The following is a 121,896-nucleotide window of genomic DNA, read 5'->3' on the forward strand; positions in this document are numbered from 1 at the left end:
TAAACATAAACCCAGCTCCTTCAAGGACTCCTCATAAGGCTTGGTTTCCAGACCCTTGATAATCTTGGTTGCCCTCCTCTACACATGTTCCAGCTTGTTAACATCATTCTTATATTGTGGTGCCCAGAACTGGACTCAGTATTAGAAATACTTTAGCTGCTTTGTGATGGCTTTATGTTTTATTGTGTTAATTTATGTCTAAATCATATTTCTATTATTGTCACAGTCAGCCTGCCAGCTTTGATAGATAGATGATAGATAGATATAGATGATAGATAGATAGATGATAGATGATAGATAGATAAATGATAGATAGATGATAGATAGATTGATAGATATCCACTTGAAATAAATGTTAAGAGAAATCAGTGAAGTCCCAGCTTCTCTTCCAATGGAGAAGAAAACATGAACAAGAAAACACAAACCTTGATCCACACACACATCAACACTTAAGGCTCTCCAAGTAGGGATTTACATGAAGGTATCTAACACCCTGGGACCATCCAAAACATTTTTCCTAGGCAATCAGACTGAGCTTTGGAAAGAGCAGATCTCAGCAAGCCGGACCTGGAAGCTTTCCCAGGGGGGTCAGAGAGTATCACCTGATCCACTGTGACCTATTGTGCAAGGTAGTTTGGTACGACTGGTCTCCTGGCATTTTCCACCCACATCTGGGAGACAGTGTGCAGGCTGAATCTTGCCTGACGTTGCCCACTGTGGGTTGGTTTTCTGACACAAGCACTGATGCATGAAAGTTCAGCATGTAACATTGGACTATTTCAAATGGAAAAGCAAAAGCAAATGCAAAAGGAAAGACTTCCATGAGCTAGGATGCAACAGAAGGAGTCACAAGCATTCCAGTAAAAAACATAGCTAGTAAACATGTTAATAAATTGAGTGCGGTTCCAAGGAAGTGAAAAATATTGAAGGGGGCTGGATAGAACTTGAGTAGGGGCTCATTTTGCCACCTGGGCCACCCCTGAGCTAAAAAAACTCAGCAATGGAGTTCTTAAGAGGGTGTGAAATCCCTTACCTGGTAGTTTCCAAGAAAAAGCCAAGTAGCTATGAGGCTTGCTTTAATTACAATGCACCCTTTGTTTATAGGAAACTGAACGGCTGTGATGATCTATCAGGATCCTTCATGATTCCATGGCATAAACCTGGACTGTTAACACAAACATGTTCTGCAAACAGTGCAAAAACATCCCCCCCCCCCGGCACTCCTAGAGAATTTTAATTGGACGCAGTGCTGTGTTCAATTTCATGGCAGGCAGGTGAGCTCTCCTGGGGTGTAGCTGGAACAAGCAGCAAGTGTGTATTACAAGGATACAACTAGAGTGTGCAGCTGCCTGGCAAAGTCACAGCAGCGGGTCATTCTTGGCGCACACACACACACACACACACACACCGTAGCAGCTGTGTGTACTAGAAGGGGAATAACCGGGATATGCAGCAAGAGAGCAGGTGTGTTTTCTTGTGAGATGGTTAGGTCCTCCGGCATCAGCTAAGGGAGCTGTTTAATTGCTAATCTCAGCATCTCTCAGGGATAGCTTCAACTCAGAGAAGGTGAAGTTTAGCTTGCAGGAATACAGCAGAGTACAGAAGACAGGACAGGACAGCAGGGTTGCATTCTGGCCCCTGCTACATATTGTGGTGGTTAGGGAGTAAGACAAGCCACAGAATCAATTGGGAGTGGGGCTTGTGGGAGATTGCAGTCAAACATAAATAGGCATGAGTGCTAGTTGGTGCATGAAGGGGTTAAGACAACAGAGCTGGATTCCTAGACTCAGCTAGGTCACACTCCCTCTTCTCTGATGAGGGAGGAAGTGAAGCCTTCTCTTCCTGTTCCCTCTCCCTCTGTCATGTAATTGTGCCTAAGTGAGCTTGAAAGCTCAGAGCATGTGTTTGAAATTATGTTTCTGTGTTGTCTATTCTATTCAATAATATTCTGCCTGTGTTCTCCTTGCTGATGCTCGAATAAATGCATCAATCTGACATTTGGAAAATTTTGTAAGTACAGCTTTTAAAACTTAACAATGTGTGGTCTCTTCATTGCAAGAGGGGTAGAAAGAGAGGAGCACTGTTTGCAAGTGGACTAAATGGGATAAAAGGGTCAAGCAACCTATATTCCTAACACTATACTGCTGTTTGTGTTTGTGACTCTACTGCTACTCAGGGCTCTCTCCTGCTGGAGAGTGAGTTTAGCCCTGTGTTTTGAATCTAGGCATGCTGCTAATTCTTTTATTATGTACCCCACACTCATGGGTCACAGGCTTTCGTTTTTTCCTCCCACAAGACTCTCATTGGCTTTTCATATTAGGCCTGGAACATGCCATAAAACTGTAGCTGATCAGGTGGCTGTTAGAACATTCATTTACTTGCTTTGGCAAAATGTTACCAGATGGTTGTGGATAAATTGGCAACTCTCAATGTCACCTACTACCAGAGAGGTTGCTTTGAGGCTTAAAAAAAAATGCCTCCTTGATCTTCTTGGTAAAATAGTGGGATACACTGTGTATCTAGCTCCCTTATCATTATTTTTACATTTTTCACCCAGTGCCCAACATTCAGTATCAGTTCCCTGGAAAGGTAAAGTTGTGCTCCTACATTCAAATGGTGCTAGTTTACTCCAGCAACAACTTCATCTCTACTACTTTAGGGGGCAGTAAACTGACAGTTCAGAGGCGAGGTGCCTCACTGCCCAAGTTTCTGCTGGAATAAACATTTGCATGAGTGTAAATTTGCAAACACATCTACCCCATACTACATATTTATATCATATCATACTACTCCTCGAAAGATTCCATCAACCGTGTCTCGAAGATTTTTACACATCACTTGGGAAGACAGGTGAACTAATATCAGTGTACTGGAAGAAGCAAAGATCACCAGTGTTGAAGTAATGATTCTTCAACATCAACTTCGTTGGACTGGTCATGTTATGCGGATGCCTGAAGATCATCTTCCAAAGCAACTACTCTATTCCGAACTTAAAAATGAAAAGCGTAATGCTGGTGGTCAACAAAAGAGGTTTAAAGACTGTCTCAAGGCAAATCTAAAAAAATGTAGTATGAACACTGACAACTGGGAAACACTGGCCTGCGAACGCTTTAGTTGGAGAACAGCCTTTACCAAAGGTGTCATGGGCTTTGAAGATATTTGAACTCAAGACGTGAGGGAGAAATGTGTTAAGAGGAAGGCACGCTTGGCAAATCCACACCGTGATCAACTCCCGCCCGGAAACCAATATCCCAACTGTGGAAGGACGTGTGGATCCAGAATTGGCCTCCACAGTCACTTACAGACTCATTGTTAAAACCGTGTTTATGGAAGACAATCTTACTCGGCTGCGAGTGATTGCCAAAGAAGAAGAGAAGAAGACATATTTCTTTGCACCCAAATGTCTTTGCACTTGCACACACACACTCCAACTATTAAAGAAGCCATTTAGTCAATTTTGATTTGTTTACTGCTTTCCCTTTTTCCCCCTCCAAAAAAACCAAACCAAACCAAACCAAAACATAACATAACAATTTCTCCCTCATCCCACCCCTTACAAAATATATTAAAACAAACGCTTGGATAAGATGTGTAACTCAGCTGGAGGAGTCAACTGAAAATGAACATCCCACTCAAATTTTTAAAAAACGCAAAAGCAGAAATACTTTTTTTTTTAAGCCAATCAGTTAAAACCAATACATAATAAATAAACGCTTGAAAGGCTCTGAATTGGGCTCTGAATACCCATTTAAAAACTGCCTGTGTGCCACTGGGAACACTCTTCAAAAGTGTATTTCCCCCCTGGTGAAATTAGCTTTTTGTGACAGGACCATGTGATGTGAATGGAACAGAAGAGGGTGACATGTTCCCTGGGGATGGTTGAGAGAAAGGGGCAATTTAGGCACACTTTTCATGTGCCTCACCAGTTACCACTCACCAGTTACTGAAAAGATCTCACCCCAAAGGGGTGGATAAGGAAACAAAGCAAAACTGTGGATCCCAGGTGGCGGTCAGGCAGCTGAAATCAGGGCTCTGCACTGTGTTCTTAAACTCATTCCTTTAAGAGGAACAAGTTTCACTGGTGCGAGAAACGGACTTCCACTAATGTCCATGAAAGCGTGCTTGGGGTGGCAGCTTTAGAAAGTAATGCGGAGAATGTAAAGGCGATGACATTGTTAGAAACACCCATAAAAACAATACAAAAGTAAACTGCGCCAGGGGAGGCAAGGGCCAAAGAACGGTTCTCCTAAGTGGGTGTTTTCGAAGCACTTGACAGAATCCTCGTTCAATCCTTTTGCTGCTCCTCTCTCCGTGTGTTTAAGGGCTGCTGACCAGATCACAAAGGCCAAGTCTTTAGTGCCATTCCCACAAGTTCAGCCCTCGGTCATGTCTCTCTCCCTCTCCCTTCTATGTCTCCATCTCCTGGTTTCTTCGTGGGCCTGTACATTTTCTTGCATGCTCCACAAACGCAGCCTGCAAGAAAAGAGAGGATGCAAGGCAGACTCCTCCGCAACTGAAGCAAGACGTTTGCAGCAGCAGCAGCCCTGCCATTTGGTCTCTTCTTAGCTGCTGTCGTGCCAGAGATTTGTGCCGCATCTCATCCCCAGGTTTGGTGCCACAGAGTCTGCAAACGCTGGAGTCTTCCAGGCTGGCAGCTGGCTGTCTCGCCGAAGAGCACGGCTGGCATGAAAGTAAGGCCTTTGGAAGTCTCGGCTTCTCATTCCCCAGTCTTCCCCTCCGGGAGCTACAAGAACAGCCCTGCCCCACTCCCAAGGCTAGCTGCACAATTTACCAGTCTCATACTCCACTGGGTTTGGCAATTTGGCATTGAAGGCCTGCAGGGTGGACTGGATGCGACTTATCTCATTGTTGGCCAGCTTGAGCCTGTGCCGGAGCAAGCAAGAGAAAAGATCAAGGTGGGTTTTCCCAGGTGGAGAGAGGCGGTTTACCCGGTCCCTGATCTCAATCAGTTGCAATATAGCAGAGTCTTGAGAGCCTTGAGTATACGGATAATCCAGCTGGAGGACAAGGTCCCGAATGGCATCAGACTCAAAGGGCAGGCTGTAGCCAAAAACCTGCAAGCTATTAATCCTCATGTAGCCTAGGTTCTTGGAAGAATCCATCTCCAAAGGCTCATAAAATATGGTTTCGTTTGAGCTGTCGTTGAGAGACTTGATGCGACTCCTCAGGTAGACATGGACTGTCTCAAAGAAGGTCTTCCACTTACTGCCTAAAGTGAGGGTCCAGTTTTGGCACTGGCCAGAGGCATCCACGTTAGTCCTTTCCCAGTCGGGAAAGCCAGTTTCATTGGTGGGCATGAACCAGCTCTCTGAGTGGCTGCCCCCAAATGGGTTGACATAGATTGCCATGACTGGCTCCAGGGTGCTGTTCTTGGTGAGACAGATCTGGAGGGAGAGGGCCAGCATGAGGTGGACCAAACCTGGCTTGTACTTGTTGCTCTTCAGGGTTACCAGCATCCTCTTCCTCCAGGAGGGGTCAAACCAGGTCCCCAGGCGCATGTCATTGCTGATGAAGATGGAGTGCACTTCAATGCGGCTGTCCCGCTTCTGCAAAAGGTACTTGAGCTCCAAGTCCTGCAAGTCAGTCTCCAAACCTATATAGTGCTCCAGGGACTCGGCCACCTCTGGGCGGCACAGTCCCAGGGTGAGCACGTAGCCATAGTTGCAGGACCCACACTGGGTGGCGTTGTCCTCTGCACAGGCGGCACATCCTGATCCTTCGCCCAAGGCACATGGGATAGTCCCCTGGCAGGAGGGCTGGTCATGGGGGCAGCTGCAGCTGTGGCTTTCTTCCACAAACGTTCCTGGCACAGAGGTCTCACTGCAATAGAGGAGGGACTGAGCGTGGCTCCACCAGTAGGTCAAGGGCCTGACAGAAGAAGGCACAAAGCAGATGAAAAGTTAACTTTGCATCAACACAGCAAAGACGTGTATAATTAGTCTGAACCATTTCCCATGTTTCAATCACCCCCTAAAAAAGAAAGCAAAATCCTTCTGCAGTAAACCTTAGTACTGCATAAAGTATACACACTTTCCACATAGAAAATCAGGGGGCTGGAATTCCACTTGAGAGGGATGCATGCATGTGTTCTGTAATTATGAAAGCTTCTCCGCAGGTGGTAAACTGGCAAGTTGCCAGTGACTGGTAGTGTTTGATGGAACTCAGTCACCTGAAATCCCTTTATGTAATTATGGGAGAAGCCTGCTCTAGGGATGAGAAGGAGCTGGCCCCCTTTTCCCCTGCCTTTCTGTGCCGCATATAGGAAAAAGGAATCAGTCGTGATCCAAAGGAAATGATAAGTGTGAGCAGCAGGCTTTGAGCTAAAATGTCCGCATTGCACTTTTGCATAAATAGGAAACAATTACTCTTGTTAATTATTATTTTAGACTCACTAAGTTGGGGAGGAGGGTGCAGGGTGGGGTGGCCAGGATCCTGCCCTCCTGTTAAAAAATAAAAAAATCAACCCTACCATTGGCAGTTGTGGCCTGGAAATCAATGAAACTGAGGTATACAGCAGCTCCTGGGTTGCATAATTCAATCCCTAGTTTGGGGGCATGTCAGGGAACAGGGGAGCTGTTGGCTCCTTCAGATGGGCAGTGATGTGTGTGTGCATGTGTATATGTGTATATCTATCATCTACCATCTATATCATCTATCTATCTATCTATCTATCTATCTATCTATCTATCATCTATCTATATCTATCTATCTATCTATCTATCTATCTATCTATCTATCTATCATCTATCTATCATCTGTATCTATCTATCTATCTATCTATCTATCATCTATCATCTATCTATCTATCTATCTATCTATCTATCTATCTATCATCTATCTATCTATCATCTATCTATCATCTATCTATCTATCTATCTATCTATCTATCTATCATCTATCTATCTATATCTATCTATCTATCTATCTATCATCTATCCATCTATCATCTATCTGTATGTATGTATGTATGTATGTATGTATGCAGCTCCTTCCCAGTCTGTGTAACATGTAGAACATCACTAAGCCTCTTGGGGGCTTCAGATTCCATATCAGATACTAGTTCCCATGACAGATCCTTCCCACTTGGACTCCAAAAGGCAACGACCACAATCCAAACAGAGTTTAGACATGCTTCAGCACACAGAACATAGTGGGCTGGAGGCATCTCTATCTTTGTACTGGATTGTGCCCAAGCAAAGCTGTCCCAAAAATATACCAGACCTCTCCTTGGGAAGTCTGAAGTGAGGTTGCCTGTGGCAGCGTTTGGCCAGATTGAAAAGACGCCGGACAATCCGATGGGTCTTCTTGGAGAGCATCTTCAAGGTGCTGCCCAACTTCTGATAGCGGTGCTGAATATCAGGATCCATTGCCCAGTACTGGGAGATGGCTGTTAAGTTCAAGAAGTGGTCCACAGGGAACTTCTTCACCAGGGACTGTAGTTCATCTGCCAAGACAGAACAGGATGTCAGCAGGAAGGATAACACTGGAAAGCAACACTCAACCCCTGGAAAGTCATCACTCCTTTAAGAAGGTAGAGGACCAAGTGGTAAATCTTGACCTGGACTGTATTGCTTTGGGGCTCCTCCAAGGGAAAAAAATCCCTGGCACACAGCAAACTTGAATAACAATGGAAATGGGGCAGTTTTATCATTTGATTCCAGGAGCTTGTGGAATCTCCTTCCTCTGAGGTTTTTAAGCAGAGGTTGGGTGGCCCTCTGTCATGGATGCTTTAGCTGAGATTCCTGCATTGCAGGGGCTTGGATTGGATGACCATTGAGGTACCTTCCAACTCCACAATTCTATGGTTCTATGAGTCACCTAGGACTCTAATCCTTCTCTCCCTTTTCACAACAAACAGGTTGCAGACTGGGCTACAGCACAGCCCTCCTCTCCCTATCCATGCTTCTTCTATGCAGAGACTCTTCCATGCCACACTTTGTGACATACCCGTAGTGCACTCTCTCAGCAGAAGCAAAAAAGGGCTGCAGGTGGTGCCCTGGGGAGAGTAAGCCCTTAGATCATTGGTTCTCAACCTGTGGGTCCCCAGATGTTGTTGGACTACAACTCTCATTATCCCTAAGCTCTGGCCTCGCTAGCTGGGGGTGATGGGAGTTGTAGTTCAACAACATCTGGGGACCCACAGGTTGAGAAAGGCTGCCTTAGATGCTCCAAGAAAAAGATGCAGAAGGAGCTTGAGGGTGTGTGAACGACCTGGCTGTACCCTAGGGGAAAAATGCAAAAATAGAGGGCTGCACCAGCATCAACCTAGACTGCAACAGGCAAAACCAGGTAGGTGTGAACGCAGTTACTTGTTGTTTCCCAGTACATTTTGGTATCTGTTATTCAGAGGCAAATTATGCAGCAGTGATATATATATTCTCTGCTAACGCTCCATTTGGGGAAGGACTGTGTCTTTAAACCACTATCTCACAGTGAGGATGACAGAAGTGAACGCAAGGTTGTTTCCCATTAATTGCTATTTCAGAATATTTCGTATTTTGAAATACTTGGGGGGGGGACTGATTAAATTATATAGCAAATATAGAACAGAGTGGGTAGCTCAGTCTGTAGAGCAGGAGACCCTTACCTCAGGGCTGTGGGTTCAAGCCCTACTTTGAGCAAAAGAAAATTCCTACATTGCAGAGGATTGCACTAGATGACCCTCATGGTCTCTTCCAATTCTATGATTCTAGGAAAACCATTGCATTTCTCTACAATCGCTGCTTCTGTTCTGTAGAGCAACATTCCTTGTCAAGACACAACAGACACCTACTTTCTGGAAACAACTGAAGAAATTTTTGCCCCGACAGACTTTCCCAGCTGGGTGAACAGGCATCTTTTTTTGTTTCTCTCTGTGTGTCTCCCCCCCCCCCCAAAAAAATATACAGTATCTGCTGTTTTCTGTTTTGTTTTCATCTGTTTTTTAAGCTCTTTGGATTGTATCTTGTATGCATAGGCTCAGACGCTGACTGCACGTGATACACCGCACCCAACGCCACCTATAAGCTGGGCTCTGCCCATGGACACCAGCAGAGGAGACAGGAAGAGATTGCAGGCAAACACGTTGGGAGGCAAGAGCTACAGGCTGCCTCTCCTTGCGAAGCCTTGACTTATTTTGCCTCTCCTTCAGCCGCTGACAGTCCCCATGTGCACAGGATGGCAGCGTTAATCTCCAGCCATACAGCCGTGGTGAAATAACTGCTGGCTTACAACAGATTTATTAAATCTGACATCCCATATTAGATTGTAGGAAAGGAAGAATATATATATATATGTATCACACCATCACCTTGACATTCTTTGGAAATTCAGACAGTATTGGGAAATAAATTATTGGAAAAACAATTTTTGTCGGATTAATGTTATTGAAGATGAATCCAATATTTTGTCTCTTGTTTTAGGAGCTGGGATGTCCGCACACTTTTTATAAACTCCGTAAGTATCCTGTATTTGAGGCTATAGTATTGACTAACTTTGTTTTTAGATTAACCCATATTTACGGTGAATAAAAATGTCATCAGCCCATCCCAAACATGTGCAACTGAACTGAATATATTCTTTTTCCTCCTCTGTTATCCTTCCATCCACCTCGCTTTGCAGCTCCCTCCTGTGTTGAATTTAAGACTGTAAGCTCCAAGGGGCAGGGCCTGTCTCCCCCAGCCCCCGCCACTGTTGCTCTGTAAAGCACCTCGCGAAATGATGGCACCATATACCGTATTTTTTGCTCTATAAGACTCACTTTTTCCCTCCTAAAAAGTAAGGGGAAATGTGTGTGTATCTTATGGAGCGAATGCAGGCTGCGCAGCTATCCCAGAAGCCAGAACAGCAAGAGGGATTGCTACTTTCACTGCGCAGCGATCCCTCTCGCTGTTCTGGCTTCTGAGATTCAGAATATTTTTTTTCTTGTTTTCCTCCTCCAAAAACTAGGTGCGTCTTGTGATCTGGTGCGTCTTATAGAGCGAAAAATACGGTAAATAATAGAAAACTAAGATACCATTTAAAAAACAAAAGTAGAAATTTACAGTTCAAATGTTTTTTTTAAGAATTCAGCCCAGCTCCACTCATAACCCAGATTAATTTCCAAAAAAGTGTGAGGATTATGTTAATAACCAGTGCCTTTTGCAAGGCTCCACTCTTCCGTGATGGAGGGTTGTCCACTGTCTCCCTGTATGAGTTACTGTACTCCTCTTATCTCTTTCCAATCAACCTCTGTTTGTGGAAAGAAATGGCAAGTTCTGTTAACTTTCAGATTTTCATTTCGGCCCACAACATAGCATGGGAGGGCAAGGGAGCCATGACTCTTTTGGGTGCAAATTTCTGAGGGGGCACAATCAGGTGCTCCCACAACAAGCTCCCTCATTGAGGCCAGAGCTGCGGGAAGCAAGCTCTGCCCAGGCTGGGCCTTTGGGGTTGGGGTGGCGCTGCTGCCTCCTCTTCCTCCTCCTCATGTCCAGTGAGGGGACACCCTGGGACAGTTGGGAGGGAGGGGAGGGTGCCGCTGCTGCCCACTGAAGAGGAAGGTCAGAAAGCACTGCCAGAGCCACGTGCATTGCCCAGAGTGCCTCACTGCAAAGGCAGGAGGGCGAGGCAACACAGTGGTGTTCCTGTTTTCGTGTTTCTGTGCCTTATCTCTGCTCCCAGGTTGGGATGAGTTTGCAAGGAGAGACTCCCTTGATTAGACACTGGTCGGTGAAGGGACCATTGCCCGGTCCATTGGAGGCGGCGCAACACTTGCCCCGCCCTGGGCGCCAGCAACCCACGCCATGCCACTTATTTCAGCCCCATAGTACCATTGAATCACATACTCAGTAATAAGAAGAACAAGGATTGCTACTTTAGAATTCACCGTTTCCAAGAAAACGTTAGCCTTGCAAAATCACAGATTGCAGCCTCTACTCCTCCTTGCCAGCATTGGCTGGCAGGACCTCCCCATTTTGTTTCCCCAGCTATCACTAAGATTTTGGCTTCTATTGGGTTTCTTTCTTACTTTCTTTTCATTTTTTATAGCTTTGCTGTCATCTGTCATGCCTCAAAATCCTGCAAGCCCTGAAGGAGCAAGTAGAATTCTTTTAGAACAGAGGGAAGTGGAACTCTGCTCCAGCTATTGCCAATTAGCTGCACTTTTACTGCCTCTCTCCTGCCTTTACCTGATGACTGTGCCATCACTTTCTTGGGAGCTGCAGAAGTCTTGCATTCACCCAGTACAACCAGTGCCTTCCCTTGCCTTCTGTCCTCCACCTCTCCACCCTCCCCAGATCCTTAGTGGTGGGGGTGAAGAAGGGCTTCCTTGGTGCCCCCTTCATTTGTTGTTGTTTAGTCGTTTAGTCGTGTGCGACTCTTTGTGACCCCATGGAACAGAGCACGCCAGGCACTCCTGTCTTCCACTGCCTCCTGCAGTTTGGTCAAACTCATGCTGGTAGCTTCGAGAACACTATCCAACCATCTTGTCCTCTGTCGTCCCCTTCTCCTTGCGCCCTCCATCTTTCCCAACATCAGGGTCTTTTCCAGGGAGTCTTCTCTTCTCATGAGGTGGCCAAAGTATTGGAGCCTCAACTTCAGGATCTGTCCTTCCAGTGAGCACTCGGGGCTGATTTCCTTAAGAATGGATGCGTTTGATCTTCTTGCAGTCCATGGGACTCTCAAGAGTCTCCTCCAGCACCATAATTCAAAAGCATCCATTCTTCGGCGATCAGCCTTCTTGATGGTCCAGCTCTCACTTCCATACATCACTACTGGCCCCCTCCATATCTCCCACCAAAATAAGGGCTGAAAACTTCTCAGCCTCAAAAAGCCTGCTGAAAAGCACACACACAAAAAAGACTTTTGTGCTCCACACAAAGTGACAGCAGATTTGTCAGGAAAAACTGGAGGAAGCCCAATGAGTAACAGCAGCTGGAGGAACAGTTACCATCTTTCTCCAATTTGCTCACCTAAGAGCTTAACAGGTGACATGAGAGCTATGAAAGGACCGGGGGTGGGGGGTGGGGGGCCTAAAAATCCAACAAAATAGCTTCAAACGTTCAGCAGTAGCTGCAGGAACAAAGGGGTGATGAAAGACTCCTGTCAGCCAATAGTGTTTTCCCCGCAGACTTTCTTCATGATTTCAGCTACCTTTAAAGCACTTTTTTTAAAACTGAAAATTATATCAGCAGATGAGTCGTCTTCTTCTTCTTCTTCTTCTTCTTCAGCTATTATTAAAATAATTGCTTTGCATGTGAATTTATCTATTTATTTGCCTTGATAAGGTTCATACTTATCTTCTGATCAATTTATTTTTGGTTTTATAATACACCGATTTAGTGGTTATATGTTTAAGCTGTTCTCAACAGCTATTTTTCTTGTAGTATGATCATGAACATTTTGTTTTTCTAACTGACCATGCTGGAAATATGCAGAATTAACCTGGGGACTGGAAAAGATCTATTTGTACTGAACACATTGATGACACATTTGAATTAGCCCCACGACTCTAAAAAATAATGCTGTGTCTACCTTCTTCTAACATAAAAGTTTAGGAAAAGCCACTGCTGTTAATTTACTTCTTCTCTGGCTCACTTAGTAAATTTGCCTGCCCTTCTTGTGGTTGTTGCAGTGGCTGGCATCTCACAAGACCTGCCTTCACTGCTTCCTTCGTCTTCCGGCTCATCTGCATTCTCTGCCAGGCTGTCACAAGAGAGGTGCAACAGTGAACGGCTGCTTGCCTCAGTCACCTGTCATCCTCCTTCCTTGCTGAGTCAACTGGATGTGGGCAATCATCCACCCATCGTCCCGTTCCCCATGAGACCCACGTTTCCCAAACTCACCTGATTCCCGAAACTGTTGGTTGTGGTTCTCCCAAACTCCCTGGATCTGAAAAAGGCTCTGTTCCATAGCCTGGATGTCAGCCTCGGGGCAGTTGCATTGTGGGAAACCGAACCCACAGTAACACCAGCAGTCATTCTCTCGGCATATCAGCTCCCCCTCCGAATTGCAGGTGATGTAGCTCAAGGCAGCAGCCACAAAGCGTTCACGCAAGTACTCGGGCAGCAGGGCTTGCAGGCCTGCGAAAAGGAGGCAGAGACATTACAGGCCTCAGCTCAGCCATATCTGCATTAAGGAAAAACAGGTACTATGGAAACTTAGGAGCCACCTCCTAGGGGCCAAGGGGGTGTTGACCCCCCAATAAAATATTTGAGGGGCCTTCCCAAAGGTGATGGGCACTGCCATTCAAATGGTGTGCTTGCACCGCATCATGTGATTGATTACGTGGGGCGGGGCTTACCTGGGCCCCCACAATATTTTATTCAAGTTGGCACCCCGTATGGAAACCGAAGAGCTACACTCACTTCCCTAGCAGATTTTTTCGACCTATGGAACACCCTATGGAACAATGGCTTCTTTCATGATATCTGCCCTTTAGATGTTGCAAAAGAACATAACTCCATTGATTTGTGAGTTTTATCTGTTTGTGCGTATACTGAAAAGTCCCACACCTGCACATGCTTAAAGTGAGTTGGCTGGAGACTGAGGACAAGCCCTGGTGAAGAAGAAGAAGAAGAGAAGAAGAGTTTGGATTTGATATCCCGCTTTATCACTACCCAAAGGAGTCTCAAAGCGGCTAACAATCTCCTTTCCCTTCCTCCCCCACAACAAACACTCTGTGAGGTGAGTGGGGCTAAGAGACTTCACAGAAGTGTGACTGGCCCAAGGTCACCCAGCAGCTGCATGTGGAGGAGCAGGGAATCGAACCCGGTTCACCAGATTATGAGTCTACTGCTCTTAACCACTACACCACACTGGCTCTCTGGTGACTGTGCAGACATCAAAAGAAGGTGAATTAAGGGAGGACTCTGACTTCCACAGCAGAGCAGCAGATGGTCCCAGGGGCAGGCAAGCTCCAGCTTCTCTGGCTAAAATGGACCTCATGGAAAAGTACTGGACATGGCCTCTGTCTGAATATGCTATCTTCAGCAAGATTTAGACAAAACTAGCCCAGTTGCCTGACGGAACATTGCATGGGTAATATACAAAATTTACTGGAGGCAACACATATTAACAAAATGATGTACTTCATGTCTTTGGTCCATGATTCTATAGCATCCATCAGTGTGTTTGTTTGTTTTTAAAAAGCACTGAATGGATGATATTCCAAACTTCTTGTTGGTTCTTATTGATTATGGATTTTCTCCACATCTTCATAAAAATATGCAGAATCCTCAGTATTTAACCCCAATTTACCCCTGTAACATACACAAGCACTGTGTGTTCTTCAATGAAAGAACACACACATTCAAATAACTTTGTTTCTGTGTATGTGGTGCAGTCATAAGTCATCCAACTCTTGACTTAAAGGTGCATCCTCTGATTGATTCTGAGTGTGATCAGAGCTGAAGGTAAGTTACAGATATAAATGAAGGGATCCCTGTGCAGAATCTGCCTTGGGCCAGGAAACAGTTCCAGCCATGGCAGCTGGGCTTAAGCCTTCAACTCAGGGTGATCTAACTCAGTTCCCGTTCTGAGGCCTTCTGCCATGGAAAGGAGGTGAAGATTGTGAGCCAGGAGCAAGCAACACACCAAGACAAATGCATTTTAACTTAGGATTGCTATTTCCACCTTGTGAGCAAGTTAGAAGATGAGCCCAGTTAGTGTCCAGTGGGATAATGTGGATGCAATTCCAGGCAGGTGGAAGGAGAAAAATCCTTACCGAGAAGTTGAACTTTGTTCTCAGGGCTCTGGACAAGAACAGAGCTCACAGAATCCAGGTTGTCGTAGTTACTGCAGCCAAGCGGCCCCGTTCTGGTTTCAGTGACCTAAGCAATGGAAGAGGGCAGCTTTACCATAAACAACTGAAATGCAAAGATAAAAGGACCTTTGCCCATCCTTAACATACGTGCTCTGAACATTAGATTGAATTGTGTGCATATGTTTTGATGACAGAATTTGGTGCTAGTAACGCCAAGGTTGCAGGTTCGATACCCATATGGGACAGCTGCTGAAGGAGCTGGACTAGACAGTCCTCATGGTCCCTTCCAACTCTACAATTCTACCATTCTACCTGGAAAGTAGAGCCCTTTCCCAATGTTCTCTTTGACCCTCACCCTCCCAAAAGGCTGGTTTTCTCCCAGTGGAGAAATACCCCATGTATTTTCAAGATCCTCTATTGCTCTGCTCACATTCACACCACCCCCTCCTCACAACTGCATTTGTTTTGGTCCTTAAACAAAAACCCTCCATTCAAGTCCTCCAAGAAATTGTGTGTGTGTGTGTGTGTGTGTGTGTGTGTGTGTTAACTATGAGCGTTAGCGTGACTTCAGCCTAGCCACCTCACATTTTAGTAGTCATCTCTAAAGCCACAAACAATGGGGTGAACAGAGAGGCAGAGATAGAAACACGTTCCAAGAAGGCGAAAGTGTGTATCTCCACGTGCACAAGACTTAAGCTTCAGATGGAGGGAAATCATGCAATCTTTAGAAGCTTAGCCAGGGATATTTTGAAACTACTATTTAGGCTGGCTTGCCGGGAGCTGGGGTTAAGCCAGGCATAATTGCTTGTATACACTGATTTGCAATTTTGTATGGTTTGAGTTTCGTATGGTTTGAGCCATTTTGCACACAGAAGCGGTCCTACGACAAAGCATGGAAGCAGATTTTGTGTGCCGTTAAGGCCAGCAGAGTGAGAGACAGAGAGATATGTGCCACTGGGCACAATCCACCAGGACTGTCTCCTGTGCACGTCTCATCAAAATGAAGGGGAGAAGCACAGGAAGAGTGTGGATTCTTGCACAGCTCATGTTTGTTTCAATTGAGCCTCGCAGGCAAAACATTGCTGGTGGATGGGACCCATGTTCAACTAGCGGGGGAGGGGGGGAGAGGACATTTGGATTTTCTACACTGGACATTGAAACCTCATGAGCTGGCCCTGTTTACACTGAATTACCCTCAACATCCTCAAACTGTGGGTGGGTGTATAAACACAGAAATCCAACAAAAAGTGACATTAAATGCGACAAAACAGAGAGAGAGAGAGAGAGAGAGAGAGAGAGAGAGAGAGAGAGAGAGCTTTGAAACAGTAAAACTTGAGCCAAGCACTCCAGGCTTATGAGAATGCAAGAGGCCACTTTGCTTCTAAAAAGGAGGAATAATTGTGCAGTAATTGGCTTGCTGATGGAGAACAGTCCTGCCTCTAGCCACCGCCCCCCCCCCCCCATGAAAGCTCACCATCATTAGCATGGCCGATTTCCCACAAATAGCACAAAGGCGCCAATTGTGGTCTGACTCCCTGCTTGCTGCCCCTCCTGTTTCCTTGGCGGGGGGGGGGGGAGTGGAATGGGAGATGGGAAGGCTGACTAAAGCGATAGGTTTATAATTGCAGAGCTGGGTCTCAGGGATGGCAGCCTTGCTTAAGCAACCTGCAAATTAAAATCCAGGCATATGTGATGGGGCGGGTGGGCAGGCAGGCAGGCAGGGGGAGAGTGGCTAAGCGGGGGGGGGGGGGAATAAAAGCAGAGTTGTTGCACAAAATGAAATGGAACAGGAAAACAAGCGTCTTTTCTGGTCTGAGTTTGACTGTTGCAGTACATTGTTGGAGGGAGCTGGGGGATTGGAATCCTGCCCCCCCCCCCAAAAAAGGAAAAGAAAATCAGTTAGTGGGGCTGGAAAAGGGATTTCTTTTTTTAAAAAAATAGATATTTATTAAAGTTTTTAACAAAATACAGCAAAAAAGAAAAAGACACAAAACAGAAAAATACACAAAGCACAAAAAATAAGTAAAAGTAAAAATAAGAAAAAGAAAAACAACCATTATTCTTTTGCTAACTTTAAAGTTCATATCCTTATTTTCCTGACCTCCTCACACCTTCCCTTTTTGTATTCCCATTTACAAAATCAGATCAGCAAATCCTTACCCTCTTTTATTTATCTTAACTCTATATCTTAACGTATCAAAATTCTATGTTTTCACCCATTATCAATTCACTTATTTGCATACTCTTTTTAACTTTGTTGCTAATACCACTTATTTTCAATCCAACATCATTTTAACATTCATTAATTTTGTAATACTTCTGCAGATAGTCTTTAAATTTCTTCCAATCTTCTTCCACCAACTCTTCTCCCAGATCTCAGATTCTGCCAGTCATTTCCACTAATTCCATATAATCCATCACCTTCATCTGCCACTCTTCCAGGGAAAGGGATTTCTTGACTTTGGCTCTGGGGTGCAGTCTTGGGTGAGGCTGATCAACAAGTGCCCTCGCAGGGTCAAACAACTGCTGACCCCTGCCCTTTGGGCTCCCCCCCCCCAATACGTTTTGCACATCTGCAAGCCCTGCTGATCTCTCCATCTCATAGGAAGATGGTGCCATTTTGGTTACATAACGATCTGCACTCAAAGAGCGAGGTCATGATTAGGATGTAGGAGACTTCCCATTTTCCAGTATCCTGCCACACTGTCATGTGACGGAGGAACCACATCTGGAATGGGATGACACAGAAAGGAGCAGACTTGAATGCTCCTCTATACCTGGGATCAACAGGGGCTGGCGGTGTGCTAAGCACCCACAACCCCATTACCTTCCTCCGTTTAATGGGGACAATTTCACCGCAAGAATGAAACCTGCTCCATCCCTCATACAAGACGACGTGCCCCGATGGATGTGGACCCTTCAAAAGCGTGAGATGGTTTTTCTGTGAATCCTCCAAGGGTCCCTTGTGGTATGTATCTTGCTTATCCCATGCACAATAAACCACCCTCAACAACAACAAAAAGGACATTCTGTATACTGTGTTTACTGTGATATAAGTAATAACCAGTGCCAAACCTCCTCTCTATTATACTCACAGCCCATACTCATATCTTGGAATGCAATACTCTACTCCCCACCACACCCCCACAAAAGCAAACACACACACACACACAGTTCCAACTTCAAGCAGCAAAAATAGGACAGAAAGGCAATTTTTCAGTGATCGGTTGTGTGAAGACCTCTGAAGGCAGCCCTGTTTAGGAAAGCTTTTAATGTTTGACGGACTATTGTATTTTAATATTTTGTTGGAAGCCAACCAGAGTGGCTGGGGAAACCCAGCCAGATGGGCAGGGTATAAATAATAAATTATTATTATTATTATTATTATTATTATTATTATTATTATTATTAGTGTTAGCTGTGCAGTTTCTTTTCCTTCTTTTCCTCATTCCTCCTCTGCAGTGGCCTCCCAGCAGAGCATTTGGGGTGTGGAGGAATGACGGCTACCGCACAAGCTCCCCTGCATTTAACAGCAAGAGTTGCCATCTCCTCCACTCCCCAGGAAGCAAACTACCTCATGATTGAGTTTCATTCTGAGAAATGACAGGCACTGAGCCCTGGGACAAGAGCCAGTGCTACCACCATTTTTGGCCACAGCGGCTGCCGCCCATAACAAACCCTCTGCAAATTTTGCTCCCTGCAAATCACCCCTGTTACAAGTCCTAAGTTTAGCCAAAACTTCTCAAGCAAAACCAGTCCAAGATGGTGTGCATGAGGGGGAGGAGCAAACATGGGCCCCTCCCACTCATTCCCAGTAACAGCAGAGGCCTCTTCATGTGGAACCTTAACCTGGGCAATTTCCCCCCTCTTTCGAAGATGTTTTAAAATGTTTCTAATGTTGGTTCCTCTGTTTTGTTTTTGTCGGGTTGATGTTGTTTAAATGCTTAGTTGGGGTTGGCGGTTATTTTAATTTGGGTATAACTGTGAACTGTTTATTATTGTTATTGTTATTATGGGTTTCTATTGATTTATTGGTTTATTTGTTGCTTGTATAGGTTATTTTGTTTTTTAATATGTGATGCTTTGTTGTGGGGTTTTTATATGTTGTAAGCCGCCCACAGTGGCTGGGGAAACCCAGCAAGATGGGCGGGATATAAATTTAAAAATATTATTAAATTATTATTAAAGAAGAGGAAGAATCAGATGAATTGGGCAGCTGCATAGGGGGCCTATGTACCGACACGTAGCACTGCATCATAGTTATCACTGCTAAATTTACACCTTCACATATAAGTTCGCACATGCATGTTTTATGCAAATCTGTGGCCTATTCTGCTCTCTCTCTTTTCCTCCTGATGCTGAAGTGGTGACCCAATCAAGGCCTAGATTGCAGCAACATGCTCTACACAGAGATGCCTTGGAAGCCAACGGCTTCATGTGCTACGGAACATCCCCCTGCCTTTCGGCTCGCCTCCGGGGTTACCTTGATGGCAGCTGTTGCTATCTGGATGTGATGGAGGCGCCGCAGAGTGCTCTCCCGGTCAATGAAGTACGAGGCTGCCAGCTGGTGCAGGGTTTCCAAGGAGACGGTGGCATTGCTCCCACCACTTCCTGCCAGGCCGCCGGCTTCCGCTTTCCGACTGAGCTTGCGCTTGTCCACAAAAATGGTCAGGGACTCTTCTCCTGCAAAGGCATGAGGCACAGTGTTTAGTGAGCTGCACATCAGGACTCAGATGCTCTGGGCTCAGTGTCCCTTTTGGGTGACTGTCCAATCACCAGCTTAACGAAGGGACAAAACGCACATCTCACAGGAGAGCTTCAACCAGAGCCAGATCCCTGGAAAATGTTGAAAAGTTGACTACCATCCCATCACGATCACCCCTTGCCTCTCCTTGTCTGTTATGTGAGGCTCACGGCTTTGTTTTCCGGCAGACTCGCTTCACCCACAATCTCCCAAAAGCTAATTCACTCCCCCTGGCTCAAGTCCTTCAATGGTCACCAGTCCATATCTGGAGTCCACAGGTGGGCAAATACCTTTAGCAGGTGAGTCAAAGCTTAGCCCCACAAAGGTGACAGCACAGAGGCAATACTGGTAGGGTATGATCCGGAGGGCATTAGCCTGCCGGTGATTTATGGAGTCCCTGTGACTGTATCTGAACATCGGGACTCAGAACTGCTTCTGAAGAAGCAGCTTAGAGTTGTTAAGAGCATAGTTTCCCATCTTGAGCTAATGTCCCAACCACTCCTGGGTTAGACAGATCAGACCTTGCTTCAGTAATCCATTACCTCTTCTCTAATCCAGTCCTGGTTTGACAACTGCAATGTACACTAGATGCGGCTGCCCTGGATGGTAACATTGAATCTTCAACTGGAGCAGAATGGTATTGTCTATCCCCCAACAAGTGCTGAGTATTAAGTCCATGCTCAACTTGTTCTGTGCCAGTTACACTGGTCACCAATTGGTTCCCATGCCCAGTTTGATTTAAAGCCTTGCATAGCCTGAGATCTTCCTACCTCAAGGACCATCTCTACTTTATACAACCCACTCACCAACTGGGAGCTAATCAGCAGGCCTTACTAACTGTGCTGTCCTTGTGACGGGTCCAGACAGGGAGAGCCAAGAGATGAACTTTCACTGATCATTCCCAAATTCTAGAACCTTCTCCCTAAAGAGGTTAAGAGAACTACCTCTTTATTTACTTTCACACTTCTTGTACCAGGCTTTTGAACTTGTCTGTCTGTTTGAAATCACTTTCAGCTATGGGACAGAAATGTTTTAATAAATTAATAAACCTGGTTTCCTCCCTCAACTATACGGATAGTTTTAGCAGAGGAACACGGCAAATCCAAAAGCTCTGTATCAGGGACTGGCATCTGATTGGCTCCTTGCTTGTCACCTGACTCTCCAGATCAAGAGGATTCTAGGCTATTCCAGCAGTGTTCTAGAAACATAGAAAGCTCAGTCAGTAGAGCATGAGACTCTTAATCTCTGGGTTGTGGGTTTGAACACTACATTGGGCAAAAATATTCATGCACTGTAGGTGGTTGGACTAGATGACCCTTGTGACCCCTTCCAACTCTAGGCTTGCCATCCCTTCCTTTGACCAGTCCCCTTGGTGGCACTGGGCAGAATGAACCAACTCCTGATCCACACAATTCCTGAGCCCCATAATGCTTGTTGGTGCCCATACTTCAAGCTTTATAAAGCACCCTAGGTGTCTTCTATGGAAGGTCCATTTAAGCCAACTCTCATTGAATAAATTAACAATCATTATGATTATGGCTATGATTGTGATTTATATACTGCCCTTCATTAGAAGATCTCAGGACAGTTCACAAGATAAACAAAAACAAATAATTAAAACCAAAACAACAAAACAATAGCCCCCCTTCCACAAACACATTTAAAACTAAGGATATCCTCCTGCCTCTAGGCAATTTACACACACACACACACACACACACACACAATCAGATCCATTTATAACTTGAACATGCTAATTCTATATATGGATGTCAACAGCAGTTCCACAGTGGACTTTTAATAGACCTACAAAAGATCAAAACACAGAAAACACACGTTCAGACTAAGGAGGGGAGAGGAAAAAGCAGCCTTGGCAAGTGAGGAGGTATTATTTAAGCCAATTGGTCATTTGCACAGCAAAATGTCACTAATTGTCTTTAGCTGTCTGGCAAGCTTGTTTTGTTGCTATTAGTAGACATGACTTATGGATTTTTAAAAATCCATACCGCTACTTTAAGCCCTGCCTTGAACTACGACTTTAATCAATAATAACAAAGTCTTCACGCCAATTTGTATTAGTGTGAGAACTTTGCTGCCAGATTCTGGGGAAAGGGCGATTCAGCGGACCCCAACGCCCCACATGAGGTTCCCAAAGTTGCTCGGTGTGACAAGAGGCATGGGGAGACACATGGGAAGACTGAGAAGAGTGCGGGTGGCTTCAGCAAAGAGAAACAGCCCATCATAACACCACAAAGAGCCAGGATGGTACAGCTCAGCCATGGAGCTCCCTCACCTTTGGCAATGTGCCTTCTCTCAGCCGACCCCAGCGCAGGGCTGTTATGGGAAGGCTGGGAGGGCTGTACAAAAACAGAACAGACTAAGCAACTCCTGTGACTGCCCATTGTGGCTTTTCTCATGGTAAGTAAACATTTCATCTGCTTTGGACCACAGTCTTGTGCTTGGTCTGATGGAGAGTTAGTGGTGGGAAGGCCTGGTCCTTGGGCTTATGGAATCTGTGCTGTCCCACAGAGCCAAGTGTGGGATGTAAACACAGGAGCAGTCAATGACAACATTCCTAGAGTGTACATGTTAGAACATGGGGAGGGATGTCTGTCTAGCAAGCAGGTAAACTTCCTGGGGATGGACTTCCTCTGCACGTGACCAGAGGTGGGTGTGGCCTCACCTGTGCAGGTAAATGATAAAAGCACAGGGCAGGCAGCCATATCTCTCTCTCTCATCTTCATCTTCTGAAGGAGCAACATGCCCTCTTGGCTCTCAGCCAAGAGAGGACAGTACTATCTTCCTATAAGATAGATTCTAAGTGTATGTAACCTTTTTAAAGCTGTCTGCCTTCTGGGATCATATTGTGAACAGAACGTGAGTAAACTCTTTTATACTTTTATAAAGACTGTGTCGTGTCTTGTATTTTAAGAGGGAACAAAAGGGGAAATTACCAGAGTAATTATTATAGAGGTTCTAGCGAACCTGTGCAGACGTTACCGTTGCGAACTTAAAGGGGAATGTCTATAAACTCTGCTGATATTTTGGGAACTTGTTAGCACAAGTTGGATTAGGATATAATCTCACAATATATCCTCTCCTGCATCCCATGAACATTCCCACAGAGCCAAGGGGGCCTCTTTGTAATCTGCCTGTGCTGATGCACACAATGCATTGGGGATCAAGCTTACCAGACAAAGTGCCTCTCATCCCACCAAAATCGTTGGATGAGGCCAACCTGGCAATGCTGCGACCTGCAGAGGTTCACTGCAGCACTTCTCAAAGGATGCGGCAGGAAGATTCAAGAACAATCCAATATTATAGTTCACGAAGGATTCATGTTGTTATGTAGCTGCATTATTTTATACTTCCCGGATGCCCTGTGATGATATTTTAAGTAGTTGTGTTTTATGTTATAAATCAAGTGCTGCTAGGAGTTGTTTCTTTTTGTTTTCAGGTGTATTTTTTATCAATTAAAAATTTGGTGTGGTGTGAGCCAATTTTTATTCCAAAAGTGTGGTCCAAAGAACTTTTTTTGAGAAACACTGCTGTAGCGGCAGCCTTCCTGTGGAACTGCCTGGGCTCCAAATGCAATTTCAGTACTTGAAGAAAACACATTCGTGGAGGCATTTCCTGACCTTGTAGGGCCAGCTGGATTTTATTTCCTTTTAGCTTCCTACCATTGACTTAATTTGAGTTTTATTATTATTATTGGTATGGTTTTTTTGTATACCACTTGGCTATTATGTATGAAAAATGGTATATAGATTTTAATAAGCAAAACAAAATATGACCAAAGCCAGGATGGCAGTGATACATGCCCACCTCTGTGACTAAGAAGTCATGGAGTGGCTCTTGAGTGTGAGGAGCTTGGGTTTTCCCCATGCCAGGCCAGTTTTATCCACCTTTGCACTTTTCCATTCAACTCCCCACTGAGTGCCCATAAATATATGTGCATAGAAATCAGTAGTACCCAGAAGCTGTGCTAAAGTGTAGGGCTCTTGGCCGCCTTCCCCTACCTGCTGCCCTAGAGATATTTCAGACTTCACCTTCCCTAAGCTTCGGTCTAGGCTGGCTTTGGTAGTTGTGGTCCAAAACATATGGAGGGCACAACTTTGCAAAAGGGCCATGTTGACCTTTGTGTAAAAGACTCTGGAGTCAATGTTTGTTTCCGTCAGGCTTTGAAGTGTGTGGCTGCTTCTCCATGCCAGTTCTGCCTTGAGCTGAAAATACGTGTGTGGCCATAATGCTTGGGCTGGGAAGAGGAATTTGAACAATTTGAAGCCTGTTGTATGAGCAGCACTATTGGTTGCTGAGCTGTGGTGCCAGCACAGAGGCCTCCCGTGAGGTTCAGCCTGATCTTTCTTTTTCTTATTCCCCTTGCTGACGAAGCTGCGAAGAGTTGCCTGCGACACACTCATGGCACAGCTGCCTGTGGGCTGCGTGTCAGTCTGCTGAGATGTGGCACTATGATGACCAGGGGGCAGGTGATGTAGTATGACTGTAACTGTTGCCAGGGAAAGGTGCCATGACTTGGAGGGTCGCAAAACTATCGTCGTAGACTCTGTTCAAGAGGGTTGTGGGCATTACCACCAGGCACATTGCTTGCAGTTTGATGGTTGCCATTGTATGGCCAACTGTGCACTGGGTACCAGCCTAGGCTCTGGCACAGCAAGGACATTTTGTACAATGGATACAATAGAATCAAATTGCATGGCCACAATCCTTTGCAAACTTTCTTGGGAGTAACCGACCCCCCTCCCCACTGTATAATGGGACCCGCTTCCAAGTAAAGATACAGTGCATGGGACTGTAAGACTGCACATCTATGGATAGTTACTTGGAAGTAAGCCCCACTGAACTCAATGCAACTTAATTCTGCCTACACACGATGAGGGGCTTTTGTTCCCACGTTGACAATCTGCAATCTCACAACCGATACACACCTTGAGCTCCTTGAAGAGGAAGAGTGGGACATAAATCAAACAACTGAATAAATTAATAAAACTGTTACAGTAGTACAGAGATATTGGTGTGCCTGGAACACATTTTTTAATATAAAAACACAACACTTTTAATTCAGGTACTCGGCCGATGTGGCTGAAGACTATAGTTTTTGAATTTAAGAGAGAAAACACGTGGGAAGAAAGAGGAACATTCACCTCCAAGTGTGGCAGAGAGCAGGAAATGGGTCCCGTATTTTTTAATCAGGTTCTCGGTGATCTGCTGGAGGCTGGGCCGACGCCCCAGAAGGCGAATGTTGCGGATGAATTCTGGAGCCAGGGGCAGAGGCAAGCCGAAGAAATCTTTCCTTTCCAATGCCAAATTATTCACCTTCCAGCGAGCAAATTCTCTGGAGGAGAAAGCCAAGAAAACAGTAATGGCAAAGTAAGCACAATTATAACTGTATCCAGGATCCAGGCCTGGTTTTTCTTAATATAAAAAAGGAGCACGTTTCCAGCACCTAGGAATAAGGGGATAAAGGACCCTCTGAAGATAACTCAAATACAGACTGTTGTGAATTAAGTATACACATGGGGAGGGGGGGTCAACAGGGGCAAGCACACTAGTTCCACTTCCATTACCACTCCAGCCATCCTCACAAGTTGGAGGGTGACGTCCCAAAGTGGGGAGCCTCCTATGCATGTGGGGGCTCCCTGACACAATTCGGAACCCTGATTTTCCAGGTTTCTAAAACACACAAGGCGCCCCCAGAAGTAAAAGACGCTCCCTGCTTGAAATGCTCACCCTCCAACTCAGGGGCAGCCTGTCCTGTTTCAACGCCTGAGGCAAAACAGGGGCTGCCTCCCCACTGCCTTACTGGGGTTGTGTGACTTTGGCCCCCAGTGGGAGGTCTGTGAAATCTTTCCAGAACCCAGAAGCTGCAGCCACTGATCCTTGCTTCCCCAGTGGCAACAGTGGTAGGGTTGCAGGAGAAGTGAGAAGGCATGGTGATATATTCAAGTGTCTCACAAGATCTCACCAGAAGCCACTGCTTCTCCTTGCTCCTCTGGCTGCAGGGCTGGCACTGCCCCTTGGGATTCGACCCCCCCCCCCCAAGATGGCTGCCTCAGTCCACCTCAGGCCAGTCCTGCTTCAAGTGAGACTGGGAGAGGGATGGGGACCAAGTTGCACACTAGTCTCTACGGTCCACCTCTTCCTTCACCGATTTCCCTACCACAAAGACAGAAAGCCTGAAGAACTAGAGAATTCTGCACAATATTCTGAGTGTTCTGGGTTTCTGTATGAATCCAATCTTAAGCACAGGCCTTGCAGTGTGAAGATTGTAGGCTTAATTTAAAATGTTCCAGAGGGGGAAGTGAGCCCTGCCAAAGACACTGAAAAGCTGTTCTGAATCAAATGAATCATACGGAGCTAGGTGGACCAAGTATAAGGCAGCTTCTTATGCTAATACTTCTCACCACACCCTTGTATGTATGATGCTTCCAAGATGGGATCCAACTCACACAAACATGTAATACCAATTCACACACTTTACTTACCTGACAGTACAGACATCTCCGGAAAACAACGATAAACAACAGCAACTGAAAATATTACAAGCAAAGTGTTCTGAAAACCAGGGGTTTACAGAAAACACCCTGAAAAAAATGCAATTAAGACTACAGACCTAAGTATACTTACTAGGGATTAAGTCCCATTGAGCTCAATTAGACTTTTCTGCATAAACATAGAGCCACACTCTAAATTATTTTCTGTTTTCCTTTCCTCCCCCCCCCTTCCCTCAAAATTCCTCATCTGCTCCCCCTGAGCCCTCCAAATTCACCTGGACATTTAAATTTTGCAGCTATTATCATTTTCCCCACTGCGTGGAGAGTTGCTTCACCAGCCCAAACAGGACATGCAACGCTGGTAAGAGGCAGAAGATAACATTCACAATAACAGTTCGACTGAGAACCTGCAATTGTGTTTTTGGTTGGCTTTAGGTAAAGATGTATGGAACACCACTACCAATAAATTTCCTTAGTCTTACTGAAACATTCTTATTGCTTCCTTAGGAATTCCTTGGATGTTTTGCCTAAGCAGGAACCTCCAAATTCCCATCAATATTTTTGTTTCAGACAAATGTGATGGCAACTCTGTTGAAGACTTCATTTTCGTGCCTAGTACCTTGACAGCAACGCTGATTGCTACAACCAGAAATGAGTGATGCCAGCAGCTTGTGGAAACACATAGTGGCACTAGGCCAAGAGTGCTGGAGGAATTCAGTTCACATCAGTTTGATCCTATTCCTTCAAGGAATATTTCTGATCCATACCCCATCTGTATGAACCAGCTTTCCAGATGGATAGGACATTAGAGAGATTTATACAAGGCAGTCTATACACCACAGTAAACACTGGCAATCTGTAGATCTGATAAAGTGCCCCAAATTATAAAAGGGGTAAAGGGCATATATTTGCACGGCTACTCTTTTCCTTCCCCCAAGGCAGGATAAAATAGGCTAGCAAGCAAAACCACTTAAGAGTAACAACAAGACGACTTACACATCTGCTTCGTCCTATGTTACGGTTGTCAAGCTAAACCACAACAACATTGGCTTGCCTTTTAAAGGGTTTGATGCAACTACAGAGGTGATGCTCTGGATACTGCTTTGCTTCCATCAGTCCCGCCTGGCATGGCCAATGGGCAGGGATTGTGGGAAACATAGTTGAACAACACCTAGAGGGGCAAAGTTTCCCCATCCCTGCTTTCTTGGGTTCTTACAGGAAGAAAAGAATGGCTAGAGACCATGGGATTTGCTATTTCCTCTGCCTATTGATTCAACTGAGGAGACAATGGAAACTGCAAATTCCATGCTGCCTGGTGGGAAATTAGGCTCTTGAGCAAGCTCAGGAACATAATTTACAGTGAAGGAGAAACTGAAAGGCTTCCTGCATTTTAGTGATGCCTCTCTGCTGCTAGTTACTCCTACCCCATCTGAAAGGAACCATTTTTGTCTTGGAGAGGGGGGTGGGGAAACTGGCAGGGGAAGAATGTGTAGTCCTCTATTTGCCAGGTTCATAATTGTATCTACTTCTGCCATTATCAATAGAGTTCCATTTGAGTCTGGTCATTGAATGAAACCCGACTATGTGGATTTCCATCACCACCACCCCCTTGCCAACTCCCAAGAAGCCAACCTGACAAAATCTCCTCTCCTTTAAAAGCCCAGCGACCCTGCTGCCCTTTTTGCACGTTGACACCTTAAGGGACGCGGGTGGCGCCGTGGGTTAAACCACAGAGCCTATGACTTGCCGATCAGAAGGTCAGCGGTTCGAATCCCCCCGACGGGGTGAGCTCCCATTGCTCGGTCCCTGCTCCTGCCCTAGCAGGAACCTAGCAGTTTGAAAGCACGTTGAAGTGCAAGTAGATAAATAGGTACTGCTCGGGCGGGAAGGTAAACGGCATTTCCGTGCACTGCTCTGGTTTGCCAGAAGCGGCTTAGTCATGCTGGCCACATGACCCGGAAGCTGTACGCCGGCTCCCTCGGCCAATAAAGTGAGATGAGTGCCACAACCCCAGAGTCGGCCACGACTGGACCTAATGGTCAGGGGTCCCTTTACCTTTACCTTACCACTGTGACTGGATTTGTATCTTCCTTCACACTAGAACTTGGCTTATAAAGAAAGGCCCCCATTTATGAAACAGCTTTTACACTAAGAGCCATTTCTGAGTTTAGTTTTAAGTCTTTCTATGTGCAAAATATAGGCTTTACTCCAGATGATTCACTTTAAATTCTGACTATTTGCTTCAGTTTGACCTTGGGGCAATCTCTCTCTCTTTCAGTCTGACCTGTCTCACAAGATTGCACTGTGATTGGGGAGACAGAGGCGTACCTTGCGTATGGCACCTTGAGGGAAGAACGGTGAGACAAAAATGTAATTAACAAAAGCAGTACCTGTTTTGGGCCACCTATCAGGCCATTCTTTGTATTGAGATCTCGGCCAAAGATAAACGTGTTGACACTCAGCAATTTTATACATATCAGTTTAACATCTGCTGCCTGTGGAACAAGTCATGAGCTACGTGCCAACCAGACCTCCACTTAAGAGGCCTCACATATTCTTCACACTATGATGGCTGGCATGGAGATGATTTCGGCAGCCTGCTGTGTCCCCTAACAATTCCGCTGTAAACAATGATCGGCCAATTTCATTCTAATCTTGACAATTTCACTGTAATTAAAACCAGGCTGTGGCTTGCAAACACTTTAATTAAGTCTGATTGGGAAAGATGGAGGAGAAGCAAGGGAGTATAGCACATGGCTGGCAAAGCCAGCAATAACAGAGTTCTAAGACTTCTGAGCATGCCACCCACGCAGCTGCCAAACTAAGTTTTAAACCAGGCTAAATGTGGAGTGGAGCAGAGTTTAGGCTCAAATGACAGTTGCGAGATTGCAAACCCTAAGCCAGTTTCTCCAAACTCCTGGTAGTTGAGGAACATGTTTTACTTAATTATAACTGAATGCACAACTCACTCCTCAACCTGGAAAACTTATTTCTAAAATGCTAAGAATAAAAATTAAATCCCACCAATTTTGGTTTCTGTTCAAGCCACTGAGATTCGTTCTGGGCACAAACTTTGTGCAGATTGCAGTTCTTCTGCATCGTTGCATCTCCAGTGTGCTCACACACAATACAGAAGGTGGGTTTATTTATTTTTCATACAACATAGTTTGATAATTACTACCACATGGCAGTGGCAGCAACAAAAAGAGCATATCTTTTAACCAATACAGTGGTGCCCTGCAAGACAAACGCCTCGCAAGACGGAAAAGCCGCTAGACGAAAGGGTTTTCCGTTTTGGAGGTGCTTCCAAAAACAAATTTCCCTATGGGCTTGCTTCGCAAGACGAAAATGTCTTGCGAGTTCCTGCGGGGTTTTTTCCCCTCCCCCCCTTTTCCTAAGCCCTAAGCCGCTTATCCGCTTATCTGCTGATAAGCCGCTTATCAGCTGATCCACTAAAAGCCGCTAAACCGCTAATAGCGCTAATCCGCTAAGCTGTCAATGGGCTTGCTTCGCAAGACGAAAAAGCCGCTATACGAAGAGCCTCACGGAATGGATTAATTTCGTCTTGCGAGGCACCACTGTACAATCTATTCAGTGGATCTCGCAGCAGAGCTCTTTTTAAGTCTTAAACTGGCTGGTGCAGACCAGGGTAGCATCATTGACAAAGGGCCAGTCAATATCCTGCTATGAAAAGTCTCTGCCATTTTGAACCCATGCCAGTACAGTGGGTTTATCTATTTGCTCATTTTCACTAAAAATCCTTCAGGGCAACTTACAATTTATTTTATTTTTTTAAAGTGCATTAGAATAAAACCCTCAAAATCTTATTAAAATCCTTTTAAATATAGATTGGGAAATAGTGGAGAGATCTGATGGATTTATTATTATAATTTTGCTGCTGTTACCCATCCTGTGAGATGGAATCTAAATCTAAATAAATAGATAAACACATCTATTTATGTATGTCACTGAATGTACAAAGTTTAGTGGTTATTGACATTCACATGGGAATGCTAACCAGCTGCAGATTAATCTGTTTCCCCCACTTTTGGATACACAATAAAACATTGACAATGACGTTTAGATGACTCTCAACATTCACTGATTTAAATGTTGTGTTTCCATTCCTCTTTTGAGTGCTTTGCATGATAACCAATAAGAGACACACAGGAGGAGGTTGGGCTGGTGGGCTGGTGTTCAGAGACATTATGGCTGGGTACACATTATAATCTTCTTTGGCTCCAGTTTGCTCCCACTCCTGCTGTTTTGAGCCATTTACACATTGTGTTAGCTACAATACATATCTATCTTGAAAAATATATGCAGGTCCTGCTATCCCAACACTTGTTAGAAGGAACTTCAGTTATCCAAACATGAGGAATGCTTCAGATTCAGATATCCAAACAGCAGGACCTGCATGTAGTACTCAAACAAAATAAGCAGCTTAAACAATCCTAAGTTTTTGTGTTTTGCTGGTTTGGGACAGCCATGGTGGGAGGGAGGGGGAGAGATCAGACAAATAAGACAGCATTTTTCCTTCCTTGTTTGCTTTTTGCAAGGTTTCAGAATGTTTTATTGGGTTTTCTCATCCCCTTGGAGTCAAAATTTTGTGGTCAGGAATGCATTAGAAATTCCCCCATAGGAATAAATGGAAATCATAGACTTGCTATGTGAATCCTCAGCTAACAAACTATTTCCTGAGAATGCCTTGTGTTCGTTGTTATTATTATTATTATTATTATTATTATTATTAATAATAATAATTTTATATCCCGCCCTCCCCAGCCAAACTGGGCTCAGGGCAGCTAACATCAAAGTATATAATACATTAAAACATAAAATCCAGCAATTCACTAAAATACAGCTTAAAATCAGCTTAAAATCAGAATAAATCAGATGGCAACCCCACAATTTATAACTATAAGGGATGGGAACATTAGACTTCCGGGTTGGCGCCATCGCCGAATGGCAGACTCCCTCCAAGCTCCGGAGGGAGCCTGCTCGGCAGGGGCTGGGTTCTACCGCGCCGGCAACGCGGGGACCCTCAAAAACCATGGGCGCTGAAACCCATGGGCATGGTGACTCGGCGGACACCATTTGCGCCCCCCCGACCCGCGAAGGAGCCTTTTTAAAGGCTGCGGAGCGGGTGACAGGGGGGGGGGTGGTGCTGTGAGTCCTCCGCTTCCCCTGCCGAGCGAAGCCGCATGCCATTCGACGGAGAGCGCTGACTTCTTCCATTGAAAATTTGGTCTTTAAAAGAATAACCCGTGAGTAATTGGAACTTGGATTAAAAAAGGGGGAAAATTCTATTTAAATTCGGAGCGAGCGGGGGAGGTGCAAAAAGGAAGTCAGCCTCCCCCCTGTTGTAGAGGAGCTAAAGCAAAGGATTTGACAACTAAGATTGAGTGCAACCTTTTTTTGATAAAGTTATTAACTTCGCAATGGAAAATTATAAGACTGGGCTGGAGGAGAAAAGTGGAATGTGAATTAAAATGCAACCCCCCCCCCCGGAAACCCCGGGAGCGATCTGTAAGAGCGCTGGGAGAGGAGAAATAGAGGTTTTGACAGCTGTTAAAGGAGCTGTCAAAGCGGAAGAACAAAAAGAGAACTTTGTTACGAGGACTTTGCTGGTCACATTTGTTACAAATTGGATATAAATTGTTTAAAACAAGGAATAATAAGTTACTTTGACTGTTGGGTGTGATCGGGAAAGAAACTGAGTTACTATAATCCCTCTAGAGGAGCTGTGGGACACTACAAGCATTGCTGGCATCGAATTTGAATAGAACTTTTTATCGCCTGGGAAACTGCAGAAATGGAACACTATTTTGTCTACAGAGGTCTACACACTAAAGGAGACAATAGATTTATCTATTGAAGAATGGAAGGGACTTGACGTAATGTTTTGTTCCTGAATAACAAAGCCTCTGCAGAGGAATTAGAAGCTTTTTGGAATTAGAACATTTGTGCAGGAGAGCAGGGGGGGGGGAAGAGGAGGAGAGAGAACAACAAGAACAATAAGAATAACAAGAACTGGACAAAGTTGGAAGATAGACTCCTTCCAAGATTGGACATGTGAAACCAAAGATGACCAAAAGATGGCAAAGACTAATAAAAAGACGGCAAAGCGGACTGGTGAAGGACTGTGGTTTAGATGTGGGAGCTCCAGGATGACAGTAGACATTGATGGACATTGAGAACGCAACCGGGAAAGGGGGGAGGGAAATTTGGAATCCAAAGGGTGTTAAATTACATTTTATTCTTTTTTTTATCTTTCTGTTTATCTTAATCTGTATTGCATATTAAAGAGGGGAACTCGTGGAAGGGAACAGGTCGATTTTAGGGGATGGGAAAATATTTTTTTTAAATTGGGCCAATGATAATAATTTTAAAATTTGGGGTAAGAATTTGTTGAATCTATTTGAAAGAATTGGAATACAAGAGGGGGAGGGGAGGGGAAGTCCTGGAAAGATGCCAATGAAAATAAGGTTTTAAATTTGGATGTTTTTCTTTTTCTGTTATATTTGAAAATCTATAATAAATATTATTAAAGAAAAGGGGGGGATGGGAACATTAAGTGCTCACCAGGCTCAGTTATTTGTATGAGCCACAGAGAAGAGTTAGAGAGGCCACTTGTATGCAAGGTCTTGTAAAAAGAGGGGAGTCAGACTGGACCCTGACCAAAGGCCTGGCGGAACAGCTCCATCTTGCAGGCCCTACTCTATTTTGAACTTAAAAATGGAAAGTGTAATACTAGCGGTCAACAAACGAGGTTTAAAGACTCACTCAAGGCAAATCTAATTTTTTTTAGTATAAACACTGACAATTGGGAAACACTGGTCTGCGAGTACTCCAATTGGAGAACAGCCTTTACCAAAGATGCTCGAACTCAAGACAAAAGGAAAAAACGTGCTAAGAAGAAGGCACACTTGGCAAACCCTCACCATGATCAATTCCCACCTGGAAAACTATGTCCCCACTGTGGAAGAACGTGTGGATCCAGAATTGGCCTCCACAGTCACTTACAGACTAACTGTTAAGACCGTGTTCATGGAAGACAATCTTACCTGGCCACGCGTGATCGCCAAAGAGGAAGAAGAAGCTTGCCTAACAAACTATTTCCTGAGAATGCTCTGTGTTCAGATAGAGAGACCCGTGTGTACTGCTGTTTAATGCATTTGCCTGGAACCAGCTTCCATCCCATTGAAAACATGAGCCACATTCACTTCACAGCGAAGCTGAGGTGTGCGTGTTTTAGACAGTCATTGTGCATGTGCAGGTGGCAGGTTCAAGAGGAGGAGTTGGTTGCAGGTGTAGGGAAAGCAAACAGGTAATGTGCATTGTGTGGAGATATCCCCACCCTCTTTTTGATGTGTACAACAACAAGCAAATGTGACTGCTGGCATATACATAACCGATAATCCCAGATACCATGGGAGGAGGCTGGTACCTTCCTGCCCTGCCCTTGAACTTCTCAAAACAACAGAGCCAGGGATGGAAAAAGATTCTGGGCTAGGCAAGGCCTCAGCTGGATCCAACAGGACTCTTGGGTGTTAATACGTCAGTTCTGACATCACCATAGAAAGTTGCCAAAGCTGTGCCCAACCCTAGTGTAACGCCTTTGTTCCCAACTCCTGGAAACACTCACTGCTGAACAAGCCACTAGGAAAACTGTGGCGGGGAAGAGAGACCATCAAAAAGTAGCAGTGTTGGTCTGAGTTAAATATTGCATTGCCCTGTTAAAAGGCTGTGGCAAAGGTTAAGAAAGGGAGGAATCTGCAGTGGCTAAGGCTGGCCTAAGTTTACCTGCACTTCTGTCTCTCTGAAACAAACAAAAACCCCAGACTCACAAAGGGTTAGCAGCCTGCCTGCTGCAGAGGAACAGAAAGATTAAGGCCGCTCTAGTCCCACAGGGTTGACTCCTCCTGCCCCATTTCTGTCACCAGAAACCTCTCAAGAGAGCCTGTGGGTGTCCCACAGCAGAAAGGGTGTGTGTGTGAAGGTAGAGAAGGTGCGGGGAGAACCCAACTCTCTCAAGGCCAGGGCTTAAGAGAACAGACCTAGCTCAGGCACTGGCGCCAGTGATGCTGTTGCTGTTGTCAGACGCACTGCCTTTCAGCATCTCTTCCCTCCCTGTGTGCATTCATTTCCCCAAGCCACATCCTGGCTCGTAAGCTGGGGAGGGGCCAAACACACCATTCTTTCAGGAATAATCAGGTGGGCTTTGGTGATGCTCATTAAAGTGAGGAATTGACAGGGCTGATTAGAACGAGGCAGCTTGTGAGCAAGAACCGTAAAAAACTGCCAGGCTCAGAACTCCGCAGAAACTCGTCCATCATGACTTGCGATGCCCCCGTGCCTCTACCTTCCCACTGGCTAGAAATCTGCAAATGATGCCAAATCACATCAACCTACACAAACAAGAGCAGCAGAGCGGGGGAGGCTGGAAGCAAAACTTGAGCAGGGCAAATAAAGCGCCCTTTAGGGAAGTTGACAAATACAAAAAAACCCACCATGATTGAGTGTGGCTGAATCAATGGCCTCCTCATTAGCTCATGTGGGTTGCCCAGTAAGTGTACGGCCAAGAACACAGTAACCCAGACCCAAGAGGGGCCTAAAACAAAATGTTGCAGCGTGTCTTCTCCCCTAAAAAGAGTGCTCTAAGAAGGGAGGGTTTCGGCCACTCCCTGGAAGCAGAGTATTCCAATTCCCTCTATTTATCTCTCTCTCACACACACACACATTCTGTTTTTTCTTTTCTAGTTATCATTCAATATTCTGCAGCTATTAAGCATGCTCAGTCCTTATTAGCCAGGGGTTTTTTTGGGGGGTGGGGGAGACTGCTTTCTGGATAGTTTTTTTTTGGGGGGGGATTCGTTTTGCACTGCAAACATTGCTGCTCCCCCAGTCATGCTGATTCTTGCCTCCAGTTGTAACTTCCCCAAGTTCTCCACCACATGGAGAGATAGGAACATAAAAGCACCAACAGAGGCAGCTGATACATGTAGCCTCACCAAATTTATTTACTCCTTCCAGAGACAGACCATCCTGAAGGAGGCCACTACCTTATGACTGAATATTCCATGGAATGGTTGAATGTCAGGATACTCTGTTGCTAGGTCTACTGCCGTCCAACTTGCAGGCAGTGATTTTCTGCATGGGGGGGGCGGGGGGAGAGACTTTTGTGTCCATGGAGTAGGGTTACCAGCCATCCCCATTTCCCGGGGACAGTCCCCGGATTTGCAAATAAGTCCCCGGATATCATCTAATGTCCCCGGGAAACGCAGCAGCGGCAGTCTCAGCAGCCCGGAGCAGGTGGCTCTGGCTGGCTTCAGGAGCTGATGGTGGTGACGGGCTCTAAGATGCAGCTTCTGGGCTGCCTCCATCTTCTCTGACCCCAGCAACTAAGCTGTGAAGGGAGGCTTCACGCTGCCTATCAGAGCAGCCTCCCAACTCCTACTTGCGTGCAAGCAGGAGCAGGGCAGGGATCTCTCAGTTAGGCAATGGGAAGCCTCCCTTCCCAGCTGAGGGATCCCCGCACCCTCCTGCTTGCACACAAGTAGGAATGGGATTGGGGCTGCTCCCATGGGAAGGGAGGAATCGCGCTGCCTGAGTCTCGCCAGCACCGCTGCTCTCGGCCCTCCTTCTCCGCCTTCCATACCTGACCCACTGCACACCACGTCCCCACCACCACCAACAAAGAACCAACAACATGAGCCCAGGCTCATGAATAGAAACCTTGGAGGAAGGGGAAACGTGGTGGTTGAGGTCAAGGTGGCAGCCGCCCCTCTGCCACCGCCATCGCTGCAGCATCAACGAACATGTTTGTTTGTTTGTATTTATTTATTTATTTATTTATTTATTTATTTATTTATTTATTTATTGTGTTCCCTGGATTCACTGAAAAAAAATCTGGTAACCTTACCATGGAGGCTCCTCTCATTTTTAGGACTCTGAACAATTTGGAAGGTGACAGAACCTAAAACCAAGTGATGACATGCCCACCCCTGCTGCTGCTTTCACACATATTTTCTTTATTATTCTTACAACTTTTGCTACTTTATTTGCACATCACCTTATATCTGAAGGGCTCAAGGAGACTTACATATAGCAAACAAATATTAAAAACAAATATTAAAAACGTAACTCCTGGAGAGGGCTTTAGTCTACGCATTATGCGAATCCACCAACCCCAGATGTCAAATCTTTATTGCTTAGCCAAAGGCCACCATCAGTCATATAACAATGCAATGGAAAAGGCGGGACACACCTCAAAATAGGATTAAAACATATGAATAGCACAACCCACTGCGATATCCAATATATATCCAATATATTTTACATGATGATAGCTTTAACTTTCATTATGAAAGCAACAGGTTCTTGCCAGTTTGTAATTAGCCCAACACTTTAACAACAGAATTGACAAGTCCTCCTACTACAGGAATTCTTCATCTGCCCTTCATTATTCTAACTCATGCAGGCAGTCAATCACATGGGATTCTACCCATTCTTTTTTAATAGGCAAAACTACAACTAGAAAACTAGCTAGGTCATATGCAATCCTCCTACAGGTCTGGTGGTTAATAATAATAATAATAATAATACCCCACCCATCTGGCTCGATTTCCCGAGCCACTCTGGGCAGCTTACAGCATATTTTGAAACATAATAAAACACCAGACATTAAAAACTTCCCGATACAGGGCTGCCTTCAGATGTCTTCTAAAAGTCAGATAGTTGTTTATTTCCTTGACATCTGAAGGGAGGGTGTTCCACAGGGTGGGTACCACTAACAAGAAGGCCCTCTGCCTGGTTTCCTGTAATTTTACTTCTCGCAGTGAGGGAACCAGTGGAAGACCCTCGGAGGAGGACCTCAGTGTCTGGGCTGAGTGATTGGGGTGGAGACACTCCTTCAGGCATCCTGGGTCGAGGGCATTTAGAGCTTTAAAGTTTGGCACCAACACTTTGAATTGTGCTCAGAAATGCACTGGAAGCCGATGAAGATCCTTTAGGACTGGTGTTATATGGTCCTGGTGGCCACTCCCCGGCACCAGTCTAGCTGCCACATTCTGGATTAGTTGTGGTTTCCGAGTCACTTTCAAAGGTAGCCTCATGTAGAGTGCTTGAAATTATCGTTCCACAGATGTGCCGAAAAAGATAAGAGATAGGTCAAAGCCAATCGCCCTACCACACCCTTTCAACTAAAATCAGTAGCATCCAGTAAGGTTGGCAGAGCCATGATACCACCCTCTCAACACTGGAGACATTTCACCTTATCTAGATAGGGCTGGAGTGGAGCAGAGCAGAGCAGATGGCACGAGGTTGGCTCTCTAGCTCTGCCCCACCACACCAGGCATCACTCACTAAAATGATCTGGACGGAGAATCAATGATTCTGCCATTTTACACCCTGTCCAGGGACTTCTAGTTCTTCTGACTGCTGGTGCAATTATTTTTATTATTACCATCAGTGCAGAGAAAAATAGAGTGGTGTGGCACACCAAGCCCCAACCACCATCTCAGGACCATTCAGTATGCTTCCCCTCAATGAGGTAATGCACTGAGACAATCCCCAGCCACTGCTGCTGCTTGTCTTGGATGCCAGAAAACGGCAGGTTCCCTTCTCTCTTCAGCTTGTGGGGATTAATCTTGGCACTTGCTCCCTCCCAGAGGAGAGAAGGGAGCTTCTGGGACAAGTCCCCAACCACCATCCATCTTGGCAGCCGGCTCCCTTCTAGCTGCAAGACAGTCACAGCACAGGGAACCAATTCCATGCCTCACCTGGTTAACAGGGCAATGCCGCTTGGCTCAGACTCAGGTGCTTACAGAAATACAAAAATATCAGCTTCCTCCTGATTAATAGTGCTTGAGAGCTGATGTAGTGTACTAGCTGAGCAACAATAGCAATGAATCAGGGTGCTTGTGGTTTCCATCTTGCCTTGCCAGGAACTCACAAGGTTCCTTAGGCAAGCCACCCTCTCAGCTTATCCAACTGCAATATGGGGTTAATAGTATGATTCTACGCAGGTGGCGCTGTGGTCTAAACCACTGAGCCTAAGGCTTGCCGATCGGAAGGTCGGTAGTTCGAATCCCCGTGACGGGATGAGCTCTCGTTGCTCGGTCCCTGCTCCTGCTAACCTAGCAGTTCGAAAGCATGTCAAAGTGCAAGTAGATACATAGGTACCGCTCTGGCGGGAAGGTAAACGGCGTTTCTGTCACTGCTCTGGTTTCGCCAGAAGCGGCTTAGTCATGCTGGCCACATGACCCGGAAGATGTCTGCAGACAAAGGCCGGCTCCCTCGGCCTATAGAGAGAGATGAGCGCACAACCCCAGAGTCATCTGCGACTGGACCTAACGGTCTGGGGTACCCTTACAAGGCTATTGTAGGGATTACAACAAGATATGTGAAATGCTTTGTGCGCTCAAAGGTGAAATATAAATACTGTTATTATTAAGTAGACAGGCTTATGCTTGTCTTTGCCTCACTGCTGTGGCTAATGCCCTCCACTGACTTCTTTATTTCCATTTAACTTATAACTCCTGTTCCAAGGAAACGGCCCTGTAACTAAAGTTAAAATGGAAACCAATATTTCTCCAAATCTGAAGCTTCCCATACATGAAATTGCAGTATTTAGAAGCAGGGTATTTTTAAAGCACCAAACTGGGCTCTTGCCGCAAGGCACTGACAGCCTCACAGGTCTGCTGTGAGGATGAAACATAGATACAGGCCAATTTGCCTTGAGCTTTTGACATAACATGGAAAGACATTTATAGAGAACGAAGCTTGTGCAATTTGAAAAGGTTGAGTGTTAAACATTTTTGAATCCTGATCAAACCTGAATTATTCTTTTCTTGTTTGTCCAAACCCAGGCTTACAGTTTCTGTCCCCGAGACAAACTACGAGAAATATACCAAGAACTAATCTTAGTTAGAGCTTGTGATTTTTCTGAAGTGCTATACGTTCTATGTCAGGCTTCATCAAACTCGGCCCTCCAGATGTTGTGAGACTACAGTTCCCATCATCCCTGACCAATGGTCCTGCTAGCTAGGGATCATGGGAGTTGTAGGCCAAAAACATCCGGAGGGCCAAGTTGGAGGAAGCCTGATCTAGGTGGTGGGGCCTTTGAAGACTGTCAGTTGGTACAGATTTCAACTGCTGGTTGGCACTGAGCTACTGGAATATATTACACCTAAAATGGTACCAACTGCATTGGCTGCCATTGCCATTGCTGGTTATAACCTGAATGGTAGGAGGCCAGCCACCTGACCCACCATGAGTCTGTCCCTTGAGTTTGGCATTGGAGGGCTTGTTTATGTGCCCACTGGTAAAGACAATCCGGTTGATGTGTACTCATAATATAGTCTTCTCAGCAGTGGCTCCACAGTTTTGGAAGTAGTTCCTTCTGAGATTTGGCAGGCCTCATCCCTGCCAATGTTTAAGAGGACCTTGGGACTCCCCTCCCCTTTGATGGCTTTTAGGGGTTAATGTATATCGGAGTTTTAATACTGAAGTAGTTATGGAATGTCTATTTCATTATAAATGTTAAGCCTGCTGTGATTTTAAATAGTGTTGCAAGTTTGTAGCTAAATAAATAAATACCCTGGAATTATCTTCCCATGGAAGCAAATTCAAAATGGAAGCTTCTGATCTGGGAAAACCATCTAAACTGGAACAGCTTCAGTGCCTCCCAGTTTCATCCACAGCCCTGTCTCCTTTCCCTAAACAGAACAGTGCCAGAGTCTGGCACAAAAATAATAATCACAGTTGCCATTTCCTCCAAATACCCAAAGCAGTATCTTAACTGCACATTTAATTTATCTCCCTGTAAATCTTTATTTTATTAGCAGTCCTGGCTTCTTTACAGAAAGAAGTTCTACAAGAGATGAAAAATTAACCATTGAGATCTTTTCTCTTGGAGTATCAAGAGATGCACTATACTGGGAGCTGGTACTGCATCAATTGTGTGGTTATCATCTAGTGGAGGAACAAGGAATCTTTTTGAACAGGTCAACTCAAAGGAAGTGTGAACTTCCAATCTGAGCCTCTGTAGGATGATGGCAGACTGAGCTTTTGTGGATGATTTAGTGTGCTTCCAAGAGAAATTAATTCCTATGTAAGATCTTCTAGTCGCATCAGCCACAGTTAACCTCTGGACAATTTTTTTGGCTTAGGCCAGGCATGTCCAAATCCTAAAAAAAGAAAAGCTCAATGTCAGGGAACTGCCATCGGAGCCCAAGGCGGTGGCAGGGCTCCCAGATGCAGGGGAGGGAACTAGCAGGGAGAGAGGGAGAACTTCCGCTGAGGAAGGAGAGGAGGAGGGGGCGTCGGAGGGAAGGCTCAGGGACGCTTCCAGCGAGGGCAGCGGAGAGAGCTCAGGACCTCCCATTGGGACACCCACTCTGCGCAGAAAGTTGTCGCGCAGGGAATCTAGGCGGAGACTCGCTGTCAAGGAGCTTTTATGTTGGAAGAAGTTTAGGAAACGCCCACTGACGGATTCTGCCAGTGATTAAGACAGCAACGAAGTAAGGGCTGTCCGGTTAGGGAAAGTTTTAAGCCAAACACTCTGCTTGGAGCAGGTTTGCGCTTACGCACAAGCAACCCCTTATCCCTTTACACTCAACAACTCTGGTTGGCCCTCACACATGTTCACTTCATCAAATCTGGCCCTCTTTGAGAAAAGTTTGGGCACCCCTGGCTTAGGCACTTCAATTCAGAGACCATTCCAAAAATCCTATTTTGAATCGTGGCTATCCTAATATCACATCAGCCAAATTTGAAGTTTCTTCTTCAGAAAGTTCTGAATGTTCTGAATAGAAACACTTGCACTTTGCCTTTCGGTTATGCAAATAAATGTTTGCAATGCCGTATGCCTAACTATTGGCATTTGCAACAAGACGTACCAAGCTATGAAAGGAAACCTATAACTACAGGGCAAAGGACAAGGGACACTCAAGGCTGGTCGATTCATGCTGGCAAACATATTCAACCCTCATTTCAACTGTTTACCCAGTTTGGAGCTCCAGTCCATCACTGCGGACATTATATGTTCTGCAAATACACCAACAGGGTGCATTCCTTCAACAACCCAGGTGCCCACCAGTGTGTATCATTTTTAAAAATTTGGAGCCGCACTTGAGTAGCTTATGCTATCAAGGGAAAACCCTAGGGATCTGGCCCACCAAACCACTGTTTCAGTGGCCCAACAGCCCCTGGTAGAATCAGGCAGAATCAGGCCCAAGACATTTTGGCACCTGAGGTGGACCACAAAATGGTGTACCACCCCCCCCCCACCCCCGGAAGAAGCTACTACTGTATTTAATAAGTTAATGTATGTTGTTAAATTTATTTATTTATTGAGCAATAATTATATACCACTTAATTAAAAACAACAACCCTCTAACAAAAAATAACCCCCCAAAAACCTCATCAGAAAATACCAATGAAATAAAACTTTATAAATAAGGCGACATAATCAAATTATCAAAATGTAGATAAAACCAACACTTTTACAAACGAATATAGATAATAAAATTACATATCGCGGTAGGCTTGCCTAAATAATTTTTTTTAAGCAGGCGCTGAAAACAGGGTAATGACGTCACCTGCTTAATAAATGACTCAATGGCGAAGAGGACCAAACAAGCACTAATAACGATTTAATACCGGCAATATTCTCAAAAGAGAAGTTAGGTTTATATAGGGCTAATTTTGATATGGTAAATCTCATGTGCAGCCAGGCCAACTGTGTTGCTGCTATCTTGCGCCTCTGTTATATTTGGTCCAGCCAGTCTTTCTCCTCCTGCAGTTCAGGCTGTGAATGTCTGTTCAATACCCCTTTGTAAGAATCTTAAATCAGTTTGTTCAAATGGAAGTGTCCACAAAAAGATCCTTATTTTATGTTTTATTTATCATTACATTTCTGTTACTGCTGTTACTAATAGTACTTCGGCGCAAACATTTCTGTTGTCATTGTATTTTAGGGTCCTGGCGGAAGTAGCTTGCACTGAAAACAGCCACCACAATTAAGAGCACAGAGAGGTGACAGGCACAAGAATAAAAGTGAATTTTTAAATCCCTCCTTGGAGGGAGCACAGCTGACAGCTCCCCTGTCACCAACGGAATTGTCAATCTAAAATGATTGCTTTTCCAATCTAATTTTGATGCCTGGATAGTTCCGTTGCAGCTTGCCAAAATGAGAAAGTCAAGTGAGTAAGCAAGCAAACTACCACAACCCGTTGTTGTTGTTGTTTTATTAAAACAAACAAAAACAAACCAACTGAACCACTGATCCTGCCTCGTACAACCGGCTTTGCTCATTTTCTCTGAGAACAGCCACTGAAATATTTATGACAATCTTTCCTAGTGACATCGCCATGAAGTCTGTTCAAGCCAATCCTTGAAATGTTGACAATCAAGCTGTAGCCCAGCAACTCATTATGCCGGTTCTGAGTCTGATAAACAGCATTCCAAATGGGGGCAATTCATGGGTTACACTTTAAGCCTCCCCCAGCCCATGCATAGTGTTTTGTTTTGTTCTCACAGGGCTTCAAAGATTACCCCTCCTTTCCCCAGTGGCAGTGGTTCTCATACTGTCAGATGAACCTCCCTAGCGGGATATCGTCTCTAGAGCAGGGGTATGGACCCCTTTCCCGAGGGCCACAGTGCCTTCTGGGCAGCTTTCCAAGGGCCACATGCTGTCAGGGACAAAAGCAGGCAGGACAATGGATGTAAACTTGACCACCGTACAGTCTCACACCCCTCTCCATCCTCCCTCTAGGCAAGCAAAGGGCACAATCAGAGTTCACATTATGACCAGGCTTAGGCATTCAGAGTGCGAAACTGGAAAAATGAGGGTGTGTGGCCTGGGGAGATTTATTCAGGCCAGATTCAGATGCCTGGAGGGTCAGATTTAGCTCCCCCAGGCCTGAATTTCCCCAACCACGCTGTAGTGCAGACTTTCTCAAACTTGGTTCCTCCGATGTTGCTGAACTACAACTCCCATCATCCCTAGATAGCAGGGATAGCACACAATACTCCAGGGAGGGATAAGATCCTGAAGCTGGTAGTACGCTCCTTTCCCACCAGCAAAGACAATAAGGGGACCCATACAGATACAGAATGGATTTATAGAAGTGACAACATCTCCATTGTCCCATTATCTGAGGAAAAAGCTACAGCTTTGCTAAGGTGGTTCCCTATGGATGGTTTTAAGATGGGCCAACAAAATTGTATTCCGTTCCTCTCCTAAGGCTAGTGTCGAGCTGAGTATCTCAATTTCACAGCAGCAGGTGTATGAACATTGGAGGCAACCATCTTTGCAAGCTCATCTATAGAGAATCTGGTGCTGAGAAGGGGTGTGAGTAGAGCAAGTTTAGAAGGGGACCCTGAGTTCAAAAGGTTTGAGAAACACCTCCTCTATATAGGTTCATGGCCAAAAGTCAGAAGCAAAATGCAAACCCAGTCCAGATTTAAGGAAGTGCCCGTTTATCAATATGAACGATACGCATCTGAAACCATACTGAGATGGAACAATTAAAAGTTAACTTCTGTTGGCCTTCAGTTCTGTGGCTGAGTTGCCATAATGGTTCGGTTTGGTCTGAGCCAACCTTTTTCCTGGATCCAAAGAAAGGGGCATATTGCTGCTGCTGCTGCCTAGCAACATAATATCATGCTATCCAGGACAGGCTTTGCCTCTGGGCAATTGCTGCTGACTTCTCCCTTCCAGCAAAAATATCCACTAAACCGTAGCATAGTTAGGAATGGGTAGATTTGCCCATTGTACACATTTTGTCTAATGCACACATTTTTAAAAACAATTTTTTCCTACTAGAATGCATTTTTGTATGTTAGTTCCCCTGCCATGCACTATTGTAAGTACTCTTCCCAAATATGTACGTTTTTCTAGGCATTACAGGGTTGGAGAACCTCATCACACAATTCAGAGAAGTGTGGCTTTTCAAGGATTGCTGCATTTCAATTTGTGATTGGTTTGGGTTATGCAAGTTAAGCAGATTTGCATTAAAATGTGAACATATTTCTCCATCATCCCTAAATGTATTGAAGTAACCAACCCATAGATGTGAGGACAGGGTGAGGACATAAGCCTAGATGATGGGAAAGGAGTAGAAGTTGAGAACTTGATTGTCCCTCTGTTATAGTTCACAGGGGGACTAGCATCTGATCTCCTTCAGGGCCAGCTTCACACATTTTGGTACCTGGCAGAATATCCAAAGGGCACACTTCCCTCCCACAAAGTAGCACAGGGCAAAATCTCCTCCTTCAGCTCCTCCTAACTTAAGTGAACCAGAGATCCTTCTTCGAGTCCGGCCTGCATCAATGGTACGTTCTGTGGTGACCCAAGGCAGTGTCTTCTTCTTCTGTCACTGTGTCCCAATTGTGAACTCCCTTCAGATTGTTCCCCTCTGTAGTGGTTGATTCTAGGGGTTGCTCGTGCGTAAATCGGCGCCACGCTTGGCTGAGTTCCCTGGGTGAACCCTATTCTGTCCGGACAGCCACTCACCCGTGGCTGTCTCAATCGCTGGCAGAATCCGTCAGTGGGCGTTTCTTGAACTTCTTCCAGCAAAGAAGCTCTTTGACGCCTAGTCTCCGTCTACTCTCCCTGCGCGGAAGCCTTCTGCGCAGGGAGGGTGTGGGCAGCAGAGGACCCGTGCTCTCCTCGCTGGTCTCCGGTGAGGAGTCATGGAGCCACCTCACCAATTCCCCCATCTGCCCCCCTTCTCCACTGGTGCTACGCTGATTTCCTTCCCCAGAAGATGGGCTGCTTCTCTCCCTCCCGGTACGCTCTCCGGAATCCCTCTGGAGCCCTCCTCTGGCTCCGATGGCAGTTCCCTGACACCCTCATTACCAGCTTTTCATTGCCCCCTCCAAAACAAACCCCTTTACCTTGTTTTGTTAGGAGTTTGTTTAGGGGCGAGCTGAGATTGTGTTTGTTTAATCTAAATGTGATGAAATATTGTACTGGTTTGCTGTCTCCTGCCCTGAAATCCTCTTGGGATGAAGCTTGGTCTAGAAATACTCAATCCATTTCTATATACCATAGACGACCCCCCCAAACTGGCAGCTGCAATTTGGGGGTTCGTCTTATAAGCCCAGTCACCTAATTCTCTGGGCAGCTCCACGCTGGAAGAAAGCCGCGCCTGCTGCTGCTTCAGAGCCGCAGCAGCAGCTCCGTATAAGACGACCCCCGACTTTTTAACCTCTTTTCCAGGGTTAAAAAGTCGTCTTATACGCCGCAATCCACGGTAACCCCTTTCAGTCCATAAGGTGAGATGTGCTGGTGATGGAACTGATGGAAAAAATCCCAGCCCGTCTCTTTGGCTTACCTGTAGATCCTGTACCTGGTGGCGAAACCCTGCCGAAAGCGCTCCATGAAGTCAACATACTCTGGGGCTCGGTGAAATGGTCCTCGATCAGTGAGCAGCCAGTCCAGTGGCACTTGGCTGGAGGAGGCTGTGGAGGCATGCTGTTCGTGTGGTGTGGCAACAGCTGCAGCCAGCCCCCAGCACCCCAGAGTCAGGACCAATACTGAGGACACCCATGGGACCATCAGCCAGAGCCCGTTAAACTGAGCGCTGCGCTGCCACCTCATGCTTCTCCTGCTCGGTTGGCTTCTTCATTCTCTCACCACTCCTTCCCTCTCGGCGCTCCTTCAGGATTTCCTGCACTGAGAAGGCACAATGAAAAGAAAATGGGTCATGACTTATCCATACAAGGTGCTGAGCAATGCCTAGGGCACGGCTGCACAACCTCGGGACCCACCAAGCTGAATGCTTGCAGCTTGTCTTTCGGAAGGGTCAATCCCCTTTTTATTAAACAGAGTAAACAACACGGGGTCCAACCAGTACATTGAACTCTGCCACCTGAGGAGGGCAGATGGGAGCCAACCTTCACACCCATTCAAAAGCGGGACTGGCACATGCCCACTGCTGAAACAGCCATCCAGGGGCAGCGAGTGGCAGCACTGCTGGGTCAGATCCATGAGGGGCCTTTGAAGTTCCTGGGGGCACCAGGCTTGATTGACTAAAGCACACAGACCCCAAGTGGAGTGCTTACTTGCCCTCGTGGTCTCCATGCTGCAAGTGCAGTGGTGCCTCGCAAGACGAAATTAATCCGTTCCGCAAGTCTCTTCGTCTTGCGGTTTTTTTGTCTTGCGAAGCACGGCTATTAGCGGCTTAGTGGATTAGCGCTATTAGCGGCTTAGCGGCTATTAGCGGCTTAGAAAAAGGGTGGGGGAAGGGAAAGAACTCGCAAGAACTCGCAAGACGTTTCGTCTTGCGAAGCAAGCCCATAGGGAAATTCGTCTTGCGAAGCACCTCAAAAGACGGAAAACTCTTTCGTCTAGCGAGTTTTTCGTCTTGCGAGGCATTCGTCTTGCGGGGCACCACTGTGCTTTGTACGTTTGTTGTTCATCCGGGGCCATCTGGGGTAAAAAGATAGGGTAGAAGCAAAGTGCCAATGTTCCTATGCTTTTTCCCCTAAGGGGGTTCAGGTGCTACAGCTGAGAGAGAGCTGCAGTGAATGTATGAAGTTGTCTTATACTGAGCCAGCCCCCTGGTCCATCTAGCCTCACCTGTTCCAACTTTCTCCAAGACAGTGGGACCTTTGAGTCCTGTATGGCCAGCCCCTCCAAGAGACTGCAGGTCTCCAAGGATTTCAGCAAGAGTCGTCCCAGCCTGGTGCCTGAGATTCTTTAACTGGAATTACCAGAGAATGAAGCCAGGAGCTTCCACATGCAAACCAAGTTCTCTGCTACTCATCTGCATCATCTCCGTATATAAATATGCCAGGCTAGACACCTGAGGCAATGCTCACTCAGGTCATAGCAAGCACTTAGCACTTGCACAGCGTAGCTCGAAGCATCATTACACTTCCCATACATTTAACTCAGTCATCTGTATAATTTAGGCTGACAACTGACCAGGTGTGCGGCCTGGCCTGGCCTCTTGCCTTTTAAGAAATGGGCAAGTGCAGTTTTTCAAAGCATGGGAGGTGGCTTTTAGGACTTTCAAGATGTTCCCTCCTCTGAATGCCATCATACCAGCTGTTCTTAAAGGCACAGCCACAGCAGCTTCTTCAAACAGCTCACAACTCTAGTGGTTGTTTGAAAATTAGCAGCCCTGCTTCTAATAGGCCTATAGCACAAGCCAGGGGTCGGCAACCTAAGGCCCATGGGCCACAAGCGGCCCATAGGGGTCGTTTAACCGGCCCATGGACCCCCGCCGCCTGCTCAGGGACCCCTGCCGCCTGCTCAGTCGGCTCCCGTGTGCCATGCTAAAAGCGGCGTGGAGCAGAGCGGGGACTGCCTTCCACAACGCTGGCTGGCTTCCCATTGGCTGCAAGAAGCTCCTGCAGCCAATGGGAGGCTGTGCACGCCTCCTCCAGGCTGGAAATAGTGTTTGCGCATGCGTGCACACGCACTCCGGCCCACCGCAATGTGTGCAGGACCGTGAACGGGCTCAAGCCACAAAAACTTTGCCGACCCCTGGGATAAGCCAATATTATAACTCAGGACGGACCCATTGACACTCAACGGCATGACTAGCTTGTGTCCATTAATTCTATTGGGTCTACCCTGAGTATGATTTGGTTGGTACCAATCCATTGCAGGTATGTGGGCTGAGATGCCCCCAGCCACCTGGTAGTCTCAAGCCTTGCTTATCCTGACACAGCAACAGAACCACTGCATTTCTCAAACAGCCCCCAAATTTATCCAGCATTTATCCGTCACAAGCGGCTTCTCTTCCTCTTCTGGGGCAGAGTCCTCTCTACCTGCCAGCCATCTGTCACTTAGTTATGCCCCACTTGTTCTGCAAGAGGGCAACTGCCATGCCCCCACCTCCCAGAGCACCAGCCTTTTTAAAAATAAAATACTGTCAACCCCAATTCTGCGCATCACGCGCCCTGCAAAAGCGAAGGGCTTATTTCTTTTGTTCTAAGGCCTCAGTTGCTGAGGAAATGAAATGCTGATTGACAGCAACGGGAATAATTTGTCAGGATCACAGCGCCAGTTGCCAAGCCAGCTAGACAAATAAAATAAATAAATCCCAGACAGACAAAGCAAACAAACACAATATAAACAAACAGCTGAAAGAGCATCTCTCACTCCCAGTCTGGGGCAGCATTTCCCTGCCCCCTGCAGAATTCAGCTCCTATTTCAGAACTAAAATAGATGTGTAGATTATTTCAAGGAGGCTGGTGTGATAGCAACTTTGCTTCACATATAAATCTCATCCCGGTTGTAGATGAGAAGCATTTTGAAAAATCTGCTCACAGGAGTCTTTAGTTCCGAGTCTGTGTGTGATTCTGTTCTTTTCTCAAAGTACAAACATTTTGTTTTCCCACCCACTCCAGATGAAACAAGAGCAAGAATAGAATGAATTCTGGGACCTTTACCACCATCACTGCTACTATTCATTTATTTATATGCACCATCAATATGCAGAGTGCACAGGCAGAGTAAGATTGGGGGTGGGAATAGTCCCTCGCTTTGGTAGCTTAAAATCTGAACGGAATTCTCTACTCAGGTGACAGACAGGCTAGCAATCTAAAGATGTACTCCACCCCTGATGCCATTCAAAAAAAGGGCTATAACTTTGTCACATCTGTTGTTTCTTTGCTTGCAAGAAAACCTGCACCAGAAGCTGGTACTTCCAGGAGCCTGGGGAAGAGACTTACCATCATTACCCTCCCCGACATTTGCCTTTTGCTGCTGTCAGTCTCCTCAGGAGTAGGGATTTGGGAGCCAGCTGTATGTCATCTTCAAGCCCTCCCCTCTGAACTGCATTTAAGCCAGACTCCTCGGAGAGCAGCAAGGCCAGCAACACAGACTTTATTGTTGGTTAACACTTGTTTAGCTTTCGGTTCTTAAGCCTACATTTATTCATTTGGGGAGGGGGCAATATTGAATTGATTCTGTGTTTGCCAAATTGTTGATTTTTTCCTGTATTTATTTCCCCATTGGGGAGAGGCGCTGCAGTGATACTGTATGTGGGGCAGGAGCAGAAGTTGCCCTGGAGACGATGCTGCATTGACGTTCTCCTACCCTGGCATACAAGTGGCACACAGAGCCCATGACTGGTGGGCCCTGGATGCTGTTACCATGTGGCGTGTTTTCTTTGCAGGGTGTGTTTTGCCACCGCCACCCTCCTTTTCTTTTTTGAAAATAATCTTTATTGATTTTATGATTACATACTATACATATACACATTACTTTACATTTACATTTACATTTACTCCGAGTTCACTTCCCGCCTTCCTTCTTCTGGCTTTTTTATGTCGTCTCTAAGTTTTTCCACATTGTCTTTATCGATTTTGTATATTGTTGTTCTTCTTTCAACATTATCCATACAGTGTCTATATACAAATAAATATTTCTGTATATACATGTCTTAAATGTAAAGCTAAAGGGACCCCTGACCATTAGGTCCAGTTGTGAATGACTCTGGGGTTGTGGCGCTCATCTCGCTTTATTGGCTGAGGGAGCCGGCGTACAGCTTCCAGGTCATGTGGCCAGCATGACTAAGCCACTTCTGGTGAACCAGAGCAGTGCATGGAAATGCCATTTAGCTTCCCGCCAGAGTGGAACCTATTTATCTACTTGCACTTTGACGTGCTTTCAAACTGCTAGGTTGGCAGGAGCAGGGACTGCGCAACGGGCGCTCACCCCGTCGCGGGGATTCAAACTGCCGACCTTCTGATCGGCAAGTCCTAGGCTCTGCAGTTTAACCCACAGCGCCACCTGCGTCCCTATGCACATGAGATTTACCATATCAACAACAACAACAAGTTTATTAAATTTGTGAGGTCCATGCCTTTACACAAACTACCATAAAACATTATTAAAAAGATAAACAATAAAATTATAAAAATAAACTAAAATTCATGCCATGCTGTCCCAGCAAAGGAAACTACCCAAAAAAACCCCACCATTCAGGAAAGAAGGTACAGCAACAGGTTAGAAGAGCAATGGGAGGGACCTCACCATTTCATCCAGGAACCACACCCTAGTACCATATCAAAATTAGCCCTATATAAACCTAACTCCGACTTTTGAGAATATTGCCGGTATTATATCGTTATTACTGCTAGTTGGTCCCTCTTCGCCATTGAGTCATTTATTAAGCAGGTGACGTCATTACCCTGTTTTCAACGCCTGCTTTAAAAAAATTGTTTAGGCAAGTCTACCCCGATATGTAATTTTATTATCTATATTCATTTGTAAAAGTGTTGGTTTTATCTCTATTTTGATAATATGATTATGTCGTCTTGTTTATAAAGTTTTATTTCATTAGTATTTTCTGATTAGGTTTTTTAGGGGTTATTTTTTGTTAGAGGGTTGTTGTTTTTAATTAAGTGGTATATAATTATTGCTCAATAAATAAATACATTTAACACATTAACTTATTAAATACAGTAGTAACTTCTTCCAGGGGTGGTTTAACCCACAGCACCACCGGCGTCCCTATACATGTCTTATTGTTTGTCTATATTCATTTACAGATACAATTAGTTACCTTGATTATATTTTACATTTTAATTCATACTGTCATTAACATCCAATAAAGTTGGATGTTAATGAAGTCCAATAAATGAGGTTTGTTTCCATTCTACTGAATTCACTATTTCACCTTATCCTATCCTACCTTATCCTTTTCTGAGCTGGATGTGTGTCTAGGATGTCATGGAGGTTGTACCAGAATAGCAGCAGCATAGCTGCCACTCCATCTTGGTTTAATTGGTACGCAGGCTTGCTTCGGGGGAAAGTAGCAGGAGAAAAACAACAACACAATTTCTTGTTAAGAACATGGGATAAATGGAAAGGAAGAACAAGATTGAGCAAATCCCTGCATATTAAAACAAAAGCTGCTGCAGGCATTGGCACAAAAGCCGGAGGGGGCGGGGACAGCTGCCTTGAGAGGTTTATCAGTCCGGAATCAGTGGCTAGCAAGCTGTACATCAGAAAAAGGTCTCAAACTCTAGACCAGGGATGGAGAACAATGTTGTCGGACTACTGCCCCCATCATCCATGACCGTTGACTTTGCTGAGTGGGGCTGATGAGAGTCAGAGTCCAACCACACCCAGCGAGAGGCCCACTGGCTCTCTATCCCTGGTCCAAACAGTTTGAAGCTGTTAGGAACCAGTTTAGTCAGCTGACAGGTTAAGAAGGAAGGCATGACAGTTCTTTGCTGCTCTCAGGAGAAAAGAGTGGCTTGGTTCCCCCACACACACCCCCAACGGCTGTCTCACCTTCACTTTTGATCAGATTAGCGGTTTCATCAAGCCACATTTGTTCGAGTGCAGAACTGTAATCTCTGTCATGGAAGATTTCTGTCCAAATAGGGAATGAACGATACAGAAAGTTTCGGTCATTGAGAAAGTACAACATACTGATTTGTCAGGAGATATTAATGAGAAAAGGTTTATCAGAGCCTTCCTGCAGGTATAAACCATCATGTTTTTGAGTATTTAATAAAAAATTAACTAGTTTTTAAAAAATCTGTTCTGATTCGTTACCTGTTATTTTTAAAATTCAGAATGTCCATTCTGTTTTGGGATTTTTTTTAATGTTTCAAACTGGGAGCTAAGGAAGACACTAAATCAAGACTTGGTAGTGATGAGCAATTTTATTTTAAAAAATGTAGTTGGTCCATTTAATTCTGTTATTACAACTTCATTTGTTTGGTTATTAAATTCATTGCGATCCATCATATATGTTGCTCTATGATTATGTACTGTAATTCATTCTCTTTGTTCATTATTTTTGTTTCCTACTTTTTATCAGTGCAAGACCCGACTGCTCTTCCACGGCCAGTAATTCCTGCTACTATTAAAGAAATGCATGCCAAAGTTGTAAAATAGTTCCAAATACTATACATTAATTCATTGCTCACTCAGAACTCATTCAGTAAGTTTGCTGAGGCCCTCAGATTTTTATGAGCATCATCTGGTTTTAACTGACTGTTGCTTTTTTAGTTCATTGTTTTCAATCTGCTGTTAGTGCATTAATTTGTATGATTATTATTATTATTTATTTATTGTACTATTTTGTTTCTTGTTACTCTGCTAGCCCCACTGTTGAAGGTGAAGGATAGAAATAAATAAACAATACTATTAAATTCTGACCCACCTACATGCACATCACTGGGCAAATGTTATTGTAAAACGATGTTTTTCCCATTCCATTTTATTCAACAGGAAAGGGGGGGGGGGAATCAAGGCGCTTTAACGAAAATTGACTCTTGCTCCCCAGTGGAATATTCTTTAGTTTTACCCAGCCATGTTGCTTCAGCAAAGAAGTATTTCAATCAGCTCTAATTGATTCACATGCTGTATTCTGGCTTTCAAACAGCCCACTAACCTTTATGGTCTCCTTGGTTGAAGCAGGCCCCCCACAGAGCAAGAAGCATCACCCTGGGGGGAGCAAGCAGAGCTCTGCCAGAAGAGTAAATGCAAAACCTGCAAACAGGGTCTCCATCACCACCTTCCCTAATAAACCGCTCAAAGTGCGAGAAACAAGACACGTCAATCACAGCATGTGGCTTGCCATTCTAATGCAAATATAGCAAATGCAGCGCACCTTCCAACGCTTGGTTGGCAGACTATTACTATAAGGGTGGACTTGGGGTGCATACAAGCCTACAATGATCTGTGCAGCAGCCTTGTTGTGAATGAGTGCGCACAAAACCTTTCCCTGTAGGTAACAGAGAAATCCATTATGCAAGTCCTTTCCCTGCCTTGCCTGAAGGCAGGAGCTGATTTTCCCACCACCCCACCACCCCCAGGAACTCCCTTTGTCCTTAGGATGGCACTGATTTGGCCATAGTCAGAGTGAGTCAGAGGGGGGAGGGCTGCAGTTGAGGAGAGCCTGGTACAGTACTGGAATTTGGGGTGGGGAAGGGGAGGGGAGCTGCTGAACACAGGGCCGTCTTACCCATAGAGGCTAGTGGCATTGGGTGTCAGGGCCCAAGTTCTGGAGGGCGCCAGGGAAGAGGCGGAGGCTGGACGCGGTGCCTCCCGGCATCAGCTCGCCACCCTCGCCCACCTCCGCCATGCTGCGCCGAAACAGCGCCACGCCCGGAGCCTCCATGTGCCGTGGCCACCGCGGCACGAAGCGGCCAGCTGAGCTGGGAGGCGCCGCGTCCAGCCTCTGCCTCTTCCCCGCCGGAGGAGCCGCCCTCCAACCGCTGCCCGCCTCCTCCAGCCCTGCCGGCAGTGCCGTCCTCCCTAAAAAAACTCTGGGAAACGGGAGGGTGGGTGGGCGCCAGAGGGAGCTTTGCACCATGGCACCGGATATGCTTAAGAAGGCCCTGGCTGCAGAGAATTCCATCGCAGGTTAGGAAGAGCTGTTTCTTAATCCCTACTTGACTCACACAGGAGCAGAGTCGGGGGGGGGGCACAAGAGTGCTGGGCCTTCCATGGAAAACATGGCTCCTCTTCAAATAAATAAATAAATGCCAGCCAAGATGCCCCGGAACTGGGTAGAACTATGAGGAAGTGGATGGAAAACAGTTGCTGGAACACTAGGTATTATTTCCATATGTTGCATTAACTTTGCACTTGAGTCATGCACAGTATGTATGGCAAGCCAGTGGCATAGCGTGGGGGGTGCAGGGGGGGCCGGCCGCACCGGGTGCAACATCTGGGGGTTAGGGTTAGGGGGCGCAAATCCACGGGTTAGGGGGCGCAAATTACTTGCCTTGCCCCGGGTGCTGACAACCCACGCTACGCCACTGTGGCAGGCTGATCCTGGAGCCAATTCTCTTGCTGGCTGTGCAGCATAGCCCTGATCCAAAAGCCCACAGAAAAATGTCAGTCCTTGGCTCCCATGAAGCTCTAATAATACATTTTGGATGTGACTGGTAACAGTCCTGCTGTTCTCTTATAAAGGACCTTAAATGGCTCTGCTAGCGCATGCTGTTCATGACCTCCCTCCACCCCACTCCTCCTGCCATTTCAGTCCTGGGCTCTACTAATGCATGTCAATCAGCACTTTCAATGCACTCCCTGCTATTTCATTTCTGGATCCCCACCTGGCTCTTCCGCCGAATCTCCATCAAAGCCTTCCTTACCCCTTGCTGCTCCTTCTCTTCCTACACACATACAACATGGCCATTGCCACCGGGTGTTATTACTGGCTTCCAACATCCCCACCTATCCCTGCTGCGAGTCTCCTCCTGACCACACAGCCAACACACCTTAACCTTGACCTGCCACATGCTGGCTAGTCCAGCTCCAGCCAAGTACAGGATGAGAGGAACTATTTCACATAAAACACAGCTTAGGGAGGAATTTCTAAGGCTGTTTCAAAATGGGGCTCGCACTCACACACAGCCAATAATTGAGGCCAGCCAGCACCAGGTGGGCCACGAACCAGGCTGCATGTATTCCATTCTGCTATGGCATGGGTAGGTAAACTAGGCCCGGGAGCTGGATCCGGGCCAATCGCCTTCTAAATCTGGCCTGCGGACGGTCCGGGAATCAGCGTAGAACGTGTACGTTTATTTAAAATGCATCTCTGGGTTATTTGCAGGGCATAGGAATTCATTCATTCCCCCCCCCCAATATAGTCCGGCCCCCCACAAGGGGACAGTGGACCAGCCCCCTGCTTAAAAAGTTTGCTGACCTCTGTGCTATGGCCTCAGGGTAGAAATGCCAAATGGGACATGAAGGACAGAAGTTGAAATTCCGGAAATCTCAGCTTTCATTAAATATTTTTCTAGCATTCAATCAGGGAAGAGGTATGAGTAGGCTAAATACTTTACAGCAGGGTTAGCCAAAGTAGTAGTAGTAGCAGCAGTAGTAGTAGTAATACAGTGGTACCTCACAAGACAAAATTAATTCGTTCTGCGAGTTTTTTCGTCTTGCGATTTTTTCGTCTTGCGAAGCACGGATTTTGGAAAAGCTTCAAAAATCACCAAAGTCTTCAAAAACCTCAAAAAAGGCTACCACACCGCGTGCTATGAGTTGCTCCTCGAAGTCAAGTCGCAACTGCCCCCCCTGAATGCACGGTTTTAAGAAAAAGGAAACAAACTTGAAAGACAAAGGAAACAAACTTGCAAGACGTTTTCGTCTTGCGAAGCAAGCCCATAGGGAAATCCGTCTTGCGAAGCAACTCAAAAAACGGAAAACTATTTCGTCTTGCGAGTTTTTCGTCTTACGAGGCATTCGTCTTGCGAGGTACCACTGTATATTATTTATACGCCACCCATCTGGCTGGGTTTCCCCAGCCACTCTGGGCGGCTTCCAACACAATATTAAAATACAGTAATGCCTCAAACATTAAAAGCTTCCCTAAACAGGGCTGCCTTCAGATGTCTTCTAAAAGTCAGATAGTTGTTTATTTCCTTGACATCTGCTGGGAGGGCGTTACACAGGGCTGGCACCACTACTGAGAAGGCCTGGTTCCCTGTAACTTGGCTTCTCGCAGGGACGGAACCGCCAGAAGGCCCCCAGAGTTGGACCTCAGTGTCCGGGCTAAACGATGGGGGTGGAGACGCTCCTTCAGGTATACTGGGCCGAGGCCGTTTAGGGCTTAAAAGGCTAGCACGAACACTTTGAATTGTGCTCGGAAGCATACTGGGAGCCAATGTTTCAAGACCGGTGTAGGGCCTTCCAGGTGTCTTGGGCTCCAACTCGAAGCATTTCCCCTATCATTATTGGCCAAGCTGGCTTCAAATATAAACAGAGTAGCAGGGGGAGAGGGGGAGGCTTAAAAAAATTCCTCGTGGGTTGTCCGCCTTATTAAACCACCTTTCCCAAGCTGCTTTACTCCCCACAGAAGAATCTACGCGTGGGTGCGAAAACAGATGGTGAGGGAGATTTTTAATTGTAAAAAACGGCTGCAGGGGAAGGGTTAAGCAAGCTAGCAAGCATACACACATATGCACCATCTTTCTGGCCAAATCTTTCATGGGCTGTGTTAAAAAGTTAAACAAACACAAAAACAGTTGGGAGACTCTCCACATCACTTCCAGCTTCCTCCTTAAATGCTGTTCAGCCAAGCCTGCTGAGAGAGGATGGATATAGGAGGCCTGTAGGGCTTTGCCCCGTTCCTCTGCGTATGGCTGTTTCTGTCAAGCGCAAACTGCTGCCTTTTTCTTTCTTCCTTAAAAAGTCCATGCCTAGGGACCCTTTTTTTTTCATTAAGAGCCTGTCACCTGTGTGCTGCCACCAGAACGCTGCCTTGCGCTCCGGGCACCAAACCCATGCTGCCACCGCCAAAGAACCACTGTCTGGCAGAGACAGCTCATTCCAAGCTGAAACTTCGCCCTGCTGTTTTTCCTGCTGCTGCTGCCTCCGCGCATGCAAACAGGGAACGGCTCTCACCTCCTGTGGGCCCTGGCGCAATGAACTCCCCTGGGGACTCTGAGGCAGCCGAACGGAAAATGTGACAAACAATTCAACACAGCAGTGATCATCTCTCCCCCGAGGGCCCTGCAGCACCGGCCACCGAGGAGAAAAGGAAATAAACTCACAAGCTGCACAATCCTGGCAGCTGACAACTGGGCTTCCATAGGGTGGTGCTCTGGACCAGACCTTTGCAGGTCCAGTAGAAAAGCCAAAGGTTTGCCACCTCTTTATGGAGAGCTGGGCGGGTGGGCTTGGGGCTCAAGCATGTTCTGACATCAAAGAATCACAGCAGGGCAATGGTGAGCATTTAATAATAATAATAATAATAATAATAATAATAATAATAATAATAATAATATTTTAAAAAATATTTTTAAAAGGGGGTGTTCTGGAAGGCACAGTGGGATACCTATGGGAACTATAAATTTGAATTCTGAATTTATTGTTATTCATGTTCTGTACTGTATTTTATGCTGTTTTTTGTTGCATCAATTAAGTGTTTTAAATCTGTTGTTAGCCACCCTGAGCCCGGTTTTCTGAACCGGGAAGGACGGGGTATAAATAATTTTTTTTTTAAAAAAAAAAACTTTTTTAAAAAATTAAAATGGGGGGGCAGAGTGAGATCTTGGGGGTCCACAAAAACCCTTTGGTGCCATGACATTGCAGCAGAAGACCCACAAAGACAGTTAAACAGCAACAGCCATTTTTCCTGAGTGGGTATGGACAACCCAATTCACTTCATTTCAGCTATAAGGAAAGCCTATTACAATTGCTAGACAATCTCAAAAGGCTCAGATTTTATTTAAATTTCAGCTCAGAGCGATTAATGGTCTCCCTCATAAACTCAGAGAGATTTCACTCTGTCTTTTAAGCCCCACAATTCCAATGTGCAAATCTTTCGTGCACAGAAGTTGAACCCGGCTTGCAATTTTAAGTGCAAAATGGAGCTTCCTGATCAGCATCTCTGTAATTACCAGCAGGCACAGATGAAAGGATTGCGCTATTCCTAGGTTTGACCTCACAGCCCTCCAAGGGATTTAAAACACATTTTCCTTTCCTTTGGAGAAGAGTCTTCTCTATCTTAGCCCCAAGTCGCCTCTTTAGTGAGCACAAGGGCTGTTGGAATGAGAGGGTAAGAGAACGTGTCTTATTCCTATAATTCAGGCATCCTTTCTTGGGCTTACAGTTCCCCTGAAACAAGGAGGAAGGGCTGTGAGCCTTCCCAGGTTGTGTGGTTGTCATTTAGTCATGTCCGACTCTTTGTGACCCCATGGACCAGAGCACTCCAGGCACTCCTGTCTGCCTCCCAGAATTTCATCAAATTCATGTTCGTAGCTTCGAGAGCACTGTCCAACCATCTTGTCCTCTGTCGTCCCCTTCTCCTTGTGCCCTCCATCTTTCTCAACATCAGGGTCTTTTCCAGAGAGTCTTCTCATGAGGTGGCCAAAGTATTGGAGCCTCAGCTTCAGGATCTGTCCTTCCAGTGAGCACTCAGGGCTGATTTCCTTCAGAATGGATAAGTTTGATCTTCTTGCAGTCCATGGGACTCTCAAGAGTCTCCTCCAGCACCATACTTCAAAAGCATCAATTCTTCGGCAATCAGCCTTCTTTATGGTCTAGGTCTCACTTCCATACAGCACTACTGGGAAAACCATGGCTTTAACAATACGGTAACAATGTGTTGTTACTCAAACCATTAAAACACACTCATACTCGGGCAAGAAACACTATATGGGCCATTGGATTTATACTGGGACATCAGCACGCCTTTCCATTTTATTTATTAGTTGTTTTGTTATGCTTCTCCAATGTTTCCACATTTCTGCCATCTGGAGGGGCATTCTTGTGCTACTGTGCAACAAAAACTACTGCTGATACAAATGAAATGGAAGTGCATAGCCACATGAATAGCCTCAACACCACAAATCATGATATATGATCCATAGAAAGGGTGTGCAGAGCAGCCCCAACTTAACAAAAGACGTATCTTCATATTAACTGCTAGTATAGTTCCAGCTTTTCCTGACACCTTCCAGAAGCTCCATCGCTTAGGACCCCTCTCAACTAGCTAATTCCTCCAGAGGGTATATGGTTGCCAGAGGCACAGCCCCACTCTTATGGGTGGTGCCTCTTAGGGCAGGCAGTGGGAACTTGTAGGCTGGAGCAAAGCTCACTGGGGGTACAGCACTCATTGGGATCAGCACCTGGTGGGGCAGAGGACAAATACTGGCTCTGCCTGGTTGTTCAGAGAAAAAGCTTTACTAACATGAGGACAAAGCAAAAACAGAAACCCTCAAACCAAGGAGAGAAGAGCATGCCAGTGTGGTGCGGTGGTTAAGAGAGGTAGACTCGTAATCTGGTGAACCGGGTTCGCATCTCTGCTCCTCCACATGCAGCTGCTGGGTGACCTTGGGCTAGTCACACTTCTCTCAAGTCTCTTAGCCTCACTCACCTCACAGAGTGTTTGTTGTGGGGGAGGAAGGGAAAGGAGATTGTTGGCCGCTTTGAGACACCTTTGGGTAGTGATAAAGCGGGATATCAAATCCAAGCTCTTCTTCTCTTCTATGGCTCCAGCCTTCAACCTGAGATTTTAGCTCTGCCCTTGAAGGCTAAAACTTTGAAACTTCAGGCTGAACTCTCATGACCTGTCCATGCTACCTGAATACCAACCCATGAAGCCAAGGGTTGGGTGGAGTGAGCCAGGGAGCAAAAGGCCAGAGTGGAGAGTAATAATTTCCGTTGAATTGTCCACCAGTTTTGTGATTCCTCAGGGGTCAAAAAAGGGAGAGTTTGCTGTTGCTTGCCAAAGTAGGGCCAAAGCACCACCCTGGGAACATCAGGGGTTGAGATGCTGCTCCATCACATCTAGGGACTGGTTCATGGGCTGTGGAAGCTGACGGAATCCACCAAATGGCGCCTCAGAGCTACTGGAGCTGGGTATGGTTGTTGTCTCATCTCCCTACTAGAAGTTAGCACCAGCTCTGTTTGAGCAGAGAAATGACTTCATCAGGTCTGGATGGGACTGAAAGAAGGCCTGCTTGCATATTGCTTGGGAGAGGCAAATGTTTCTCCGCCCTGCCCTGCCCCCCCCCACACACTTCTGCTTCCATGGACAGATGGTATTAATGGGGATAGTGGCCTTGATGGCTCAAGGAAGGGGTGGGAAACTTTTCTGAGCACAAGAAGCACCTTTCTTTGTGGGCAACCTTTCTGGGGGGGGGGGTGCTGCATGCCAGGGATTGGCAGAGTCTATGTTTCAGCCATGCAGAAGCAAGAGGTTCCTACACGGGTATCTCTTCACACATTCCGGCCAGGTAAAAGTACCCAAGGAGGGTGCAGAGGAAGGCCACTATGAGTTGTGGCTTGGGGGAGTCCTGCATTTGTTCCCCAGACCAAAGGTTCACTCCACTGTTCTTAAGAGATGGCCCCACAACTACCTGTTCCAGCTGCTTTTTCTCTGATGCTTAAAGAACAAGTAGTAGTAGTAATAATAATAAGTAATAATCATTTATTATTTATACCTTGCCCATCTGGGAAACTTGGTAGCAACCCTACAGAGACCAACAACCAGAGCGTGTAAGATTTAGAAGTGAGAATTATTTCCAATTAAGCTATAGGATTAACTTTGCTTTTCATTACTTATAGTTTTGTCTTACTCTTATGCCTCGTACAGCACATTATACTCCAGCCTCATTATTTTTGCATCATTAACATTTATTATTTTAATCTTCCCCCATTTGTCTCCATTGTATATTTTGCACGGGCGATTGCTCATATTCATGAACATCCCTATCCGAGTGTTACAGTTCTTGCATTTTCCTTACAGAGTGACCATCCTTCCTATCATTATTTTCAGTCTAATATGTATCTGCTGCCATCTTAATTGTAACCAGGACCCAGGACCAGGAAGGAGCTACCGCAATCTATTTCATTTAAAGGGATGATTTACAACCCAGTGAGCAATTTGATCATCTGGCCATTGATTTTGGCAACCTAATGGGAAGTTGAAAATCTGGTCCTAAGGAAGAAAAATTGGGCTTTTGTTCAGGAGTCTGTTGATGATAACTATTTATAACTTGCTGGACAATTTGCCTAGGCATAAAGCCTAGTCATAGATATTTTCAGACATTTAAATCCTTTAACACTTGTGTGTGCCAAGAACACAGTATAAACTACATGTATGTGGACTAGAAACAGGTTACTTGCTTAATATGCAAATAGCCTGCTGAGATGATTTGAACAGGTCACTGGCAAGAGTTGAATGTTGTTGTTTTTAGCTTATAGAACTTCCTCACAAAAGGAGGAAAAACAGATAAAAGGGGGAAGAAGTGCAGGCTAGCAATTTGATGCCTGGACATCATGTGGGTACTGCAAAAAAAAAAAAAAAACAAAAAAAAAAACTTGCATGCATAAGAAGGACCCATACAAGCTCCCATAGTCAGCCCCACAAATTGTCTGCAGGGCTGATCCAAGACATTTCTGCACTAGAGGCAAACCACCTAATTCCGCCTCCATCCCTGGCCAGCGAAGGACTGAGTGAAGATTTACATCAGGAACAAGGGGGGAGTGGAAATAAAAGGCCACTGGGGGGGTGTGAATCATGCCAGGAGGGTGCAGAGGCCACGAGACCCGAGAGGGCAGCTCCCACTATTTAGGTTTGCTTTTGTCATGAAGAGCTGGACCATAAAAAAGGCTGGTCGCCGAAGAATTGATGCTTTTGAATTATGGTCTGGAGGAGACTCTTGAGAGTCCCATGGACTGCAAGAAAACCAAACCTATCCATTCTTAAAGAAATCAGCCCTGAGTGCTCACTGGAAGGACAGATCCTGAAGCTGAAACTCCAATACTTTGGCCACCTCATGAGAAGAGAAGACTCCCTGGAAAAGACCCTGATGTTGGGAAAAATGGAGGGCACAAGGAGAAGGGGACGACAGAGGACGAGATGGTTGGATAGTGTTCTCAAAGCTACCAGCATGAGTCTGACCAAACTGCGGGAGACAGGAGTGCCTGGCGTGCTCTGGTCCATGGGATCACGAAGAGTCGGACACGACTAAATGACTAAACAACAACAACAAGCTCTTGTGCCTGTGGCAAACTGCTCCTGAATCTGAGGGTTTCAAAAGCAATTTGTGATATGGGATATCCCTTTATGGGATAGACAAAAAAATAATAAAATCAACTAAATAAGCACAACCACCCCATGGGAAGTATCTCTTTGGATCCAGGCCCCCAGGAAAAGGACACGAATGTCTGCATCCAGAAAAGACTCCCAATTCGATACCCTCCCCCAGAATCTAAAACAAAGGGATAAATGTTCCTGACCAATGGAATCTAGAAAACATTATGAAAGTCGGGGGGGGGGAATGATTCCAAAATGCTTTACTTAAAGCCCCTCATGCACAAAGGACTCAAAAGCAAATAAAACTAGATTGTTTACAATGCCAAATATTTTAACACATTAAGAACATTTTGTCAAATAATTAGTATGGCCTTAAATAGTGAGTAGTAAGTCTAGTTTTCAGGTGTTTCATTCAACCTAGTTGACATCTTCAGTGGCCTAAACATTGCAAATACTCAAGGAAACTTTCAGGTTCTGCTGTTGAAAACTGAAGTTTGCACTGCTGATAAAGACTGCTCTGACTCACAAGTTACTAGCTAGGTATCTGACCACTGTGGAATCTAAAGCAGTTGCCCTGATTCATCCTCTCCTTGCCCACTACCAGTATTCAGAGTTTACAGCAGCTGTAATTATTCAATGCAGTCTGACCTTCTGACCTCACTAAGCCTTTGAGCTACCAAGTACCTAGATTTTCATCTGCATCTTGAAAATATGCAATATTATTCCATAGTGAACCCAGAATAATACACTATTTATTTTAATCCCTTTATTTTAATGTGATGTTTCACATTTTTGCCCCTGTCCGGGTCGCAACCATGGCCAGTACTGTCCCACTCTTATTATACTACTGCTAGCAATAAAGTCTAGTTAAAACCGAGGTTTTCACAAAACCTGGTGCCTTGGAAATCCAGTCCCTTTATGAGGTTAAACTGAGCATTCAAAATTACTAATGGCCTTTATAAATGTTGCTTTTAAACTGCTGCAATTCATCCCATGGCTTTTGACAATCACTTGCCCAAGGCTCTGCCTGTACCTGTTTAAATTCGCCGTTTGTACGTTGGGAGCATTAAGCCTAAAGTGCCTGAAGTGTTATCTTGAGTTGCAGGAGTGTGTTGGTGTGCACCAGCACATGGGGGTGGGGGGGTGGGACGGGATGTCATCAGAAAGGTAAAGCACATGCAGAAAGTACAGACAGAGATGGCTACATTCCTAACATTGGCAACCCACAAAGGTTGTTGGTGATCGAGAGCCAGTGTAGTGTAGTGGTTAAGAGCGGTAGACTTGTAATTTGGTGAACGGGGTTCGATTCCCCGCTCCTCCACATGCAGCTGCTGGGTGACCTTGGGCCAGTCACACTTCTTTGAAGTCTCTCAGCCCCACTCACCTCACAGAGTGCTTGTTGTGGGGAGGAAGGGAAAGGAGAATGTTAGCCGCTTTGAGACTCTATAGGGTAGTGATAAAGTGGGATATCAAATCCAAACTCTTCTTCTTCTTCTTCTTCTTCATAACACAGACATTCTGGCATCAGTAAGCAAATGAATATTCCCCCAGGCTTGCAACCTCCAATGCTTTAAAATACCAGCCCCCCACACACATGGCACCAGGTTGGGGCAGCCTGGCTGGCAGAAGTTTTCCACGATTTCAGACAGGAGCCTCTTCCCACCCCAACCTGGAGATTCGAGGGGCTGAACCAGAGGCGTTTTGCATGCACATATTCGCTGAGCTACATCGCTTCCCCCAGAGGTCCTGCCCATCCATGCCGCCTGGTATCTTGGAGATGCTACCGGTTGAGACGAGGATCTCTGGCACACAAGCCATGAGCTCTGTTGCTCAGCTGTGGCCCCCTTTGTGCAAGGATCAATGCAGAGAAAGCTGTTGGCACGCTGGCATGAAATCCATGCACACCTGTACAAAGAAAACTCCAAGGCACTGTTGGGGCTGCTTTCTCCATGCAATAGCATCCCTGAACACTGCCCTAGAGCAGGGGCAGCAGACAAGACAGAGGACTAAGACTCTTTTGCATGGCAAAAGGCTTCTTGTGGTGTCCCACAATGATAAAGGCAAAACAGTTGTTGCTTTTAATTACATTTATGTACCACCTTTGTCTTCCAAGGATCTCAAGGTGGTGTACATGGTCCTCCTTCTCCCCATTTCATCCTCACAACAATCCTGTGATTTCCAGTAGTGATGTATGGAAGTGAGAGCTGGACCATAAAGAAGGCTGATCGCCGAAGAATTGATGCTTTTGAATTATGGTGCTGGAGGAGACTCTTGAGAGTCCCATGGACTGCAAGAAGATCAAACCTCTCCATTCTGAAGGAAATCAGCCCTGAGTGCTCACTGGAAGGACAGATTGTGAAGCTGAGGCTCCAGTACTTTGGCCACCTCATGAGAAGAGAAGACTCCCTGGAGAAGACCCTGATGTTGGGAAAGATGGAGGGCACAAGGAGAAGGGGGCGACAGAGGACGAGATGGTTGGATAGTGTTTTCGAGGTTACCAGCATGAGTCTGACCAAGCTGTGGGGGGCAGTGGAGGACAGGAGTGCCTGGCATTCTCTGGTCCATGGGGTCACGAAGAGTCGGACACGACTAAACGACTAAACAACAACAACAAGCAATTGTCTGATGTTTGCTGGGGGGGTTAATACACACACACACACACACACACACATGAGAGAGAGAGAGAGAGAGAGAGAGAGAGAGAGAGAAAGGGAGAGCACTATTTATATTTCATTTAACAGTAAAACCATTACGCTGTTTTCTGTTAATCCTTGTGCTATTCATAGCATTCCTATTCTTTCTTTGTGTTTGCTAGATTGAATGGTTATTTTTTCTGAGCTCTGGCATTATCAGAGTCATTGTTTTCCAGGCTGAAATATATTTTGCCACACAACCTGTCATGATAGAAGGAAGCAAGGGGTTCATTGAAATCTGCATGGGGCAAAATGCTTCCAGGAAAAAGCAGCAAAAAACTAAAAACCAGAACAGCAGCTATCTTTGACATCAGATGCAGAAGTTGCACATGAAAACAACAACACTGTACATTTCACACTTCAACCTCTCGTAGCATCTTTCTGTAAAGTTTCCAGAAGCAGACATTATCCAATCAAAGTGCCTTCATGAGTGGTTAGGTTCTCTAATGGGTCAGACCCACATAGTTGTGATGTCCACACAACTAGGGCGCACTCATGCATGGCTGTGACATTATGTCCAAAAGCCAAATATAGATGCGAGTTTGAAGTGTGCAATCACTCATTACTGTAATATACATTTTGAAAACTGTGTTCACTGTAAGTTAAATTGAGCAACAACAGCCACATATTATTATTATTTTTACAATGCTGAACATGGCAGAATTAGCAGCAGAGATCAGCTAAAACTGCTGAGAACCAGATCCACAGTCTCCCATTCAGCCCCGATTTAAACAACACATAATGACACAGCACTGGATATATAACTAAATCAAGCAGTGATGAAAGTAAAATTTCTATCTGCTGCTTCTTAGGCAAGACACTTGGGTCTGTGTTCCTCCGCCTCCAGGGCTTCCCACTTCTTGCCAAGTCCACTGTGTGCTTCCTCTCTCCCTCCCGCTGCTGCTCTTTGAAATCCAGGGATACCTTTCTGGCATGGCAGAGGAGTTGGTGACCTCATATTCAGACCACAGGTTCCTCAGCATCACCTACATTTTGGGCCGATGCTCACTAAGGTTTGGCCATTAAAAAAACCCAACCACATGAAATGCTGTTACCATACATCACCCTGCTATGAATATCTCTACCTCTCTGTCACACACACACACACACACACACACACACACAGATCTATTTTCTGCCTGGCTTAAAATGTGCCCTTTTTGAGGACCAAGATAAAAGTCTCCTTTGTTTGACTGGAGCCCCCATTAAAGCCCTCTTCCCCATCCATTTTACCAGTCCACCCCCCTTTCTCCACTTGTGCACACAAAGAGGAGATGCATACAGTGTATACAGGCTTTTGGAAAACAGCCAGCCAGCCAGCCAGCACCTCAAAATTGCAATTTTTATTTATAGATCTTAGAACTGCTTGGCTGGTGGTAACACTTGCTTGGCAGCTCATTAACGGCACAGTTCAGCTTTTCAAAGCCTGGAATACAGGTGGGTAGAGTGGCAAGACACATCCCTGATGAGGAGAGCTAAAAATGACTGCCGCTCTGGCTCCCAGGGTGCAGGGTCCTGCCAGCTTGCTCAGCCCCTTAAGGCCAGACTAGACAGGACAAAAGTTACACAAAAGCAAGTAACATGCATGTTCTCTGATGTAAAAAGGCTGCCACGAGGCAGTAGGCCATGTTGCCTTTTTCAGATTTCAAATTCTGAAAATTCTAAAAAAGTTGTGACATGACTTGGGAATTCAAAACATATTTTGGTTAGATTAATGTAATTTAGTTTTGCTTGGTAAGCAAAATATGTGTAAAGGGGACCCCTGACCATTAGGTCCAGTCGCGGACGACTCTGGGGTTGCAGCGCTCATCTCGCTTTACTGGCCAAGGGAGCCGGTGTACAGCTTCTGGGTCTTGTGGCCAGCAGGACTAAGCCGCTTCTGGCGAACCAGAGCAGCGCACGGAAACACCATTTACCCTCCCGCCGGAGCGGTACCTATTTATCTACTTGCACTTGACGTGCTTTCGAACTGCTAGGTTGGGAGGAGCAGGGACCGAGCAACGGGAGCTCACCCCATTGCAGGGATTCGAACCGCTGACCTTCTGATCAGCAAGCCCTAGGCTCTGTGGTTTAGACCACAGCACCACCTGCATCATTTGCGACATAGTAGTGATGTAGTGATGATGTATCAATAATGCTGCTCTAAGTGGATTCTGGGGGAAAGAGGGAAGTTTTAAAAGAGGATGTCACCCCATGCTCGGGGTTCCTACTCCTGTGTGGACCTGTCATGCAACAATAAAGAGAATGGTCTCATGGGCGGGTTTGGTCTATGTAGGCTTCCCATCAGCTCAACAACTCTGGCTCCCCCCAAAAGTATGAAATAAAGTCAAACCATTTTTGCACGCAAAAAAAGAAAAAAATCAGTGTGTGGCGGGGGTGACAATAAATTTTCCGCACCGGGTACCACCTGACCTTACTTTGCCACTGCATGGTCTACTGACCGCTGTTTTACTCCAAATCTCTTGGCTGGAATTTTCTTCTTTTAGTGACCACATAGACCCACGGGGGAGGTTGCACAGACCATATTTAACTTGAATGATGGTGCCTGGAGGCAGGGACCTCACATTTTGCATAACCAGGAACAAATGCAGTCCTAGAGACTTCCAACGCCACCTTTGTCATAGGGGAACGTTGTAGTTAAGTCTCCCACACCAGGAAATGGTAGCTATCCTATTCCAAAGGACATAGAATGGTTAAGATTAAAACATATGATTTTTTTTTAAAAAAAGTTTGCCCCCTGCACCAATTCCAGGACAAAATCACCACCACTTGGCTTTATGTCTGTATGCGTATATCACTGGAAAGTGTTTAGAGCATTCCATGTGCATTATCATTGCATAACCTTGTAAGGTAGGGCGATCTTATTATTATCCCCATTTTGCAAATGGGAGCTGTGAGAGAATGATTTCCCAGAGGCCAGCGAGAGGCCGCCTAGTGGGTTATGGCAGAGGCAAGGTTTTGAGCAAGGAGATTTCTTACATCCATCTCTGTCTCTCGGCCACTACAAAGCACCAGCTTGAAAAGCAGTTGGTTTGACATGCTTCTTCAAAGTAGTGATGCGCAATCCTTCCAACACACTTCAGGCATTTCCTAGTCCTACAGAAACTCATTTTGCTTCCCTGAAATTCCCCTGAATCTGTTGCACAGCCAGGAAGCTTCAAAACTGTCTACAGTTTTTTGCTTTAGACAAAATGGACAGAACAGTCTGCGTCACTGGAGCAGATTTGGGCAAGGCTTTTCCTCTGCTGGGCTCTACCACCACAGAGGCCCATTCTATACTTGCTGAAGCTGCAGGTGAAAGAGAGTGTAAAGCCTCAACATTGGGCATTGGGCCATAGCTGTCAACTTACAGATTTGAAAATAACGGACCAGCAGCCTTGAAAATAAGGGATCCGCAGCCAAAATAAGGGATTTTCCAAGCACAGGTATGTTCAACTTCTGAGCCCCTCCGAGCCAAAGGCAGAAAGCCCAGCCAGCAGCCAAACGAAGCCTCAAGCGGTGGTTCCCACAGCGCAGCAACCCGGCAAAGGGGATGCAGCAAGGAAAACCACCGTCACCTCTCCGCTGGGAAGCGCTGAGCAAAGGCAAGTCCCCAGGCAACGCGGCTGATTTGATCGGCACAAGTCATGCAAGCCCCACCCCCCAGTCGTTCTCAGACTCCTTATTGGTGAGCAACGCAGCCGAGCAACACAGTTGGAGCCTCTCTCCTCCCTGGCCGGCAGGGAGGGAGGGAGAGGAGCTGCTTCCTTTGAAACCCGGGAAATTTACGGGATATCATCATTCCGGGACAGCAGCAGGACACGGTGCTGGGATAAGGGAGTTTCCTGCTAAATAAGGGATGGTTGACAGCTATGCATTGGGCATTACAGGGCTGGAATGGCAACGATGGGTCCAAAGCTAGAATCTTTCCTGGAGCGGATGAGACAAAACAGGATAAATTAATAATAACTACCCCAGACTTTCCTCCCTGACAAGTGGTTTTGAATGTAGCTCCATTCTGCCCCACTGCTCCTGGTCTGGGGTCCGAAAGATCATGGTAGTGCTCTAAAAAACAACAACCCCAAATTGGCATTGCACAACTGAATCGTCATACCACATCTGCTATCCCACTAAATGCAGTGATCTGCCTTCTTTTGACCAGCAAAAATACAGGCAGGACCAGCAAACCTTCTTGGTAGAACTACCCAATTTCACCTCTTTCTGTCAGCTTTCTCACAGGGCCATGGGCCAGCGGCAGCTGATGAACCCAGAGGCTACGGGGCAAAAAGCCAAGCAGCTGGTGGAAGGCAAAACCAGGGGTAGCGAGAGGTGAAGATAATGGCAGGTGCTAAGTAGAGCACCGCAAGATTGCAATCCTATTCACATTCATGTGAGAGGAAGCTCCACAGTGGGACTTGCTCGCAAGTAAAGCACAAAGGACCATGGTCAGGCCACATGGATGCAGACTCCAAGCAGGAAGAGAGTGTGTAAATATTTGAAAGGGGAGAAAGAGGAGAGGGCATTGGGCTCTGGGGCAGACAGGCGTGAGGGAGCTCCCATGGCTTCAGACCTCTGGGCTGACAAGACTACTGTGATGACATCAACTCTCCCTCTTACTGCGCTTAAGAGGCTCCCCGTGTGCTTAGGCCCCTCTGCACACAAGGCAGGCTGAATTCCCACTGTTTAGGCATATGACCATTCTTCCCTCTGCCAAAACACATACATGCAAACAAACAAATAAATACCGCACTTACTCCAATACAATGTGAACGTTTTTAGCCAATTTACATCATGAAAATTAGCGTGCGCGTTAGATTTAGTGGCACCAGCAAATGCTTTTTTTGTTTCAAGGTTCTGAAAATTGAGGTGCGCGTTAGATTTGATGGTGCATTAGATTTGCGTAAATACGGTCAATATGTGGGTTCCACTTACCCTTCGAGCACAATGCCCCTTTACTGGACAATATGCACCTGTTGGCAGTCACTATCAAGAGCACCGCATTCCTGTCCCTCTTTCTCAAGTCACCCAACCATATGCAACTCTGCCCCTTCTGCTTTCAATACGGTAAGAATCAAGTGCACTGCAGAGAGCTCAAAACATTTCATGTTCACTGCCTTCCTTTACAACGACCTTGCAAAGTAGGCAGCATTACTGCGCTCATATTGCAGGTGGGGAACTGTGAGAATTCCCAAGGCTTTCCCAAGGCCATCCACTGAGTTCATGGTGCAGGTGAAATGTGGAACAAGCACCAGCAGACTCACAACTCAGGTCCATCCAGATGACACATCAACTCTCACGCCGCTCTGAGTCACTTTCAGACCCAGTGAGTCCCAATCCCAGTGACAAAAGAAATCTGTCTGCTAATGATTTTTGTTTCATTTCAGAAAGCAGCGGGGATGGGGTAGCAGAAATTAGAGATTAAAAAAAACCCCGATCTGGTCTTTTTCTCCTGCGGCTAATGCAGAATTGGTCCCCAAGCCCTGCTCTCTCCTCCTGCTTTCACTTGTCCAGTTCTAAATGACTGTAGCAACAGGGATTCGTCTGCTTCCCCAGGGAGCTAATTCCACGGTCTAGTGGCTTGGACTGCTAGGAAATGGTTCCTGATAGCCATTTTATGCATTTCCTTTCCTTAATTTCAGCCTATTAGTATGGTTTTTAGAGTGTCCCCGTTTTCCCCAGACTCCAGCCCAGATTCTTGGAGCTGTAATTTGGCCTCCTCAAGTCGAAATTAAAGAATGAAGAGCAGTATCTAGATTCTGTCACTCTACTATTTCTAATACATATATTTTTATCCTCTTTTATATAAATCCTCTATTTCCTGTTCACCCAGCTGCACTTTCTCCCTTGTCACAGCACGACGCCCATCTGTTCTCCTAGAAATAGGCTTCAGATATTTCCGACATCATGTTGGATGCTGCTCGGTCACTTGAGAATCCAGCAGACAAGAAGAGAACAGCAAACACTGGCCCTCCCTGCCTCTCGTCCCCAGGAGGTATGGCCATCTCTGCAAAGGGGAGCCTGAAAGGCAAAGGAGGAGGGTGCCAAATCCAACAGATGGCACGTAAGCTGCAGCCTGCTAGAGAGAGCTCCCCGATGGCTAGCTGAGGAACAATCAAGGACCAGGCAGAAAAGGATGAGTTGAGGAGAACTACCTACTCTGGAAGAATGGCAAACAAAGGTGATTGACTTTATGGGACTGGCCGAGATGACGGGCAGAATCCGTGACCAGGGGAAAGAGACAGTGGAAGAGGACTGGAAGAAATTTAAAATATATCTTAAAAATAACTGTAAAATTGAGGAATGTTAAGATGTCAGGGGGTAAGAGGTATAGAATTGCAGCAGTAATCAAAAAAAAACTAAAGGAATCTTTATGAAAGGGAATTAAGATAATGGACCTAAGGGTTGCTAAAGAACTATTAAACAAGGATGCAGGGATGGGGAGGTATGGGGAAGTCAAAAGAAAGAAGGGTATGAAATGATGAGATTGAAATTATACTGTTTTGTATTGTTTTTGTTATCTATCTGAAAAATGAATTAAAAAAAAAGAAAAAAGGATGAGTTGAGGAAGAGCAGGATCAGGTGGGGAGGCAGGGGAAGGACCCATAGCCCAGTGGTAATAGCATATGCATTGCACGCACATGGTCCCACATTTCATCTCTGGGGGAAAGAAGCTCTGGTCGAACAACTGGAGAACTTCTCTGAATGCGGGAGAGGCGACGATACTGCAGGGTGCTGGGAACGTTCTCCCACACCAGAGCCTTTTCATGCAAATTACCTGGGAGTGGAACAACAAGGGAAGGCCCCACACAACATTTAATATATCCTGCTACTAACATCACAAGTAACTTCTATTCAGCAGCAAATGTCCTTTCTAATGCCAATTGAAAGATCCCTATTTTCAGGCTCAGCTGAAGGATTAATGACGAGTAGCCTCTGATTTTATGGGACGCAGGTGGCGCTGTGGGTTAAAGCCTCAGCGCCTAGGGCTTGCCGATCGAAAGGTCGGCGGTTCGAATCCCTGCGGCGGGGTGCGCTCCCGCTGCTCGGTCCCAGCGCCTGCCAACCTAGCAGTTCGAAAGCACCTCCGGGTGCAAGTAGATAAATAGGGACCGCTTACCAGCGGGAAGGTAAACGGCGTTTCCGTGTGCGGCTCTGGCTCGCCAGAGCAGCGATGTCACGCTGGCCACGTGACCCGGAAGCGTCTCCGGACAGCGCTGGCCCCTGGCCTCTTAAGTGAGATGGGCGCACAACCCCAGAGTCTGTCAAGACTGGCCCGTACGGGCAGGGGTACCTTTACCTTTACCTAGCCTCTGATTTGCAACATGAATGGCCTCTTTAAATGGCACACCCACACCCACCCGCAATATCAGATGAGCTTCCTAAATGGTTCCATGCTGAAATGAATCTCAGGGCAGGGGGCAAGGCTTTTTCCTGATAAAACAATGATGGGAGTTCACTCATCTCCTGCGCATTGTCAAGCTTGGCTCACAGGTTAGGTGCATTATTGTTTGCTTCCACAGGGTCTCCCTATCTCTTATTTGCACAGCCTGGATGCCCAGAATCTGAACCTATAAGCCAAAAAGTCTTCCGACATTTTTAATCGGGGGGGGGGGGGAGAGATATTGGGAGGCTGTAAATTTAAATCAAGGAATGGTAGGAGAGGAACTACTTGCCATAACCTTTCCCCCCCTCCTGCTATCTGTCTACTCAATATCTCCTCTCTCATAAGCTGTATTCCCAGAGACAGTGGGTGGTGCTGTGGGTTAAACCACAGAGCCTAGGGCTTGCCGATCAGAAGGTCGGCAGTTCGAATCCCTGCAACGGGGTGAGCTCCCGTTGTTCGGTCCCTGCTCCTGCCAACCTAGCAGTTTGAAAGCACATCAAAGTGCAAGTAGATAAACAGGTACCACTTGAGTGGGAAGGTAAATGGTGTTTCTGGGCACTGCTCTGGTTCTCCAGAAGCAGCTTAGCCATGTTGGCCACATGACCCGGAAGCTGTACGCCGGCTCCCTCAGCCAATAAAGCGAGATGAGCGCTGCAACCCCAGGGTCATCCATGACTGAACCTAACCATCAGGGGTCCTTTTACCTTTACCTTTACCTTAAGTGAGTTTGACAGTAAAACAGTGAGAGGGGCAAACATCGGCTCCTGCGCCACCCCTCTACTGAACCTGGCATCTCCTCTAAGCTGCATTTAAGTTCAAAACAAAACAAAACAGAAAGAAGTCCAGAAACTTTTCACAGGTGTAACTTGACCCTGAAAACTAGGCCTCTGTCGTGTTGCTATACCTCACGCCAACATGTTTCTTGCCTCTCTAAAGGCAGTGCAACTCCCAATACTTACTTACTTACTTATCAAACCTTTATTAGGCATTATGCAGGTAAAACCATAAAAGGAAAATAACATATAAAAGCCTTGAGATATATATAAAAAGGCAGGAGTTGGCTACATACAAATATAAATATATACATATAGAATCAGTGGTTTTCCTTGTTAACCTGCTCCTTGGAGGACTGCTGCCAAAAACTCGGCTACCCCCGCCGTTACCCTTTGGTCAGCGTCGGATAGGTAGAGTCCCACACATTCAGCTTGCTGGGGTTCCAGACCACCCGAAAGGGGGGACAGCACGCGTTGACGGAGCGTACTGTACAATGGGCAATGAAGGAGGATATGCTCTACAGTGTCCGGGACATTCATAGAACATCTGCAGAATCTCTTGCTTCTGGGAATGTTTTGATATCTTCCCCAGACAAATGCTGAGGGAAAAACATTCAAACGGGCCAGCATAAAAGCCCTACGTTGGGCTGGGATTATTAATTTAGAGACGTAATTGGCTCTGCAATCTAAGATATTTAAATCGTAGAATCTGGGGGAGCAAATTTTGTTTACAGCTGCCATAATATTTTGTCTCTCGACATCCTTTAGTCTAGTTAGGATATTATGGAGAATATATTGCTCATTAGAATTGTACAGGAGCTCCAGCTCGATGCCTAAAGATTCAATTTTTTTTTCAAGGTGCTGATACCATCTTGATTTATAAGGGTCTTTGAGCAAATCAGCGAGCAGACTTGATGGAGGGCAGCGAAAATGGCAGCGTAACCAATACTTTATTGAGGTGGACCATGCCCAGTATTCCATTGTGTGTATGCCTATTTCTGCACACATTGTTTCATATTTGATCATAAGAGGGAGTCCAAGAATACGTCTCAAAAAGCTGGAGTGAATCTTTTTTATATCACTGTTATATGCTTGGACCCATAGCGGGATACCATAGAATATCTGGGATTGCACTTTTGCTTGAAATATCTGATTGGCCGCAGGAATAAATTGATTACCTTTCTGATAATAAAAACGGGCAACTGCTGATGAGATGCACTTTGCCTGTTTTATGGCATTTGTGCGATGGGTTGCCCACCCTAAGTTGCTCTGGAATAAGATTCCCAGATATCTATGGATTTTCACTTGTTGGATTTCTTGCCCTCTTATTTTCCATTTCTCTAATTTCCAACCATTCGAGAAGACCAAAATTTTTGTCTTCTCATAATTTATAGAGAGTTTGTTACATTCGCAGTAAAGGATCAGTGAAGATATAAGACGTTTCAGACCCAAGCTCGTTAGTGATAGTAAGACAGCATCGTCTGCGTATAATAAGAGAGGAACTGGTTTCTGATTGAGTTTAGGGGCATGTGATTCTATTTTTTGAAGGTAATCTGGCAAGTCTGATAAAAATAAATTAAATAGAAAGGGGGCAAGAATACACCCTTGTTTTACCCCTTTCGAGTTTGGGATGTCTGAGGAGAGGTGACCTTTGGTGTTAAGTTTGACTTGACAGGTATTGGAAGAATGTAGATTTTGCATTAGAATCAATAAGCGCTGATCAATTTTTAATTCTGTGAGTTTCCTCCACAACTTTGGGCGGTCAATTGAGTCGAATGCACCACGAAAATCTACAAAAGCAGCGTATATCTTAGATTGCCTTTGGGATCTGTATTTTTCAACCAGATGCATAAGTATAAGACAGTGGTCTAGAGTAGAGCAACCTTTGGAGAAACCTATTTGTTCTTTCCCTGGTAAATTTAGATTTTTCATCCAGGTAAGAAGTTTAGATAAGAGGTGCTTAGCGTAGATTTTCCCTATCACTGATAGTAGGCTTATCGGTCTATAATTCCTTGGTTCTTTTGGGTCGCCATTTTTAAAGATTGGAATAATTATTGATCTTAACCATATCTCAGGTATGGTCCCATATTTATCTATAAGAGTAAACAATTGAGCTAAGGGTTCTGCCCACCAATCTATATAGGTCTTAAATAGTTCTATTGGTAGACCGTCTGGCCCAGAAGATTTCCCCGATTTGAAGTTTTTAACTATCTCTCTAATTTCCTCTTCCTCTACCCTTGGCCACTCCTGGAGTTTATTAATTTTATTTTTAATGGTTTCATTTCCTTTAAGTTCACCGTGTAGATTGTTAAATACAGATGTAAAGTATTGGGACCATTTGGATTCTGCAATTGGTGGCAGAGTTAGTTGATTTTCGGCTTTCAGTCCTCCGTACACTAGGCTCCAGAACGCTTTGTTGTTTTTACTCTGAATTGAGTCGAATAATTGTAGCCATTTTTGAGTTGCGTATTTCTGTTTCTTTTCGGCCAGAATATAATGGTATTTTCTTTTTTCATCAAGATAAGAGGGCTCTAGTTTAGTGCGATTATTTTTAAATGTTTGGCGCAGTTTTCTTTTTAGCTGGAAACATTCATCATCAAACCAAGAGCTAGCGCTATATTTAAGTTCCCAAACTTTAGGTGGAGTACTAAGCTCTACAAGCATTTGGAAGATTTCATTATAAATTTTAGGAATATCACAGTAGGAATTAGTGGTCTTTAAGTTGAATAATACTTGTTTTCTCAGGTTAGCTGTAAGTTTATGCCCCACTTCTGCACTCATTTCCTGGGACCATTTTAATTGGGTCATTTGTTTGTATTGAGAAGGTTCAATGATATTGTGCTTAGTTATTTTGGTTTCGTCCTTTAAGCTAATAGACAGCAATAATGGCTGATGATCGCTTTCAGTGCGCGTTCCAATTTTGAGGTCCATGATCGAATTTATAATATTATAAGGGACAAGAATATAGTCGATGACACTGCATCCTCGGGGGGAGAAATATGTAAACTCCCCGCTTCTATCGCCATTTGTTGAACCGTTCACAATCTGCAAATTAAAGTTGTTACATAATTCAAGTAGGCGTAAGCCTTCGTTGTTAACAACCCTGTCTCTGGAGAATCGTCCTATTTTCAGGGCATGTGCGATATCATTATCAGTATTCCAATTTAGTTTGCTACATAGTTGTTCATTGTTGGTTCCCACTCTGGCATTAAAATCACCTGCTATTATCAGTGAGGCATTTGGGTATTTATCGGACAGATTTTCTATATAAAAGGTTAGTTGTGACCAATTTTCACTACTGATGTTGTTTTTGGTTGGGGGGATATAGACATTTACAAGTAGCAAAGAGTCTTTTTTTTGGGTTAAAAGTAGAGCTTGTGCAAGTGGTAAACATATTTCTAGTTGCTTGATTTCAAACCCTAAGTTGTCTTTGATCATACAACAGAACCCTGCTTTCGGCCGGCCCTTCGTGTTTGTTTTCAATGCGGGTTTCGTATAGGAGATGAATCCGTTAATTTTAATATCTCTAGTTGACCATGTTTCTTGTAGGAGTATTAGTTCAAAATCCTTAAAGAAGTTCATTAGGTCTGGGTCTCCGTCTTTGTTTCCCCACCCTGCGATATTCCAGGACAACAGGCGTAGGATCCGTTTTTGGGTTGGTGGCTGGTTGACAGCATTTAGTCATTCTAGTTCTGTCATTAAGTCCAGCGAGGAATTTTTTCTTGTGCAGATACAGCCATTTGTCGCTGCTTTCGGTGGGGGACGTAATGGTGGATCTTTTAGATTCTTTTTTAAAGTGCGGGAAATTTGAATTTCCTCCCTTTCTTGATTTTCTTCCTTAACTGTTCCTTGTTCCTGAGAGATTTCTGTGGTTGGTGGGCTATTATGGACAGTAGGACTGTTTTTAGTCTCTACTTCCATTTCTTTGGCCTCATTAGGTGTTGAGCTCGGTGTGTCAGGTCTGTTGGAGGTCATCTTTTGTTCGGCAAAGTTAGAGTCCTTTGTGGTACTTAAATAAGGGGTACCTATTTCGTTTGGAGCTAGTATTTGATATCTCAGCCAGGAGTTTGTAGTCTCATTACTGGAGTTTTTCCTTGCCGTTTCATATTCTAAAGGCGGCTGGATTTGTAGCTCTGCATCTATACATTTGAAAGTTCCATTAGCAGCTCTCTTTTTGACTATGCATTTTGGGGAAAAGGCTGGCAAGTGTAAAGTTTGATTGTGTATTGTATCTACTGCATTTTGTTGACCTTGCCGGTGAATTTCGGTCAATCTGGCCTGTAGTTTCGTCAATTTACTGAGTATGTTTATTTGTTCTTTATCTGGTAGCTTGGCAAAATTACTCAGCAGATCTTCTTCTTCTGGGACTGTCCAGTCTATTGTGTCAAGGGCGAGGTTGTTATTTGATGCTACAGTCGCATGGTTTGGGAGCTTGGATTTTTCTTGCGTAATTTTCCGGGTAGCTGACTGCGGTTTCTCCCATCTACTGGGTTCTTCCACGGGGGTAGGGGAGATGTCGGCTTCTGGTGGAATGGCCTTGTTCATCTTATTCTGTCTTTTAGATGCAAACAATGGTCTGGGTGATATATCTTCAAAATGTCGGCGCGGAAAAATTCCTTTCTGGGCTAAATGAGCCTTTACCCTTAAGATTTTAGTTGGGATTCTATGACTACCAAATCTTAGTAGTACTTTTTTGGAATATCCGTCGTTAGTGAGCCTCTTGACTGCTTTTAAGTCAATGCTTCCGCCCTCAGAACCAAGGAGCAGATTTAGATGGTGTCTGGCCCAGAAAGATGACTCCCAGTAAGGTAGGGGTCCTCTATATGGAAAAATGTGGAGAACAATCTCACATGGCCTCAGTATCAGATTGATTGAGTGAGGGGGGCTTCCTCTGATTTTTGACTGATTTAGAGGTATAAATTTGTATTTGTTCTGTTTATTTCCAGGGGTTGTTAAGGATGGCAAAAAGGGAGTGAGTTGCCTCCTTTCATCTGGGTTATCCAGCTTCTTGGAGATGTTTTGTAATTGTTCAAAGATTTTTTGAACTGTTTGAGCAGTCAATAGGCAGCATTCCTCCAGCAGCTCCACCTTTCTATCAATTAGTGCTTGTGCCTCGGTTATGGGAGTAGTAGCCTTGTCCTCATTTACTCCTAGGGATATCTCTTCAATTGTCTTTCCATGCAAGGAGTTGAGGAAGGTTTTGGGAGGAGATACGTGCTGTTTTTGAGGTAGCAGGTAATTATCTAGATTACTCTGTTTAAAACCAGAGGGCTCTGTGTCAGTTTCTATATCAAGGCACCTGGGTCTTTTGCCTCTTCTCATTACTAGATTCTTAAATCAATGAGATCAGACTTCTAAATAGAATGATAAAGTGCTAAAGTTCTCTGGTCACAATCTTGTTCAATTCTCATTCGGTCCTAGCTGGACTGCTGCGAGGTAAGTAACGAGTAACTGGGAGGGAGTGCCTTAGTGCTCGAGAGGGAATGTCTGAGAGCCTTCGTTAAAACTTCTTTAACTTCATTAAGTCCCGGCACCGAGGAGGATAAGATAAGATAAAATGTTCAAACGCACAGCGAAATAATGAAAGGAAATAGAATCCAAAAGGGAGGAGAGCCGGCAACATTTAGTTAAAAGATCTCTTTGAGCTCCGATAAGAGCGTCTTACCTCGGCGCCATCTTGAAACCCTCCCGCCAACTCCCAATACACCATCTGCTGTGCAGGCAGCTGGAAGAACATGGCCAGAGAGCAGGCAAAGTGTGTGAGATATGGGAAATGGGACCACATGTCCACCGCAAAGCGGCCACCCCCAACAAAGCAAGTTCTGTGAAGACGCCTTCAAGGTCCAACACCAGTCCCCCCCACTCAGAGCATTCGGCAAAGTGACACCTTTCCCCCTGTGGCTGTGTTTCCCGATCCCACAACAAATTCTACGGAGAAGGCTGCTCGAAAGAAAAACAAAAGGCAGAAAGCAGCCACTGCAGTCCAGCGAAGTTTCACTAAAGGAAGCTGAAGGTGGTAAAAAATAGCCTATGGCACTACCCTCGCCCACTTCACATGTCTTTGGATTATTATGGACTGTTTGGACTGTATTTAACAAAGACACTGAGGAGCAGAGCAACTTCCACTCATGCAATGGAACTTTTCCTTCCTTTGAACACCCCACCCTTTGCTCTCAGGGTCCCACCAATGCTCCAAAGCAGATTTGAGGTTTGTGTGGAGTCACATACATACATACATACATACATACATACATAATTTTATTTTTGTGTTGCCTTTCCATAGTTCAAACCATGCTCAAGGAGGCTTACAACATGAAAAAATACATAATTACAACATAAGCAGTCATAAACAAGAAATAAAACATCAAAAAATACACAGATCAAACGATTTCCACATAAAGCATAAGCTCTAAAATAAAGATACAAAAACTAACAATTTCAATTAACAGCAGCAATTCCCTCCCCCCCCCCAAACAATACCCCATCCCAAGAGTCTGTTCAGCAGCCTCAGCTTTTGTAGCTGGAGTCAGTCTGGGCCCCGCCCTCCCAGGCCAGGTGAAAAAAGCCTGCAGGGCAGGGAGAAGGCCTTTCAGGACTCACAGCCAAGATGTGGGAGGGGAAAGGAAGTTTCATAGCGAACGTGGAAGTTGCTGCACTAATGCAATGACTTTGTTGGATCCAGCCCTTCATATTTTGGAACTTTTGTCCACAGTGGGTGGGAAACACATTACAGAAAACCTTTGTCCATATGTTTCTCATAAGAAGCAGAATCCCAAATGGAGGACAATAAATATTGTATGGATGACAAGGCCCAGATGATGCATTCAGCACTTTGGAAGGCTGAATGAAACAATACATCTTCCGTCAGCATGGTGCAATTTACACTGCCGTGATGCTTACGCTGTTTTGATGCCAGATAAGGAATTTCCCTTGACACGGGGAAATCAGAGCCCAAATTTGTATAAGCGGGAAAACATCATTTTCCTACGAGCCCTTTGGGGGGGGGGGGGGTTTGAAGCTCTTATGTGCAGTTCTAGCTTAAAGGAGGAAGGCTGGTGCTATAAAGTCCTTTGATGACCTTCTTTTGTCCTACTGATGTGGCAAATGGCTGGACTACTCATAATTTGCCTGGATAAGGTGTCAACTATACCCATGACAAGGAGAGATGAGCTGCAGCTAGGATTTGGGCTTTTACAATTGTTGCTTGGAGGCATTTATCTGCAGCTACTGGTGGGTTTTAGCATAATGGAAATCCTGTGCTCATTTCATATGACAATACAAACGTATTTTGTATTTCATATCCAGTACATCTGATGACATTTGGAGAAAGAAGAAGCAAATAGATTAGACTGCTAGAAATGAAATCACCCATCAGTTGTGTGGCCAGCACATAATGACCATTGAGACATGTTTTTTAGTACTGTGGAGACCTAAGAGCAGGTTCAGTGGGCTGTGTTGCAAGGCAGGTTTCTATAAGAATCCTGAACCTAGCCTGGCAGCAGATGGGAAGCCAGGGCAGGTCTTTTAAAACTGGATGTCATGTGCAGACAGCAGTCTGTTCCCATCACCACTCTAGTAGCTTAGCATTCTGCACTAGCTGAAGCTTCCAGACCAGACCCAAGGGCAGCTCCACATTTAAATATTGCCATTTAAATACTGAATATATCTACAAGTGGATCTTTGCACTTTGCTCCAATCTTTTTTAAAAAATAAAAATAAAAATTGGGCCCTTTGCCTCCTAAAACCAGGCTTGTTTTCTCCAGTACAGTTGTAGACCACCAGCACCATCCGGTTAAGAAAACAAAGCCAAGAATGTGTCCTTCTACATGGGTTTGGCAATGACAGGTTGTGATACTTGCAAGGTTCTCATGGCAGCCACAAAGTCCTGACTCACCCCTGTTAAAGCAATCATGGCATTAATATTGAGGTCCCGCCATTCCTCTAGGGGTGGTACATCAACAGAATCCCATATCTGACTGCGCAACAAAAGATATAAACCTTCAAAAATGGAAACCAACCAGATAGATGAAATGCCAGCACCACCTTCTCCAGGGACTGGAACAATGATGGTACCAGAAGCTGGCTTACTCCATGTGATTCAGGATTCCAGCATTTTCAAACACTGTGGGAAAGAGGGCCTCCATTTCCACACATGGCCCAACTTGAGTTCAGAAAAGAGACAAGGTTGAAGAACGCAGCAGCGGGGGAACAATAAAAGAACCTCATTGCTGGCTTGGTTGGGCTTTAAGGTGAAAAATAGCCGGATTAGAATGTCAAATTGCTGAATGCTGCAGACCTGAATCATCAAGTCCTTTCAAGCTGTGTGCTTTCTTCCTACCCGGCAGCTGCTAATTAACTCCCAGCTTCAGGAAATATATCCTGAAGCTGCGATATATATATATATATATATATATATATATATATATATATATATATATATTACACACACACACATCGGGTTGTGTGTTGTCAGCCAAATAATCAAAATGAAATCACTCTGCCTCCGGAGGCAGTGGGAGAGAAAACACCAATATTAGAGACTGGTTGTGGTAGGCAAATAGACTCAAAAGGGGCTCACACATCACATGCACACCTACCCCCCTCTCGAGCTTCCAGCTGAGCATCCCAGCAGGGGCCGGAGAACACTTTCAACACAGGCTGTATTACCCAAGTACAAAGCCCTGAATCGACCCTGAAGAATGCACTTCCGCATTCTCTTTGAATGAGGTTTCATTTGAATATGCAGCAAGCCTCTGACAAAGGGTTTGCCTCAGCAACTTTTGGATTCATTTAAAGCTGCCTTAGCAACTGTAACTCGGGCCAAAAATCAAAGCAGGCTGTTTGTTTCCACGTTCTTTTGTTTTGCAAGCAAAAGTGGGATACACCGACTCTCAGGACCCACAATGACAGATCTTTCGGGATTTGCAGGAAGTGGGGTGTTTTCAACCTCACAGGTAGGATGGCCAGATGTGAAGACATGATTGTTGTTGGACTCGACCCCCCAATAGCCAGCTGTCAGGGATGATGGAAGTTTTAATCCAACAATGTCTAGTGGAGCCACAGGTTCCCCATGCCTCCTGCAGACAAAGGAAAACTTGCAGGCTTCCCCCAGACATCTGGCTGTCTATAGTGAGAACAGGGTTTTGGACCAGACAGGCCTTTGGCCAGATCCAACGGGGCTCTTTATATGTTCTTTCTCACGAGTGCAGTGGCTGCCATTTCCCCACCTCACAGATACGTTTAATTGATCTTTTAATTGGTGCTGAAACACTTTCCTTTCAGCCTTTTTAAAAAAAAACAAAAACAAAAACTGAAATACCACTTAAATGAAGGTGTTATATCACTGTGATGCATGTTATTTTAATGCATTGCACTGCTACAGCACTATAACACTCTTAAATGACAGCCAAAAAAGCCATTCCTAGTCACTGCAATTTCAGCAGTGTAGTTAATATTGGTGAGTAGAAAGATCAAGTCCCTAGCTCAGGGAAGCCATGCAAATATATTGCGTTTAATTTTTCAAGCCAGATGTTATAGTTCCACAGGTGTGGACCATTATCCTGAAGCTTCCTCATATCTAGTTTATTTCCTGGGGGTGGGGGTAGGAATATATCGGCTGACAGCTCCACACACAAATTCTTGTGCAAGCTTGCCAGAAAGGCGTGGGTGTGCCTGTGGAAACTATTGTGCAAGCTAATGCTGGTGAGATCAATGGAAGAAGCAGGTGGCATCTTGTATTCCTAAAAGCAAAGTCATCTGAGATTCTTGGGTGTTCAGGACCATGAGGTGGAAAGCACAAAAGTGCAAGGACAAAACAAGGATCTAGAAGAAAATGTGGAATGCTGCTGCTATCCAATGGAGGGGAGTGCCAGTCTTCTTGTCCCTGCCCAGATCAAACAAGCAGGTCAGCTGCCCCTCCGCCCATGATTACCTGTCTGCAGCTCTAGCTGAGGCCAGTTGGCACTGACCACACTATCTGAACCTGGCTGTTCCTCCATCACTGGGTCCACCCACCAATGTTGCGAAAATACTAAAATGACGCTAATGTATGTACCGTATTTTTCGCTCTATAACACGCACCCGACCATAACACGCACGTAGTTTTTAGAGGAGGAAAACAAGAAAACAAATATTCTAAACGAAACAGTGGATGTATGATTTTTGTGGTTCATGCTGTGGCCACAGACATGTGATCTGACAGTGAGTTTGGAGTAGCCCAATGCAAAAATCCTGAGGATCCATGTGGCTCTGTGCTTTGTGACCACATTTTTGCACCACTGCGGCCCCAGGCAACAGTGGGTGCGTGATTTTTTTGGTGCAAGATGTAGCCATGGACATGCTATGTGATCTGATGGTGAATTTGGGGTGACCCAATGCAAAAATCCTGAGGATCCATGTGGATCCGTGCTTTGTAACCACGTTTTAAGTGGGGAGGGAAGGAAAAGCACTCAAGGGACAAGGAGCACGCGTGGGGTGGGTTGAGAAGGATGCTGCTAATAATGTAGAAGAGGGGTATAAGGGGAGAAGGCTCCTCTCCTCTCCCACTTTGCTCCTTTAAAGCAAGCAGGCTCTGCTTTTCTTCCTCCTCCCCGCTCATCCCCGGCTTAGCGAGCTGAAAAACGTTGCTGCTATGTAGCGAGCTGAGTGGGGAGGAGAGAGGGACAGAGAGCCTGTTTGCTTTAAAGGAACCAACCGGACAAGAGCCGCTTACACTTGTGTGTAAGTCCTCCCCACTCAGCGGCTCTTCTCCCGCTTTGCTGTTTCAAAGTGAGCCATGGAGGAGGGAAGGAAGGGGAACCATGGATCCTCTGCTCACAACTGCAGCAGATCCCCCCGCCACCCATAGGCATTCCCTCCATAACACGCACAGACATTTCCCCTTACTTTCTAGGAGGAAAAAAGTGAGTGTTATGGTGCAAAAAATACGGTATGTAATGCAAGAGAACAATCCGGAAATCTCATCTGTCTTTTTAACAGCTCCGTGGCAGTGAAAAGTGGTAAAGCAACGGCTTCTCCCATTCTGCATTTCCTTCCACCTTCTGGAAAAGGTAAAAAGGTAAAGGGACCCCTGACCGTTAGGTCCAGTTGCAGACGACTCTGGGGTTGCGGCGCTCATCTCGCTTAACTGGCCGAGGAAGCAGATGTTTGTCCGCAGACAGTTTTTCCAGGTCATGTGGCTAGCATGACTAAGGCACTTCTGGCAAACCAGAGCAGTGCACAAAAATGCCATTTACCTTCCCGCTAGAGTGGTACCTATTTATCTACTTGAACTTTGGCATGCTTTCGAACTGCTAGGTTGTCAGGAGCTGGGATTGAGCAACGGGAGCTCACCCCGTCACGGGGATTCGAACCGCCGACCTTCCGATCGGCAAGCCCTGGGCTCTGTGGTTTAGACCACAGCACCACCCACATCCCAGTCTGGAACAGGTAGGACTCTTCTTTTGGCAGCATAGCAAGCATAAGAAGCAGGACCAGAAGGTCCAGCTGCCACTTACCTTAACTAATTCCAGTGCGATGGAAGAGTTTGCCATTGCTGCCAGTCACATTAGGGCAGCCATGACACTGTGCCCTACTTATCAGAGGACAGTCCTTCATTTGAAAGGCTGTCAGGCCCGAGTTCAATTTAAAGGACCATCAGGAGGCAGAACCAGCAAGGGGGGAATGACCTTGAAGTTGTCCATTGGTACTTAGCACTTGAACAACAGACTGAGCAGGCACTCAGGTCAGCTGGACCCAGCCTCTCCCACTAGAGGTGAGATGTATTCTATTTCTATTCAATTTATGGTGGTTGTTTCTAAATTTGCATATGTGCTTGTGAATTGGCATATACAAACCTCGGGCAAATCTGTGCCTTCTTTTTTGCGATGTGTAAGGGACAACCCTCTAGTCCCCTTTCTGCCCCAGAAACTGTGCCTCACCCTCAGTAAAACCGACAGTGACCACAGGGCGGGAGAGCTATAGCACCTCGAAAGAAACACAGTAGAAGTGAATGGGGCTTCACTCGCCAGCTGTACAGTGATGGTTTGTCTGGGGTGAAGGGACTAAGCCAGGAGGGAATAGCAAAACTTCTTTTGCAGCAGTGCTGTAAAATGGAACAGGCGTGACTTGAGTTGCAACTTGGCAATTCTAGAGATAGGCTGGAAAAATGAGACTCCAGAAGCCAGACCTTTCTTGCCTCAAGGGGCACAAGAGCAGTTGTTCCACAGTGCCTGTGGCGGTATAAATTCACCTTGCTGCAATAAAGTTAATGGCACGCACTGCGCTTCCCTTCTTTTTGCAAGCTGGGTTTCCAGTCCATTGCATGTCCAACAAGGTGTCTGGCCCCTGGTTAAAGGATTCTTAATTGACTGCAGAAGCTGATTCAGGAAATGGATGTAGCATGACAAAAATCAATGCTAATCGCCCTGACAATTAGCTAATGCCTTAATAATTGGAAATCCAGGCAGTGCCTTGGTATACTGTACATCTCCAGGGATATCGGTGCTATCACCTTCAGAAAGGAAGCAGGATCACACCTAGCCTTTGGAAAATTAGAGCTTAGAACTGCCTGCTAATTTAAAAAGGGGGGGGGGAGTCGCACCCAGGATAATAATTGGAAGGAATTTTAAGGGAAGCAAAAAGAGTTCTGACTCGTCCACTTAAATTTATGAAGGGGGAGCAGCAGTCTTCCCCTGTGCTGAAATGGCCTCCAAAGCTAGCCTTAAGATAAAGAAAAAAAGTTGAGGAGAACTTGAAGATTCCTTACCCAAAACATTTTGGTGACTTGTGGAGAAACCGAAATTGCACACAGACCCTACACACCTTAGCTTGAGAGGTACAGCCCACCAGAATGCTGTACAAGGATAAGATGGATTGCACCCTATTCAGAGTTGTCTCCCACTTGACCACCTTTAATGGCCTCCCTGTCTTGCCTCATGAAAAAGGCTTGTGTAGGAGAACTCCCCCAGAGGGAATTCAGCGACTTTGGCACAAAGCAATCCCATGTGGCAGAGATCCGCACAGAACAAGGCAACTGCAAGGACAGGGCCAAACTGCCTGTCTGGGAATGATGTGAGAAAGAAGAACTCACCTGATTGGCCCCCCACCTTTGCCACGTAAAGTAAATACGGAATCATGAAAACATCGCCATGGCTACAACCACCTGACAGAAGTTCATTTTATACTACTACAGTCATACCTCTGAAGCTCAACAAAACAAAGATCATGGCCACTGGTCCCATCACCTCCTGGCAAATAGAAGGGGAAGAAATGGAGGCAGTGACAGATTTTACTTTCTTGGGCTCCATGATCACTGCAGATGGTGACAGCAGTCACAAAATTAAAAGACGCCTGCTCCTTGGGAGAAAGGTGATGGCAAACCTAGACAGCATCTTAAAAAGCAGAGACATCACCTTACCAACAAAGGTCCGTATAGTTAAAGCTGTGGTTTTCCCAGTAGTGATGTATGGAAGTGAGAGCTGGACCATAAAGAAGGCTGATCGCCGAAGAAGTGATGCTTTTGAATTCTGGTGCTGGAGGAGACTCTTGAGAGTCCCATGGACTGCAAGAAGATCAAACGTATCTATTCTTAAGGAAATCAGCCCTGAGTGCTCACTGGAAGGACAGATCCTGAAGCTGAGGCTCCAATACTTTGGCCACCTCATGAGAAGAGAAGACTCCCTGGAAAAGACCCTGATGTTGGGAAAGATGGAGGACACAAGGAGAAGGGGACGACAGAGGACGAGATGGTTGGACAGTGTTCTGGAAGCTACAAACATGAGTCTGACCAAACTGCGGGAGGCAGTGGAAGACAGGAGTGCCTGGCGTGCTCTGGTCCAGGGGGTCACAAAGAGTCGGACATGACTAAACGACTAAACAACAACAAGTCATACCTCTACTTACGTATTCCTCTGGATACGGAATCTTTGGGTTACGACCACGCGTGCATGCACAGAAGTGCTCAATCGTGCTGCGCGCATGCACAGAAGCGCGCCTCTATTAATGTTATTTTTAGGGTGCGAACGGACCCCTGGAACAAATGAAGTTCGTATCCAGAGGGTCCGCTATATTAGGTTCTGCTGTTTAAAATTGACCGCAGTTATGAAGGGGGTTGATGGACAGAAAGAAATTGTTGACAGGATGCATTAACTGTGGATTAACCAGTCTCATATAACCAACATGCTTAAGTCTAATTAATGCATGAAGGGGTTAAAACCATAGAGCAAACTGTCCTGCCAAGCTTAGCTCACCTTGGAGGGATTAGATAATCAAACCTCTGTTCCCCCCAGCTGTCAGAGAAGCTCAATGTGTGTGGAGTCCTGAGCAAGTTGCTCCATGGCTCTTACAAGTTACTCTTGAGTTCCTATACCAATAATTTAGAAACTTTCACAACTGTAACTATGCCAAGTTTTACTGCCTGCACAACGTTTTTTGAGTGCTGTACGGAAAAGCAGATGAATCTAACCTTCAAAGAGTTTGTAAGTCTACCATTCTTAACTTACTAAACAAATGGTCTTTTTCTATGCTAAGGGAAGAAGGAAGATTTGGAAGTCACAACAGCATATTTTCAAGGTTTAACAGCCCATGTTTCCATGCTTTGCTTTGCTGCATGTTTTGTGATTTTAAATCTCTCCTGGGGTTCTCTCATCTAACAGTACTTGCCCCAAACTTGGATCTTGGCATCCACAACTGCTCCTTTTATACCTATTTCTTCATTGCCACCAACAGGAACTGGGCAAATTACATCCAGAAGGCATTTATCCTCCTCATTTCACCTGCTAGAAGAGCCACCCTCCATCAGCCTTCATGCAGCTCCCCCTCCCCCCCACTGCTGTTTCACCAACAGCAGTACTGTGTCTCCTCCTCCCTGGGAACCCCTTCACCTCCCTATTTTAAAGCTCTCAAAAACCCCCAAGAACAATTACAAAAAGTAAATGTGGCCATGCTGGCCCATAAGAAAAAATCCAAAACACATATTAGAGGAAGGCACAAGTTCTTCATAACTCCTAAATAGGTTAGATGGTTAAAACAAAACAAAAAAAAGGCCAGGAGGAGAGGAGGGGGAAAAGGCTATTGTTCAAGCAATCTTTCCCTGCATCTGGTAAGATTCTTAGACGGAGGTGGGAGTCATTCAAATGAGACCCTTTCAGGTGCTTTGCAGGATTCAGCTTGCACCAAGGTTTCCTGCAAAGGAGAAGGGGTGTAATGGGTGGACCCCCATTGTAATGGTTATAAGGGGTTACTTGTGCGTAAGTTGCCGTTACTTTCGGCTAGATTGCCTGGCTAACCATGCCTCAGCTGACAGCCCTTCACTCAGTGGCCGTTCAGTCGCTTGCAGAATCCGTCAGTGGGCGTTTCTTGAACCTCTTCCAGCATAAGAGTTGTTTGACGCCCAGTCTCTGCCTACTCTCCCTGCGCGGAACTCTTCTGTGCAAGGAAGGAGTGGGCAGAGGTGTGCCTGCGCTCTCTCCACTAGTTTCGGGCGAAGAGTCTCGGAGACCCCTATCCGAATCCTCCATCTCCCTCCCTTCTCTGCTGGTGTTGCGCTGAATTCCTTCCCCTCTGCTGGTCCCCTCTCCTGCATCGCTCGAGAGCCTTGCCTCCACCTCTCGCTCCGATGTCAGTTCCCTGACACCCATCCCTGCAAACACCAAAGCTAGCTGCTACTGAATTCTACCTCCATCCTTAGGTGAAACACACAGGTTATTTTGGTTGGCAGAGAACAGGAATAAAAGTGCAAACAGGCAGTCCTCATATAAACAGAGGGAGAGATTACCGTATTTTTTGCTCTATAAGACTCACTTCTTCCCTCCTAAAAAGTAAGGGAAAATGTGTGTGCATCTTATGAAGCGAATGCAGGCTGCGCAGCTATCCCAGAAGCCAGAACAGCAAGAGGGATTGCTGCTTTCACTGCATATTTTTCACTGCATATTTTTTTTCTTGTTTTCCTCCTCCAAAAACTAGGTGCGTCTTATGGTCTGGTGTGTCTTATAGAGCGGAAAATACAGTACTTTTAGGTACCGGCAGTATGTTAGGTTGAAAGAAAAAAGTCAGTGGAAGTCCAATTGAGTAGCTCTCCTTAGAGGCCTCCATGCTCCTTCTGAGAATCAAGTCCCATCTTCTGGAAATACAACATCCACTTCCTCCAATTTAGGATCCTGCCACACATATTGAATATATGTAATTGGTTATTTGAAAAATCCTGCCAGCTGCTGCTATCAAATATCATGCAGCTCTGGTTTTCTCTTCCTCCAGTGGTTGAATGTACTTAACTGTGCAGGTCAGTGAGAACGCCACAACAAGGCTGGGTCTTCCTGGCTTGCTGCTGTCCTTGAGTGTCTGAGCGAAAACACACTACGTGAGCTCGCATTATTTAAATAGAACTCTTGACCCATGACATTGTCTGTGGTGCCCAGTTTGTACTCATATCCAGGTTGCAGCCAAGCACACCTGAGCCATGTGACCCCACCATGGTTGCACTACCAAGCCATTTGGTTCTTCATGGGTTAATTCAGGAGGTAGAAGTAGGGTTGTCACTAAAACAGTGCAAACACTCTTTCCACCAAAGCACTTATCAGACACAGCACAAGCTATGCAAAGGCTGATAGTAAAACATTGTGGATGCACAATGGAAGAAGATGAGGCCATCTCCTTAGGCTTTTTCAGTTGTAAGGAGAGCTTGTTTCATAAATGGTTAGTGGGTGCTTCAGTGTTTGCAGGACACACCCTACCTGTGCCTTTGCGAGATTGGGGGGATACGGGTGTTGGGTAGACAAGAAAAAGCTAAACAATATGAATTCAGCCAGCCAAGCTCTAGATCTGCATTTCTGCAGTCGAGTAAGTTAACCTTCAAATTATTTTATTTTGCAGTCAGCTAGCAAAGAGTCATGCAACTGAGTGGTGTAAAATGGGGTCTACTTGGAGCGGAGTCTCAGCACTAGAAACAGAAAGTCCAGAAAATGAAACCTGGTACAATATAGCAGCTAAGAAACTGGGCTATGAATTAAGGCAGCCTCAGTTTGAAATGGGACGCAGGTGGCGCTGTGGGTTAAAGCCTCAGCGCCTAGGACTTGCCGATCGAAAGGTCGGCGGTTCGAATCCCTGCGGCGGGGTGCGCTCCCGCTGCTCGGTCCCAGCGCCTGCCAACCTAGCAGTTCAAAAGCACCTCCGGGTGCAAGTAGATAAATAGGGACCGCTTACCAGCGGGAAGGTAAACGGCGTTTCCGTGTGCGGCTCTGGCTTGCCAGAGCAGCGATGTCACGCTGGCCACGTGACCCGGAAGTGTCTCCGGACAGCGCTGGCCCCTGGCCTCTTAAGTGAGATGGGCGTACAACCCCAGAGTCTGTCAAGACTGGCCCGTACGGGCAGGGGTACCTTTACCTTTAACTTTACAGTTTGAAATGGATTTCTGCAATGAACTTCTTCAATGGCCTTAATCAAGCCACTCAGTTTGCCCCAAAGCCATTTGGGATTGAGAAAACCCACCTTCATTGCAAGTAGGTTATGTAAGTTGTGCAAGGTATATGAAGCACTTTGTATATTGTAAAGAGCTACACAAACGCTATGAATGGTTATGATGATGATATCACTGTCTCGAGTTCTTGTGTCCTAGGACTCGTGTAAAATTGCCATGTCTAATTTTAAGAAGCCTCATTTTAAGAAAGGATGCATAGAATGGGAGAAGGTAAAGGACTGGGAGAAGACTGCTGTTTGCCTAAGGCTAAGGACTGGCTTCAGCAACCTACCCACCCACTTCAGGTTTCTGCTTCTTCCAGAAGAAACCATTTCTCAGCAAACTCCTAACAGAAAAACATGCTTAGACACAGCAAGAGCGCACAGACTGAGAAGGAAGGCTGGCCCCTGCTGGTCGACAAAAGGCATGGCATCATGCGCCTTGCTCCAGCTTTTCCAACTAAGCTCGCAATACTTGTTAGGATTACAGTGCACAGCTCACGGCTTTGAGCAATGCAGTTCGCCCTGTAATGTGGTAGAATATATTCATCAGAGCAGCACTTAGGTATTATTAAAGGCAAGACAAGGGCTACACGTTGGCTACAGCTCTTTAAGCAGCAGAAACTCCAGAATCCAATGGGTTTGGAAAGTTTGGTTATTCTATTTGTTAAAATGGAATGTAAATCCCCAAAATTCTGCAACTGGAATTAACTGAAGAAGCTACAGTAGTGTAATGGATAGAGAGCCGGAACAAGAAGGGTCTGAGTTCAGATCCTGATGCTGCCACAAAGCTCACTGCATGGACTTGGGCAAGCCCCTTTCTCTCAGCCTAACCTGCCTCACAGGGCTGCTGCAACGGTCAAATGGTTTCAGCTCATCCATGTCACCCTGGCTACCTTGGCAGAATAGGAGCCAAGTCCATGACACCAAGGTCCCTTCAGTCCCCCCAATAAAATATTTGTGGGGTGCCGCCCCCCAAAGTTGATGGGCATTGCCATTCAAATGGCGTGCATGTGCCACGTCTTGGGATCAATTATTTGAGGTGGGGTTTACCTGCCCCCCCATATTTTGCTTGGAAGAAGGAACGGGAGACCAAGTTCCACCCTGTCTTAGTCCTTGCCTCCCTTTGTAATTCTGCGCATCTCTACTCTGATATCCTTGGCTAACCAACTGTTGTCCCTTTGTAGCAGAACACTGCCTGTTCCCCACAGTTGCCTCCTCTGCAAAGAACTCATTCTCTGGGCATGATGAGGTGCCCCTCCCCCCTCCAAACCCCATCTTTATCACTAGGCCTTTGGTTTAATTCCTTAATCTTCCTCTCCAACTGTAATTAAGCTTAAATCCCTGTAACTGCATTTGCTCACATTTATCCTTTCATCTTCTTGCCTCTCCTACCCCTTCCCTCCCTCCCTCCCTCCCTCAGCGTCCATTTTAGATTGCAGGTTCTGCGGAGGCAGGGACCGGTCCATTTCTTTATTGCTTACGAAGCTCTGTAATGTGTCATGCAGATTGATGGGCACTATATAAATATAACCATCAAGATGATGTAAATCTACGCTCTTCATTCCGTTGTTGAATTTTATTGCAAGGTGTTCAATCCCAGGCATCTCCAGGTAGCTCTGGAAAAGACTTCTGCCTCAAGCCCTGGAGGACCCCTGAAAGTCACCCACAAAGCTTTCCCAGCAAGCTCCCCCAAAGTCTTAAGGATCAAAATAGGGTTGCAAGGTCCAAAAGAGGACAGGCTGTTGCTGCACCCTAATACTTGTGTAAAAGGGAATTCCAGAAAGTGCATTTTGCCGTGTAAGCTATACCTGCTGAAATTATGTCTTCTATGCAAGTATCAAGACAGAGCCTGTCCTTTTTCACACCTGGCCACCTTTTCTCATGCCTCGGTTCCTCTTTGTAGAACAGGAACTGCACTGCAGGAATTGACATTGTAGGATTGATGGGAGGCTATGAACACTTTTGTGAGGATAAGTTCCACAGAGCTCAGTGGCTGCATTCATCAAGTCAAACTGTGGTTTAGTGTGAACACCTATATTCGTCAGGGAGAAGACTGAAGATTCTTCTAGCTAAGCCAAGGTTTGGCTTTGTGTGTGGTCTGAACCCCAAGATTGCGGTTAAACTCTGTCCTGCTTGAACACAATCTGTAGCTTCTAGCTTTGGATGACAGACACTGCTGAGCTAAACTGGGAAGCAGCAAAGCAGCTCCAGTCTTCTTTCTGGAAGTCAGCCCCAGTGAGCTGACCATCAGCGCTATATCTAGGGTGGTGGTGCATGAGGTCCGTCCCCCCCACAGGACGCTAAGCTAAGGGGGTGAAAAATTGAAATATGCATTTGGGGGTGCCAATTTTTTGGCCTCACACATATTAAGAGAGATTGCCAAAGTCCACCCCTGCTGACCTTAATGGGCAAACCAAACCAGTGGAACTTACTTTGGAGGAAGCATGCATAACACTGGGCTGCACATGACAGAGAAGTTCTGCCCCCTGCTCTTGAGACTTAAGATGTGGTACACATGTGTAGCTTGAAAAGCTGGGAAGGTTGTTCCCTGCACCACTGCAATCTTATGTTGCTCAACAGACAAGAAGGAGGGGGCAGAGATGTCTTTCCCTGATGCCCATTACCTCTTGTTTCCCTGAATCAAAATTCAGTTCACTGAAGCTGCTCTCCGCCAATGCGCAATGGCTGCCTAAAATGTACACCACTCATCTAATAGCTTTCTAGCTTCCTCTTGTCCCACTGCTTCCCACCATGGAAAACCGCTCCTTAGCACTTAATCAGAGCAAATGGCCATCCAAGTTTTCCTCGGATTGAAGTGTGTTCCAACCTAGAAGCGAGTGGGAATGCCTTGAAGAATGTTTAAAGGAAGATGGCATGAAGGTGAACTGGCAAGTAGAATGAGCCTATGACCAGCAGTAGAGAAGACGAGGTAAGTGATGGGAAGGGATGAAGAAGGATGGTAAAGGAAAAGAGATGTAGCAAAATAAGATCAAAGGTGAAAGGGGATGTCAGTGAAGGATAGGTTGGGAAGTCCATATAAGCTTATGACAAAATGATGAATGCATGTAAAATATAATCCAAAAAAAGGTGTAAATTAAAAAAAGAAAATAAGTTTGTTCCAATCTATCGCGAAGGAGTGGGTCAAGTGGAAAACTTGCTCAGACCTGTACTTTCTAAGCATGAGACAAGCAGAAGTGTGGACCAGCCCTTAGTTGTGGCTTCCATTTTCTAACTGATGGAAGGTGGCTGAGCACATCAAACAGGAGTATTTCTCAAGAAGCTACAGGATGCTGATGGATCATGTCTGGTATCACGCAGCTTCACAGGCCAACGATGGGAGTATGCTGCAGCCTGAGTAAGCAGTAATGTAAACACAGCTTTAGGGGTGCAGTGGGCCACAGAGATGTAAGTGCTGTCTTTCCGGAAGAGAGGGAAAGTGGTGGGGTGGAGGGAGAGAGAGAGAGAGAGGTTATACGCATGCAGTCATCATGCCAAGGATGAACTGAGCAGCAACGTCTCATCCTAGAAAGCCCAGGGAACCCTGAACTCCCCAGGCCTTGCTGTGGCTCTTGTTTGCGTGCCTGGGAGCAGCGGGCCTCCTGACACCTCCCCCAAGGGGATGGAAAGCTCCACAGCGAATTATTGTTCCCTTCTGAGAGAGGATAGGAAGGAGTTGGATGACGCAGGAAACTCATTTATTTTGCCCTCTGGCAATGCTCCGTAAACATCTTGTTTTGAAGGCGACGGAGCCTTTCCGAGCTGCCTCTTCCAAAAGAAAAATGCCAGTTCATTTAAATACCAGCAGCCTGAGCGCAAGGGAATAATGTTAAGGCTGCTGGGCCTTGCTTCTTCCCTGCCAACAGAGTAGCATGCACTTCTAATGCCAACGCATTAAATCCAGCACCTGAGCACATGCAGTTACATCAACACCCTAAGCATTCACGGTAAGTATTCCTAAGCTCCCTTCTTCTAAGGACTTCAGGTGGGAGAGTCAAGTGTGGTTGACCCAGGTTAAAACCCCACTTAACCATGAAGCTAATCTTGGACTGGTCATGGTCCCTCCAGCTACCCAACCTCACAGGGTTGTTGTGAGCAAAAAGTGGCACAGGGATAACCGTGTCCACTGCCTCGAGCTCATCGGAGAAAAGGGAGGGTATAAATGGAATGAATAAATAAACGAGTGGTTTCCCTGCCTGCTATTTTATCTACGCAACAACCCTTCAAGGAGGGTTGGGAAGAGAGATGATGCAAGTAAACATTTGAACCAGAGCTTCCCGCCACATCCTTCTCGCTCCCTCTCATCTGGGAAGGGGTTCCTTTTGGAGAAAGCAAAGGAGATCACTTTTGTTCCCCTTTCTCTCTTGAGACCACTATTTCTAGTCAACTCAGTGACCCCCAAGCCCACTTGCAGATATAGAGACCCCACAGCAGAACCCTGAAGAACAACACAATGCTAGCAACTTACCCTTACAAAATGTTAAGAAGGCATTCCCTAAAAGGGAGAAAATTGGGGCAAAGAGTGGTTTTCCAAAGATGAGCACCAGAGACTAGGGGCAGTTTAAAAGCATGGCCATGGTGCACATAGGATGAGAAAAAACAGGCAGTGCAAACAGGTGGAGAAAAGAGGGGATTTACTCCAGAGGGGGAGGCAGGGAGCACATGTTCCCATTGTTGGCATCCTATATTACACAACAACTACAGTTTGTAGGGAGTCTCTGTTTTGTCTGCCTCAAAGCTAAACTTTTGTATGATTTCTCCTGTCCTAGCTGAATAAACTAATGCAATAAACAGAGTTGTTTGCCACCTGCATTATCTCACAAGCTTTGTTCACTATCTAGTGAATGACCCAGAATATGGATTCTCCAAAGATTGAATGTTGATTAGCAGACATCCAGTTCCTTGACCTCACACTTGCACTGATTTTTTTTTTTTTTTTAAGTTTACAACAAGGCCAGAAAACCGTTTTTTAGCCTGAGAATGACATTCTGTCATGGATAACCTCCTGGAGGGGCATAGACCAGTGTTGGGCCAAGCCAAACTGTGGACACAGCAAGAAATATAACTCTTATCTTTGTAGAGCAGGTTGCATTCCAGCTGTATGAAAACCAGGTGTTTCTGCAGAGGCCCTTTTGAGGAAGGGTCTTAGCTCAGTGGCGGAGCATCTGCCTAGAGAGACTCCTGCCTGAACCCCCAGCCACTCTGGGCAGCTTCCAGCAGAATATTAAAATACAATGATTCATCCAGTATTAAAAGCTTCCCTAAACAGGGCTGCCTTCAGATGTCTTCTAAAAGTCTGATAGTTGTTTATTTCTTTGACATCTGATGAGAGGGCGTTCCACAGGGCGGGCGCCACTACCAAGAAGGCCCTCTGCCTGGTTCCCTGTAACTTCGCTTCTTGCAATGAGGGAACCGCCAGAAGGCCCTCAGCACTGGACCTCAGTGTCCGGGCAGAACGATGGGGGTGGAGACGCTCCTTCAGATATACTGGGCCAGACACAATAGACAATACTGAGCTAAAAGGACTGATTGTGCAAGGCAGCTTCCTATGTTCCTATGTTGCCACAGGCCCCTATGAACAGGTAACTCCATCCTGGCAAATGAGGCATGTTGTCATCACAGTTCAAAGACCCCAATTTAGCCAGGCAAAAGCACTTGGGGAGGGTGGCAGAACCAAATCAGTGAGGATCATGGCTGGGTGGGGTGGGGGTGGGCATGGCCTGGAGGGACTCCCAAGAGTTGGCCTGGAGGATCACCCATGGCCCACAGGCCCAAGGTCCGCACCCATAGGAGAGCCTTAAAAAGCTCCAGGGTTCAAGGTCAAGGGGCCACTTAAGTTCATAATTATATTCCAACTGAACAACACTTGACTATCCAGATTCTACATAGATTTCTACCGCTTTGTGCTCTTTGCTGGAAGATGTCAAAATATGGGATTCAAAACAAAGCATAAATAAAACGACCCCATGCAAAATTGGCAGTTGCATTCACTGTACATCTGACTGATTAATATCATTTCTATTAATTGCAGAACCCGAGTTCTCTTGATGCATAATTTGACTGGGAGATGGAAGGGAGTGCAATACGAACAGCCAGGTCTGTAGGCCAGTATTTTAATGATCTGCACATTTAAGCTCCTCTTTAACACTGTCCATTTTTCCGGTGTTCATGCGGTGGAAGCACAATCCACAAGGGAGTTCTCCTGCACAAGCTCCATTGTCCTGAGTGAGAATTACCTTAATAATAATAATAATAATAATTTTTTATTTATACCCCGCCCTCCCCAGCCAAGGCCGGGCTCAGAGCGGCTTACAAGCAATAATAAAAACAAGATGAATGATTACAAACTTAAAAACAAAAATAAAATACATAATTAAAATAATGGAACATTAAAATATTAAAATGTAGCCTCATCGCAGGAGGAGAAGGGAAAAAAAGAGAGAGAGAGAGAGGGAGGGAGGGAATCAAATTGGCTCCAAGCCAAAGGCCAGGTGGAACAACTCTGTCTTACAGGCCCTGCGGAAAGAAATCAGATCCTGCAGGGCCCTGGTCTCATGAGGCAGAGCGTTCCACCAGGCCGGGGCCAGAGTTGAAAAGGCCCTGGCTCTGGTCGAAGCCAATCTAACTTCCTTAGGGCCCGGGACCGCTAGGGTGTTGCTATTTATGGACCTTGAGGCTCTCTGTGGGGCATACCGGGAGAGGCGGTCCCGTACGTACGAGGGTCCTAGGCCGTGAAGGGCTTTAAAGGTCAAAAGCAGCACCTTAAATCTGACCCTGTACTCCACCGGGAGCCAGTGCAGCTTGAAAAGCACTGGGTGAATATGCTCCCATGGCAGAGACCCCGTGAGGAGCCTCGCTGCAGCATTCTGCACCCGCTGCAACCCACCTTGCATTGCTCCCATTCTGTTTGAGGAGAACTATGCAGTAGAATTTCCATGTGGCTTGAGCTCCAAATCTGTAATACAATGTGTGTGTGTGACAATCTAGCAGCAGCATATTATTATTATTGACATTCTGGGCTGTCATTGTCAACCTGATTATGATTTTTAGACACCCTTGTACTATTATTATCCAGATTGCACCTTTCACAGCTGAGAAGCCCAGACTATTTAAGACTGACAAGAGATGCTTACAAAAAGAGACATGTGCACACACTACATTTTGCCAGAGGTACTACTGAAGGTGTGGGCAGACCCAACCCCACCCTGATGCTTCAGACCACAATCACCTATATCTCTTATCTACCCGTTAAGTCACAAGTGCTATAATGAATTAAATGGTCCTATATACTGACTGCTTATTCATCTCTGAATGTATCCAAAACAAAGCCTTTGGATCTTGCTGAATGTGGCTCCCCACCTCTTGAAATCTAAAACTGGCATCCATCTGGTCCCTGTACCTAGAGAAGAGTAAGCACACTTTGGTGTAGTAATTCAGTAGACCTAAGCCATAAACTGCCAGGGAACAATTTGTGCACTTTTTCATAGATTACAGATAGCTGAAGACTATTTATTTTTTCAATTCAAACTGTATACATGCTATACGCTTATATATTGTGGAAAATATTTTTGGAGTCCATCCTTCAGTGCACCACTGTTTTGGAAGAGCCCCCATTAAATATATGCGTCTCTCCTTATTGGAGATACAGCAAGCAGCCTTTCTTTGTAGGCAACTGTTGCATTTCCACATCTGGAGTGCCTGAATCGTCCAATCAGGCCCAATGCAAGACTGTGTGAGAATAGCCAACGCCCCAACAGAGGCTGCCATTGTAAAGGAACAGTGAACCAATCAGAGATGCAGCAGGCGGCTTAACTTGAGAACGAGAATTTGTATGGGAATGAATAACTATGGGGAAATAGGAATTTTGGCAAGTGCTGAATGTCATGCAAGGATGCGAGGAGCCTTTCCACCCAGGGCCCTCCATTCTACGAGGTTATCAAGGTATGGTGTTCCTCCTCCTCTTGCTTCTAATGCTGTGATGCAGAGGTCTGAATGCTCTTGCAACAGTCCTGAGAATCCCGGCTTAATTTTATAAAAATGAGGCCCTTGGAACCAAACAAGTCCAACTGATGGTAACACCAGGCCCCAGTCCACCTATCTGGCAGATGAGACATTTGTCCCAGGTGCAGGATCAGCCAGCAGTTTTCAAGCCAGCCTGTGAGGAACAGCAGTCAGAAACTGTACAAGAGAAAGAGCCAGAGGGGGAATATCTGTGTTTGAGGATGGGTGATTGAAAAAGAAGGGGTGCATCACACAACATTACAAAGATCACAGGCCTGCGTAGTTTAGGGAAAGAGGGCACCTACCCACAGATAAATCAATGCTTTGGGGGCACAAGACCAGATTCAACAATGTATAAGGAATTCTCTGTCAAACTGGCAGGCTTTATTACTGTCTGTAAATGTTACATCGTCTCCAAAGCCATCATGGAAGCAGAGAGAACCACAAGAGAATGGTCAGCTTTACTCTACCACACACACAAAGTGTGTGTGATGAATAATCACATATGCTGCACTGTTTCAAGCTGTAGGTCCATCCATCCTCAACTGCAAAGTGGCTAGTTATTTTTTATTTTATTTTATTTATTAAATTTGTGTACTGTCCTTCATCCGTAGATCTCAGGGAGGTTTACAGCATAAAAATACAAGATAAATACACAAAATGCATAATATAAACTAGAATAAAAAGAAAAAAACACAAACCAACATCCCCTACCCCCCCCCCCGGCCCCTGCTATTAAGGAACAGGGAAGAATTAAACAACTGATTTGGTCTTGGCAGAATTGGATGTGTACCCATTTCTCTCATGCCCTGACTATTTTTTTTTTGCAATATGAATACTTCAGTTATTTAGAGGGATTTGCCAACACCTGCAATACCTATATACAAGGGATACCATTTATTTCACAAAAAAAGATAAACCGAAATCCTTGCTGAAAGTTTGTGCCTATATGAACCCTGGCATTAAACACCCCATACCTGATAACAGGCAGAACTGGTTTAATATCTGGTTTCCATCGCATATTGTTTTCCCCACCCCACTCTTTGCCTTTAACTCTAGATACACAATAGACCAAAGTTCAACACCTCCACCTGCATCTCCATGCTGAAAAACATCACCTGTTGAATATCTGCCTTATAGCTCATGCATGTTCAAAAGCTCTGGCGGGGGGGGGGGGGCAGGGACAAAACAGGAACAAGACTTACTGCACTGTCTGCCACTCTCATATACTTTCGGCTAGGGAAAGAAGCAGGCAGCCAAAATTTCTCCCTGACATCATCTGCCATCTTCTCTCCTCCCGCTTCTCAGCTACGGGGCGTCAGAGCGCTTGCTTTGGGAGATCCTGGCTACCAGGGTATTTGAACTCTTTGCCCTCCCTCCACCTGCAACAACACAGGAGAGCTTTACAGCCACCCACCTCTCCTCATTCCATTAAGCTCATACTTAACAGAATGCCTGGTCTGAAGGGAGGCAAAACAACCACTCCACACCACTGCAAGCACTTATGCTTAACAATAGCCTAATGAATTAATTGAAAATGCCCACTGGAGCTGACTAAACCCATGTCATTATGTGTACTTTACTCTCATTTTACATTTATCCCCTCCAAAAGTAGAAGGATGCAAGCTCTGGGTGCTGTCAAGTATTTATATCGTCCAGGTGTACTCATCAGGGAAGGGTTATTAGCCTCGTCTTCTTATTAAGTGTACACTTGGTGGCAAGCCCTGGTATGCCTAGTCTACATAATGTGTGAAATGATCCTTACATTACATGAAATAAGAGCTGCTGATCTGGTACTGAGCAAACCAATTAAGAAAGGAACTTACATGGAGTCCAGCAGCAAGCCCAGCCAAACACCATATGAATATCCACTTTAAAACGGGTATTTCCCTGTAACCCACAAAGCTTGTATTCACATTGCCATGCCAACAACTTGAGCTTCTTTTTAAACAGACACAAAACAACTGATTTAAAACAAGGAAAAAACCCTTCCATGTTCAGAATTTTAACATCAAGACTTTATTGCTCTCTCATTCTCTGCCGACAACCAGAGAGGGCTAATAATGTGCAATGTTGGGTGTAAATTTAGTATGGGCAATAAAATATATACATTTCATCCAACTTGCTTATCAACTATGCTCAGTGCTAGCCTGCAGAATGAATTGTTATCGATGGTCTCCACAACTGTGGCTTTCAGGAGGTGGCTGTTCTCAGGACAGAGGCGTATGTACTGCGATTAGACCCAGGACTTCCTCAGAACAGGGTGTCTGATCTTTTGGCATGGTGGAGGAGGGATACAAAAGATGGTTAAATCTGTAGAATCCAAGTGGTTTTACTTCCTTAGCAGAAAAGAAGGGGAGATTTCTTATTCTAACTGAAAGCAGATATTTTGGTGGATCCTATTTTGTCAGCAAAGAGCACTGCAAGGTGGGTGAGCGGATGGGGAAGGAAGATTCTGTCTTCTGAACTGAATTGGGAAAGGCTGATTTACACGGTATCTTAATACTGGGGAAGGAGATGGAATTAGCAGCCCTGAAACTTAGAATGTAGAACTCATGAATTTCATGTTGCCACATGTTCAAGGGCTAACAACCAACCTTTCTGCCACTGCCCCTTCTGGGAGGGGGAAAAAAGTTAATTTCATTTGGCCAAACTTCCATTACAATTTGTTTGGGAGCTATAAAAATGGCCAAAACCCTCACCACAACCGAAGGTGCTAGGGCTCAAGATTCACCTGGAAGCATGCCCCACCCTCAGGTCCTGACAGGTCCTAACCCATCATGGGGGGGGGGGGAGATGGAGGCTGCAGCTACCTGGCCTGGTAATGGACATTCACGCTGCTCATGCTCACAAGCGCTCATGATTACAGGTGCCACGACTGAGCCTTCACATCTGGCTCTGAGTTCCTAGCGAAACCAAGTGCTTGCACCCTTCTTTCTTCCCTATGGCAAATAGGAATCAATCTTAGAATGGGGCTGGGGTGGATCCCCCCCCCGCCCCCAACACACAGATTCCCTGCCTGCTTCCACCCCCACCTCCAATGGAAAACATGCCCTGCAGACACAGACCTGGCTGGGGATGGGGGCCAGCTAACCGGGAGCGGCAATTAACCGTGGACTCAATCCGCCGGCATGTCCCCCATCCTCCGCAGCCAACTGCGGCCCGATCCCGACCAAGGCCGGATCCCCAGCCTCTCCGGGAGCACTCGGACACCACGCAGGTGCTGCTGCGCAAGAGCCCTGCCAGCTGCCCCCCCCCCCTTGCTGGGGACACCATCCCTGGGACTCCAAGATAGACAGGTGCGCCATCCCTAGCAGTGGCGTAGCGTGGGTTGTCAGCACCCGGGGCAAGGCAAGTAATTTGCGCCCCCTAACCCATGGATTTGCGCCCCCTAACCCGTGGATTTGCGCCCCCTAACCCGTGGATTTGCGCCCCCTAACCCTAACCCCCAGATGTTGCGCCCGGTGCTGCCGCCCCCCTGCACCCCCCACGCTACGCCACTGATCCCTAGGCACCCCACGCTGCCCGCCCCGACAGTCTGCGGTGCCCAGGTGGCTTCCTCTGTCCCGCGCATGAGGTGCCCCCCGCCCGCCCCCGTGCCCTCTTTGCCCCCCGCCGGACCCGGCGAAGGAGAGTTCGCAGGAACTTTGGAGACTTACCCCGCAGCGCTGGAGGGCCGGCGGAGAGGCGCAACTCCACGTCGCAATCCAGAGAAGCCGCCGACAGCGGGATCCCGGCGCCGCCGCCGCCGCCGCCTGGCTCGCCTCCTCCTCCTCCTCCTCACAGCCTTCCGGGAGAAGTTGGGCGCGACGGGCGGAGGCATGGACGGCGGCCCTGGGCAGCTGCCCCGCGAGGTCCTGGCCGGCGCAGGCTCCGCCGGGCCGCCGCGCGGGCGCTGCCCGTCCGCATCCCGGGTGGCGCGGCTCCCGCGGAGCGTCGGGGTTGCTTGCTCCGGCGGCGGGCGGGGACGGCGGAGCTGGGGCGGAGTGGCGGGGCAGCCGGCGCCTGCCTGCCTGCCTGCCTTCGCTCCCTACCTGCTGCTTCCCTTCGGGGGAGGAAGAAGGGGCCCCCGACTCGGGGAGAAGAAGGCGCCCGGCAAGCGGCAAGCCCCGGCCCCGCGGCGCGCCGCCGCCCCCCCGCCCATGCTGGCCGCGGCTCTTCCTGGACGCCGCCTCGGAGCGCCTCACCTGCCGGCTCCCTGGCGGAAAGTGGCTCCCGGAGCACAAGGCGGCCGGCCTCCCTCCGCCGCCGCCCGCCTCGCTTGGAGGGATGCGGCTCTCGCAGCCAATGGGGTCCTCGCTCGGGCTCCCTGCGCGGCCCTGATTGGCCCGGGAGCCTCGCACCGGGCGGGGGGGGGGGGGGTTGGCCGTGGGTCTCTCTCTCTCTCTTGAGCTGCGGCTCGGCTGCCCCTTCTTGCCTGGCGCGCGAAGAGCTGCTCCGGCTGGGATAGGGCCGGCGACGGAAGGGTTAAGTCTCGGCTGGCTCGACCGCAGAGGGATCAGAGAGCGGGGGGGGGGGGAGAGATTGGGGGGTGCGGGGGGTCCCCTGCTCTGTCGGCCCCTCCTGCTGCTGCTGCTGCTGCTGCTCCTGAAATCTCGAAACAGATTTGGCTTGGGAAAGGAGCGCGCCGTCGAGAGCAGAGCAGAGAGCAAACGCGAAGCATCAGCCAGACGGATCTTTGCAGGCAGGAGGAAAGCGAGGGCCAGGCGGCGAGAAACTGCTAAAAACCTCTAGCTCTCCAGGGAGAAAGAAGGGCATCGTTCGCTGGTCGGGGCTGTATTTTTTTTTTTTAATTTATTTTTAGGAGGGTGTTCCAGATGCTGCCTTGCTCTTGTTTGCAAGGGGCAGCCTACAATCAGGAAATGCCCGAGAGAGAGCAGCGAAACGTAGCCCAAAGTACTGTGGACTCCCATTGGGAGAAGTTTGAGCACGTGCCTAACTCTCCCATAGACATTAACGGGGCTTAAAATGGGTTCAAGTCGTCTGGGCATGCCCACGGCACCTAACACAAATCCATGCTTCTCATCCTTCAGTGCACACATTCAGACGCTACCCTTTCCAATACCTTTGTACATATACTTTCTGGTCGCACGTGTTCTAAAATCACAGGTCCACAAAAGCACTACATTAAATATGCCTCACCACCACTTGTTGTGTGTAATATCAGGCAAGTCACTTCCGGGGGCCTAATCCAGCCCGTCGGTTGGTTTAATCTAGCCCCTGTGGCAGTTTCTTTCCTGGGGTAAAATCCCCCCAAAAAACCCTCAACAATTTCAACGCTAAAAAAGCTCAACAACTTCAATCCTTTCACTTCATCAAATCTGGCCCTCTTTGGAAAAAGTTTTGACACCACTAAACCTCACGTGGGTCTCCTTGATTTTGGTGTAGCACAGTAGCCAAATGGCTGAGGTGTGTGATCTGGTTCAAATCTGCCATGAGTTTATCAGCTGGTGTTAGGCATGCTACTTGTTTGCAATATAAAAACGTTTTCCAAGATCCCAGGATTGCAAATATGACCGTTGCAGGGGGCTGGACTAGGAGGCCCTTCAGATCCTTTCTAACTCTATGATTCTACAATTCCTTAATTTGTAGTATGGGGTCTACCCTACAGGGTTGTTGTTGTTTTTTTAAAAAGGTTTTTATTAACAATTTCAACATAACAAATTATCAAAATATATCATATTCATTATTTTCCCCCCTTTTTCCCCTTCAAACCCTCCCCCCCGAGACTTCCCTCAGCTCCCCTCCCTGATTTCTCAGCACATATTATTCTCCGCATGTTATAAAATTATACATATCCTTACATTATCTATCTACCATGTTATCAACTAATAAATTTGTGTATGTTTATTCGAAACCTGCCAAGGAGTCCAATCATTTTGTTGTCTTTTTAGATAAATTGTAAAAAGCTCCCATTCTTTCCTTAAAGTCACAGTTGCCCTTGTCCCGCAGTTTGTACGTCAATTTAGCCAGCTCTGTGTAGCTCATCAATTTTTCTTGCCACTGTTCTTTCGTTGGGATTTCCTCATTCTTCCACCCTTGTGCTATCAAGACTCTTGCCGCCGTTGTAGGATACATAAATCATAGAATCATAGAATCATAGAGTTGGAAGAGACCACAAGGGCCATCGAGTCCAACCCCCTGCCAAGCAGGAAACACCATCAGAGCACTCCTGACATATGGTTGTCAAGCCTCTGCTTAAAGACCTCCAAAGAAGGAGACTCCACCACACTCCTTGGCAGCAAATTCCACTGTCGAACAGCTCTTACTGTCAGGAAGTTCTTCCTAATGTTTAGGTGGAATCTTCTTTCTTGTAGTTTGGATCCATTGCTCCGTGTCCGCTTCTCTGGAGCAGCAGAAAACAACCTTTCTCCCTCCTCTATGTGACATCCTTTTATATATTTGAACATGGCTATCATATCACCCCTTAACCTCCTCTTTTCCAGGCTAAACATGCCCAGCTCCCTTAGCCGTTCTTCATAAGGCATCGTTTCCAGGCCTTTGACCATTTTGGTTGCCCTCCTCTGGACACGTTCCAGTTTGTCAGTGTCCTTCTTGAACTGTGGTGCCCAGAACTGGACACAGTACTCCAGGTGAGGTCTGACAAATAAATAAGTTATTTGTTTTTCTTGGCAGGTGTTGTCCTACCCTACAGGGTTGCTGAGTCTGTGACATAATATGTGTGAAGTGTTTTGAATGCTCTAAAAAGCACTGTGCAAAACTAAGTGTTAAATATTTAGCTCCTGCAATGGGCCATTTGGCAGAGCACGAGACTCTTAATCTCAGGGTGGTGGGTTTGAGCCCTATGTTGGGCAAAAGATTCCTGCTTTGCAGGGGTGGACTAGATGACCCTAGTGCTCCCTTCCAACTCTATGATTCTATGATTGTTGTAATCTTGGGTCGGTGGTTGTGTGCAGTAGGAGTGTACGGTTTAATGGATCCAGGAGACTGATGGAACAGTCTTAACAAAGTTGCCAAGTATCTCCTTTGCCAGAGATATTTCAAAGTAAAAAAGCCCACAATGACTAGGAAATAGAGTCTCCTCCAGAAGGCGAAAAGGGACACAAAAACATGGTGTCTTTCTCCTGTGAAGGCTGAAAAATAGGAACTTTGCAGGTGGCAACGGGCGGGGGAGGGGACACCAACAGCTCTTTAATTGGGGAGAATCATAAGCCCTTTTTATGCCAGAGGAAGAGAGCTTTCACTAGTGGGAAAACGTAGCCTCTTTCCCGAATCAGTATTTCCTACATTAATTCAATCCTTTAATTTTTGAAGGGTATTTTCAAGGCTATGGTTGCCTGCGCTTCTAAAAACTCAGAATCCTGTGGGGAGAGAGGAACCGTACCAAGCCGGGAGAGGCCTGGTGGCAGAAATGGGTACATTATATGCTAGCTTATGCAAATGTAGAATACCCAAGATTACTTTAGAAGCTGTTTATTCAGACTTTGTTTATTTGAGATTATTGTGCTTGTATCCCAGCCTCCCTCCAAAGAACCCAGGACTTCACGCAATGGTTCATATATCTCCCCCCACCATGCACACACAACAGCCCTGTGAGGTAGGCTCAGTGAGGGGAAGGGGGAGTAGCAGGACTATGGTCAGGTCACCCAGTGATTTGGGCATGGGTCTCTCTCACCCAAGCCACACAGTGGGCAAGGTTCAGCCTCAGCGCCATCGCCACCCTCTCTCTTTCTTCTTGCTGCAACGTCTAAGTCCACCAAGACAAGAGAAGTCAGATTCAAAACAGTGGCTCAGGATTGGGGGGAAATATACACTTCAGAAGGGACGCGGGTGGTGCTGTGGCTAAACCACAGAGCCTAGGACTTGCCAATCAGAAGGCTGGCGGTTCGAATCCCCGTGACGGGGTGAGCTCCCGTTGCTTGGTCCCTGCTCCTGCCAACCTAGCAGTTCGAAAGCACATTAAAGTGCAAGTAGATAAATAGGTACCGCTCCAGTGGGAAGGTAAACGGCATTTCTGTGCGCTGCTCTGGTTCGCCAGAAGTGGCTTAGTCATGCTGGCAACATGACCCGGAAGCTGTACGCTGGCTCCCTTGGCCAGTAAAGCAAGATGAGCGCTGCAACCCCGGAGTCGGCCACGACTGGACCTAATGGTCAGGGGTCCCTTTACCTTTTATACACTTCAGAATATGGATCGTGGCACCTCTAAATTGGGGGTTGAAACCCTTCAGCACCAATGGACATGTTTTCAATTTTGAGAGAGTGTACTGGTGCCAGTCACGGTACGATTGTCATGGAAAGCATGTCACAACACAACATGGATGCTGTCGAGGGCATTGTGTAACACAAAACTAGTGAGAGTGCTATCATGGTGAAGCCATCCTCATAATTATATTTCCATACTATAGAAGGCTTAACACAAGTTCCTGGATTTCTGCCTGCCATGCAGCTGTTAAAGACACAAGAAACCTCTTTCCTTCAATGCCAACTCTAAAACAAAGCCTAGGCTGCCATCCTGTACCCACTTACCTGGGAGTAAGCCTCATTAAACACAAATAAACTTACTTTAAAGTAGATGTGTGTACCATTGTAATGTATGTTAACTCTATGGTGAATTCTTAATGTGTTCTGCACAGCAGGAGACATGCCTAAGGTTCTTTGCAAAGTTTTCACACTTTCATGGGGAGGGGGGGGGTGTCTTTAAAATCCACCTACCCTTACTGCATAATAGTAGTATTTACAGAAAGAACTCCTAAGGGTGTTCTTTATCCCAGATGAACCCACCACAGGAAGGATGAATCCTGGTTGCTAGGGGGAAAGAAAGAGCAAACTAAGGAGATTCCAGGGATGGGGAAATAAGTTAGAAGCAATAGGAATCTAAGTTGGGGTGCACTAAGGGGGTTAGGAGGCAGAAGTTCTTTAGGGCTCCAGGGACGCCTATTGCCTGGTGTTCAAATGCTTGGGTACCTAAGGAAGGTCTTCAGGGGCACCAGGTTGGGGACTAGAGAGACTTGAGCTGCTTCCTGAGCAGTCATATTTTGGGGCGGGATTCAGTTAAAGGTAAAGGGACCCCTGACCATTAGGTCCAGTCGTGGCCGACTCTGTGGCTGCGGTGGTCATCTCGCTTTATTGGCTGAGGGAGCCGGTGTACAGTTTCCGGGCCATGTGGCCAGCATGACTAAGCCACTTCTGGCGAACCAGAGCAGCGCACAGAAACGCCATTTACCTTCCCGCCAGAGTGGTACCTATTTATCTACTTGCACTGGCATGCTTTCGAACTGCTAGGTTGGCAGGAGTGGGACCGAGGAATGGGAGCTCACCCCGTCACGGGGATTTGAACTGCCAATCTTCTGATTGGCAAGCCCTAGGCTCTGTGGTTTAGACCACAGTGCATACCAGCAAATTCAGGTTGCCCACTTGGAGCAAACACCTGCCCTGCCCCCCCATTGGATTTTTTTTGTGATGGGAAAATACTTTGGAAAGTGTGGGATAGCTCTTGTTTGATACAACACCATAAAACTTTCCTGCACACAAATCAGAACAGGCGCTCGGTGAACAGATTGTATGGAAGCAGGCCTTGCATCTTAAAAATAACGGCTGTCATAGGAGCCAACTCCTAGGGGCCGTGGGGACTTTGGTTCCCACAATTAAACATTTGAGGGGGCCGGGCCCCCACATAGTTGATGGGCATTCCCATTCAAATGTTGTGTGTGCACTGCATCATGTGATTGATTATGTGGGGTGGACCTTACCTGGGCCCCCCCACAATATTTTATTAAAGTTGGCACCCCTGACATCTATAGTTCTATAGTGCCAGAACTCCACCCCACCCTCCAAATGGATACAGACCTAAATAAATGCTCCCTTGTTCCCCATTGTTGGTCACCAGCAGATCATGAAGGGGCTATTGCTGCATCTTTCAGATAAAGAGCATGATAACAACATTTTCCTGTAGATGTGAGAGAAGAGCCCCTCAGTGTTGTTATTTTAGGGTCAGTTAACAACTGAAAGGCCTTGGGCCAAGTTTGGCCTCCTGGGAAGCAATATTTGGCTCCTCAAGTTGTCAACCTAAAGGCAAAAGGCATAAGGGGACATTCTGTAGCAACAGAATTGCTGTCAGAATGCGTTAGGGTGGGAGACATTGAGACCCTGCCTATTACCCCTCATTCTCTTCTCAAAGGCTGGTAAAACACCATCACAGCCCCGGTCTTAGAATGTCAAAAATGGCACAACAAAATCTCCCTGTTTCCCCCTTTCTTTCTCAAATATAAGAGGAAGAAGAAGCTAAGATATCAACTTGAGCAGAGGGAGGTGAGAAGAGCGCTTTGATTCTGCCTGGGAAGCAAAGGACAGTGGTGAAGATTAAGGCTTTGGAAGGTCTGGGAACAGAAACGATTCGGAGATTTAGGGGACATCAAAGAATTAAACATTAGGATTAGCCAAGTGGCTCATGGGAACCAGATGTTCAGAATGTAAGGGAAAGGACAAAAAGTTTTGGCTACATGCTCTGTTTTTCCTTTCTTCCCCACACCTCCTCCTTTTGCTTCTGACCTTGACTTCTTACAAAGCAAAGCTGCCCACTGATATAAACAGAAATCTGTAAACCGTGGGGAGTTTTGGGTTGTTGGCTGTTGGCTTTTGTTTTGTTTTTTTTAAAAAAGAAGGAAATTCAGGGTTAGTTGGTAGTTTTGGGATTTGAAAATGGGAAAGGGAGGGCCAGGACATACTCTTTGAGACCTATTTCCAAATACATATGCGAAGGCGTCCAACATGCTACTGAGGATCACTGCAGATGGTGACAGCAGCCACGAAATTAAAAAGACCCCTGCTTCTTGGGAGAAAAGCAATGACAAACCTAGACAGCATCTTAAAAAGCAGAGACATCACCTTGCCAACAAAGGTCCGTATAGTAAAAGCTATGGTTTTCCCAGTAGTGATGTATGGAAATGAGAGCTGGACCATAAAGAAGGCTGATCGCCAAAGAATTGATGCTTTTGAATTCTGGTGCTGGAGGAGACTCTTGAGAGTCCCATGGACTGCAAGAAGATCAAACCTATCCATTCTTAAGGAAATCAGCCCTGAGTGCTCACTGGAAGGACAGATCGTGAAGCTGAGGCTCCAATACTTTGGCCACCTCATGAGAAGAGAAGACTCCCTGGAAAAGACCCTGATGCTGGGAAAGATTGAGGGCACAAGGAGAAGGGGACAAGAGAGGACGAGATGGTTGGATAGTGTTCTCCAAGCTACCAGCATGAGTTTGACCAAACTGCGGGAGGCAGTGGAAGACAGGAGTACCTGGTGTGCTCCATGGGGTCACGAAGAGTCGGACACGACTAAACGACTAAACAGCAACAAGATTAGTCTATACAAGTGTGGGAACGAAGCAGTGATGAAAGAGGGCAGACCACACAGCTCTTGCCGGTTGCTGGGCAATTCACATCCACATCCCTCTCTGAGCTTAGAATACCTAGTAACACTTCAGGGAGTGCCAGGGGGAAAGAGATCAGTCAATTTAATGGGGGGAAGTTATCCATTATCTCAATAACTGGGAGGTTCCCCTAGACCAAGACCAAAGCGGCAATGTGAGGTGGACTGTCTCAGGTGGCAGGATCCACACGGGCAGCAGAGCCGGATTGAGATCTTGATTCCCCTTCTTCTCTGGTGAGGAACATGGAGTGGGTGACACCATTTTGTGGTTCTCCTCAGGTGCCCTGCCCTTGACTCCTTTACTAGGGCCTGGAGTAGCTCTGGGTGATGTGGAACCCAAGCCCCACACTGTCAATATCATACATCTTTGGGGAATGGGAGCAGAACTTTCTGGTCCAACCTAAGGTGAGATTTACTTTTCCTTTAACTTGCAATGCGTGAGGCTTTATATATGGAAGATAATTCTATTAGCTACCACTAACCTCAAGAGCTAAATGGAACTTCCATGCTCAAGAGCCACACAACGCGGAACCCTAGAAAATTGCAACAGGGAGAAATCTACACCTCAAAATCTAAATGTCAAAAGTTGGCCAGATCCCAAATTCATAAGAAATGTTGACTATTATTTTGCACCCCATCCCCTAATGAAACAGATCCAACAGTGCTTAAATTACATGTAGACAAGGTGTCAGTCACAGTGGCAGGCCTTGTTGGCTCTCACCAATTCAGATAGCAGTAATCAATTTATAACATAGATGCTTCTGGAAGGTAAAAGTAAAGACAGAAAGAAAGGATGTGTCAGGAAATAACTTTTTCTTTATGACAACAGTTGAACAGGCATTCTTCATCATCCTGTGCCTACAAGGGCTTCTCCTTATTTGGTGAAGAAAATGACTAATGTAGCAGAGTTGATGACCTTGGTTATGTTGACACCTCCAGGCTGAGTACAGGGGATGACCAATTGTTAAGAGAGCATCTTCTGCCTATTGAGCCAGAGTTGCTTGTTGACCTTGGTGCAGGCACAGTTCTGTCTGAATTGTTTAATTGTAGCCTCGGTGTTTTAAAGGCACCTGAAGAATGACCCAATGCACAATGCCTGATGCATTAACCTTCCTCATACATAGAACAATTGATAACCTCTTTGTTATCTTCATTGCTCACCAGTTTGCCTACATCCTTCTTAAGAATTATGTATGTGGCTCCTGTCTTCCTGACCATTTACTGCACTGGCCAGGGCTGATGGGGTTGGGGGCTATAGGCTGTGTGTGTGTGTGTGCGCGTGCACACACACACATGGTGGGGAGAGCCTGGTTGTTGTAATGTATTCTTTCATTTCTTACGATTATTCTGTTATTGTAATTAAATTATCTCTTCGGTTTCTGCCAATATATGGGAGAGTTCTGTCCAAGGGGTGCACTGGTGGTTCTACACACCAGCCAGGCTTGCCCATATCTTGGGTCTAGAATCAGACAGTTGCTGGGGGAGCTGTCCAGATGTGGACACTTATTGGTCTGTGTTCTGGGGTGGACACCTTGCTTGTGTTTTCTGGGTCTGAGTGCTTGGGGAACATACCACCCCACTAGCATTGGCTGCAAGCACCCCATGGCCATTTTGCTTCTTAATGATTTTATGTTGTGTCTTTGTAAGGTTCTCTTTCAATGTGTGCTTTTTTGTCCTGATGATCTTTTTAGACATACTGTACATGTTATATGAATATATATAATATTCTGAGAACTGCTTTGAGCACAAAGTATTTGTGGAAAATGCAGTATATAAATAAACTGAGTTTGCCCACGTAATCAAAAATCGAACAATTATTCTGAACATTATCTAGCTTGTGCCATATTGCAAACAAAGAAAAGTGGGCAGACACAGCAAATCCATCCCCCAAAATCATGGAACATCAAATGAGAATAACAAGTAATGCTATAGCGCATCAGAGTTTTGCACTGTTTGAAAAGCAGTATTTAATATAGTTGTTTTAAGTGGCGCTGTGGTCTAAACCACTGAGCCTCTTGAGCTTGCTGATCGGAAGGATGGCAGTTCAAATCTACGAGATTGGGTGAGCTCCCGTTTCTCTGTCCCAGTGCCTGCCAACCTAACAGTTCGAAAGCATGCCAGTGCAAGTAGATAAATAGGTACCACTGTGGCAGGAAGGTAAACGGTGTTTCTGTGCACTCTGGTTTCCATTACGGTGTTCCGTTGCTCCAGAAGTGGTTTAGTCCTGCTGGCCACATGACCTGGAAATCTGTCTGCGGACAAACGCCGGTTCCCTCGGCCTGAAACGAGATGAGCGCCGCAACCCCATATTCGCCTTTGACTGGACTTAACCGTCCAGGGGTCCTTTACTTTTACCTTTAAGTGTTAGATTAAACTATAAAGCCCTTTGCAGCCTTAAGACACCACACCCTAGATCATTACCACAGTAATAGTCAGCACTCTGAATTGTGTTTAAAAGCTAAAATGCAGTCAGTGCAGTTGTGCCGAAACAAGTGTGCTAAGTTCTGGACTCTCAGCTCCAGCAAGCACACAAGCAGCTTCTGAATTATCGTCAAAGGTAGATTGCAATAATCCAACCTGGAGCCTACCAAAGAATGCAGAAACCTGACTGGGACATCATTGTGGAGCTGCAGCTGGTTTTGCACCATCTTTTATTTATATATTTCAATTTAATTTACAGTATATCTCTCCTCCTAACAGGTCAGAGTGAATCAGACTGAAACATAAAGAGATTGGGGATGGGGTGGGAAATAAATTGGTGTGTTAATTTGCTTAGAATAAAACCTAGAAACTTAATTTTCATTTCTAACCCTAGACATTTTTGCACCTGAAGCAAAAAGTTGAAAAGATCCTCTCTTTGATATTCACTGGAGCTTTTAAAATTATTATTTTAAAGCACGTACAGACTGAACTCAAGAAAATACTGTGCCCTGTGAAACTTGATGCATGAAATGTTGGTTTCATGTTGCTTCATTTGCAAAGGAGAGACAAGTGCAGATGCCGGAGCAGTAGAATAAAATTGTTACCATAAAATTGTTTCAGGAGCTCTCCCAGGGTTTTGTTTCCATTGGGAAAATCGAGGCACAGTGGAAGCTAGTGTCTTTAAGAAATGTGGTTTACTGTAACACGTACTTACACCTGGAGTCTTCAGTGGAGGGGGTGCTGAACATTATACCCCAAGCGTGTTGCTCTTTGCCCCTCTCATAGCTTCAGCAAGCTTGGGTCCAAAGCAGTAGTCAGTCATGACTCCCCATCTCTTGGTGCAACCTCCTCCAGCCGGCGCCAATATGGTTCTATCTACTTCTTCCTTCTTGTTCCCAGAATACATTTAGATTTCAAAAAGGACAAATTTTCCTGTGACATCATGCCCCCCACTGTCACCTTGGCAACCTTTGAAATCTCCGTTTTTTGTCCACTCCTCCCAGCAGAAGGGAGGGATGGCCTTTGCATTGCCAATTGTCTTAAACAGTCCAGCACCTGGCTCCCCATTGTTTCTCAATGGCTCTGCACTTAGCTACCCAGCCAGGCTAGTTTGCATAAGATAACCCAGGAATTTCTTGCCTGCCACAGTTATGCAGCTTGTATTTCCCTTCATGTCCCAAATATTAATGAAATACTGCTGTTTATTAATTTCTACCATTAACTAACAAGACTCTGGTACCCTAGATCCATGACAATATCCTCCTGGCATTGTCCCTTGTTGTAAGGATGTGAGTCACTAAAGCTTTTGGATAGTCATTAATGGCAGACCTGCATAGAGTGCATTAAAGCAATCTTGCCTCAAGGTTCTGAAAGAATTAATTATGTTCATAGTGTCTCCACCTAAAAAAAACCCCAAGATTTGCAGTCTCCTCACCTTAGAGAGTCAGTAAAAAAACTCTCCTTTCTAGGAGAGGCCTTCAGAGGTGCTTCTGAGGAATAAGCAGAAGTGGAGTGAGCGTGGTCAACTGCCCTCCTGCCCTTTGTAAATAACACCCCCATTTAATTTTAATCTCTGGAATACAGATTTTAGCTGAAGGAGTGTTATTTTTAATGTAAATAAGTTTATAGGGAATTTTTAATTACATCTGCTTCTTCATGCAGATGTGGCATATGTTGTTGCTGCTGCTGCTGCTGCTGCTGCTGTTAACTTTGCTGTCTGGTCTTTGACTGCAATAGATTGATTGATTGATTGATTGATTGAGCCCTATTTAAGAAAGGGCTTAACTTCATGGGGATCGTACTGTTCTTTTGCCCTGACCATTAAAGGAATAACAGAGCTATGCTATGAAAAGGCCACTGTATGTATGTATGTATGTATGTATGTATGCATGCATGCATGTATTTATTTATTTACTTACTTATTTAGCAAAAAAAAAAATGCCACTTGATTGTAAATGAAGAAGAAGAAGAAGAAGAAGCAGCTCCCAAAACTAAGTGATCTGGCATCTTTATAGTTTTGTGCAGTTGACCAACCAACCTTGAATTTATTCCACTGTACTCACAGTTGAGCTATTAAAATGGCACATTAATTGAGTCCAGTTCTGTGGTCTCATTTGACTATTGTTCTAAGTTGGAGTCGGGACAAGTATGTCTAAAAGGATGAGATAGTTATAGATGTTAAGTTTTAAAAGTAGATTGCTGAAAGGGCTGTAGCTGAGTTGTAGAAGACATACTTTGAATGTAAAAAGGCCCAGGTGGTTCAATCCCTTGGTATCTCCAGGTAGGGCTTGGAATGACTCCTGCCCCAATCCCTATAAAGCCACCGCTGGATCATGTTGACGATACTTAAATAGATGGACCAATGACCTGGCTTTCTACAAGGCAGCTTCCAGGGTCCTTCCCTATGTTGCATTCCCAACTCTCAAATACTCTGCTCTGGGAATGTGACGTAACCAGGCTCCAGAAATAATGGAGGGCTCAAGCTGCCAAGACAGATGGGGCAACTGGCTGTGAAGTCCATGGACAGGCAAAATGCCAAAACCAGAGCAGAAGGCCAAGAGGTGAAGCATTATATGAGACAATAGGACAAGTTGTGAGAGGCTGATGGGTGAAAAGGCAGGCATGGGGATTGCCTAATATGAGTTAATATGGAAGTGAGTGCCCTTGCTGATCAACTTGTTGCTCAGACTGAAGGGCACCAAGAAGCCATGAAGACTTTATGGAAGCAAAATGTTATTGGTTCCCCATGATCACCTGACTCCCTAGCTAGTGTAGTGCCACTTAAGATATTTCTGTTTGGTAGCTTGAACTGTCCACGGTTTCCTCTTTTTGACCAGCTGCCCCAGTAGTGAAGAAAGGGCCAAAGATTTTTGGGCCTGAGTGAGGAACCTCATTGTGGCTTGACGAACAGTCTGAGACAGGCTGTGTTAAAGCTTCAAGCTGTCTTCACGTGAAGAAAGGAATAGCTTTGTACATAAAGAAGGCAACTGTTGTGTGCTGCCTCTTTAAGGAAGAAGCCTGGGAGTCCTCAGAATGAGACGGGCAGCATAGATGTAAATACACTTGAAGAAAAGTTTCTGTTTTGCAGGCAGATACATCTAGAGCAACTAACATGAGTTTGACCAAACCGCTGGAAGCAGTGGAAGATAGGAGTGCCTGGCGTGCTCTGGTCCATGGAGTCACGCAGAGTTGGACACGACTAAACGACTAAACAACAACAACATCCAAGGGGTTTCACGCAGGGCACATGTAAAGTTTGGTTTTTTTCAAACAAATTCTGTAACTTTTTCTGTTTTTATCAGAATTGGATACAACGGGAAGCATGGTCATCCCTAAAGGCTGCCCAATTTCAGAACGATGACTGCAGTGGTTCTCCCACAAGGTCAGATGTGCATAATATCTGTAATAATAAAACAGAGGAGAGCATCCCAATTCTCCCGTGAAAGTCCTAGAATTACGGAATATCCCTATTTCCTCTGCCAGCTACACCTGTGCTGAGCTTGGGGAGGGGGATGAGCCAGAGTTTGTCCCGAGTAGTGGCAGTAATGGCAGTGCTAGCTGCAAGGCAGCATCCTGTTGCCTCTCCATGGCCACTGCTGCTGACCTTGCCCTTTCGGCAGCTCATAGCGGCTGCTGGAGAAGGAGAGGCTCCTGCCATCGAGGCCCAACCCTGTGTGAGGCACCAGCTCTGTGGGGCAGGCAGAGGGCAGGGCTGCCCTGGGTGGGAAGAAAGGGGCAGCAGAGCGGAGCACAAGGAGTCTTGGTTATTATTATTAATAATAATAATAAAGAAAAGCTTTGTGCATCCATGTCTAATCTTGTCCCTTTCTTAAATGTATTTATTGGTGTGTGTTTTTCTTTTTGTAAATCCACTAAAGAAAAAAATGCAATGAAATTGGGATTAAGGGGTTTTCTTGGGACAGTGGAGGGTGTGTGTGCTGTTTTGCGTAGTTGGTCCAGTGGCACTCGCCCTTCTCCTGATTGGAAGCGCTTTTGCATTTAAAAAAGAATGGGGGAAATTTGTTGTGTATGTGCAGAAATACTGTAAACAAGCTGGTACATTGGCAGGTTTAGTTTAAGCACGTTTAAGCAGAGTAAAGAATTAGAGAATGTAAAGGTGTAACAAGTGGATAAAAATGATAACAAAATGCAGAGAGTGGTGTAAGATGTAAAGAACCGGTAGAAGGGGGTGGAAGGAAGTCTTGAAAGTTTAAAAGGTAAAGGGATCCTTGACCATTAGGTCCAGTCGTGGCCGACTCTGGGGTTGCAGCACTCATCTTGCTTTATTGGCCAAGGGAGCCGGCGTACAGCTTCCGGGTCATGTGGCCAGCATGACCAAGCCGCTTCTGGCGAACCAGAGCAGCGCACGGAAACACTAACTGCTAGGTTAGCTGGAGCAGGGACCGAGCAATGGGAGCTCACCCCGTCGCGGGGATTCGAACCGCCAACCTTCTGATCGGCAAGAAGGTTTGTAAAATAGTAGGGTTTTTTATTAGAAGTATAAATGTTAGATGGTATCTTTATTTTATTGATTATTATTTTTGGAAATAATTAATAAAAAGTTATTTACAAAAAGAAGAAGTGCTCTTGTGGGGGACAAAAAATGGGGGGAGGGCCTGAAGTGAGGAATATTGGAGCCTAGGGGAGAGGGGGGGGGGAAATGTTTGTGCCAGTCAGATAATTCCTCTCTTCCAGCCTTCTCCCACTGGCGTTCAACTTCAGGCTAACTCACCTAGGGATCCAGTTGTGTTGCTGAGAGGAAGGGAATAAAGTCAGCCCTGAGCCTCTTCCTGCTGTTTTTTGAAACTTCTCCAAGATTCTCTTGCAACAGCCTGCTGCACAGAGCTCCCAGAGAGATTTGAGAAAAGCAGCAGGAAGAGGCAAGCATCTCTAAGCAGCAGGAGTTTCCTTGCCGCCTCTTCCTTTCATTCGGCAGCAACTCGAGAGCCTCTGATCCACCTGGGACTCAGCTATACAGCTGCAAATAAAACGCTTCAATTGTGTTTTAAGCACGATATACAATGTGACACTAGATGGCGATGGTGAGCCTCATGGGAAATTCAATGTCTTTTTTAAAACACTTTTTTTAAAAAAAAAGCATTTTCAGAATGGTTTTTTATATGTGCGTAGATTCCACCCTTGTTAGTGGTGTGAGCCAACTCAGAAATGTGAGAACTTTCCCAAATGACCCCAATCTGCCTTGTAATTTGGGATATACACAGAACTGTTTCGCACCCTTACTGCCCACTGTTATTTCAAGCACATCCCTCCAGGCCTAGAATCAGATGATGATAATAATAATAATAATAATAATAATAATAATAATAAATAATTTTATTTATACCCCGCCCTCCCCAGCCAAGACCGAGCTCAGGGCAGCTAGCAACCAATAATAAAAATAAGTTGATTAAAATACAATTTAAAAAACAAGATTAAAATACAACATTAAAACATTAAGATACAGCCTCTTCACAGGAGGAGAAAGGAAAAAAGAAAGAGGGGGAGGGAATCAAATTGGCTCCAAGCCAAAGGCCAGGCGGAACAACTCTGTCTTACAGGCCCTGCGGAAAGAAATCAGATCCTGCAGGGCCCTGGTCTCATGAGGCAGAGCGTTCCACCAGGCCAGAGCCAGAGTTGAAAAGGCCCTGGCTCTGGTCGAAGCCAATCTAACTTCCTTAGGGCACAGGACCTCTAGGGTGTTGCTATTTATGAACCTTAAGGACCGGGAGAGGCGGTCCCATAGGTACGAGGGTTGCCCAATGGCCACAGCCCTTGCCAGGTCCTGGCAGTAAAGAACCAGCCCCCCCCCACACACATTTGAGTCTTGCACCAACTGGCCCTGCTGGTATGATCAACAGAAGATTTCTTTCCTTTTGTTTAGTGTTCACAGTTCTGGCTCCAATTGATTTCAAACACGCTTACTTGGATACAAGTTCTATTCAACAGATCAATGAGAATTTCTCCCAGCAAGTGTATTTAGTTTTGAGATTCAAAACACATAATTAATCATATGACTAGCCCCGTTTGCTTTGGCATGGGGAGAAACAGGCTGAACATGACTCCTTATTTTAAGTCTAAGGCTGCCAGCACGACTGGCCATTTACTGTGGAAAGGAAATGAGGCATCTAATCATAGCCTGCATTTTACTTAGGCTTATATTTTTGATCAGGGCCTGCATTTTAAAAAGAGCTTAAAGATTTTCAAATGTTTCATGCCAGGCAGAAGACCAGCTGCCTAAGAACCTTGGCAAGATGTTTATCCTCCTGGACAAGGGGGCCCCCTGATTTATAGCAGAAAACAATTCTCAAAGTCGTAAAAAGGGAATTACAGGCTGAGAGCCAAGGTTACACTGACCCTACATATTACAGAATATAAAAAAGGCTGAGAAAACATAATTAAGACTTGGTAAATAGTAAAATAAAACCATGTGCCTCCCATTAAACTTGAGCCATATTTTCCTAAGGTTAAAAGGTCAAGAGCAATGGAAAAGCATCTGGCTGGCAGAAAGGGAGTATTTGGGAAGTCTTTTTCTAAAGTTGTTTCTTTCTTAAACTGAGATCCTTTTAAGATTTCTTTTCCTTTTAAAAGGTTATTTATGTTATGTATTAAATATATTGGCTTAAATGTAATTATGCAAAGGAATTAGAAACTAAGAAATGTTAAATCCTTATGCTAGATTCTTATTTCATATAGTTGGAAGAGACCACAGGGGCCATCAGCCCAGCCCCCCTTGCCAAGCAGGAAACATCATTAGAGCACACATATGGTTGTCAGGCCTTTGTTTAAAGACCTCCAAAAGAAGGAGATCTTTCAATGTTGATGTGAACTCAAGATCCTTGACATATGTTTAAGATAAAAATTTAAAACTATTAACCATATGTTTTGGAGGGCAATAGGGCAAGGAGGGCAAGAGGTGAGCTGGTAATTAAGGTTCCTTGTTGAGACAAATGTAAGATATATGACTACTTATTTGTCATTTATAGATAGAAGAATATATAGCTTTTTGTTTCCCATAAAAGGCAAAAAGGAAATGGGTGTATCTTTTGTGATTGGTTCTAGCAAACAGCCAATAGGAATTTCAACCAGGCTGATTGGACAGAGGCAGCCACAGGAGGAGCAAGGGGGCTGGATTAAGGAAATATAAGTGCTGGCCATAATGGCAGGAGGCCAGGCCAGAGCTTGGTAACCATATACCACTGTGCCTCTCATTTATTTGTCTGACAAATAAATTATTATTTTAATTTCTCTATTGCTGCGTTGAATATTTCATTCCAGCTAAGCATTAACCACAAGCAGGGTGCTACAGAAACACTTTCGCTTGCACCTACATCACATTTTTTGTGGAGCAAATATGCTTCTTTTCAGTCCATTGTTATGGGACGTCTGCATACCACAGGAATCAAAGCATTCTTCTCCCATGTTTCCACTATTCAGTTTCCCCCGCCTCACAAAACCTGACTTCTTTTATTTATTTTATGCCCAGTGGCACAGCTGTGTAACTTTATGGCAGGGAGGGGGGAGGGGAGAGATGACCCATTGTACAGGGTATATGCAGGGTGAGAATGGCCTCTAGCGATTTCCTATTTCCATCCCTCTAAGAATCAGTCTAGGTTGGCAGGAGCAGGGACCAAGCAACGGGGGCTCACCCCATCGCGGGGATTCTAACCGCCGACCTTCTGATCGGCATGCCCTAGGCTCTGTGGTTTAGACCACAGCGCCACCTGCATCCCACCTAGCAGTTCAAAAGCATGTCAAGTGCAAGTAGATAAATAGGTACCACTCCGGCAGGAAGCTCAACGGCGTTTCTGTGCGCTGCTCTGGTTCACCAGAAGTGGCTTAGTCATGCTGGCCACATGACCTGGAAGCTGTCTGCGGACAAACACCGGCTCCCTCGGCCTATAGAGCGAGATGAGCGCGCAACCCCAGAGTCGTCTGCGACTGGACCTAACGGTCAAGGGTACCTTTACCTTTAAGAATCAGTCTATCAAGTTAACTGGGCATTTTCCTAATACACCAAAGTATTTTCTCTCCCCAGCCCCTTAAATTGCCATGGGTGAGGGGGGAACAATTATGTTTGCCAGCAGAGGGAGGAGCATTTGACCTTTACCCCCCCCAACTTGGTTCCAATGAAAATCCCCCCCCCCCATTCCTCAATACACACAAGATGGTGGTGATTTCATACGCTGCAGCTTTGAGCTCCCAAGAAGGGTGTGTTTCGTTTGGAATAATATGTGTATGGATGTGTTTGCACAATGTGGTGTGAGGTACGGACATCACCTACTTATGCATACTTTTGGGGTTGGTGTGTTGTGCGACAAGCACACAGAGTGCAAAGAGACTGAGTGTTTGTGGGGAGGGGGAGGCTCGGTTAATTTCACTGTACACAGGCTGTACATTGACAATAAAGGTATTATTATTATATTATTATTATTTGGGGTTGGAAAAAGGGGAACTTATCAAATGGCTCTAGAATGTTATTTATTTGGATTCCAGAAGTCTGCTTTTCCACTCCCAGCTTAAAGCAGAACAACAATGACTGGGTGCCGCTAAATTGTCCCATGCACAAAATTCTATTATATCCCCCAACCAAGCCCAATGTTATTTGAATGGATCTGCAAATCAGTAACAGAAAGCCAGACATTTCCTCCAAAAGGCATACTGGGGTGGGGTGGGGAATTGACTGGGGCTCCCACTGAGAAATATGGCGCTTAAAATGACTCTTAACTTAGTCTTCAAACTGATTAGATTTCAAACGGTTGTCCCTTTAATACACAGTAGTATATTAAAAGAATGGAACTTTGTGAAAAGGCATAAATAATGCATTCAGATAAATAAAACGGGAGCAGCATAATTACCAGCTCTGCTCCTAGCCGCACCTATAGAACTCCCATAGGCAATTGCCAGAAACTTTGTTCATTGGCTATGCATATTCCCTGATTAATCATCTAAATGAAAGCAACTATATCAATTTCCTTGGACATTTTTTTAAAAAAAACCAAACAGCTTTTGTTTTTGCATTGCAAACGAACAAAACTATGCATTTGGTGGTTACGCTGGGCTTTGCACTATATGAAGAGCTGCAGGTGGTTAATCCTTAGTTGGGTGGCCAGATCAGGTTCCCCCAAGCAATTTTTTCTCTGCCCCCACCAATTTGGGCAGCTCTGGCAAATATATATTGGACAAAGCATTGGGGAGGGGCACCCCAGCACTCTGAAGGTGATGTTGATTGGCTCTTTCCAGTCTTCAGACTGGCCATTGGATGAAGGGAGACCCTCTTAGCTGACCTGAATGGACTAGCGGAGGAGGGGGTGCCCGTGTCATGTCTCATTGTGTGCATTTTAACCACACTATGGGCCACACCTGGTGCTGGCATGTGTCTGTCAGAGGCCCTTGGGCTAAAAGGAGTAACTGCCTCTGCTTTAACGTGTGAGCTCCCATTGCTCGGTCCCTGCTCACCTAACAGTTCAAAAGCACGTCAAAGTGCAAGTGGATAAATAGGTACCACTCTGGCGGGAAGGTAAACGGCTTTTTCGTGCGCTGCTCTGGTTCACCAGAAATAGTTCGCCAGCTTAGTCATGCTGGCCACATGACCCGGCTCCCTCAGCCAATAAAGCGAGATGAGTGCTGCAACCCCAGAGTCATCCGTGACTGGACCTAACGGTCAGGGGTCCCTTTACCTTTAACCACCCAGGGGTCCTTTACCTTTACCTACAGATTCGGGGGGGGACCCCCTAAAACCTAGAAATTAATAAATGGTAGGATTTTGATTATCTGGAGTATTGAAGAGAAGATTAGTGGTCAGTGGAAAAGTACAGGCTACTTTCCAAGCCAGGGCCTCACCTGGGATAGAGGCATTAACATGACAAAAGGGTTGATGGCCTATCGGAGAGCTTGGGCTGACAGAGGTTGCCATGGTGATGGGGTGTGGGTTTGAAGTGATAGGTAAAAAGAGTATTTAGCAAGGTGTGCTGGGAAGAATGGGGAAACAAAAACAGAAAGATTCATCTTGGGCAGTTTGGTGGAAGGCTGGCTGGGAGTGGGTGACAAGCCCCCTATGAGATAACTGTGCTGCAAAATCTGGACTCTCTCAATGCAGATTGAAGGTGTAAATAGGTGAATGAACTACGACAGTCTCTGCCATGTCTCAATTCTCCAAAGCAACACAGACCCTGGGTGAGTGCCTGGAACCCCCTGGAAACTTGCAGAGAGTGGGGGGTGGCACCCAACTTTCGAAACAATATCATGAAGTCTAACCAGTGAGATAACTTCAGCAAAGTCCAGCAATTGAGAACTTTATTCCGTGTGATTCATTAGGCTTTTGGGCTTAGGAAAAAATGAA

General features: G+C 45.8%; 1 protein-coding gene across 2 annotated transcripts; it reads right to left on the minus strand.

The window, feature by feature from the left end:
• Positions 1-3,446: 3,446 nt before the first annotated feature.
• Positions 3,447-101,609, minus strand: BRINP2 (BMP/retinoic acid inducible neural specific 2). Of its 2 annotated transcripts, none has more exons than XM_079981327.1 (8): positions 101,411-101,609; positions 45,346-45,686; positions 24,650-24,840; positions 19,227-19,426; positions 14,705-14,810; positions 12,825-13,061; positions 7,243-7,465; positions 3,447-5,889 (listed from the first exon to the last, which is right to left on the minus strand). In XM_079981327.1, exons 2-8 carry the CDS (start codon positions 45,609-45,611, stop codon positions 4,776-4,778), a joined length of 2,337 nt encoding a protein of 778 aa, XP_079837453.1. In that variant the 5' UTR covers positions 45,612-45,686; positions 101,411-101,609; the 3' UTR covers positions 3,447-4,775. The 2 variants fall into 2 exon arrangements, with proteins under 2 accessions (XP_079837453.1, XP_079837454.1); XM_079981328.1 differs by lacking the exon at positions 101,411-101,609 and adding an exon at positions 98,957-98,976.
• Between the last annotated feature and the right edge of the window lie 20,287 nt (positions 101,610-121,896).

Source organism: Podarcis cretensis (assembly GCF_951804945.1).
Source record: "Podarcis cretensis genome assembly, chromosome: 6".
Lineage (NCBI taxonomy): Eukaryota > Metazoa > Chordata > Lepidosauria > Squamata > Lacertidae > Podarcis > Podarcis cretensis.

Coding starts and splice junctions, on each gene's coding strand:
- BRINP2 (XM_079981327.1), bottom strand. CDS start 45,611: ATGAGGTGGCAGCGCAGCGCTCAGTTTAACGGGCTCTGGCTGATGGTC. Junction 24,841..45,345: donor ACCAGGTACAGGATCTACAG/GTAAGCCAAAGA, acceptor TTTCTCCTCCAG/AGAATTTGCTCGCTGGAAGG. Junction 14,811..19,226: donor TAGCAACAGCTGCCATCAAG/GTAACCCCGGAG, acceptor TCCATTGCTTAG/GTCACTGAAACCAGAACGGG.